Raw genomic sequence first — 144179 nt, 5'->3', positions numbered from 1 at the left:
AGTCTCAGCTAACTCTCGGACTTCTTCCAGCCTGCGTGGGGAGGCTGGAGGCAGCCCAGAAAAAGACGGGCTCTGGTTCTATGCCTGCCCCTTCTTCTGCCAGCGGACCTCACGGCCGGCACCCCGTGAGATGACCAGATCTCACTGTCTGCTCTGTTAGTGCTCCGTTTGCACCTGGCACACTGTTAGCAGCCCCCAAGTGGGGGCTGTTTTGCCTAAAATGGTCCCCATTTTACAGACGATCACGTAGAGACCTGACGAGGCTTTCTGACTCTGTGATGTTAGCCTGGAGGCACTGGGAAGAACTGAAGCCGTCGCGACCTCGGATGCCCACCCTCTGTCATCGGAAGCATTTCTTGTTCTTCCGGGCTTGGCCAGCTCGCGGTAAACCCCACGTGTGGTTCTGTGGTTGCCCACACAGGCCTAAAAATAGCCAGCTGGAAACAGGGGGCTCCCCCTTGGTGAGTGGCAAAAGGCCCAGGGACTTGCTCTGCCTCACAAATGAGCAAATCCTGTCTAGGGAAGGCCGGGTGGCCTGGGTGCCGTGTGTGACCCACTAGGGGCTGTGCCAAGTGGTAGCAGAGATCACGTTATTTCACGGGTTTGCTTTTTAAAGTCCATGATGTCCCACTGGACAGATATGAAAATCGAGGTTTAGAGAAGTGACCTGCCCAAGGTCAAGGGGCTTTAGTCACAACGCAAGCGGCTCTGACCCAAGCCCCGTGTTCTTGATTCCTCACCCCTTCCTTGTCTTGAGGCTGGGGACAGCTGGGCGAGGGCACAAGCAAGACCTTCGGGACCACATCGGCTTTAGATCCCAGCATCGCTGGGGACTCCTCGCGGTCTTGGTAAGTCCTTGCGTGTCTCAGCTTGTTTTCTCCCCCACAACATGGGGGCCTCGTTGCCCGTTACGTGGGACCATGTGGGGACTGAATGAAACGAGGTGTGACAGTGTCCAGGGCAGAGCCTGGCACGTACCAGGTGCTCAGTGAGCGGCCACTCACCGTCTCTCCCCCTCCCACCACTTAGGACCACACTTTCAAAGGTGGGGTGAGAGGGCCAGTGCTGGTTGAGCTGCTGAAAGTGCCTCGCCAGGTCACAGAAGTAGAATTACTGAGGAGAGGTGAAGAGAGGAAGTCCCTGTGGTAGGGTGGGTTTTCCAAAAATGGCCTCAGGAGTACTTTCAGGTCCACATTCTGGAACCCTGTCATTCTTCCCCAGGAGATGAGTCTATTGCCCTTCCCCCTGGAGTTGGGCAGAACTTTGTGACTGCCTCAGTGAACGGAAAGTGGCAGAAGTGACGTTTTATAACGTCCCAGAATAAATCTATAAAGGTGAGCCCCTGTCTACCAAGCTCTCTGTCTCTGTCTCTGTCTCCCTCTGGAATCCAGCAACATACTGCGAGGAAGCTCCAGCCACAGGGCGAGACCACATACTTGCTCTGGCCAACAACCCCAGTGAGGGCTTCAGCCAATGGCCAGCTTCAACCTGTGGACGTATGTGTGAATGACTCTTGACATGATTCCAGCTCCCAGAATGCAAACTGTTCCAGGGAATGTCAAGTGGAGCAGAGTGAACTATCCCCTCTGAGCCTTACTCAAATGCAGATTTGAGAACAACATAAATGTCATTGTTTCAAGCACTAAGTTTTGGGCACACAACACTAGGTGACAGGGACAGCCTTCCTTCTTCTCCTACAACACTGAGTCGCCCGGCCAGGCATGGGAAGCACCTCCCTGTGTCCCTCTCCCCCTCCCGCAGTCAGAACCTGGAGTCAGTCCTCTGCCTGTTGCTGAGCCCTCCAAGCCAAGTTGCACAGTCCTGGTTCAAAGCCCAGCTCTGCTGCTTCCAGTTGTGTGCCCTTGGGCAAGTCACCAACCCTCTCTGATGCTCAGTTTCCTCTTTGTCAAATGAAAATTCTGAGAGTGACTTTCAGGAGTCTGGGATTCATTAAATAAAGTGCCTGGCACATAGTGAGTGCTCCCTAGGTGGCTGCAGGGCTGTGAGACCAGGGAGAAAAGAAGACATCAAAGATGTGACTGGGACTCTGACTTAGTCAGGGGACGGAGGACAACTGGGCTTCAGGGAGCTTGGAAAGCGATGGGTGCTGGTGGACGCTGAGTGTGAGAAGCCCAGCTCTGTGCAGGCCTGAGGGTGCCGCCCTCAGGTTGCTCCCAAGTTGCCCGAGACGTGGGGGTAGGAGGAGTGGGACTGGGCTGGGCAAGGCACGGTGCAGTCCAGGGTGAATGGGGTGGGGAGCAGGGTGGAGGGGTAGAGGGCACAGCAGGCAGGGGCTGGAGGTGGGAGGGAGGGAAACTGCACAGAGCCAGGTGGGCTCAACCACACCTGAGCACCAGGTTTCTCAAAAACCGAGGTCACCCTCCCTGTCCCAGACAGGGCCAGCCTGGCCCTATCTAAGGAGATAAGCCACTGCGGAGGCTCCCAGACCAGCTACGGCCTTATCGCCGCTGTCGTCTGGAGTATTGGGAATGTAAACGCACACGACGTGCCAGACACAGGATGACAGAAAGCAGGCATGCGGGGGGAGGGGGTGACCCCTTCTCCCATCACCCCATTCCTGCCCTGCAGCCCTGCAGCCCTGCAGCCCTGTAGCCGGGCACCGTGGGGCACCTGCTTCACAGGGCAGCAGGTGAGCCCTTCGCCCGCCAGCCTTGGTGTCCTCCACTCCCACACCCGGATGCGTTTTCTTTCTTCAAGCCACACCTGGGTTTGGAGGGGCCTCCAGGAGCCCTCTCCATTAAGGTCATGTTGGCCGATGTGCCCCATGGGGGCACGACACGGTGCTCACCCTGCCGGCAGAACGGAGAAGCGAGTCCCACAGGCTGACGTGCCTATGTGACCTCGAGCAAGTCTCTTCACACGACCAGTCACACAGGGGCTCTCCTTGCTCACTGGGATATGCATGGAAACCCCTGCTGGGCCAGGTGCTGGGCTGGGCACTGGGGTAAAGAGAGACCCTGAAAACACAGCCCTCTGGAGTTCACTGTCTGGGAGGAAAGATGGACAAACAGGCCATAATCACAGCAGCACCAGTAGCGAGCCTGTTTTTGAGCACTTACTGTACTCCAGTAAGTAAGGGATTCTGAAGGATTTACGCACATAAACTCATTGGATTCAGACATAGCCCGGCAGCGTGACGTTGCTAGTATTTCCATTTCACGGAGGAAGCAGCCGAGGCTCAGGGAGGTGCCGGCGCAGGTTCCAGAGCTCAGACCCAACCCCAGGAGGCCTGACTCCATGGAGGCGAGAGCAGGGCTGGGAGGGGGGCTCCAGTCCTGGCTGAGCTGTGGTGAGCTGGGAAGAGACGAGGGTGAGTGGGGTCAGCACCCTGTGGAGGTCTCAAAAGGCTCAGTCCCTGCTGCCTTCCTCCAGCCCCCCTTCCCCCACCCACCCTTCCCCGCACACTTGCCCTGTTGTGCCGGGGCCTGCGGCTTGGGGCTCCCAGTCCTGCTGAAGCCGCTTTACAAGGAGGTAGCGACATCAGGCAGCCATCAGGCAGCAGGAGCAGGGAAAGAGCATGGGGTTTGGGGGCGGGGGGAGGAAATTTAAAAGCTCAGCAGTGCCTCATGTTCCCTGCCTGTAAGACGAGGTGTGGCCCAACACAGACTCCTAGAGCCCTGGCTTCTGGTGACACTGCAGCCTCTGTGGGAACGCAGTGACTGGGACTGCGGCAGCTGAGGTGCAGGCGAGGGGCCTGGGCGGCCACAGCGGGGATGCGGCCGTCTGTCTGTGGGCCTGACCGGGGAGAGGGGCATTGACCTAGCACCTGAAATAAATCCTTCTTTCTCTTCCACTCCTGCCTTCCTTCCACACTTTGCCCTGAGCCCAAGCTTTGGTCCTGGGCTGAGGAGCTCCCCGGTGGGCGGGGGGTATGATCAGTGGCCCCGGGGCCAGATCAAGAGTTGACAGGGGACAGCGGGAGGGACACCTCATGGGGAAATCTTTGGGGGACGAGATCCTTGAAGAATGGGTAGGTACTCTAGGCAGACCAGAGGGAGAAGGAGAAGAAAGCCCTGGGCAGAGGGGGCTGGGACCAAGGTGTGGATGTGGGAGCCCAGAATCTTTCCTGTGGGGATGCCTAGTGCGTGTGGCTCGTGGCAGGAAGGGACACGAAGAAAGATCTTGAGCAGCAGGCTGAGGACCTGGGGCTGTCCCTTTCGGGTGTTAGGGAGCCATGGAAAGGTGTGAGGAGAGGAAGAGTTGGTCAGAACTGTGTGTCCAAAATGTGTCTCTGGGCTGCAGTGGGGAGATGGGTGGATGCTGGCAGCTCACTGGGGTTGGAGACTCGGGTAAGAGGAATGGGGGCCTGAACCCAGTCCCGGGCAGTGGGCAGGGAGGGTCTGTTTCAGAGATGAAGGGATGACCTTGGGATTGTCAGTGGTTGTCAGGCAAAGAGGGGGAGGCAGGCGACCTCGGGGGTCTGGCTGGCCTGGGCACAGTGTGGGTGACGGTGTCCATCACTGGCAGAGACTGGAGAGTGGGGTCCAGTACTCAGGCCCAGTGACTGGTTCCGCCTGGGACACAGCGTGGTTTCTGGTGCGGGATCCTGGGCTCAGCTCCGACCCTGGGAATGCAGCCTCTGGGCACCAAGTGGGAGGCAGGGGAGGGGGGAGGGTAGGAGAGGCCATTACGAGGGAGCACATGGTGGGGTGCCTGGGACGAGGAACGGAGCGTTGTGAAGGTCCCGAGGAGTCCTCCTCTAGCGCACGCAGGCCTCGGGGCCGGGACCGCAGGAACCTCCTCGTGGGCAGGGTGGGTGTGTTGGCAGGCTTGCCTCCCCCTACGACTGGACGATTGGCGCTTTACGGGCTTCCGTCCTGCGTGTGCAGTGTGGGGGTTGGGCCAGACGGCCTCCAAGCCCCTTCCTTCTCTTCCTGACTGTTCCTGGGTTCTGGGTTTTCCTCTGCCCCTCGTTGACCACGTGGCCTTGGTTAAGGCCTCCCCAGCACTGCGCCTTGGCCACCTCCACAGACCCGTAGCCTGAGCTCTGAGGCTGCGTGGAAGGCCTCGGCGCTTGCTCAAAGAGCAAGCGAACAGATTCCAGCTGCCAAGGCCCTAGACTCTGCTGTCTCTGAGGAATCCACTCTCAGCCCTGCCTCGCCGGCCAGTCAGCCTGCCCCCCGCCCTCAGTTAGTCAGCTGTGGACACAACCTGTCTGCCCCCAGCTCTCCCACTCCCTGACCCCCTGAGTACCCTGAAGCTGGGGAGGAGCGACCCACAGGCCCCAGGCTTTCCTTCCCATCTCAGGATTAGAGCCAGCTCCTCGGTAAAGCCCGTCATCCCCGAGCGGGGGTGTGGCGGCTGTCGGCAAACCCTGGGAAGGGTTTCAGAAAGAAGGCAGCTGGCTGCGGAGAGATAATGACCTTTGTCTGGGTTTTTAAACTTTCCTTGCAAATCACTGGATGCATCACAGGGACCCTCCACCCCCACCCCCACGGCCCTGTGAGGAAGGCAGAACAGGGAGAGCCATCCCAGGACAGAAGCTGAAATCTGGCCTCCGAGAGAGAGGAAATAACTTGCCCAGAAGCAGACAGCAAAAGCCAAAGCCAAAGCCGGGACTTTTCACCTTGGCTCTGTCACAAAGCCTGTCCTCCGCAGCGACTTCTGACCCCGATGATTTCTGCAGCTCCTGACGAACCCATGGCCTACCCTAGGGTCCCCCAGGCTAATGAGAGAGACCAGGAAGAGGGGAAGGACAGGGCAACCTGAGCTGGGTGAGCCTCATGCCATCACTGCCCCGGGCGAGAGCTCCACCCTGCTCAGCCTCCACTCGGACTTTAGGCCCCGCCAGAGTCCTTAAGGCCCTGGGTGGCCTGGCCCCACTGGCCCTCCAGCCACTTCTCTCTCCTCCTTTTGGGCCCTACAAGTTCTTCCTGCTACGTGGTCTCCTTTATGTTGTTAAACATGCCAGGCCCCAGCCACAGGGTCTTGGCATGATAGTCCCCTTAGCTTCGAAGACACGCTCCAAGTCCCAGCCCCTTCCCTGTCCAAAGTTAATGCCTCTTCATCCTTCTGTCTTCTAGAAATAACAGGCTTATTGAGATATAACTCATGTATCATGCAACTGTCCTGCTTAAAGTATGAACCTCGATGGTTTTTATGGCATCCATGGGTCTGGGTGACTGTCACACGGTCAGTTGTAGGACGTGTGCATCGCCTCCCCCGAACCTGTCCCCATCAGTAGCTGCTGTCCCCACCTCCACTTTGGCAGCCGCTAGTCTGATTTCTGCCTCCACGGATTTGCCTGTTCTGGACATTTCATGGGAAGGGACTCACACCACATGTGGTCTTTTGTAACTGTCTTCTTTCACTCAGCATAATGTTGTCAAGGCTCGTGTGCCTGTACTTCCTTCCTTTTCAGTGCCAAACAATATGCCGTGGCCGGGATGGCGTCACACCATACGATCCATCCATCAGCGGATGGGCACTTGGTAGCATTTGCTTTTTAGCGAGTGCGAGTAACGCTCCTGTGAATGCTCGTATACAAATCTTTGTGCGCACATTTGTGTACAAATCTGTGTGTGTACACACGCTACCATTTCTTTTGACTATATTCCCAGGAGTGAAATCACTGGATCACGTGGTAACTCTATGTCTAACCTTTTGAGGAACTGCCAGGCTGTTTTCCACGAAGGCCACGCCATCTCCCCTGCAACTAGCAGTTGTTTAAGGGTCTGGAGTTCTCCACGTCTCCATCAATGCTTTTAACTATGTATCTTTTTTTTAAATAGCCATTGTAGTGAGCATGAAGTGGTACCTCACTGTGGCTTTCAGCTGTGTTTCTCTGATGCTTAAAATGTCAGAGCAACTTTTCACGGGCTTCTTGGCCATTTGTACCTCTTCTGGGGAGAGATGCCTGTCCAGATCTTTCGCTTATTTTTAAATTATGTTATTTGTCTTTTTATTATTGGGAATAATATAAGGAATAACATAACATAACATATAACATAAGGAATTCCTATATATTTCTTATAAGAAATATGTAAGAAGTTTATAAAAATTTCTAGATACAAGTCCTTCATCAGATGTGTGATTTGAACATTTTTTCCCATTCTTCATTGTGTTCTTTGAGGCATGAAAGTTTTTCATTTTGATGCTGTCCAATGTTTTCAATTTTCTTTTTGTTGCTTATGCTTGTGGTGTCATTTCCAAAAAATCATTGCTTAATCCACAGTCAAAAAGACTTACAACTATGTTTTCTTCTAAGAGTTTTATAGCTGTACTTTCTTTTTTTTTATTGAGGTCTTTGATCATTTTGAATTAATTGTGGCTTATGGTGTGAGTTAAGGGATCAAATTCATTCTTTTGCCTGTGGATATCAAATTTTTTCAGCACCACTGATCGAAAAGACCGTTCTTTCCTTCACGGAGTTTCCTTGGCTCTACCGTCAGAAACTGAGGGCCTGTAAACGTCATCGTTTCAGCTTAACTCACGCATCACTCCCTTAGGGAAGTCTTTGCTGACACCCCTCCCCGCCCAGCCTCCTCTTAGCCGAGTTCCCTGTGTACACATAAAACACAGAGCCCTCGGGGTTATATTTATCTGTATGACGCAGTAGTTATGAACTCACGCTCTGAAGCCAGAGGGCTGAGGTGCAAATCCCGGTTCCACCACCTCCGAGCTGCCTGATTCATTGTTTCACTTCTCTGTACTTCAGTTTCCTCCTCTGTAAATGTGGGATTTACCCACCTCACAGGTTTGTCAGGAGACGTGATAATGTATGCAGTGTGTGGCGGTGGTAATGAGGTTGAAGTATGAGAGCTTAAAACTCAGTGTCATCTCCTTAGATTCTAAACTCCATGAGGACAGGAAACCTGTCTAGTTCGTCTTTCCCGGGATTCCCATGGGCAGCGCCATGCCTGGCACAGGCAGGGCAGTCTGGCATCTGCTTGCTGAGTTACTTAGTGAATGAAGGCCCACGTGCATGAAGGAATGGGGGTGCCAATCCCACCCGCACGCCGTCTGGCTGTGTGACTTCTCCAGCACTCTAAAATCAAGTGGCTCACTTCCTTTCTCTGTTTGGATGCAGAACTCTCTCTGCACTTGAAATAAGAGGAACCCAATAAAGGAGGCAGATCAAGGGAGCTGCTGTGAGAGGAGCCAGGGCAGGGGCCAGGCCCCCGCTCCTGGCGCCCCCAAGGTCCCCCAGAGCTCTCGGGACACAATGTGAAAATCGCCATCTGGAACGGGATCTTACGTGCTCCCTGGGGCTCCGAGCAGCCTGTGATTCAGAGGCAGCTGACGTCTGAGGCTCTTAATTCAGCCCAAATGCTGGAGGTCTGTGTCTTGCGGCATGGGGTGGGGGTGGGGGGCACATTCCAAAGGGGAAAGCTCTTTCTTCCTCCTACCCAAAGGAGGACGGGATGCACCCTGGTGTTGCCCAACACAGATGCCGCTCCTTGCTCTCATGCCCTCCTGCCCTCCCTCCTCGGCTCCCTGCCCCAGACACAGGATGACCTGGCCTCCTGGGTCCAGGCTCCTCCTGCCCACCCCACCGCCTGGATCTCAGACCCAGCTCCCTTCCAGGGAGTCCCACTCTGCTCCTGCCCAAGTCCCCTCCACGCCCTCATTTCACCTCAGGAGCTTAGAGAGGTGAGTGACTCATCTAAAGTCACGACACAGCAAATAAATGGCAGAGCAGATTTGAACCCCAGGTTCTTGACTTAAGGTCCAGACTCCCTCTTCCAATGCACTACAATGGGGCAGGCCCAGGCTGGCTGGCCGGTGCTGGCGTCAGCCAAGCTCTGTGGCCCTCGGGAGGAGGGCAAGCCCTGATAGAGGCCCCCAAGCCAATTCCCCTGACAAGAGACCTAACTCACCCCCCCAGGCAGAGGTCCCTGGCCACAGTGGGAATGGCTACCCTAGGGGAAGGGGGTTAAGACCCCCACTTGACAGGTTAACCCAAACATGACAGGTTAAGAACATGAACTGTGGGCCAGACAAATCTGTCTGAGTTACCCTGAACTTCTCTGAGCCTCAGTGTCCCCACACCCCATGGCACAGGACAATAATAGCCACATAGCTGGGTTGTTGTGGGAGTGAAATGAGGCAAAGACCTTAGCCCTCTTTGCCTGGTGTGGATGGGCGTCGTGAATATCACTGCCCTTAGTGCCAGGGAGGCTGTCCACCAGGCCCCTCAGGGATCCCCCCGAGGAGGCAGATCCAGGCTCCTAAAGGAGACGCAGACTTTGTATCTCCCCGTCTTTGAGCCCCCTGGGAGTATGTTGTTCTAGGGACTATACTGGTGAAAAAAGAGCTTGGGAGACTACTGGTTAACTCGGGAGTCACTCTGGGTTAACTTTTAATTTTTCAAAGTTCAGATTTCCTTTAGGACATCACCTTCGTTGGTCTAGTGAAGACAGAGTGTGCAGACGTGGGGAGGCGGCGTGAGGACAGGGGATGCCCTGCTGCCTTGCTTTGAATCCTAGCTCTGCAAATCCTCCAGGGCTGATTGCTCACCTTTGTGCACCTCGGTTTCCTCACCTGTAGACAGAGGATGCGAGCTGGTGCGTGTGAAGGCCCCAGCCACTGCTCCAGCTGCTGCACTGAGTGTAGCTCCTGTGTGGGGCCTTTAAAGTGATGCCTACAAGGTACTGAGGAAAAGATCCCTTCCAGGTAGAGGAACCTGGGGACAGTGCTTGGGCCCCAAAGAGGGGAGAAGGCAGTCCCGGGAGACAGAATAGCTTAAGCAAGAATATGGCAGTGGGGGACCATGAGGCTGCCAGAGACAGTTGCAATAGGGATGGTGAGATTCACGGACAGAAGACCAGGAGGGTGAGGATGGGCATGAGGATGAGGCTGGGAGCTCAGGTGACCTGCGCCGAGGCACCTGCAGAGGCAGGATTCTAACCGAGGCCTGACGGCCTTTCTAGTGCTCTGGGCTGCTTCTGGGAAGAGCTCCTGGATCTATTCTCAGAGGTCCTGGGGGACAGGGAGGGCCCAGTGATTCAGGTCTGCTGTTGTTGACACAGCTTCCTGACCCGCATGTAGGGGGGCAGGTCCCGGGAGCTCGCGGCCTCCCACGCACCACCCTCACAGTCTTGAGCGGCCCACAGAAGGGTCAAGGGAAGTGGGGTCCAACCCATGCCTGAATTATTCATCCAACTGCCCCAAAAAAGCCAACAGGAGCCGCCCACATTAATAATAAAAATAGCAATTCCTTACATGTGATCAGAAGCATGGGAGCTGGCGGCGGAGGCGCGCCTCCCTGTGAGGTCACTTGCGTTACCCGCCTTCCTCAGTGAGGAAACGGAGACTCGGGGAGGGAAGTGGCTCCACTGAGGACAGTCATTAGGCTCCTGCGCCCTGATGTGGAGGTGGGGGCATTTGCGTCGTGAGGGGCGGGACGTGGGCACAGCAGGAGAGTGGCCACTGTCTGGGGATTTTACCCCGGTCTGGGGAGGGATGAAGGTGGGTGGCGGCAGGGCCCAAGGCCTCTCGTTGCCGTCAGCACAGACCCCACAGCCGGAGCTGCAAACTGGAACAGCGAAAATGTGGCAGTGAGGCCCGGGGGGCATGAGCAAAGCTCCATGTGGGTGGAGCGGGGGCTTGTAGGGGCCGGTGAGGAGGTGGGCTCCTGCAAGGGAGAAAGGGGCTCCAGCAAGCCACCTGGGCAATCCGCTGACATACCATGTGGAGCCTGAGGCCAGGAAAAGGAGGGTTGTTGCCCCCTGTACTACGACACTAGAATGTTGCAGCCCAGTCTGAAGGGAGTTGCCTTTGCCCAGTGGCTCCGCACTGGGGGTCCTGGAATGCGGCGGGCACCCCAGGAGCACCTAGCATACGCCCAGTAACCTCCCCAGTGGTCTGCTTCAAGGAGTGAGGTCTGTTTGGGAGGGTGCGTCCCAGCTCCTCTGGCGACATCCCTGATATCCCATCTCAGGTGATAAACAAGACCCTCCGCCCCCCACCGAGGGTGGAACATGCTTTGCCTGCTGAGTACAGTTTGTTAATGGATGGTAATTTGATTTTTGAACCCCGATCCCTGCAGGACTGACCTCTCCCCTCTAACCAGCTGCTCTTCCCCTGGCCTGGTGGCCAGAGCCAAACCAGACAATGGTCAGTCCTTGGGCCACTTCCAGGCTTGTCCAGATTTGGCCCGCCAGGCCTTCCAGGGCTCTAGGGGACCTTCCTGCGTGGCTCTGACTAACATCACAACAGAGCATCACAACAGCCTGTTGCCAGGGCAACCTCCAGATCTGGTGGTCTGGAACCTAGGGCTTCAGCCTCCCCCCACTGGCTGCTGGCCCGGACACTTATAAAACAAGCTTGCTGTGAAACAGCACACCGTGCTACACCAGCCGCAGCCTCACGCGTCTCGTGTCTACCAAGTCTCTTGGTTGCACCGTTTTCTCCTGTGATTGATTTAATCCTGTGCTGTTCTGTACAGTGACACGCTGTGCAGGCTTGTAGCCTGGGAGCAGTGGTCTGTACCGGGCAGCCTAGGTGTGCGGTAGGCTGTGCCGTTTAGGTTTGTGTAAGTGCACTGGGTGATGTCTACTCAGTGGTCAGTGTTCAGGACGTGCCCCGACATTAAGTGGTGCTTGTCTGTAGTGGAAGAAGCAACAGACAGGCGACGTTCTCACCATCACTTCAGCCACAGAATCATTCCAAAACACCCGACTGCAAAGTGTTCTCTCTGTAGCATGAGTTTCTTTCCAAGGTGGTTACTTTCTTCCTCGATTTTAAAACAACACCTGTACCTACGCCATCTGTTTGTTCCAGCGTCTGCTGGGGCGTTGACTTTGCCATCACAAGCAAGAGCCCGAGCACGTGGGCCATTTGTCTTTTTATGAAACAAAAAGGTAAAATGCATCTTTACTGTGGTAATTCTTTTAAGTGTTTTGCTCTGAGATAGCCAGCAAATTTCTACTTTGTGCCTCTACCTCTGTCAAAAATAAGTTTTGTAAAGATGCTACAATCTGAGAACTTCGTTTTTACAAAACGGAGTGCCTGGACGAACGCAGGGGTGGGCTGACTGAAGGCACCACCGTGGGCAGTGGGCGGGGGGCACTGTGGAGCCCAGCCCACCCTGAGGACCCCGCACAGCCTTCCTCAGGAGCCGGGGGGTGTGGGACACATGGCCTACCACGGCATGGACAAGGTCAGTCTGTTTATTAAATATTAGTAGAGCTTAAGTTTTACTTCCTTTTTAAACACAGGTAAAAATAAACATACGTAAAGTTCTAGAATGTTCTTTCTACCTGAACAGAGCCCCTTGTGCACCCCCGGTCAGACACCTCTGGACTGTACAGCAGGGTCCTTGGCCGCGTTCACAGAGCCCCTCAGGATCTGTTCCAGTCTGTCTCCCACCTTGGCTCCTATGTAAACCAGATCCAGGGTTTCTGAGAACACCACTCATTTTGTGTCTTTCCAAGGCAAGTCTTTTTGCCTGATATGCCCATCTCTAGTGGACTGGCTTAAAAATTTATTATTTTTTCAAAAGTCAGCCCCAGGCCACCCTCCCCCCACGAAGTCTGTTCTGATTCTGTGGACAGAGGCCTTCATTCGGCTGTTCCACACCCACGTGTCCAGCACCCGCTACGTGCCAGGCACTGGCCCGGGGCTGCCGGGAGCACAGCCGAGAACCAAGCAGACAGGAGTCTCTCCCTCTGGGAGCTCACATTCTGGTGGGGTGGAGGTTGACATTCTAGGGTCGGTCCTTACACCGTTTACCCTCAAGGTGGGTTGGCCATTTGTAACTTTCTCTCCCCAGGACAGCATTTGCTCCCAAAGCAGGGTCTGTGAGCCTAAGCTCTAACACAAGTCCTAGGCCAGAACAGAGGCCCGGAGGATTACGGTTGGAACGAAAGGATAATAATACGGGGGTAAGCCTTGTCCCTACCCCCGCCATGGGCAGAGACTTGACACCAAATCCAGACTGAGGTCCTCCGAGTGAGCGCCTGAGCCCACCACGGGCTGGCCGGGCACCCGGAGCTCCATCTCACTCACGCCGGCCCTGACGGCCTCATCCCTGACCCGTGAGAAGGAACCGAATGGCCCCCTGTGGCTGGCAGGAACCACTTCCACCTCCTCGTGTCCCTATATTTAGCTGTCTGCCATGACCCTGCAGCCCTCTCTTCTCCACGGCCAGAGGGAATGGCCCGGGCTGCTTTGATGGCCTGTTTTCCCAGGCCCCGCTCCTGCTTCCCAGACCCTTGGCCTCTCTGCAGGAGGTGGGGCCCGAGCCCAGGCCCCTCTCCACTGGCAGGTTCTGAGTCTTAAAATAGCATCAGCACTTGACAAAGAGAGACAGCCACCTATAGGGACAGTGCTGGGAGTGGGGGGGAAAGGGGGTGGGGGTGGGGGTTGCCTGGGCAGAAAAGTCCCAGGCAGCACACACTCCATGCTCCCTGAGCCCTTCCAAGCATGAAGTCCTTGGCCCCTAATTCTGTGCTGAGGGGAGGCTACTGCTGATGGCCTAACAAGGCTCGTGCCTCGGCTCCAACCACTCCCCCCGTTACGAAATCTGGACACCAGCCACACTGTTCCACATGGGTCCCAAATGAGCTTCTCCCCTCTGAACCTCTGCAACTTGGCTTAACCAGCCTCCCCTCTGACCCCCACCCCCAAGGAATACCTTTGCTATGTGTTGAAATCCAGTAAACCTATAGAGTTAGTTCAAATGCCACCTGGGCTCCAAGGTCTCCCAGTGGCAGGGCTCAGGGCAGGCAGTCCTGCATTTGTGCTCTGCCCCAGCCCCCCAGGAGGCCTGCCCACCCTATAGCTTCTGCTCGGTTTAAAACCTCCTGACGGATGTTTGCGGGGCGCTGGTTGTAGCCTCAGCTTGCCGTGTGACTCTGCGGCCGTCGCTCCCCTGTGTGGCCCTCAGTTTCCCTGCCTGTGAAATGGAAAAGTGCATTGTGAGACCTCCATGGGCGCTGCTGGCGGTCAGAGCCTGCGATTCACCCTTTGGGGAAACAGGCCGTTTTGGTAGAGAGGACTCGCGCTGGCCCTCAAGCTATTGGACGTTTGGTCCCCTCCTCCGCCCCCTTCCTTCTCCCCAAAGCCAGTCTCCCTGAGGCAGGTGTGGGCTCCCGAGGGGCTTCTCGGCTGGCCGCCAGTGGGACAGGGCGCTACGGTGGGGCTGGCTTCCAAACCAGAGAGGCAGCCTCCCAGGAGAGGGGGGTCTCTCTCGCCACCCATCTGGTTCAGGTTTCTGTGTTTTTGTCTCAGCCGGAGCACTCAGCACACAAGTCTCATCAATGGGGATGAAACACGCCAAGCACAGCATTTCCCTGTTGCTGACGTCGGCAGGGTGCAGGCCCGGGGGTCCTGCACAGACCGCCGGGACCTTGGCAGGATGACAAGGACTCCGGCAGAGGTGCCCTCGAACTTGGAGAGGGCCAGTTCTCCCTGAGGTTCCAGGGAGGCAGCGACGACCCCAGAGGGAGTTCCAGTCTCACCGGGCTGCAGACCCCCGTGAATTCGCAGGTGTGCCCTCTCTCCTTTCAGCAGTGGATGGAGGTGGCATCCGGGAACTTTACCATTTAAAGAGAACTGTAAGAGGCCTCCTAAACAGGGCTGTGTGTTCCCTTGGGACAAACATAGTAATTACTCAGCAGTAATTTATCTGTAAATGATCTCTGTGTGCAGAGCCCCGTTCTAGGCACTGGGATACAACAGTGAGTAAAACCGACACTGTCCCCACCTCATGGAGCCCACGTCCCGGCAGAGGGAAGTAGACAAGTAGACATGTAACATGCCGGGTGGTCCAAGTGCCACGAAGGACACTACGGCGAGACACGGGATGACGAGGAAACTGAAACGGGGTCTATTTTAGACAGGCCAGGCTGAGAGGCCTCTCTCTGGTGGCTGACACTGGATTTGAGACAGGGAGGAGTGAGAAACATCCTCGGGCCTGTCTGGAGGAGGAACGGCCCAGCTAGAGAAAACAGCCAGTGCAAAGGCCCTGAGGCAGGACTGTGCCAGGAACAGCCAGAAAGTCAGTGAGGCTATATAGCAGGGTGAGCGAGGGAGCGAGGGAAGGGAGAGAATAAGGGGGTGCTAGGGGCTGAGGAGCAGACCGTGCTGGGCTGCGTTAATATTGTTGATTATAATCCACAGTAAGAAATAAATTTTATATTGCAATTCAGTACAAACATACATATACAAAAATAAAACCAAAGTAATCATCTCATGAAACATAGCTTTACTATAGGTATACATGTATATGTTTTATTTTATTCTATTTTACCTAAAAAAGTAATGTTGGTCATGAGCCTTAAATTGATTTCCCACCCAACCCAGTAAAGGGTCATGGCCCGCGGTTTGCCACACACGGACCGACAGGGCTCCACAGACCCTTGGCGGTAAGGGGCGAGCTGGGAGCCATCAAACAAACTTGTGCAGAGGGGTGATGTGGTCTGTTTGCCTTTTTGTTCCACTTTTAAAAGCATTAATACAAAACTTACATACAGTAAGATATACACCCTTTCTAGGGCAAAGGTGGTCTCGGTGGGGATCAGCCAGAGGCTGTTGAAGAGCCCAGGTGAGAGACAGGGTGGCCCAGTGGAGGGGGGGCGGCGGTCAGAGGGCAGTCCCGAAGGCTGAGCTGATGGGCTTGCTGACACTCGGATGTGGGGGTGAGGAAAAGAGCGGACAGAGGAATGACGGCGAGCTTCCTGGCCTGAGCGATGGGAAGTGGGAGGCAGAAAAGAGTCTGGAGGGAAAATCACGAGTTCTGGCTCAGACGAGAGCGAGAGTCCAGGAGGAGACTGGCCGGGATGGGCGAGGCGTCCGGGGCGGGGCCCAGCCTGCAGATTTGCACAGGCGCCCTCGGTATCTGGCGACCCTGAGCGCGGGCCTGCCTGAGACGCCCCGGGTTGGGGGTGGGTGGAGAGAGCCCCAGGGCGAGGCCACTTGAAAGGGGTGGGTGGTACTGGTCAGGAGTTCTCAGCAGGAGAGGGAGAGTACGCTGCCAGAGGGGTGAGCAGAGACCCGTGAGCAAAATGCCTCCAGACCCAGAGGGGGAGACCTGCTGTGCTCAGCTGAACAGGACGAGGAAGAGAAGGACCTTCGCGGCAGGCCCAGACTCGCGCAGGAGACACGGGCGTGGTAGGGTCCTGAGCAGCAAGTGGCTTGAGCTGAGCTATGCTTTAGGAAGATTAATAAGAATTACTATTTATTATTATAGTATTTATTACTTAGCATCGATCGACCTTTGCCCTGGCCAAGTCCTGAGCTAGTACATTATACATATTAACTCGTCAGTTTCCCCGTCATTCCTGGGGCACAGGTACTACCACTATTTCTGATTTACAGGTGAAGACGCTCAGAGGCTCAGCGACTCGCCCAAGGTCGCAGGGAAGAGGTGGAGCTGGGCCTAGAACCCAGATGGTCAGGCTCCAGGGAAAGAAACAGTTCACTCTGGGGAGGGCAGCAGAGCCTGGGTTCAGACTCAGGCTTTGGGTGTATCGCCCAGGTGCCAGTGACCTGTGAGGTGGGGGCAGGACATCTTGATCTCCTGCTCCTCTGCCTGTGGCTGCTCCTGGGGTCCATGCCCTGGGCACAGCACCACTGGGGCTCCCCGTCCAGTGGCTGGGGCAGTGCTGGAGGCTCCTGTGGCGGGGGTGGGGGGGCAGTTCAGGGCTGTAGGTCTCCGCTCTCCGGCTGACCAGGCCTCCCCTGGGGCCCCTGCTCCCTTGGCCACAGTGGTTAGTTTCTTGAGGAATCTGTCGCCATCTGGTCCCCATGTGCTGCCTGTGGGTATGTCTGGGGCACTGGAGAATTCCGCTCCAGCCTGGAGTAATTGTTACCAGAGGTGGGAGCAGAGGGGAAAGGGTGGGGCACTGCCCAGAGCAGCCGGTGGGGCCTCTGGTGACTTGAACAGAGGGAGCGTGAGACAGAGGTGCAGAGGAAATCAGCGGCAGAAGGTGACGGAGAGAGACAGAGGGAGATGCTGAGCCGGTGCAGGGCAAGACAGGGAACAAGCTAAAGCAGATGTGACAGTGGGAGGCAGACAGAGGGAGCGACATCTGCGACATCTGCGGGGAGCAAGACAGGGAGAGAAAGGCGTTGAGGGATGGACCCGCGGAGGGGAGCGGAGGGGGGGGCAGAGGAGGGGAGATGCAAGGGAGAAAAAGAGAGGGAGGAGGGGACGGACAGGGACAGCTTCAAAGAGCACAGAACAAGGCTGAGAAGATGCTGGGATAGCAGGGCTGGCGAGGCTGGCAAGGCTGGGGGAATGTGGGACGTCCCGAGCAGCTGGAAGGGCCTGGCCCAGGTGGCACTGCTGCAGCCAGGACCGAGGCAGCCACGGTCATACCGGAGGTCAGCTCTTGCCCGCTGACCTGTCAGAGTCCAGGCCTTGCCATCGCAACCTGCCCACAGCCGCCCTGCCTCTTGCCTCCTGCCCAGGGCCCTGTTCCTGTAATCGCCTTCCCACTGGCTCTAGGAAATCGTTTTTCTGGGGGTGGTGTTGGGGGGTAGGACGGGCACCGGACCAGAGCCTTGGCCCTGTCCCTACCTCTGTTCAACCTCATGCATCTCTTCTGCCCTTCCTGCATGTGCGGAAGGGCCGGGCTCGCCCATCTAGCTCTGCGCCCCGAGTCAGCAGCAAAACTGGGCTGCAGAGGCCGGGGGCTCCTCAGGACATGGCCTCTCCTCCCGCCCACTCGGTCACTCCGTCCCTCGCCCATCTTCTTCACTTCCTTCCCGTTGCCCATCTTTCTTTCCTTTCTTTCCTTCTTTCCTTCCTTTCTCCCTTCATGTCCCTTTTTTCTTCTTGCTCTTTCCTCTCTCCCTTTTCACTCCCCTATTCCCTTCCTCCTTCCCTCCCTCCATTCCTTTCCCTCCCTTTCTCTACTCACTGAGCACCCTCTTTGTGCCAGCCCTGGGTTCGGCATTGAGGCCTCAGAGGTGGATCCTGCAGGGTCCCTGGGTCTGGAGAGCTCAGCCTAAAACAAGGTACAAGGTGTGAGACCAGTAGGGACGGATCAGACTCCAGCCATAAGGCCCCTGCCCCAGGCCAGCTGGCCCAGCCCCCACATTCACACTCAGACCCCGAGAGGCACAGGGGCTGATGCCGGCACAGTCACACATTTCCCACGTTAGAGGGAGGGATGGCCAGAGACCGGGGAGGGGCAGAGACTTGCCCAAGGTAACTAATCATAACCTGACTCACTTTCTACTTGGTGTTGGTCCATCCTCAGGGGCTGGAGGCTGAACAAATCCCACACCTGGGGTGAGAGCCAGACCTTTGCCAGGCCAGGAAAGCCTGGCAATGGCCTGTCAGAGTGATGTCACTCATGGGATCCCCGTGTTCTGGCCTTATCTCTCCTCCAGCTCTCCCCACCCCGTCCTGGGAGGCCGGGGAGGTGAGGAGGGGAGAACACCGTGGTGTGTCAGTGCAGGCGCCGAGCCCAGAAGTGACAAGGCTGAGGATGAGGCTGAGAACAAGGAGAGAAGGCGGGCTCCGCCCTGGCCACCTTCAGTCTACTGTCAGGGGAGATGAAGGAGGGGGAAGTTTTGGAAAGATCCAGCCTCGGGCTAGGGTGGTATCAGCCTGACTTGGCTCACGGCCTCAGGCAGGCCCGGACTGGTCCCAGACCGAGTCCTTCCCACTCGCCCAGCCAGACCCCCACTCCACAGCCGATTCCTGGTAATATGCCTCTCAGCATTCATCTCCTATGACGCTGCATCTCTGATGGGGCCCCGGCTGATATGGGGCCGTGTGCTCTTGCCCTTGGTGTTCACCATTCCCTCTCACTTCTCCATGTTGGCTACAGAATAGTCCATCTTGTTGATGCACCGTATTTACTAAGCCAACCCCCTCCTGCTGGCTATCCAGGTCATGTCTAAAACCCCCCTCTTACATATGTATACTTTTGGAACTGGCATGAATGTTGTCACATAGTTTGAAAAATTTTCTCACCCTGGCTGGCATGGTTCTGTGGGCTGGGTGTCACCCCACAAACTAAGGGTGACCAGTCTGATTCCCCGTCAGGGAACGGGCCTGGTTTTCGGGCCTGGACCCCAGCGGGGCTCATACGAGAGGCAGCGTATTGACGTTTCTCTCTCACGTCCATGTTCTTCTCCCTCTTTCTCCCTCCCTTCCCCTCTCTCTAAAAATAAATAAATGAGAGCTTTTAAAGAAAAACAAGAGAGAGAAAGGAAGAGAGGAAGAGAGGAAGGAAGGAAGGAAGAAAGGAAGGAAGGAAGGGTGGGAGGGAGGGAGAGACAGTTTTTCTGAAGAGGACTCTGAAGCCCTGGGCCGAGGCTGGCCCCGTGGACACCCCTCCCACAGCATCCCAGCTTTGGCTTCTCTCCTCTCCCCCTATCTGAGAGTTCCCTCCAGCAGCAGTGGACCTTGTGCAGCCCGTGCAGGGAAGTGCCAGAGACTGGACCCCCAAGGGCCACCCTCGGTCACCAGGGGCGGAAGCCGGACAAACACCCGGGTCTCCAGCTTCCCAGTTTAGAAAGCCCGGTGCGTGTCCTAAACGGCAGCTCAGAGGGTGCCCAGCGGGCTGGAGCCCAGGTGCCCAGCGCAGTGAGCTGCCCACCAAAGCACGCTTTCTTGGGTTCTCTCACTCCCTGTCTTGCTCCTCTGTCCATACTGTGTTTCCTGGGGTCACCTCCGGAAGGAACTCGCACTCGAGTCCTTGGCTCGGGGTCTGTTTTCGGATCCCACTCTAGGACAGCAGTTGTGACTATTTTCTTTCAAAGGCTCAAGACCACTGGTGGGAAGGGGGTCGTATTAGCTTATTTCTTCTCGAACCCTCTGGAGTCCACTTCCCCCAGAGACTGCTCGCAGATTCCTGCCGTGGTGTGGCAGTGGGAGTGCGGGCTTTGGGGCAGGGCAGCCCCAGTGCTGGCCTCAGCGGTCACTTTTCCTCCTCAGCCCGGACTCCCCTGTCTGGAAATGGGCCAGCTAGACCGGCTGCTGGGCTTCATACGGCCCAAGGTCTAAAGCAGGGGTGTCCAAACTTTCAGCGTCTTTGAGCCACACTGAAGAAGAGCTGTCCTGGGCCACACATTAAATACACAAACACTAATGAAAACAAAATAATCTCAGTGTTTTAAGTAAATTTACGGTCTTGTGTTGGGCCGCAAGCAGCCTGTGGGCCGCAGGTTGGGCACCCCTGAAGGGAACTACAGTCCCACCACCTCCTCCCTGCCCGGGCCCCACCCCTGGCTCCTGCCTCCTCTCTGTGGTCCTGGTCTGCCCGCGTGAAGCTTCCAGAAGCCGCACCCCTGACTCTTCCCTGTCCTCTCACCGCTACCACGCACTACAAACCAGGCGCCGTGCTGGGGACCACGTGCTGACTATGTCATCTGATCCCCGACAAGCCTGTGAGGCGGGTACAGTGATTATGCCCATGTCACATGCAGAAGCTGAGGCGCAGGGAAGAGGGGCCGTGCCGTGTGGCCGGTCTGAGGCGGAGCCGGGTTTCCTGTTCAGATCGCTCTGACCTCTGAAACCGGCTCTCGGTCACCACATGGCCCCGCGTTTCACCCTCAGAACCCTCTGGAGAGAAGAGGGGATTCCTTGGAGCTGACTCAGGGCCTGGGGAAGGAAAAGCCACATCCCTGGGGCCCTCGGGGAGGGAGAAAGTGACACCGTGGAAGTTCCCACACGTTTGAGGTTCTGACCAGCTGGAAAGCTCCGGTTAGAGCTGGGGGCAGCAGACTTTGGTGGTCACGCTTTCACGGTGACACAGATGCCCTGGCTGGGACGGATTCCTGGGAGGCTGCGTGACCATGGGGAACTGGGGAGAAGTGAGTGCATTCCCCGAGCGGCTTCCAGAAGCCAGAGGCCGTCTGGGAAGCAGACATTCTTTGGAGGCTGAGGTCCAGTGGAATTCAGCGAGAATTCCAAGGCTGCTTTTCCTGGGAGCCACCAGGAGGACGTCCTGGATACGGCCTTCCTGAGCCCCAGAGCAGCGTTCTCCAGACTAAGTATGATGTGAGTCAAATACTGTGTTGTGTTTCCCCAAGAGCCTCCTCATGAAAGTAAAAAGAAACAGGTGAACTTAATTTCAATAATGTGTTTGTTCAACCTTATGTCAATTCCACTTCTCTCCCCAGCTTCTGGGGGTTTGCTGGCAACTTTGGCATTCCTTGGCATGTTGAAGCACCATCATAATCTCTGCCTCCATCATTTAAAAAAAATATTTTATTTATTTATTTTTAGAGAGAGGGGAAGGGAAAGAGAAAGAGAGGGAGGGAAACATCAATGTGTGGTTGCCACTTGCACGCCCCCCACTGAGGGCCTGGCCTGAAACCGAGTCACATGCCCTGACTGGGAATCGAACTGGCGACCCTCCGGTTCATAGACCAGCACTCAGTCCACTGACCCACACCAGCCAGGGCTCTGGCTCCATCTTCATGTGGCATTTCCCTGTGCAAGGCTAGGTCCACATCTCCTCTTCACCTAAGGACACCAGTTGTACTGGATCAGGACCCACCTCGATGACCACATTTTGCCTCAACTATTTCTATAACGATCCAACCCCCAAATAAGGTCATACTCTGAGGAACTCGGAATCAGGACTTCGCATGAATTTGTGAGGGATAAAACTCAACACATAACATGAGGTGAAATGAAACCAGTGTGGTGAGGAGGTTTGAGGATCAGTGCAAATTACTGCCTAGGCTATGCCCTCTGCCATGACCGTTAGGACCGAAGCATGGCTCACTAAGATGGACCTGGCTGCACAGGGAATTCCATAAGGAGCTTTCATAGAATGCTGACGCCCAGGCCCCACCCATGCCCTGGTTTAATTGGCCTGGGCTGGGGAATGTATGGGGAATTTTTCATAAGCTCCGGGGTGACTGCGATGCAAAGGCGGGATGGGAGCCTTTGCACTAAATCATGGATACACGGGCTTTGCTGCCTCATCAGTGGCCTGGGCCTTCTCCAAATCCAGGCTGCTCAGGGTGGGGCCTCCTGGGGGCAGACAATGGAACAAAGAGGCTTTGTCCCCAGCCCCACACCTCAGGGTGGAGCCTGTGTGCCTGGGCAGCACCTGAGCAGGAGGAGTTCTCCGGCTGTGGTGGTGGGAAGGCTGGGATTACGAGTTACCGCTCCCCTGGGGCCTGCACCCAGGAAGTCCCTGCCTGATGCCTGTGACAGAATGGGGAGGGAGCCTCTGGCCAAACCTGAAGGAGGGCAGAAAATGGGCTGGTGAAAAGGGAAGGAGCAGAGGGCGGGGACCCGGAAGGGGAGACAGAAAGACTGGGAGACAGCGGAGCCGAGGGGGTGGCCTCCGGTGACACATGTACAAGCAGGTGTTCAATTCCTGCCCTTGTGGAAAGGTCCGTGTGAGCTCCAGCAAGTGAAACACTTTTCCAAGTCTCAGCTTCCACTCTGTAAAATGGGAATTGTAGATATAATGCCTAAATCGTGTGTGTGTGTGTGTGTGTGTGTGTGTGTGTGTGTGTGTGGTATTGGTGTTGTGAGAATAAACATTGGAACTGGCCACAACGGTCTGGTACCTCAGTCTCAGTCCTCTCCTCCATCCGTGAGCTGAGTCCTCCGACTGCTCCACACCTCCCAGCCTTGCTGGGGGCACGGTCCTGAGGTCACAACATCCACCCCACACAGGGCAGGCCGCTTGTAGTTTCACACCTGTCTCCTCCCCATGAGGCCAAGGATCTGGAGGGAGGGCCCTGGGTCTTGTACTTCTGTGCCCCTGACCCAAGGTTTCTGCTCAGCCAACAGTAAGTAGGTCCCTTCTGAGAACTGCAGTGGTGGAGATAAGCATCTCCACAGGTTCTCGAGAAGTACCTCCCAGCATGGAGCTGCACATCTGGGCTGTGTGCAGCACCGCACCTGACATGCACTTGCACCTGAGAGGCACTGGGAAGTGTTTGACTGAGGGATGAAATGGACGTATAAGTGCAGCATTTCCCAGAGGTATCCACCCCACCTGTGGGCTGTTAACGTGAGACCTGGCGTTTGCTGGGCAGCCGTGCTCGGTCCCTTACCTTCCCGCCTCGTTTGCTCCTCACAACAGCCTCCTGGGGTGGCTGCTGTTATTCACACCTGCTGTGCAGATGAGGAGACTGAGCTTGAAGGAGACAAGCACTTGCCACAGCTTGTCCGTACTGCAGGCCACTCCCCACCCTACCCTTCTGCAGGGCAGAGGGCTCTGGGATCTCATCTTGTCCCTGCAGGCCCAGCGAGGTGCAACACCATGTATGTCTGGCTCTGACAGCCTACCAGACTGGGAGTCCATGGGAGGCAGCCCCCAGGTCTCCCACAGCCAGCCCAGCATAATGCCTGGCACAGAGTAGGGCTCATTAAATACATGAGTGAATAAGTGAGTGAAAGAATGAATGAATGAATGACAGAAAGCCAGGAATCCTGTCCTTAAGGCTCTGTTGGATAAGCAGACAAGATGTTCAGGGAGCAGAGGGCCTTGGGAAGAACTGCTTCCCTCTCCTCACGTGCAAGGAACTGCCTACTGAGCCTCCTGGCCCAGGGGAGGCGAGGACTGAGGTTGATAACAGAAGAGAAGGGGCCTTGGAAACTATGGGAGGAAGTCTCCCCCAGTGCACCCTGACTTTGTGCCAGGAGGAAGCTGAGGCCCAGAAGGGGCAAGGGCTTGGCCAGGGCCACAGAGCTGGTTCACAGCAGAGCAGGTTTAGGGGCCAGGACTCCGATGTCCCACGGGCCAGGGTCCTCTCCTCAACACTTCACTCTTATGGTTGGGCTGCAGCTCTTGTTATCATTATTGAACATGTGCCATATTGCCCTTTAGGAAGTCTCCTCAAGGGGCTGACCTGTGCCAACGTGGGAACAATACCAGCCACTCTAAGGTGCATCACACTTGACCTGGGAAACAAAAGATGAACTGATCAGGGATGAATGAGATGTTCAAACCTGCAGCAGCACACAGCCAGGGCAGGGAGGGTCGCTCGGTCCACCCCAGGGCTGTAACTCTGCGAGAAGGATGTGATGGCCTTGATGAAGCCCCCAACCTCAGTGTGAGGCCAGCGGCGTGAGAGCGGGACCCTGCAAACCTGGATGTGAGCCCAGCTCTGCCAGTCCCCTGTGGCTGGTCTTCCTCCCCAAGCCTCGGTTTCCTGGGGGGAAGACAAACTCTGCCTTAGGCTTGTGAGGATGTTGTTCATACACATAAATTGGCCAGCTCCAAACTGAACTCCTCCACCCTCCGCCCCTCACCCTAATCCTCTTGAATTCCTGCCCCTCCACCATGCTCCTGTCTTAGTTTCAAGATTCCCCTGAGCAGAGGAGGGCAGGAGGGTCCCAGCCCCATGCTCCAGGGCTGACTGGGGGCTCCCTGCCTCCTGGGCTCTGGCTTGAGCTCTTCCTAAGTGTCAGGAGCTGTGCTAAAACTCCTTTCATGGTGTGCATTTATTTCATCCTCTAGTGAGGTGAGGATTATTAACATCCATTTCACAGAAAAGGAAACTGGGCTCAGAGAGCAACTCCTGCAGCATGTCAGGGCTGCCCTACTCCCAAACCAGGACCTTCCCACTCCATCATCCGTCTAGGCTGTCTTCAGTGGATCCCGCCCCCCTGGGCTGTTGCCCTCCATCCTTTCACCACTCTTCTTTCTGGGAGCCTGATTCGGCCCTGCAGCTCAGCCTGCTGTCTGAGCTGGTACCTGCACAGGCATCCCACAGCCCTCCTGTCCTATTACCGTGAGGCTGTTCCCACCACACACACCTGCAGGTGCCCCAGCTCAACTGGACCTTGCTAGTGGCTGGGGGCTGCCGGATCCTCTGCTCCCCACTCTGGTGAGTAAGCCTCAAGGGGAAGGGATCTTGTCTGTCTTTGTTGTGCTGTATCCCCAGTGCATGGTGCCATGGAGCCATGACACATGCTCTGGGCTCCATGAATGTTTGTGTGAAAAAAATAAATTACCTGGACTTCTGGTCAAGATGGTGGTGTAGGCAGACACAGCTTGCCTTTTCACACAACCACATCAAAATTACAGCTAACTTATAGAACAACCATCACTCAGAACCGTCAGAAATCGAGTTGAATGGAAGTCTGACAACTACAGAATTAGAGAAACCACACCCATTCAGACTGGTGGGAGGGGTGGAGATGCAGATGGGCTGGTCTCACACCCACGTGTGGTAGATAAAAATTCGGGAGGGATATCTCAGGAGTGAGGAGTCCCAACCCCACACCAGGGCCCCGAGCTCAGGTTCCAGTGCTGGGAAGAGAAGTCCCCATAACTTCTGGCTGCAAAAACCAGCAGGGATTGAGTTGGTGGAAGAAACTGATGGAGCCCCAAACAGTTCCTCTTAAAGACCCACACATGGACTTATCAGATTTACTCCCTCTGAGCTCCAGCAGTGGGGTAGCAGCTTGAAGGGCACCAGTGGCAAACTGGGAAAAACTCAAGTGCCTGGCATCAAGGAGAGCAGAGGCCATTGTCCCTTTTCTAAGCCCTCCCCCCAGAGAGCACAGATCCAGCAAGCTGGTGCCATATCTGAGACTCCATCAACTTGGCTAACACAGCTTGACCTACCTTGGGGATCCCCACCCAAGGCTCTTCCCCACCCAAGCTGCTTTTCCATATGAATGGCTGGTCTTGGCTTATGCTTCACAACTTCCTAAATCCTCTCATATAAGCAACAGCTGGCCTCAGTGAGCCCCAGGCCAAGCAGTAGCAGCAGCCAGCCTAGGTTAATATCTTGGCTTCACCTGGGAATCTCCAAGCTCAGCACTAGTAGCACACATCTCAGTTATAGCTCAGGCAGGGTGGCCCTGGGAAAAACACAGGTGGAGGCTTACCTTGGCCTGCACCACCCGGAAAACCCTAGGCACCCAGTGGACAGCTACAGACCACCCTTCCCCTTCAGAGCTGAGCTGATCCCCCACAAAGGGCAGAGGTTAGTGGCAAGTGGTCAGAGCCAATCCTTCTAGCTGACTGTCCTGGGCAAATCCCTCCCATTGATTTGCTAACAGCAACCAAAACTCAACTACAAGAAGAGGATGTAAAAGAGTGTACTCAGCCCACACAAAGGGCACATCTCGAGTACCCAGCTTGAGTGATAGGGGAGGCTGTGCTACTGGATCCTATAGGACACCTACTACATTAGGACACACTACCAAGGCATGGAGTCAAACCAGCTCTACCTAATACATAGAAGCAAACACAGGGAGGCTGCCAAAATGAGGAGATGAAGAAACATGGCCCAGATGAAAGAATAGATCAAAACTCCAGAAGAAGAACTAAACAAAATGGAGATAAGCAATCTATCAGATGCAGAGTTCAAAACACTGGTTATAGGCATGCTCAAGGAGCTTAGTGAGGACTTCAGCAGCATAAAAAATATCCAGTCAGAAATGAAGGAAAACTAATTGAATAAAGAACAATCTACAGGGAAACAACAATAGAGTGGATTAAGTCAAGAATCAAATCAATGATTTGAAACATAAGGAAGCAAAAAACAACCATGCAGAACAAGAAGAAAAAAGAATTAAAAAAACAAATGAGGATAGTTAAACGGCCTCTGGGACAACTTTAGGAGGTCTGACATTTACATCATAAGGATGCCAGAAGGAGAAGAGAAAGAGCAAGAAATTGGAAATTCATTTGAAAAAAATAATGAAAGAAAGCATCCCTAATTTGGTGAAGGAAATAGACACACAAGTCCGGGAAGCACAGAGAGTCCCAGACATGATGGATGCAAAGAAGCCCACTCTAAGACACATCATAATTAAAATGCCAAAATTAAAGGAGAGAATCTTAAAAGCAGCAAGAGAAAAGCAGTAATCAATGAAATATTATTTTTAAAAAAACGAATGACCCAATGAAACAGCTCTGATGCCTAGAGCTGGTGCTGTCTGTGCAGGACCATGCCGCCTCCAGAGCTGGAGCCGGGTCCCTGCCCCAGAGCAGTGGCCAGGGCAGTGTGCGCAGCTGGATTCCATCTGTGGGGCAGAAAGTGGAGGCCTGGAGCAGATTCAGAGGAAGGGGTAGGAGGCAGAGTGTTCTGGAAACCACAAACAAGAATGGCTGGTGCGGGGGGAGGCAGGTAACAGGGTGTTATCCTGGAGAAGACTTCGTAGGAGTCTGCTTATTCATTCATTCATTCATGCTGCACATTCATTCATTCATGCATGCTGCATCCTACCCGTTCCCTGGAGAACCCCTAGTGAGTGGGAGGTGGGGCTGGGCCAGACAAGCACCCTCCCACATGACTATGAATGGGCCAGGAGCCCAGACCAACACAGCTGGCTGACAGGCTGCAGGGATGGGGCAGGGAGCATAGTGATGCCCTGACTTGTGACTGAGCAGCCAGGTGGATGGTGACAGGACCGCAGAGATGGGAAATACGAGGAACACCCAGAAGAACATGGTGAGCCGAGAGGAAGTCTGTGTAGGGCATGTGGGATTCAACGTGCCGGTCAGGCATCTTGGGGGAGTTCCGGGAGGACCAGATAGATGGGTCAGATGATCCACAGAAGGCTCCAGGCCAGGGACAGAGCCTCGGAGACTGTCAGGGAGAAATGGTTCTGACGCCCCTCGAAGCACCTGTGGAGAGAAGCGTTGACAACCCTGACTGAGCGGAAGCCCTCCACCTGGGAGCCCAGGCCACTTCCTCCCTCTGCTTGGAGCCGGGTGGTGGATACCCGCTGGCCTCAAGCCTTGAGGCAGCGGGACCTTCCTGCTCAGCGGTGCAGCATACGAAGGAAATAACTTTATTAGCTCGTGGATGAAAAACAGGAAATGAATGCTGTGACTTGGGCACCGGGCGCGTTTCACTCGCATCTAGTTTCTAGGAAACGGTTGTGTGGCTGCAGACGAGGCTGGGGTTTTCTCAGCCAAGTATTTCTGGAAACGCCATGCTTTTCTCAGGAAAAACCATGTCCTGTTGGCCCCCCGGACGAAGGGGTCATAGTGAGAAGAGGCTGCACTTCTCTCCCCTGCCCCCTACCCCCAGCAGGCCTCTGAGAGACCTGAAGTGAGTGAGTCACCTCCTAAGCACCTACTATGTGCTGTAGGTAGAAATAAATTGAATACATCAGCATCACAATAACAAGAAGATTGTCAAAGTAAGAAGAAAAAATCAGTTCAAAGAACACAGAAAAGTAGAAAGTCAAAAGATAGGACAAATATTATCCAAAAGAAATCTGGCATAGCCAGATTATTATCAGACAAAACAGACTTGAAGACCAAAGCATTACTAGAGATAAAACCATTAGAAGATGATTAAAGATTTAATTACCCAGGACGATATAAGACTGTTTAATTCATAAGCACGTAACAACATAATATATCTAATAGATATGTATCGTATATACACATAACAGATATACATATATGAGTATAATATATGTAGTGGGAGATTGATCGGGATTTGATAGATTATGTTAAAAAAAACCCCATCAGGAAGACGTCAGCAACCTAGTGCACGGATACAGAACCCAGCGACTGAGGGAGAGACCCAGGACGGAGCACCCGCGGACTGCCTCTGCGCGCTGATAGCTCACTGGGCCAGAAGGTAGCTGCCATCAAATTCCAGAGAATCAGCTTTGTTACAGACCGTGCTCTCTGAGCACAGCTTCAACATTAGACAAATCCACTAACGAATTGCTCTTTATTAACAGAGTAAAGAAGAAAAATTAGAATTATATCAATAGATACATAGAAAATATAAAATTCAACATTCATTCATGGTTAAAAATACAACTTTTAACATATTAATAATAGAAACAAATGTTCTAAACCTGAGAGCTACCAAAGGAAAAAACCCAGTTCTACAGAATTTTACTGAACCCTGAAACATTAAAAATATTTATTTTGACAACAGGAATAAGTAAGGATGCCTATCGCTGCCATTTCTATTCAACATTGCACTAGTAGCTTCAAAAAATACAATGAGACAAAAGAGAAATAAAATTAGAAGGACTGAAAAGGGAGAAACCATCTATGTTATGATTTATATTATGATTTAATATAATTTTTATATAGAAAAGCAAAAAAACCTACCATGAAATTATTAGTCTTAAGGAGTTTAGCAATTTGAGGGAAAATTAACATACAAAAGCCAAATTATACTTTTATGTACCACCATTTTCCATTTTTTCAGCTAGAAAATGTATTCTTAAAAGGATATAATTTGTACTAGCAATAAAAATGCAATGCATTTTAATAAATCTAACAAAAGATGTGAAAGATCGTTCGTGAAACCTCAGTGCCAGGCATCAGCGAAGGCCGCGATGAGCAGGGCGGCGCACCACCCACACACAGGAAGGCTCGCCATGGTGACACCCGTTCTCCCCAGACTGACCCGAGACTCAGTGTGACCTCACACAAAACTCCCAGCGGCCTTTCTCATTGGGAAGGGACTCAGTCTGGGTCTGTTTCATGCTCTTTCCTCACGATCGGGTTCATGTGGAAGAGGAAGGTCCAAGACATGCTCCCACTGACCAAAGACGGGATCATTTGAACATCAGCAAGAATAAAAATAAATAGATTGAAATCTATAAACATTAGCAAGTTCATAATAACACTTTAAAAACCCTCATTGAACACAGTTAGAGAATGCTAGAAAATGAGCTCGTTATGATGAGAGCTGGCGAGGAACAGGAAACACTCCGATGTTTACCCTGACTTGCTATTTAAATGGTGCCTCAAGGAAACGAACCGGCGTGCTTGGTGAAAAGGAAGTTTTTGTTTTTGAATTAAGGAATTTTAGCTAATAAACAAAGAATAATAGAGTTAGGATATCACCATATTACATTTCCTTAGAGAATTCCCGATTACAGGATGGGGACAGGAAGGGTCCAGATGCACTCGGAACACCATGTCGAGCCAGAAAGTGAGGAAGCGGTCGGAGCGTGACGGGGGCCGTGCAAGCAGACACGGCAGTCAGCCCACAGGGCCTCCCATGGCCAGCCTGGGGCACTCTGAGCATCAGAATAAGTCAAGACAGTAAGAGATTATAACCCACTGAATAACCCTAAGTTCATACTGACATAAACGAATAAACTGAAAGTTTGGGGAGGTGCGAGTGCATTGTTTCAGAGTCTCTATAAGAAGGCAAAGGAGAAAAGAGTGGCTTCGAGTTGGGAAGACTGGCAGACATCGCCCTGACAACCAGCACCAGTGATGGGACGGAACAAAATCGAACCCACCTGAAGGTGCAACAAAAAGAACATGGAATCACTTCTGTGATGTTCCTGCTGAAGACGGGTGATCCCGAGACGGTGTCAGACTCACTCAGAGTGCGGGAGAGCTGCGAAATAACTTCTACACTGTCAAGGCCTGAAGAAGTCAGGTCGGTGCTGGGCACGCAATGCCATGCGCAGATGATGTATCACAGAACTGTGCACTTGAAACTTACATAATGTTATTAACCAATGTCACCCCAATAAATTAATTTAAAAATTTTTCAAGTCAAGTGCAAGTTGAGAAACTTTTCCAGACTGGAGGACCCTAAAGAGCCACAACAGCCACATACAGTGTATGAGTCTGAACTTGGAGCCTGGGGCTCTAAAAGACGTGATTGGGACAACTGGCCGTTGGAATGGGGCCCGAGGGGTAAGTGACAGCGACAAGTTCACGTCCACCTCCCAGTTTTGCTGGTCGTAGTGTTAGTTATAGAGAAGACAGTCCTCGTTTGCAGGAAACATCACAGCCTCGGGGGTGATGGGAAACCAGGCCTGCAGCTCACTCTCAGAAGGTTCACAGGAAGGAAGGTTCTTTGTAACGTACTTGCAGCTTTTTGTGTTTGTGATTGTTTCAAAATTAAAAAGAATTTTAAGAAACAATCAGAGGCAATGCCTGCATCTTATTTCGGACCCTTATTCAAGCACACCCATCAAAAAGACAACCAGGGAAACTGAATGCGTTGGATATTTGACTACACTAGAAAATCATTCATGTTTTGAGGTGTGAAGGTCCACCTCTTGGAGAGTGGTGACATGTATTCCTCGAAGGCTAGTTTGGAAGCTCAAGTGCAATGGTGTGTGTGGAAGTGCCTGGAATGTACCGGGCACTTGGTTGGCTCTCAGTGAATGTTAGTACTCTCTCCTCCAGCTTCTAAGAGCTTCTCAGGGAGAGAGGAAGCCAGCCCTGCCACCCAGCCCACAGTTACCCAGCAACTCTGGGGGCACAGCAGAGCTGTCCTATACTTCCTCACACCTCCATGGTGGTCCCTGCAGCGCCCCATCAGCGGCTCCATGTCTGAGACGGGTGACCCCTGGGAAAGGGCAGCCTGACACCAAAAAGAAAGCCAGTCGCCGCTGGGAAAGCCGTGGGAGCCTCCTCACTCATGTCATGAGGCAAAGTCGTGACCCTCAAGAAAAAAATCTAAAAGGACAGAAACTGGACTTCTCAGTGGGAGGCTGGGCATATTCTTGTTCCCTTCCCCTGCTCTTCGGAGTCTGGCCCCATGGAGATTTGGAAATGCTTATTTATTTATTTTTTTGGTGGGAAACAGAGTAAGATAAAATATTTCCTTGTGTCTGGAGAGCTATTTTGAGCCAGGCCAGCCGGGTGATGCTCCTGGTGATGGACGCTGGCTGACCCGGGCTGGACCCCGGCCTTCCGGCCTCTCTCCCTCCCAGGCCCAGGGTCCTGGCAGCAGTGCAGCCGCTGGGAGCCCGGGGCGCAACGCCAGCCCAGCAACTTGCCTGAGGGGTCTCGGGGAAGCCTTTCATGCTCCTCAGATCTGATCTGCCACATGGGAAGCTTCGGCTGTCCCCTTCTGGGGATTTTAACTGCGGGTCTCAAATAGTGGACATGAACGTGCTGAGGGGATACCCAGGGCATAGACAAGCCCCAGAACTCCCACACCAGCTCCCAGAACTCTCCCAGCTTGAGACCCCGGGGTGGAAGGGACCTCACTGCAGGCTCCTCAGACCCCCTGGGGACTCCGCACACCAAGACGTGCCCTCTGCCATCTGCTTCCCCTTGGTGGCCGAGCTGTACCTCTGGACAGCCAGTCTGATTTGGCCCCAAACTTGCCTAATTCTTTACCAGACTCCCACTGCGCCTCAGAAGAAATCTAATGCACCCTGAGGTCTGCAGGCGCGTTCGAGCGGGACGCCCCGCATCTGCCCTCCCCAGACGCCTCTTTCTCTGTGCCCTGGAGGGAGCCAGGCTGGCTCTGTCTGCTCCTCAAACTGCTGACCGGTTGCCCAGGAATTTCACATGCTTCATCTTATTTTCACCCTTGCCGTGACCTTCAAGGCAATTGTTCCTTCCAGGGCCAAGGGTTGGGTGGAAGTGATGTTTGCGAATGTGTCTGCCGCACAATGGGACCTTAATAAATGTTGGTTTTCTTCCTTCCTTATGAACACACACCCTTTTTTCTTTACAAAACCCCAGTGGTGTCCACATAAATCTCAGTTCAGCAGATGCTACTGTTGGGTGGGCATAAGCCAGGGGCGGGCAGGAAAGCCCAGGGAGCCCCACACTAGCCAGTGGGCCAGGGCCCTCGGATGGGAGGCCCCCGGGAGCCCTGCTCTCCGTGCTTCCCCAGACTGCACCGCAGAGCTGGGGAGCTGTGCAATGAGCTCCCCGCATCGGCAGTGGAGATGGAGCTCTGACTCCTACAAAAACTGGAGGAGGGTGCTCTCGAGGCAAGCCCCAGCAGGAGGAAGGAGCAACTTGAGCCTTCTCAATCCAGAAGGGGAAGCAGGAGTGGATGGTGAGGAGAATCCCAGAGCAGGAGGAAGTGCGCCCAGGGAGGAGTTTTGAGAACCTCTGGACAACCCTGAGGAAGGGGGGCGTTGCTGGGATGAGGAAAAGGAGGCATCTCAGAGGCCAGCAGCCTACAAAGGCCAGACCTGGAAGCCCTGAGGGCTCCTCCAGGCCATTGTTCTTAAAATGTGGTCCAAGGGCCAGCAACATCAGCAGATTCTGGAGGCTAGTTAGAAATGCAGAGTCTCGGGCCCTGCCTGAGAGTCTCAACCTGCTAATTGAGAATCTGTCTATCACCACGATCCTAGTGATTCACAAGCACATGAGAGTCGGAGAACTGTTTCTGGCAACGTTGTGGACCAAGATCCTAAGAGGAGAAGCTCTCTGCCCGGTGTTTCTAGAGTGAGTTCATGACGGCACTAAGTCCGGAGTCCAGCTCTCCTGGGTCCTAGGACTAGTCCTGCCTCATCCTGGCCCTCCATTCCGGAAGCTGTGCTCCCTCTCTGGGTGTGCTTAGGACAGAAAGGACTGAAACTGGGGTAGAAGAGTCCTGACAGGGGAGGCGGGGGGCCTGGAGTCCGGTCCTGGCTCTGTTACCAGCTGAAGGTAAACACACGCACATTCGCTTTTCTCACAGCTGCCTGGTGAGGCCGGCAGGCCAAGGAAGATCAGCCCTGTTCTGCGGATGGGGATGCTGGACGGTAGCTCCCCCGAGGCTGCCGTGCCCGGCTGCCCTTCACCATTCTGCGCAGCTCAGGCCACACTGAAATGTGTTCCCTCCACCCAGCCTCCCGCTCTAATGGTTCTTTGAGCTCCTGTCAGTTATCAGGGGCCCTGGCTCGGCTGACAGCCAGCGTGTCTGCTGCCGATGCTTAGATGCCCGCATTCCTGGGCTGTGACAGGGAGCACACCCGGAGCCCAGGCTGGGGCACCCGGAGGGGTTCTGCTTGGCTGCAACCCCTGGGGCCTGGCTGTCTGGAAAGTGTCAGGAGGCAAAGAACTTTCCTTCTCACTGATTGGGGCAGGGGGGAGGGTTTCTCTAGAGGATGATATTGTAGGAGCTTAATGGGGTGCAGACTCAGCCCCGCCCTTGTTGTGGACTGGAGGTGGTCGTGGGGGAGGGCAGGGAGTGGAGGGGGCAGGAATGGGCTCGGGGTCAGTGGCTAATCAGAGGAAAGCCGTCTGAACAGCAACAATGAAAGACCTCAGGCTACAAATTCAGACCTGGCTGGATTTTTTGGTCCAAGCTTTGATATTTATTTCTTAGTTGTGTGACTGGGGCCAAGTTGTCTACCATCACTGATTCTTGGTTTCTTCATCTGTAAGGTACTTAATCCAGCCTGGCACATGCATAGTATGCTTGCAGCGTACCCCTCATGAAGCCAGGGACACTCACGGCTCAGCCTCAGAGTGGCTTTGCATCTAAGAAGTTCACCTAAACAGATAAAGCCATAGGATGAGCCGTCCTGTACCTGATGCTCTCGAAGAGAAAAGTGAATCTGAACAGAGCGCATGCAGCGCTCTCAGAGCCACTTTCTTCTCCGGTCCCCTTCTGTCCTGTGCTCGGTCTGGCTTCATTCTCCCCAGAATGCCCTGGAAACTCCTCCAACCCTAAACTATTCGGCTTTTTCTCCTCTTCTCTCCCCCCAACCCCAACACTTTATTATGTGGGTCAGCTGGGCCCCTTATCCAATGACAGGGAAAATAAGGGGGAGACTGAGGGTCCCTCATAGGATTCCCTTTAGCAGGACAGGGACCCTGCGTAGTGGCCTGTGTCCATCCTGTTTACAACTATTATTTAAAGCTGTGGCAGGACAATTGTTAACATATGAGTTTTAAGGGCTTCCCCTAAGCCCTGCCCACTAACAAGACACTGCTTTTCTCCTTCAGTTTCTTTCCACCCTGGTCCTCTAAGGAAGGTCCTGCCCTGCCAGGTAGGGAATGGAGACTGGCATTGCAGCGCAAACAGAGAAAAACCAGACCAGAGGACGGCAGGGAAGGGGACGGATTCGGCAGAGATGAAGCCTGTTTACTCTACGAAGAATACAGGAGCAACTGTTCACGACTGCCCGAGATGTAGAGTGCCGGAGAGTGCCGCTCCCATCCTCACGAGAAAAGGCCAGTTAAACTACAGACCAGAACTGGAACTCATCAGAGACCTGAGTTGGAGGACACCTAAGCACCCCGAATCTCCAGGAGTGATCGGCACCTCCAAGGAGAGATGAAACCAGGGATTGGCTTCCCTGGGACAGAGCCCAGGGGGAAGAGGTACTGGCCACCATACAAGCAGGTAAGAAGAAAACAGCCAGGACTTTAATAACTGCCAACAGCCACACGTTGGCTAGCATGATAGTATAGGTTCTTTTTCTACCTGCACCTCTGCCAGGTAGCCACGAGAAAGATGGGAGGAGGGGCAGGAGGCTATAGGGAGCCACCCTTGGGAGTGCAGACACGCAGGAGGGGCTCAGCACTGGAGGAGAGCCACACTGCTGTCACCCCGCCAAGCCCCCTCTCGCAGGTGAACAAATCCTGTAAGCTGGGAAGAGCATCAGACCTGTTCTCCCCAAGGGCACAGGCAAAATTCCACCTCTGATGAGAAGGATAAAAGAAAACTCGCTCTACTCTGGTGAAGGGCAGGAAACTGTCCCAGGTCTAGAATCCTAAACTCGCGTGACTGGAGGTTTCTTAGTGCTCGAAGAGGGAAGGAAATCCCGTCTGGTGCGAGCTGCACCACACATGGAAGGCAGACATTGGCTCGTCAGGGGAGGAGGGGCAGGAATGCTGAGAAATCCCCAGCTCTGAGGCCCAGGCACACAGTGCCTGCCTAAGACAGAGACTGGCCGCAACAAAAAGAGCACCTCCCTGCACCTCCAGTGAGCCTCACAAGCACTAAGTAACACTCCACCACTGGGGGAGGAGCAAGAACGTGGACAGTGAGTCCTTCTGTGGTGAAGGAGAGAGAGGATGGTTAAAGCAGGAGGAGAGATTACTGAGAAAAATCCCCCACCATCCTAGTTCCAATCCTAAACACAAGATATTTCCAGAGGAATTTGAAACCTGTGATGTACTGAAGGTAACCATAGTAACAACAAAAACCCAAACCCAGCTCAAGTCCCAATTCAATCCCATGCACTAGAAGTTTGACAGAACAGGAGACATGCCCATTTTCAGGTGTAAATTCTATTTATCTCAGTATCTACTGTTCTACAGACAATGTCTAGCATTCAATAAAACATACAAGACATCAAAAAAGCAAGAAACAAATGACCCATTGCCAGAGACAAAGCAATCAATAAAACCAAACTCAGAAATAATCCAAATGTTGAAACTATCAGAAAGGGACTTTAAAGCAACTAAAAATGGTACATTCTAGAGTCTAGTGGAAAAGATGGGCAATATCAAAAACAGATGGCGTTTCAGCAGAGAGATGGACACTCTAAGATTGAGGCTAATGGACGTCCTAAAAATAAAAATCACAATACTGAAAATGAAGAATTACTTCAATGGCTCATCAGCAGACTCATTGGCAGACACCCTCACTCAGCCCCAGAGTGGGGGCAGCAGCTTGACAGCTGCCAGGGTCACATGGGGAGGAACTGAATCATCTGGCTTTGGGATGAGGACTGGAGGGGCAGCTTTCTCCCAGATAGAAGTGCTGGCAGAAGCCATTGTACCTTTTGCTGAACAGTGCCCCTTCAGGTATAGGCAGGCACCTGAGTCTCCATATCTGCGTCTCCATTAATCTGGTTAACCCAAGCAGCTTCCAGCAGTTTTTCCATTCAAATGGCCTGTCTTGGTTCATGCTGTGGACTTTCCTAAATTCTCTCAAAGGTTCACAAACCCCAAACAAGTAGCATCTGGACTTGGTGAGCCATGTACCTCTTGCTCAGTGGCCCCAGGCCCAGCACTAGGGGCAGCCAGCCTTGGTTTGCAGCTTGGCCACTCCCAGGCAACTCCAGGCCCAGCATTATTAGCACCATCTGCAGATCACTTTGTAGTTCGTGCCAGGTGGTCTGCAGCATGGCATAGGCAGAAGCAGACCTTGGCCTGCACCTCCCAGGAGGTACCAGAACCAGTGCACGTGATAGCCAGCTTCAGACTTTGCTGGAGCACCACCCACTACCTCATGAGCAACACACTAGGAGGGTAGACTAGGCAGGTACCAGAACCCATTGAAGCAAGTTCTACTCCTTGGGGTCAGCCTCTGTACAGCGGCTCTTCTGCTGAAGTTGTGGCTGGTCTTCATAGCCAGGTGGCCTGGAGGTCAATCCCTGTCACTGATGAGCCAACAGCAATCAAAGCTCAATAAAGGAGGGTGTGCACATCCCACACGGGGGTTGCACCTGGAGCTCCCAGCTCGGGTCATTAGAGAGACTGCATCACTGTGCCCTACACGACACCTGCTATTATGTAAGGCCACTCTACCATGACTTGGAGACAAGGCAGATCTACCTAATACATAAAAACAAACACAGAGAGGCAGCCAAAGTGGAGAGACAAAGAAACAGATACCAAATGAAAGAACAGGAGAAACATCCAGACAAAGAACTAAATCAAATGGAGGCAAGCAAACTGCCAGATATAGAGTTTAAAACAATGGTTGTAAGGATCCTCAAGGCACTTAGTGAGAATTTCAACAGCATAAAAAAGGATATGGAAACATGAAAGAGAACCAGTCAGAAATAAGGAGTGCACTAGAAGGAATCAACAGGCAATTAGATGAACCAGAGGATCAAATCAGTGATTTGGAAGACAAGGTAGAAAAAACACCCAATCAGAACAGCAAAAAAATAAATAAATTTTTTAAAATAAGGATAATTTAAGGAACCTCTGGGACAATATTGAGTGTAACAACATCCACATCATAAGGGTACCAAAAGGAGAGGGAACAGAGCAAGAGGTTGAGAATCTATTTGAAGAAATAATGACTGAAGACTTCCCTAACCTGGTGAAGGAAACAGACACACAAGTCCAGCAAGTGCAGAGAGCCCCAAACAAGATGAACCCAAAGAGGTCCACACCAAGACACATCATGATTAAAATGGCAAAGGTTAAAGTCAAAGAGAATCTGAAAAGCAATTAGTTATCTACAAGGGAGCTTCCATAAGACTGTGAGCTGATTTCTCAACAGAAACTTTGCAGGCCAGAAGGGATTGGTATAAAATATTTAAAGTGGTAAAAAACAAAAACAAAAACAAGGACCTATAACCAAGATTACTCTACCCAGCAAAGCTATCACTTAGAATTGAAAGACAGATAAAGAACTTCCCAGGTAAGAAAAATCTAATGGAGTTCATTGCCACCAAATCAGTATTACAGAAAATATTAAAAGGTCTTCTTTATGGAAACAAAAAATGTTGAAATATGAATAATAAAATGGCAATAACTGCAAATCTATCAACAATTACTTTAAGTGCAAATAGATTAAATGCTCTAAACAAAAGACACAGGGTCTTATGCTGTACACCTGAAACTAATAAAAAATAACATTCAATGTAAACTGTAATTTAAAAAGTTAAAAAATTACTTTAGAATAGGGTAGCTGAATGGATAAGAAAATAAGACTTTTACACATGCTATCTACAAGAGACTCACTTCAGATTGAGAAACACACAGAGACTGAAAGTAAAGGGATGGGAAAGGATATTTCATGAAAATGGAAGGAAAAAAAAGGATAATCTGGAGTAGGAATACCTACACCAGACAAAATAGACTTTAAAACAAAGGCTACAACAAGAGACAAAGAAGAACCCAGGAATTCGACTTCTGGGTACTTATCCAAGGAAACCCAAAACTCTAAATTGAAAAGACATATACACCCATATGTTCATTGCAGCATTATTTACAATGACTATTTCCAAGATATGGAAGCAACCTAAGTGTCCATCAGTAGATGAATGGATAAAGAAGAAGTGGCCTGTATATACAATGGAATATGACTCAGACATAAAAAAGAATAAAACCTTGCCATCTGCAACAACATGGACAGACCTAGACGGTATTGCACAGAGTGAAATAAGTCAGACAGGGGAAGACAGATGCCATATGATTTTATTTATGCATGGAGTCTTAAAAGCAAAGTAAAGGAACAAGCAGAACAGAACCAGACTTACAGATACACCTTGACGGCTGTCAAATGGAAGGGGTGCTGAGGGGATGGGTGAAAAAGATGGAGTTATTAAGAAGTACAAATTGGTAGTTAATAGTCATGGGGATAAAAAGTATAAAATAGGAGATATAATCAATACTATTGTAATAACTCTGTGTGGTGTCACGTGGGTACTAGTTTTATCGAAGTGGTAACTTCATAAGTTATACATGCCTAATCACTGGGTTGTACACCTGAAACTAATATAGTATTGCATGTCAACTGTAATTGGAAAATAAAAAATTATTTAAAAAATAAAAAATTGGGAATCTTGATAAATATATGACTAAAATATACCATTAAATGATTAAATATGCTATAATAATGGTATTTACCATTAAAAAACACACAGATGAGCCTACAGATCCGAAAAGTTGAGATAACGTTAGGAAGAATAAAAATCCAACAAAAGAGAGACCTTAGATACATCCTACTCAAAACTTAATGTAAAGAAAAAATCTTGAAGGATACCAGAGGTGGAAAAATACAAATTACTTAGAAGCACAAAGCTAAGAACTATAGAGGACTTCCTTTAAAAAAAAAATTCTCACCCAAGGATATATTTATTGATTTTAGAGAGAGAGGAAGGGAGAGAAAGAGAAGCATTGATGTGAAAGAGAAACATCGGTTGGTTGCTTGCCTTACATGCCCCACCAGGGATCGAACCCACAACCTAGGTATGTGCCCTGACCTGGGACAGAATCCACAACCTTCCTAGTATATAGGATGAGGCTCCAACCAACTGAGCCACCTGGCCAGGGCTTACTATCCTTTTAATATTTTTGGACTCTGTAGTGATATCAATACTTTGATTTCTAATATTGGTAATTGTGTCTTTTTCTTCCTTTTCCTGAATAGTTTGACTAGGATTTATTAATTTTAATGAATTTTTAAAAACTAGCTTCTTGTTTCACTTATTTTCTCTATTTTTGTTTGTTTTCTACTTCACTTCTTTCTGCTCTGATCTTTGTCATTTTATTTCTGCTTACTCTGGGCTTAATTTGTTCTTTTTTTTTCTAGTTTCTTAAGCTAGAAGCTTAGGCCATTGACTTAAGACCACTTTTTCTACTGTAATATAGGTTTTTAATGTCATAAATTTCCCTGAAGACTTAATTGCTTTGATGGCATCCCACAAATTAGTTTTGATGTTTTTATTTTCTTCAGTGAAAATACTTTGCAATTTACCTTTCAATTTATTATTTGATCCTTGGGTTATTTAGAAGTATGTTATTTAGTTTCTAAATATTTGCATTTTTTTCAGAAATGTTTATGCCATTGATTTCTAATTTAATCCATTATCATCAGAAAACATACTTTGTATGACTTAAATCCTTTCAAATTAACCAAGAATTTGGTCTATATTGGTAAACATGTCATGTGTACTCAAAAACAGTGTGTATTTAGCTGTTGTTGGGTGGAGTGTTCTAAAATGTCTATGAGGTCAAGTTAGTTGATAGCGTTACTTAAGTCCCTATTTTCTGTCTGTTTCTTCTATTAATTAATAAGAAAGGTAAGTTCAAGTCTCTAGACAGAACTGCAAATTCGTGTTTCTCCTTGCAGTTCTATTAGTTTTTCTCTAATATAGTTTGAAATGTTGTTATTAGACCCACACTGTTTTAGGGTTATGTCCTCTTGAGATTTCAGCTTTCTCATTAGAAAATGATACTCATTATCCTTGAAAATATTCTTTGCTCTGAACTCTTTGTTCAACATTAACAGTTATTCCAACTTTCTTTGATAGCATGGTATATATTTTCCTAATCTTTTAATTTACTTATGAATTTATTTTTAAAGTGTTTCTTGTAGGCAGCATATAGTTGGGTCTTGCTTTTATATTTAATCTAATGATCTATGCCTCTTAATTGGGGGTAGATTGTTTATACTTAATGAAGTTATATGGCTAGATTTAAATTTATCATCTTGCTATATGATTTATATCTTTCTATTCCCAAGTTTGCTCACCCACTTCCCTTAATGACAGCATGCCAAATAACCAATAATCACCATCCTTTGTTGTTTGATGTCCAGTGTCCTGAAAATCATTGTCATATATATTTGTTTGTTTGTTGTTGCTGTTTCAGGCAGAAGAGAAAACCCAGTCCCTGCCACTCTGTATTGGCCGGACCCAGCAGACCATGGCCTGAGGCATGTTTCCAGGTTGAAATGATCTGGGGTGCGGGGGAGAGAGATATGAAGATGCTGCTGCTCCTGCTGCTGCAGCAGCAAGGGGAAGGGGATAATTGCAGGAGGGAAGTCCTTGAGAAGCAGAGGGATGTAACCCAGGTCCCCAGTAGAGTGTGCGACCTTACCAAGGAACTGGGATACTTTTTCCACTGTGACTGAGGAAAGTGAGATATGTAGGTCCAGATACTGCTAGATCAGTAGAAATGGTGGTTGGGAGGAGGTCTGAACTTGGGCTTCCCCAACAGGTCCCAAGATACGGAGCCGTAGGTTACTTACTTAAGAGAGGATCCCCGGAAATGCCATTACAGGAGTGGGGAAGCGGGACAGGGAGGGGGAAGCAGCAAATAAAGGTGACATTATCAGGCAAGTTACTACTCTGGGTAACTGGGCCTTAATGTGGGGGAAGTCCCCGTGTTACACCAAATTGAGAGGCAAGAGAACCAGTAATTTTTTCATCAGCTCCCACTGGCCTGTGTTTGACTGAGGGGTATGAATTTTGCTGTGCCTGCACAGGCAGAGCAGGCCAGACAGCTGTTAGCAGATCCAGTCTGGGCAATGGAAACGGAAAGTCTTAGAGGGGCGATGGGTGGGGCACTGACAGTACCTCCACATGTCACTCAGCATCCCATCTTACTGCTTGTGGGTCTAGTATTTAATCTATACACCATAAGGCAACATCATCTGAGAGTGGCAATCCTCAGTTGGGGCTTCCTCAGTGAGGCTGCATGGACCCCAGGTGCTGCAGCCGTACAGCTCAACCTCTCACTTTAACACAGGCACACACATGTGCATGCACGTGCAACCACTCCCCCAGCGTTCCCACAGCGCTGAGAAGTCACAGGGCTGTGTATGGCACTCTGGTGGCAGGAAGCGGTGAAAAGAGCACAAAATGGAGGCATGGGCTCCGGTGTGGCCTCTTCACGCGCTGTGGGATGTCAAGAATTGGCTTTCTAGTCGGTAACATGGTGCTAACTCATCCCGAGGACTACTGTGAGAATGAAGAGAAACAGGGAACATGAGACCACTCCGGAAAGGTGCCCGCACTGTGCACATGGAGGAATCACTACGACTAGAAGCCTGGTACTTGAAAGATGCCCCAAAGTTGCTACAGGTAAGATTCCCAATAAAACTGGTGCACCATCACAAGAAAATCTCTGGGAGGTCAACTAAGACTCAATATTGAAAGAACTGTCTGTGGTCCAACAGCATTGGCATCTTTTGGGACCTTGTTAAAAATGTAAACCTCAAACCCCAGCTCAGAACCAGAACCTGCACTACAGCAAGACCCCTGGTGGTTTGAGTGCCACCGACGCTGAGACACTGACGTGGAGACACTGGTCCTGTTGTGGGGTCAGGGCCTGCCTCTTTTCTCTCATGTGCCCCTGTGATTTCTGGGGCAGCTTAGCTGCCTCCACCTTAGCGTTTGGGCTCTTACCCAGAGATCCAGATCCATTCTAGAGAGAAACTGAGCAAGTCACCCTGCTCTGACTCCTTTAGCAAGGTTTTGTATTCTCCTTCCTGAGCAGGAAAATGATAGTAACTGCTCATAATAATAATTCTGAAGAAAGAAATGGTAGAATCATGTTCAGAAAAGTATGATAATGAATTTCTTAAGTTTACCATCTAAAATGATTAAAATGAACAATAACAACAATATCTTATTGCTTAATTGATTGGCACCGGGGCTCTCCGGAAAAGTCGTCAGTGCAAAATGACTCATTCCCTGAGGGTTTTGAATAAGATCCTAAAATCACCTCCCATGGTTTTCCTGCACTTTGAAGTGACAGAACAAATGACAGCAGAGATGGGCACTGTCCCTAAGTCCAGAAAGGCTGATACACAAACATCTCATAACAATAACATCCTTACCCAAAAATAACCTGCCATAAGGATGCTATTTCTGGGATCTGCTTGTGCGTTTGTTAACAAGCACTTGTACACCTGCGGGGAGAGACCCAGGACCAGGATGGCCTGTGGGGGGGTTGTACAGTCAATCAGCAAACTTGTTGATCCTTCCTCCACACAAGGTCCTGTTCTAAAAAAATGAAGTTGAATCCAACTCTCAGAGCAAAACTCTCATGGGGCAAAAATTGGGAGCCATAATGATAGAGATAAGGAGGTGAAGGAAGAGAGTCTTGGAAAGCACCACAGGAGATAACCTTGGGAATGAAGGGTGAAAAGGGGGCATGGTCAACAATTGGAGGGGAGTGTGAGGAGACCATCGTGTGCAAGGCCATAGACAGAAAGGGTTTGGGAGTGTTCTTTCAGTAGGACAACAATCTAATGCTGTGGAAGAGAAACTCAAGATAAATAGCCCCTTGAACCATGTAACAAACTGTGGTTAACTCCACGGACCCTGCCAGAATGTTCTTGGCCTCTGGGTGTGTAACAGCCAGCAGGTGACTCTTCTGAGCTCACTTCTCCCAGATCACCCCATGCCCAAACCCAGTGTCCCACCTGCTTTGGGTGCTCTGTTTCATTCTTCTATCTCCTTGCCCATGGAAGACATCTACTGGTCTTCCAGCTTCAGCTCTGGGGCTGCTCTTTTTTTGAGGCCTGCACCCCTCCCGTAAACCTGGCTCCCCCCCTCCTCACCACGGACAGGCGGCAATGCTGCAGAAAGCTTGAATTGGAAGAAAAGGTGATGACCTCGGTGTGGGGCAACTTGAGGCTGAAGCACTTGTAGGGAATCTGGTTGGGATGACCCAGGCAGTGGGTTTTGGGGCCAGGCAAGAGAAAGTGACTGTAGATACAGGTTTGAGACTCATAAAACTGAAGCACATGGATCTACCACCTACGTGCTTCGGCCCCTGCATGTCTCCTTTCCCTTCTGCTATAACGGATGAACCCAGCGCCTGCACAGAGCCTGTGCCCTGCCGCTACTCAAGGACACTGCACCAGCATTCTCCTCTCCTGCTTTATCAACTTTCTTCTCTCCACTGCATCAATGCCACTGGGAATCCCATTTCTTTAAATTATTTTTTTAAAAAACCAGAAACATCTTGATCTCACTTGCCTGTCCAGCAACTACTCCATATCTCTGCACCTCTTTATTGCCACTCATTGGATTATTTGTATTCTCAGTCTCCAATTCCCTCCTCATGTTTTCCCCTCACTTTGTCCCCAACTCCACCGAAACTGCTCTTCCCCAGGCCACCCATGACTGCACTCAGCTAACTCCACAGTCCTCCTCTTACTGACGTAGCAGCTTCCTTTATCTGTTTCCAAGCCACTACAATCTCAGGCTCCAGCTTTACCGCTCATCCTTGTGACTACTCCTCTAGTATCTCCTCTGGTTCTGCCTTGCCTTCCTGACCTCTGAGTGCTGGACTGCCCAGAGATGAGCCCTGGATCTCGTTTCTATCTAAATGACTGCTCCACTTGATGTCAAATAGGTATTGAATTTAATTCATTTCAAACTGAGCCCTTGACGTTCTCCTTCAAAATCAGATTTTCCCAGTCTTTCCCACCTCAGTGAATGGCCATTCTGCTCTTCTAAGTTGCTCAGGACAAAACCGTGGTGCTGAGAGTGATGCCAGCACACTGCAGCCTAGGCAGCCCTGAGCTCCTCTGCTCCCCCAGAGACAGTGGAAAACAAGCAGAAATGATCAGAATCAACTTTGTCAGAACTCCGGAACACTGTCACATGTTTACAGCAGCAACTGAATGCTGAATCAAGAAAACAGCAACTTTGGAAGTATGAGGTGGCTAATAGTGGGTGGGGGAGATGGGAATGGGAGGTCATTTATAACAGGTAGCAGAGTTTCAGTTTGGGATGATGGAAAGTTTTGGAGATGGGTACTGCTGATGGTTGCACAACAGTATGTTTGTACATACATAATGTCACCGAACTATACACTCAAAATGGTAAAAATGGTCAAGTTTATGCTATGTATATTTTTATCACAATAAAAAATGAGGCAGAAAAACACTGTTGGAGAGCTTTGTGGCAGTTTTTAGTAGCCTTTGCCCTACCCTCTCCCTAGCTCAGCAGCATCTGATGATGTTAGCCTGTGCTGCCCGTGCAAGGTCCTGCACCCTGGTTCTGGATGAAGCGCAGCAGACCTTATTTGCAAATTACTGTGCACATGTGCTCTGACCTGCCTCTGGGCTATTTGAAGAGCTAATGCAAGCCATTTCTCTCTGTTTTACCTAAATTAGAACTCAACCAGGCTGGAAAAGCAGCAGAAATTGCTTGAAAACATGTTAGGGCTAACAATCCTCAGACACCTAAGGCAAAAGATTATGGTTAAGATGTATAATAGACCACCTAAGGCCTGGGTGGAGAATCCAAGGAGAGAATTTCTTTGAGAAACTGGGGCATTCAAAAGCACCTATATAGAAGGAGGAATTTAGAAAGCCACACATGGTTAGAGAAGAATCGAGAAGACCTCAAGCTTCCACCTCGTTGGTCCCTAGGCCCAGCGGGAGTCTGGGTAAGTGCTGAAGAGCCGCAGCACAAGGCCAGTCTGCAAAGACAAGAAGTGTGTGTGTTCGTTCACTCAGTTGTGTGCCTAACTTCTGCAGTTCGGGCAAATCTCTGTTAAAGCACTAGTTAAACACGTGCTGAGAAACAGACACTTCAGTTACCACACACGAAAAGGAAGATAGGCTCAGGGAAAAAAAGAGTTAGAAGCAGTCACGAGACCAATGAACCACTACAGCCTTTAACAATCAAAAAAGCCAAACCCAGCCCTAACCAGTTGTTCAGCTGGTTGGATATCGGCTCACGAAACAATAAGTCACTGGTGACATTCCTGGGCAGAGCACACGCCTGGGCTGTAGGTTCGGTCCCCGGATGGGGCATCTACGAGAGGCAACCAGTTGATGTTTCTGTCTCACATCAATGTTTCTCTCCCTCTTTTTCTCCCTCCATTCCCCGCTCTCTAAAAACAAATAAATATAATGTTTTTTAAGCCAAACCCAATAAGCAAACAAAACCAAATCCCAGAAAACACTGAGGGAATGGGAAAATCTAATTTCCAGGGTTACCACATCATTATATTCAAATGTTTCAGTTTTCAGCAACAAACAAGTCACAAATATACAAACAAACAGGAAAGTATGGCCCATTCAAGGAACAAAATTGACTGAAACAGTCTCCAAGAAAACCCATACATTGTACTCACTACACAAAGACTTCAACATGACTCTTAAATATTCATAAAGAACTAAAGGATAACATAGACAAATAACTATAGGAATATGAAAAGTGATGTATGAACAAAATGAGAATATCAAGAAAAATAAATTATAAAAAGGAAACAAATGGTAATTCTGGAGATGAAAAATATAATTACTAAAATAAAAACTTCATGGAAACAGCATAGCACTTCCTCAAACAATTAAAAAATGGAACTACCACAGGACCCAGCAATCCCACTGCTGGACACATCCAAATACAATGACATCAGTATCTCCACGAGACACCTGCATTCACATGTTCATTGCAGTGATTTTCAAAATAGCGAAAACATGGAAATAACCTGAGTGCCTGTCAACAGATGGATAAAGAAAGTGTGAAATACACACACACACACACACACACACACACACACACACCAATACTATTCAGCCTTTAAAAAAAAAGAAAATCCTGTCGTTTGCAACACCATGGGTGAACCTGGAGGTAATCATGAAAAGTACAATAAATAAGCCAAACACATGGGCCCTAGCTGGCGTAGCTCAGTGGACTGAGCGCGGGCTGTGAACCAAAGCATCACAGGTTCAATTCCCAGTCAGGGCACATGCCTGGGTTGCAGGCCACGGCCCCCAGCAACCACACATTGATGTTTCTCTCTCTCTCTTTCTCCCTTCCTTCCCTCTCTAAAAATAAATAAATGAAATCTTTAAAAAAAAAAAATAAGCCAGACACAGAAAGACAAACAGTGCATGGTATCACTTACAACAAAAATTTGAGCATGCAGAAGACAGAATCAGTGATCTTAAAGATAAGACAACTGAAATTATCCAGTCCAAGAAGCAGAAAGAAAAATTAAGAAAAGTAACCAGAGTCTATGGGACCTGAGGGATACCATCAAAAGGAATATATTCATTTTGGGAGTCCTAGAATGATAAGAGAGAGAAAGGGGGACAGAAAAAATGTGAATTATAACCAAAAATTTACCAAGATTGATGAAAGACATGAATCTGTGCATTCAAGATATTCAAAGAAATCCAAGGATGATAAACTTAGAGATCCAAACTAAGATACATAATAACGAAACTGTTGAGACAAAGCAGAGAATTCTTGAAAGAAGCAAGAGGGCAGCAACTTTTCACCTACAAATACCCCTCAAAAAGATTAAAGCCCAAATGAAGCACAAATAGCAGTGTGTTTGTTTGTTTGTTTGTTTATCCTCACCCAAGGACATGGGGTAGGGGGAGAAACATCAATGTGAGAGAGAAACATTGATTGGTTGCCTCATAGGTGCCCTGATCGGGGATCAAGCTCCCAACCCAGGTATATTCCCTGGGCAGGAATCAAACTGTGACCATTGGTTTATGGGATGATGCTCCAACCAAATGAGGCATACCAGCCAGGGCGGGGATAACATATTTAAAGTGCTGGAGGGAAAAGCCTGTTAGTTAAGAACCTAATTTCTGGTAAAACTGTCCTTTGAAAATGAGAGAGAAATTAAGACATTATCAGATAAACAAAAGCTCAGGGAGTTCATCACCACTAAAACATTCCCTAAAATAAATGCTAAAGTGAGTCCTTCAAGTTGAAATTAAAGGCCACTTGAATGTCCTTTATTAAGCCAATGAAGAAATAAAGGTTTCCAGGTAAAAGCAGCTATGTGGGCAAATATAAAACTCTGTATATACTGTATTTTTTGGATGGCAACTCTGTTTTTTATTTCCTTCACAATTTAAAAGACAAATACGCAACATAATTATAAATCTGTTATTGGACACACAATCTACAAAGATGTAATCTGTGATGACAACCACATGAAGCCAGGACAAAGCTGAACGGGGCAGAGTTCTGCATGCTACTGAAGGTAAGTGGGTATCATTCAAACCAGACTGATACAAATTTAGGATGTTCAATGTAACCTCTATGTTAACCATGAAGGAAATATCTAAATATCTAAAAAAAAGTACACTAAGGAAATGAGGGAATCAAAACATTTCACTACAAAAAAATAAATAAACTAAACACCAAAGAAGGTTGCAATGGGGAAAAATGAGGGATGAAAAGAATGCATTAACACACATGAAAAACAAATACCAAATGGCAGAAGTCAATCCTTCCTTATTGGTAATTACATTAAATGTAAATGGATTAAACTCTCTGATCAATAAGCAGAGATTGGTAGATTGGATTTTTTTTAAGAAGATCCAAGACGATATCATGAGAATTATTTTAGATCTAAAGACACAAACAGGTTACAAGTGAAAATATGGAAAAATATATTCCATGTAAATGATAATCAAAAGAGAGCTGAGGTGACTACATTAATATCAGACAAAAGTCTATCGACAAAATAGACTTTAGATCAAAAATTGTTACTGGAGACAAAGAAGGACACTAAATAAAGGATTTAAGTCATTAAGAAGATGTAACAATTATAAACATATATGCAGCGAGTCCCAAAATATCTGAGGCAAATAGTAACAGAATTGAAGGGAGAAATAGGCAGTTCTGCATTAATGGGGATGTGGAGACTTCAGCGTACCACTCTCAGCTGTGGATTGGATATCCACAATGGAATAAAGACAGACATCAATAATAGAAGTAAAGCTGGAAAACTCACAAATATGTGGAAATTAAACAACACGTTCTTAACCAAGATTGAAGAAATCACAAGAGAAACTAGAAAATACCTCGAGATAAATTTTTTTAAAGCCATAACATACTTATATTTATGGAATACAGCAAAAGTAATGCTCAGAGGGCAATTTTACTCATAAATGCCTACGTCAGCAAAGAAGAAATCTCTCAAATCTAAACCCAAAACTAGCAAAAGGAACGAAATAGTATAGAACAGAATAAAGATAAATAAAATAGACAAAAGAAAAACACTAAATATTGATTTAAAAAGTTTTTAAAAAAGATCAATAAAACTGACGACCCTTTAGGTACTGACAAAGAAAATAGAAGACATCAATAACTAAAACTGGAAATGAAGGCAGGGACCTGACTGCTTCCTTACAGAAGTAAATGTATAAGAAAACTATGCACAATTGTAACCCAACAAATCAGATCATGGAGAATAATGAACAAATTCCTAGAAATACACACATTATATAAACTGGCTTAAAAATAAATAGAAAATCTCAACAGACTTATAACAAGAAAAAATATTGAATCACTAATCAAAAACCTCCCAACCAAGGAAATTCCAGGACCAAGATGGCTTTACTGGTGAATTTCACCAAACATTTAAAGAAATAACATCAATCCTTCTTAAACTCTTCCAGAAAACAAAAGAGAACACTTCCTAATTCATTCTATGAGGCCAACATTACTCTGATACTAAAGCCAGCTAAAGATGTAAAAAAATTACAGGCCAATATCCCTCATGAATATAAACACAAGAATGTTCAACAAAATGCTAGCAAATCAAATCCAACAGCATATTAAAAGGGTTATATAGCATAACCATGTGGGATTTATAACAGGAATTTAAGAATAGTTCATCATAAGAAAAATCAATCCACTTAAAACATTAATAAATGGGAAAAGTCCACATGATCACCTCAATTGATGCATAAAAAGCACTTCACAAAATCCAACATTTTTTTCGTAATAAAAACAATTTACAAATAGTTCTAGCTCTCCCAATGACCTTCTATTCCACCTCTCCCTCTGTCCCATTCACTCTGATCTGATCTCATTGTTCTCCATACTGTTCTTTGAACATGCCAGATACACACCCCACGGCCTTTGCACTTGCTGTTCCCTCCCCCTTCAACACTTCCTAGTGACGTCAGCCTGGCTGAATCCCTCACGCTCTTCAGGGTTTCTTCAAGTTGCCTTCATGTGTACTTCTCTGTCTATCCTGCCTAAAAATTCACACCCATAGGCTTTAGAACTTGATATTCTCCTCTATTTATCACTAAGATGCTATGTATTTTTAAATTTGTATTTATAGCCCAATTAGAATGTAAACAATATAGGGCAGAAGTCCCCACCCGCCCACTATTTTGTTCCTAGAACAAAATAGGGCTAGAATAGTTCCTGGGACATAATAACCACTCACAAAGTATATATTCAATGATCTAACGCATATGCAGTGAGGCTGAAGCCATAGTGCAGGGGGCGTCCAACCCATGGCTCATGGGCTGCACGAGGCCCATGATGGCCATAAATGCAGTCAAACACAAAATCTTAAATTTACTTAAACCATTACTTAGTTTTATTACAAGTTTTATATGAAGATTTATTACTTAGATATGTATATTTTCTATATTAGTGATCCCATACTTGGAACCTGCTTGACTATTTTAAAAGATTATTGAAAGGCCTGCTGCATCATTAGGGTTTTGTGAGGACTTTTTTGCTTATCTGTGGTGGCGGATATCATGAAAATTATGCATGGACCTTTTTTTGCTCATCAGTTTTTGTTAGTGTTTGTGTATTTAATGTGTGGCCCAAGACAACTCTTCTTCTTCCAGTTTGGCCTAGACACCAAAAGGTTGGACCCCCCTGCCACAGTGTGCATGGCAGCATCAGGAAGGCTGCACTGAGTGAGCAGGGACACGGGCTGAGTCGAACTCTGCCAGACAGGGGAAAAGCAGCTGGTCCTGTGGAGAACCAAATAGAATGAATGTTGTTGGCTTAATAAAAGTGAATCCTATGAAGATTATCAATGACCTCACTAAATTCTAACAAACTTGAATACTAAGCCTTGAGAACCAAAGAAGTAAGAGAAAAATGGAGACAGCTCAGTACCTCTCACTTTAGGCTGAAAGAATTTTTTAGAATAACTGAAAGACGCATTGCAGGGAATTACCAAGGAACCCTCAAATTGTGTGATAGTGCACACCTAGAATTCCTATCAGATATACAAGAAATTGGGTGACTTCAAAAAAGTAAAACGTGAATCCTTGTCTACACAGACAACCATAATGCAATGCAAGCAATTCACAGTAGGTAATTAATGCTAACTACTAAGTGAACATGTATTTCTCCCCAAATGCTAAAGGAACCCCGCAGTGCAGTGGGATGAGTCCTCACTGGAGAGATGTGGGCAGTCTTGGTGAAAAGGGAGGAACTCAAACTGGGCTTTGAGGAATGAGTGAGACTTGCAACTGCAGAGCCTAAAATATGTTTGCTGGAGGGTAAGCAGTAGGTCAGGGCAGTGAAAAGGATTTTGAATCTAGAAACACTGGTTAAAGTTTTGGCTGAGACCCTTGTACGCCAGACTCCCCAGTGTAGTACTGGGGAAACCACTGAAGATGCCTGATAAAAGGACAGGAGTTGAGACTGGCACCCAAAAGAGAAATGTCAAATCATTTGTTTTTCTGTTCTAATGAACCAATATAACTCCAAATAATTTGTAAATGTAGTGCCAGCTCCAAAACCTGGAAACTTTTCAATGACATCTCATTCTTAGAATAAAGACCTGGACCTTTACCATAACCAACACGCAGTTCACTTTGCACTTTCTGCTGCCACCATGCTGGCTGCCCTTGCTCTCCATGCTGCTGCACACTGGCCTGCTGGGAGCCCCCTCCTGCCATAGGGCCTCTGTACCTACTGTCCATCTGTCTGGACAGCTGTCCCTGTCCTTTTTGCCTAGTCCCATCTTCCTTCGGATCATGGCTTAAGCATTCCATCCTGAGGGAAACTCTCCCTTCACCCCATTTCTATGCTACCACAGCACCACGTTATTTCTCCACCACAGCACACAGTGTACTCAGCAATGTACTTACTTGTGAACTTTACCATATCTCCTTCACTGGGCTGAAGCTCCATCAGGGTAGGGGCTTTTCCCCTTGGCTGACAACTACATCTTCAATGTCTGCATGTGAAAAGTACCCAACAACTATTTGTCAAGAGAGAAAGAAAAGCCAAGATACCAGATCAGCCTTTTTTTTTTTTTTTAGTGGGAATTAGATAATGTGGCATTATCTTTTCATTTTCCACTGTTTTGAGCCTCTTAGAGCTTGTCTGAGTTCACATGGCTTGTCAGGATTCAAACCCAGACTTGTCTGGTTTAAAAAAAAAGCAAGCACGTATTTTTAGTTAGTGTGTACATGTAAGTAAGGAGGAGGGAAGAAGATGGAGTGAGGCTTCTCACAAGTGCTTCTCTACTAATCTGACCCTATTAATAGCTTCTTCTTTTTTCAATATAGGTCAAGCCTTGCCTACTTAAAGGTTTATAAACCTACAAGCAGACACAGCAGAATGTTTTCTTCTCTGTCCTTTCTTGGAAAGGCCTTGCTTATATGGTGCTTTTTCACTTTACTTCCTCTTATCTGGGATTTGTGACACATAATTGAACTCAAAAAACAAACTTAAATTGAGCACCTGTGTGAAATCACCCAAGGCTGGTAAAGAGATGTTATATAAGGGGGAGTTTCCCCCCCCAAAACCGGAATTTGTTTATAAAAATTTGTGTATTTATTCTTACATTTAAACTTCAGTCATCTTCAAAGTACTCTCCCTCCATCTGATTGCAGTATACCTATCGAGACAATTTTTCCACCGCTCAAATGTTTTTGAACTCATCAATTTTGATGCCTTTTAGTACTTCTGCCATTTTTTGCTTCACCTCTTCCGCATCAGCAAAATGTTCCCCTTTGGGGACTTTTTTTCATCCAGGGAAACAAAAGGCCACTAGGAGTGAATGGTTAAATGGGGAGGGGCGGAGGGGGGTGGTGAGGCACAGAGGTCATACTGTTTTTGGTCAAAAACTAATGAATACTCAGTGTGCTGTGGGCAGGTGTGCTTGTAAATCACCCATCATGAGATGGGCAAATGTTAAAAGCATATGCAAAAAAACTCACTGAAACCAAACGCAGCCTCTCACAAAAATGCCAGCTGGTACACTGGTACAGATGGGTTCCTAGAACACTCACCTAGTGAGGGAAGCCTGTATTACAAGGGGACCATGCTCCAGAAGATAATTCCAGATTTTCTGGGCTCCCTCCTTGTAGACCAACACCAAGTTCCTCTACCCTTCCAAAGGTCAGTCCTGTTTGGTGGAACACACACACTTCTCTATAGAGAGCAGCAACTCATGGCTCAGCAGGATGCCTACTGGCATTTAATCTGTGAGTTTTGGTACATCACTTGTCTCTGAGTCTTCTATTTATTCAATAGAAAGTGAGGGTGATATAAATACCAGACTTCAAAAATGGAGCACCTAACTCTGTGCAGGGCATTTTACATCTACTATTACATCTCGTCTTCACAATAACCGTGTGGTGTCAGAAACACATTGTATTATGAGTAATATGACTTGCTCAAGCTCATATAATCAATAAAAAGAGGAGTCTGGGACTCAAATCCAGACCGCCTGACCACTATTTCCTTTTTACTATGTCTCCTATCCCAGCAGATTTGAGAGAACCACCTCACTAAAAAAGAAGTATTTAAAAGTTTTTCCAACTATAGAGGAAGTCTATAGTTTTAGGAACATTAAGCAATTTGTTACATTGAAGAGGAAGAACTAGAACCTAAGATTTTAAGAATGATGAATTAATTACCAGAGAGGAGCTTACTTTTGAGTTGAAATATTTCCTGTACTTCAAAAGCTTTCAATTTAAATAATAAAACAGAAAATAATTCAATTGAAAAATGGGCAAAGGACCTGAGCAGACATTTCTCCAAAGCGGTATGAATGGCCAATGGCCAACAAGCTATACGGTATCACCATCTGCTTCATCAAGAGACCTGAGAGGCCCTCCTGTTTCCTCCGTTCTTTAGCCCTCACATCCATGTCATCGGCAGGACGTCCTGTTGTGAACTCCGTAGGGGCAGAATTTTGTTTATTCACTATAGTATCCCTGGTGCTTAGAATAGTACCTGGAACATATGAGATGCTTAATTAGTATTTGTTGAATAAAAGAGTTCATGCTGTCCTTGAAATCAATACCTTTAAAAGAAAAAAATTAAATCCCTCATTTGATAATTTGTTAATATATACACTAATTTTTAAAAATGTAGACTATGAAAGTTTCATTTGCCATTCTGGTTGCTGAAACATATTAAAGCTATATTCTAAAAGGGACATGGGTATGCTATGCTGCCAAAATATACAGAAGTAGAACGTATCATTTTATTCAAGTTCGCTCATATTACCTGATTCACAGATATTTAAGATATTTTATTTTATAAAAACTTACATCTGTTAAGTAATGGATTGACCATAACAGAGGGCTTAACCTGGAATACAGGATAGGCTAAGGGGCCCATGAACCCCTAAAATTGTATGCAAAACCTAACATGTATATTGGCATGTGTATCTTTTTGGTGAGAGAATTCATAGTGTAATTAGATTTTCAAAGTCTATGACCCAAGAGGTTAAAAAAATTACTTAACTATAAACAGTCACAAAGTCTTTTTAAACATGAATTTGTACAATAAAATAATATCCAACAGCTCCATCTATGGGTAAGTCATTATCACCTAACAGAAATAATGACAACTACCAGAGATTAGTGCATCTTATGAATGCTTGTGTTTAAATCTTCAGTGTCACTCTAGTGGGAATTTATTAACTACAGTATCACAGTTTTTCTTTCCAGATATAGATGCAAAAATCAGGAGACTGTTGATGAATTCTACTTACAGTACTTAAGCACCAAAAAAATTGGGCAGTTATGCTGATACATGTATGTACAGTTCAACATTTGTCAGTCTTAAAACGCTTATTTATAGTGAAATCTATATAAAACCGTTAAAAACTTTTCTATTTACATTTTTTTAAAAAATGAAAAGTATAGTTTCCTTTGCCACAACTTGTCAGAACTGCCTCTTACCCTCCCGCCCTCTGACCCCTCACTCTACCGTGATGGACAGTGATCATGAGACCCAAACATACTGCTCAACACACTGTGTCCTAAAAAGGCAGAATGCTTAAAAACATTACATTCGGAACTATAAATGAACTTTTTATACATTTCAAAGGGCGTTAAACCAAAGTATGTAAAAGATTTTCAAACTCTCAGTCCAACATGAATGTGCAATTTCAATGTAAAGATAGCATCATATGAATAATTTGTTTTCCTGAATGTAAGTGAACATTTCCTTTGGGACAGAAAATGTTTTTTTCCTCTGCTTCACAATAAAACAGTTTTCTTGTTAAGTTTTCTTACAGTGGGAAGTGGGGAGGTGAAAAGGCAGGCAATCCTGGTTTACAGGAAATTTGTCACAAGAAATATAGTCTGCTTTGAAATGTTTACATTTAAATAAATAGAAGGCAAGTGTGCCAGACTAGAGCACAAAGGAACAACAACACAATAAATTAGCATACAATTGGTGAGAATGTACAAGCCACCCCAAAAAGCAGTTCCCACCGGTTAGGGATCTGATTTTCACCATCCAGCAAGGATTCTTTAATGCCAGTATTTTTCTAGTTATTTTATAAACTATGATCTGAGCAAATGTAAAATGTTAACCAATTTAACACTTTTGCAAATCCAAGGATTTGCAAACATAAGATAAAAAAAAAAACCCTGTTCCTGAAACACTGTTTCAAAGTACAAACTATTCACATTCTCCTTTTTTGATGGTGTTTTGCTCAGCAGAAACCAGTTGAGGAACATTCACAGAAGTCTTTGCACTGCAAGGTGAACTCTTTCACCAGCTGTGGTCCAAGAGAGGAAGGACACCAGGTCTTATGCCACTGTGGATGTGCATTCTTTCCTTTTCTTTTTCCTTCTTCTTTTTTTAAAAGTACATTCATTCCCCTGTGAGTTTTATCTTGTTTTAAAATGCTGCTCCCGCAGCAATTCTTGTTGAAACACTGCTGCTGCAGGGTCTATCTACAGCCTAAGCGTGGGCAAAGTGCTCTCTTTAGACATCAAAATAGAAGGGCTTCCCTGGACACTTGGTAACCAAGTAGGCTTTAAAGTGCACTCCTGTGTCCAAAACACTAGGACCGTTCAGCAGAACTCTGAGAGGGGCTGGGCTCAGTTCCATCCTCTGTGCTACTGTCTATGTCCTGCTCCATTGCTGTTTCATCGTCATCCAACTGCTGACTGGTGAAGTTGTTCAGCTCAAGGAGCCCACTGGGCTCTACTACTACATTGGAGCTGGAGTGACAAGGAATAGCATACTGGGGAATGGCCTGGAAGAGAAGACACAGAAGAGAAAAGAAGCTTTATGGTAAAAAAAGGTAACAGAAGGATTTTTGCAACACTAAAGAAGGAAAAGGGATCTGACATTCATTAGGCAACTACTACAGACTAGGCACTGTGCTAGGCCCTTTCACCTACGATACTCTACTAAATCCCCATAACAACACTGTCAGGAAAATGTTACTCCCATTTTGCAAATGAGGAAACCAAGAGGGTCAGTGACTTAATCGAGGTCTCACAGCTGGTCAGGGTTAATGTCAGGATTCAAAGCTAAGTCCTAGAAAACTCAAAGCAGTGTGACTAGTCCTGATGGCTCCTCTTCCAATATAGGAGGCTGAAATCTGTGCCTAATTAGAGAGGAACTTTGAAGGCCACTTTAATTTGATCATTAAGCACATTTTAAATGTAAATACAGTCAGATTTTGTGTGTGTTTGTTCTCGTTTCATATAGCTAATCATTGTGGGAAAAGTCTCAGAGTCAGGAGACCAGGATTTTCATTCAGCTCTGGCTCTACTTGTGGACCTCTGAAAACGTCACTTCACTTCCTCGAGCTTTAGTTTGATCTTGTGTAAAATGAGACAGTTGGAGAAAATATGCTCTAAAGACCCTTGCAGTTCTAAAATACTATGAATTCCACAATATAGACTCCTTCAGGACAGTAGATTCATCTTGTTCATTATTTTATTCCCAGTACCTAGCACAGTGCCTGGAACATAAAAGGTTAAATAATACATGTGGAATGAGTGAACAAATGAATGAAATACACATTACTGCTGTCTAAAAGGACATGCTTTTCATTCAAAGCATTTAATATCAAAGCACTTCTGCAAACTTCTTTCACTCTCCCCCATAGGCATTTTACCGAATCAGTAAAATTAATACTTCAGGTATAAGCTAAGTATTACTAATATGATCTGAAAATGTTCTCACAATGTATTAATGATGATTATAACAAGAGCTATATATTATAACAAGTGTCTGGCATCAGACACTTAACCAGATGCTTTATATACATCTTCTCACCTAACTCTCAAAACAACCCCGCGCCCACGATGTGAATGCTACTGTTTCCATTTCACAGATAATGAAACTGAGGCACAGAGGTTAGCTACTGCTCAAGACCCAAATCTTGGTAAGGAGTACAGGTGAGATTCAAATCTAGTTATTTCTGACTCTAAAAGTTTGATTCCTTGCCTCTGATATCGCAATCTAATACATGATACATGCTAAAAGTTAGCTGACTATTCTGTAGAGAAACTATTAATTAGCTATTATCCTTGATACACAAAACAAACTGTATTTTCACCCCTGTTCATAAAGTGCAGAAAATAATCTCCAATTAAACTATCCAAAATCATTTTCAATTTAGTGAGCATATGAATTTAAACCCCCAGGAGCCACAGTAAATTTTAGTAAAAATAAAACAAGTTACCATCTGTTGGGCAATCACTATGAGCCAGGTACTGTGCTAGGTGCTTCATTTCAATTGTATGTAATCCGTAAATCCATCACGTAAAGTAGGCGTACCTTATTCCCCGTTTTACTGATGAGGAGACTAAGGCTCAATGAGGTTAAGTAGCTTTGCCCAAAGTCACAGTCAATGGTAAAGCCAGGACACCATTCTTTTTCACTGTACTCTCTCTTTAGAGGAAAAAAAATCCCTTTGTCAAAGATTATTTAATTCACTAGCATTTGTTTTAAAAGGGAAAACCAAATTATTTGAATAATTCAACAGTTCTATGTGCCTTTAAGCATTTCCCCCATATTTAATTATATCATATTTGGGTTAATATTAGTTAATTTTCACTCTCTCATAGCTTGGCATCATGGAAAAGGATAAGTTTACCATAGAAATTTCCAAGTCTGAATCTATGTTAAGTCCTAGACTATCTACATTTCATAAATCCAAATGTTCTCAACTAGCTAAAATGTGCTGCTCTGATCCCTTTTAAGACATCTGTCAGCTTATCAAAAAATGACAACTGTCAAGAATACAGCATGGTACCCTGCAAGGGGAGAGGGCAATGAAACACAGTTCCTCAGGGCCAGTCTGAACTAAGTAGCTCTCCGGTCTTGATCTGTTATGCACGATGGAAGATGAGTTTAGAATGAAGGGAATATAAGACATATTCACTGGCCTGTACTTACCAAGGCAGAACAGTAACCATAACAAAATTTTTCAATAACAATGATTGAAACAAAAAGCAAAGCTTTATGATTAATCCCAAGTTAGATATAAAATTAAATTACTTAGAAAATTCTCTTACAACATGTTTCTCCAGACATGTCAGTTAATTAAGGTTCATTGTCCCGAAAACCATAAATTTGGACCAAAATCAAGAACTGTGTTTTTCCAAGGAAAGGGTCCCTGAAATGTACTTGAAATAGAAGTACAATGCAATTATCTCCCAAGAGTGTCTGAGCAAAAATTAAGGAGCCCAAAACTGACCCCAGGAAGTTGCCAGTCTTCAGAGGTGGCTTGCTTTTATAAACCCAGCTGACATATGGGTTGCCTTGTGACAATGTCCATCAATTTTCTAGGACTCACTTCCAAAAAATAAATATAAAATTGTACATCTAAATCGTATTAAACCAAATTTGTCAAACATTGTATATCCAGATAATCTGTCTTTTTCCCATCTTGGCCTGACTCCTCCTGTGACAACCCCTAATACACCAAACCCGCCACCCCCCACCCACCGCCACCCACCAAGACGCCAGAGAGTTCTCACATTCAGGAGTTCTCAAGAGCTCTAATTCTTACCTGGATGATAATTTCTGCTGGGCTCTCTTCAGCTTTCTTTTGGCCTACATTTTGAATACGCATGAACTGGCCTGTCGCAGGCACTCCTGGTGCATCGATTTTCCTTGATGTTAGGGGAGGACCAACAGCAGATGGACTTGAACAGGACTCTCTACATTTCTGTTGCTGGGGAGTGCAATTCGCCATCCCTGTCACTACCACGTGGGTGGAGGATAATGATCCTGCTTCACCAGTGAGCATACTAGTGGCAAGAGCCTTCTTTGGGGGATCCACTACCATATGCTCTACATTTGTATCAATCTGAGCTTCCATCAAAGACATTTTCAAAATGTCTGACACTGCTGTCTTCTCAGAGGCCTGAATGGGAGATATGCTTGTAACTGGTGATGTCAGCTTAGGCACAGAACTGCCACCAGTTATCTTTGTAACTGTGGGTGGCTGGCGCCCCTCAAAAGTTATCTTTGTAACAGAGGATCCTTGGGTTATAATTGGCTGCTCCACCTGAAAACAAATTGGGGTTGTGTGTGTTACAGCTACATCTCTTTGAGAAAACCTATCAAACACCCCAGACAATATGGCAAAAGAAACATTCGTGCGGTATACTAGGAAGACATTGTGAAGCTTGGTGTTTTGACAAGAAGGCTGAGTAGGAAAGTAACTGGTTACTTGTAAGGAATCTAGGGGAAGAGGAGGGGTTGAAAGAACCTTTGTTCAGCCAGCCAAGGTTCGTAGCAATAAAGGAAAAAAAGTCACAGCAGCCTTGTTTTCCTTTGGGATTTACATTCCTACAGTATACCTTCAACCTATCTCAAATTATTTCATATAATCTTCGGCTTTTTAAAATAAAAAGGGTTTTAAAAATCTGTTGCTTCAAAATACATTTACACAAACATATTCTCTATATATATTTATAATTTACACATACACACGTCACTCCAAAGCCACTGACTTTCCCGAATATAGTTTTTCTTTCAAATATCCACAGATAATTCCTCTGCAATCTAGAAGATAATTTATTAACTAGATGGTGATGATGTAAACTATGAAGGAAGATGTTCAATGAAGCTCCTTAAAAGGCTATAGTTAGCATTAATGTCACAGAAATAGGAGTTTACAGGCATGGAAATAAATATTTTATACAGAAAGAATAAAAATAATTTAGGGTTATCACTTCTATGCACTGTTGGTCAATGCTGAAGTGACTTCATTTAAAAAATGCCTGGAAAATCAAGCTCTGAGTGATATTTTTCCCCTTCCTATACTAAGGTGTACACTTCTTCCCTAATGCCAACCTCCTGATGGGGTAAACTAACACCAGTGTAATGAGGCTTTCGAGTTTCCTCTTGCCAGGAGAAAGCACCGCTAATCACGTTAAGGTCGTGATGGTCTCATTTTTTCCGTGTACAGAGAAGTTTAACTTTGCATGCTATCAATATTCCGTTACCTGGCTTGTCGGCTGTTTCTCTGACGAGGCTGGGAGCGCCATTTGGCTCTGGGGGGTTTGGGGTTGCACGTAGATTTTTGGTTGGTTCGGAGCCTGCTGCAGTTTAGGGAGCTGCTGTGTGGTTTTCACTGCAAGCACCTGTACTACAGTTTGCGGGGGCTGTGCCATTAAGGTAGGAAGCTGCCTGTCTTTGGCCACGATAGGATGCTGTGTGTGCTGTACATCTGGCTTGGGCTGTGCTTGTTCTTGCTGGAGAGGGGTGAGTTTTTGATGCCTGATGGAAAGCTGGGGCATTTGCGGGAGTTTGTGCTGGAGCTGGTCTGCCTGCAGGTGGATGGTCTGCTTCTGTTTAGTCTGGAAGCACTGCAGAGTTTTCACTTGCAGCTGAGTCTGTTCCAGCTGAGGCTGGCTAAGTTTCTGCTGTTTAGCGGACTGTGACTGAGTCAGGGCAGATCGGTAAAACAGACCTGTCTGAGGGTCTAAAGTGTCCATCTCTTCAACCTCGCCCTCCTCAGTTCCAAGTTCCTCGCTGTGTTTGGTAAAAGCAGTGTGACTGCTTAATGCCTAAGTAAAAAAGGCACAAAGTAAGAATGAAATAAGGAAAACACCTACATTGCTACATTTTTGTCAAATTGGAAAAGACTTGGTTATAAGACTCATGCAAAAAATTTCAGAGGGAAGAGCCTAAAAAGACCAAGAAACCTTAAGGTTCCCAAATCTAAAGGGGACTTCACATTGAGATTCTTATAATTTCAATTCTCAGGTGTTAAGTACTGTAAAAACTGGTCTACTCACTAAGAAAAGTTCAAGAAGGACCAGAACTTACAGGCAAGAAGAATAAGGCTGCTCTGCAAGCATAGGCCAACACATGAACAGAAGGAAAGGTTCCCTGGCAAAGAAACAGCTCTTCAGCCTGGTCATCAATGTTAACCATCCAAAGAAGGTACAACAACCCAGAAAAAAGTATCCGGAGAAAAGCCAAGGTTCAGAGAAGCCCACTTTGGCCGTGTGCATTTCCAATGCTGTCCAGAAGGTAAGAATTATTGTCTGAGGAACCTGTCTATCCTAGTCCCCACAGAGGGCCTCTCTGGTGAGAGTGGAGATGGTTTACCAGACTTCACAAAAGTCTAGGAAAAAAACCTCTGCACTACCCCTCCTTGCCCCTTTTGCTCAGAGTCCAGGCTCATGAGGCAATAGTTTCCCAGAGACCTGGCTCCCAGCAGGGAAAAAGGGTGGGGAGGGGACAAGAATACTCCTGTCAGTGGAAATGGAGATTGTCTGGTGTTGGTTATAATAGCGTTAGGAGGAGATCTTGATCTTCAGTAACAGGGCCAGCCTGCCTGACTTCTCTGGCTGTCTTGAGAAAAGTCAACGTCAGGACTGGCCAGGTAAGGGCCAGACTCCAGGCTGAGATCGGACACCCAGCAAAACCTCTGGCCATCTGGTTTCCCTCAGTGTCACAAGATCCAACCCAACTTCATCCTTCTTGCTACACTTCCACTCTAAACTTTAAGGCTTTGGGATTAAATTGAAGCCCCTCCCCTATTTCATAATGAACTTACACACATAGGTTTTTAATTCAACAATCTCTTCATTGCCTACCACTAGGGTCAACTGTTACCAGTCGAGTGATGGTGATTTACGTGAATACTAATAAGTCATTGGAATATCTGATATCTATGACATTACTTTAAAATAAAGGCAAGCTGCTTGGGGTTTAAATCCTGGCTCTGCCACCTAGGATAGATTATTTAACTTCTGTGAGCATGAGTTTCCTCATTTGTAAGAGGGACAATACACCCACCTTATAGGATAATAGTGAGAATTAAATAAGTTAATGTATTTAAAGCTCAAAGCACAGTATCTGACACAAAATCAACTTATCAATGTGTTTTCTTTTTCTGCATCCCTGGTACCAGATTTTCTGTTTTAATTCATTCATTCTCCTTACTGTTGAGTCTTTTCCTTCTTAATTGGTCACATATAGTAAAATAAGTCAAATATTTATTTACCCACTTATTCGTATGTTCCCATGAGGATTCATTATAAAAGCAAAAAGTAAAACAAACAAAAAAGCAACAAACAGCAAAACAAGCAACCTCTATTTCATTTGAAAATCTTACCTCAGTGATAAATTCTTGCATAACAATAAAATTCTTAGAAGCAATGACCAATTCTGATGCTATAGAGTCATCTAGATAGCCCCACCCTTTTGAAACAGTAAGAGTTCACAGAAAATCCAAGAACACTATTTCTTAATTATTTTCTGTTAAGACTCTCAATTCATTTCCTCTATTCACTCCTCAGAGAGGAAAGAAAAATACAAACACTCTGATTCAGTTATTTCTCCTTTTACAACAGGGGAAGAAACTGAACGTCATTTCAAGCAAACTAAAATTACAGAAGGTAGGAAGAAAAAGTGGAGATACAACCTGCTGCATAATGTGGGTGATAGCTCCTGGGGAAGAGGCTGGGATGGACTTCACCACCACTGAAGTCTGAGTTGCAGTCTGTGACTGAGCCACATGCTGGAGCAGCGTCCGCTGGGGCTGGGAGGGCTGTTGAGGCTGGGAGCGATGGCTGACTGAAAATAGAGGAGGTGATGATATTTCTCCAGAAACCACTACAGCATCTGTAAACAGTAGCCATTTTAAACAAATGTCTGTGATACTGCATCACAAAGTGTGATACTGTGAACTAGGAGGCAGAAGACCAGAGTCTGCCCATCTATGAGCTCTGTGATTCTGAGAAAGTCACTTCTATGAGATTCTATCCTCATCTGTAAAATGGGAATAACAGAGCTATTATACGGATGATATGAAAAATGTATGTGGAAGCATGGTGAAAAATATTATCATAAAGGAGGAACAAATCCCTTAGAGTTACAACCTCCTATGAGGTGTACTCACTTTCTCCAATGTCCTTTATTCAACTAAGGTAAAAAAACAGTAATTTGTTTCTGTAATAGATGCCAGATTAATTTAAGGATAGTAAGACAATACAAATTATTCTCTTTATCCCAGTTCCAAATGTAACAAAAACCAGAAACATCCACTCCTTTATATGAAGTGACACTGTTTCATTCCCTACAATTCCTAAAGATGTCAGAGGTCAAGTTGACACTGCAGAAAGAGAGCTGGACCAGGAGTCACGCCTGGATTCTGGATTCTGCCACCAACCAGCTGTGTGAATTTGAAGAGGTCACTTAAACTCTATAACTTACAGTTTTATTTTTTAAAGGATAATAAAAATTTGTTTCTACCCAGAAGAGGACCAAAGGAAGTAATGGATTGAAAACAGTCCCTAAATTATTAAGTACTAAAATATAAATTTTAAAAAATAATAGAAAAATTAGTGTTCTTTCATCTTCTCAAATTTAGCTCATCTGGCACAAATGGATAAGAGTATAGATTGAAATAATATTCTCTTGCTACAAAGGTCCCACTGAGTAAAGTACAGATGAAAAATATTCATCTATATTGATGCCAATCAATCATAATTTTAATGCTTTAAACAGTATATACATTTACCACTTCTTATTCTACAGAGCTTTAAAAATGATTATGTTTATTGAGAAAAAATATCTAGAAAAGTAACTAAGGATTTTGAGAGTATCAAAACTCTCTCAATAATCCATGATTCTAATGCTCATGCTCACATATTTTGACCTACAATTTCAAGTAGTAGTGGTTCCATACTTAGAAAAGTCATTAGTGGGGTGTCCAAGGGTAAGATGATCACCACAGAAGTCAATGTAAAAGTGACATTTATGTGTCATTAAGTACAGGACTTTAAAACTATCCAGTGAAATAGAAACAAGTTTTATTTCTTTCTATAACACATTCTACCTATATTCACAAATGAATTATTGGTATCCTTGTACACATGCCTCCATCTAATGTAAGAGATTATAGGCAGCACCACTACTCTTCTTTTATAAATGCACTGCAGTATCAGTTTGTTTTATATGTATATTTTAAACTATATGAATTCATAAATCTTCCATATGTGCTCATGTGCTCAACCAAACTGGAAAAAAAGGAGTTAGGGTTCATATCAAAACAATTACTGAAATCATTTACAATATGACTGAATAAAAAAATAAATCATACTAATATTAAAATTAAGCAAATTAATGTAGTTTTTATTGATGAAAGCATCATCAGAAATGAATGACATTTGAAAAATAAAGACAATTTCTGATGAAATTATCAGATTATATGAAACATTTCTGCTGTCCATATAATCTTTATAATTATTACATTAATTTTATTAAGAAATGAAATGGATTTAATAGAAGACTGACTAAAACCATTTAAAAATAATCTTTATTCAAGATACTGTGAATTCTTCCCCAGAGCACAGGGAAGTTAAGACAAAACTAACACCACTGCAGGATAATACAAGAGACTAGGCCCACTAAGCTGGCTTTGAAGTCAAAGAAAATGCTCCTGTGACTGAGGATATGATGGGAGGAGACTATGGGAGGAGGTCACAGTAAACATTTGGAAAACAACTGAAGTGACCTTAACTGTGCCAAATAAATACCGTAAATAGTCACTTATTTCTTTAAAAAAACTCTTACTTTTTTCCCAATGTCAAACTGCTCATTTCTGAGAAAGAAAATTTCTCTTCCTTTCTTTCATTGACTGAAGCTTCCCTTTCCTCTACCAGACCAGAGTGGAGCACATCCATTTAGGTGGTTTCCCCCGTCATCTTTCACCTTTGGTTAAACTACAAATGGATGCACACCACTTACCGAGAAGGGGAAAAGCAACCTCTGTCCCCTCATCAGTGCGTTCTGAAAAGGATAAGTATGGGAAGAAATCATAGGTCTTTTCATCTATTTATGATAATCTAGTCTATCCCCAGAGGTCAATACTGATTTCACTAACATACTGCCCTGTTTCATTTCACTTTCTGCTAAATATCTCTAAAGAAAGATGCTAGGTAGCTTTCCATAATCTTTAAATGGATTTCCCTATTTGGCAATTTTAACCAATTGGTCTTAATATCTCCTAAAATGACGCCAAATAATTCCTTTTCTGCTTTGGTATTTACATCCTTCAAATATTTGTAATCTTACGTTCTCTTTTAATTATTGCTAAAGAACACTTAAGACAAGTATTCTTTAAATAGTGCCTCATAAGCCCTCTCTCCTACCCCCTAATTATTCACATTACTACTCTCTCAACTATTTCAAATCTTGAGGTAATGAAGTATCCAAAACAGTAAGCAGTATTCCAGGTGTGGTCTCACCAGAATGAGAAAATGAATCTATTATCCTTCCTGCACCATTCTCTATATATGCCATCCAAAAATCTCATTAGTATTTTGCTGCCAGACTATATTTTAAACAAATACCTAATTCACTTTCCACCAGAACTCCTAAGTATTTATAAGAATTTAAAATTTTCCACATTTTTCCTTTACATGAAAAAAATGGTTGGATTTTCTTTTCCCCATGATCCACCTCTCCTCCCCCCAATTAAAAAAATTTGGATGCCTAAAAATGTTTATTCTTACATAAGAAAGAGTTTATCCTCTGTCTACAAATGTTGCCCTACATCCAGATATCATTCATGGCCAAACTGCAGTTTTATATTACTTGCAAACTCTCAAACTCCATAACAACCTGCTGATTTTCCCCCCAGTCGTAAAAGAGTAAATGCCAAGGACAAAGTGAATGTGTTCTTAGAGCAAACTGCAAAAGATATATTCTCCCCCGAATTAACTATCCCATGAAATCCAGAGAGGTAGTTCTCCTACCTTAATACAACTTTTTAAGAGGACACCTACCAGTAGTGATGTATTCAGCAACTAGTTCTGACTCTACCACAGCAATTGATGGACTCTCAGGAGAATGTCTCTTTTCCTGGGTCATCTGAATGGGCACTGCCATTTGACTCAGGTCAATAGTGGGTTGTCTTGGTTTAGATTCCAATTTTTCCTTTACTGCATAAAAAAGTCAGGGGAAAGTTAACTTTTATTACAAACAAGTATCAAAAATCAGAGTTGTCCATGGGAATATCGAACCAGACCTCTGGAGTGCTACCCTGGTGGCAACTAAGGAGACAGTGAGTTGAAAAGAACAAAGCGGACTGCTCTGCAGGGCTTGAGAGTCCACAGCCTCTGCAATCATACCCAGAGCCTAGCAGAGGACACATATGCAATCAGAATGAAACTCCCCCCTGCCATCACTAGGCCAGACAGCTGGTTCTGTTTCCCTTGTACACATTCCTCTTAGAGTATTTCCTTTACTCTTCTTCAAGGTAGTCCCTGGTACCCTTGAATTCACCAACCTGAAAATAAAGGGTGAATAAGCAGTATAAAGCATAATTTCCTCTGAGGCACACCTACCCAGAATAGTGCAACACAGTGATCAGTTTAATTTGATCTATTAAAAATTTGAGATAATCTCTAAAAAAATGTTTCAATGTTTTCAATGACTCTTAAAGAATAAAAATTTTCAATGTTAGGAAAAAATGACCTCTCTGTAGGTCAAATGACCTGCAGAAAATTGTCTTATGGAATAGTCTGGCACCAGGATATAGTTTCTGTAGATAGACTTACTTTTCTATCTTCATCACTTTTTCTACAAAATCTATTCATTCAGTTTCTACCCTCTCTATAAGGCATTAATGGAAATGGCCAAGTATGTTAAAAACAAGGAGCTGAGGAAATAACTAAGGCCAAAAATAACATCAATATATAGAAATGTTAACCAAAGACTTACATTAAATGCTAGTATTCTTTGGGTAGTGTAGAGTGGCTGTTATACCAAACAGTAGTAACCAGTAATTAAGTCCACTGAATGATCACTCAGATTATTCCAACAAAGCATATAATGTGACAAAATCAAAATAATCATTTAAACAAAGAAAGCAAAACCAAAACCAAAAGAATACAAGAGTCACCCCACAAGTAGGACACTGAACTAGAAATCAAGACATGGAGTCTTACTCTGCCACTAACCAATTGGGTAACCTCTCTAGATATCAGTTTACTTCTGTATAAAATGAAAGGGTTGGATAAGATCATTGTTAAGGTCACTTAAATACTGATAGTCTCTGACCTATTATAATAGAAAAGTCAGTATTTATAACACAGGTTTTGCCTAGAGTTCATTGAAGATATTAAGTAACTAGAAATACTGATAAGATCTTTTTAAATAAGGAGAGCTTTGCATGGAAGCTCAAGTGGTTAAAGTATACGAGGAAATATGAAGATATAAAGCAAATTAGAATGCTAGAAGGGGCCATTAATAGTGTTTTATGAACATAAAACTGCTCCACCAATATCGAGGAGGATGGCAGGGGCCCTTCAATCTACCTCCTACTACTCTTGAATAGAATTGGCAACTGCACTATACCTATCTTGCCACTTAGAAGCGATGGATCTTCTCCTCGGATGACAAAATGCAACAGGACTGTCCATTTTAATCAGGAGACAGAGAAGAAAGAGCTCTGCCATTCCCCTGCCCCCCCACCCCCTTTCTGCTGACTGTATCTATCCTTCCGTACTCCTGCACACAACTTAATGAGCTGACAAGTAAACAGACTGCACCAATGACTATAGACAGGTCCAGAGGGGGGAAATGTGCTCAAATAATAACAAAGAAAATAGAACAGTGGTAGTATTTTTAGCACAACCCATCTCTAGAGAAAACATGCTTCATTCAATTGAGCATGTGAATTCATACCTGTTGTCTGTTGGAGTTCTAACAGAGCTTTGATTGTTGAAGTAGCTGATTGTGATTCACTGGATACATCCTGATAAATTATGGTGGGGCTAGTCTCCATTGCAATCTCATGTTCTGACCAATCCTGACGCCGGGAAGCAATTACATGAACTACAGGCTGGGAATCTGTTTTATATTAGTTAAAAAAAAAACAAACCCTATAAACAAAGTTTCTCTTAAAATTTTTGTTTTTTTTTTTAAATCTTTGTATTTATTGTAAATTTCATGCTTTATCTCCCCAAGAAGACTGTAAGTCCCCAGAGGGCATAATGTCTTTTCATGTCTGTATTCACTTAATCATTCATTCACTGATTCAACAAACTGGACACCTATGTGCCAAGATCTATATCTGGCATTAAGGATTCAAAGGAGCTCACAGAATAGTCAGAGGATTCTCAAGAAGCACACAATCTGGTTGGGGAGACAGACATGTAAAAAGACAAATTACAATTCAATGTGATCATTGCTGTAATAAGTAGGTGTGCATTTGTGTAGGTGGGTGCATATTTGTGTAGAGTAAGAACAAAATGCTGTAGGAGTATTACTTCCCCCAACGCACCTGAAAAATGTGCTCTGCATTACAAACTCAGCATCCAGTCAACACTCTTTGGATGACTGATTTACTGAAAGAATACCCTACCCTGTCCACTGACAACAAGAATGAATAGATAATCTAGAAGCAGCATGAGAAAATAGGACGCATACAACATTTGGAGTTTAAAGTCTTAGCTTACAGTCCCAGCTCTATCAATTATTAGCAAGTTGATTCTTTGGGTCTTAGTATCATTATTTCTAAAATGGCAACAATAAAATCACCTTTGTACCTCACAAAATTTGAGGATCTGAGGATATAAGGAAATGATACATGTAAAAGAGCTTTATAAACTATGAAGAACAATAGAAATGTTATTGTGGTGGTGGTGGCAGGAAAGTTCTTACTTCTAAGACTTTTTGTTAGTTTCAAGATAAATTAGACACTAATTCAAAATTTATTGTATTCATGCTATACAGGTATGCACATAAATACTAAATGTGCATCAAATCAAGCAACAAGTTATTTATGAGTTTTCCATCTGTTTAGCAGGTTGGACTTAGACTACTGTTAAGTTCCGAAACTCCTTTGTCCAAGACACCACACAGAAAATGATGCAGGACAAAGGTACGATCTCTACTCCCAAGTTTGGATTATAATGGAGGAGACACAAAATAAAGGTACATACAGCTTTGTATTTTTGAGTAAAATCAAAGGATTAGGGCAAATAAGATAAATATATAAAAAGACTGCTTTGAATTAGAATGTCAATGAAAGCATCACAGAATAAAAAGAATTCATGTAGCTGCCAAAAGAAGACTAAATACAAGTTCTACCTTCCATGAACACTATGAGATTTTTGAAAACCACAAAGTTGTCCAAAAAGGTTGGAGTAGGGGTAACAACCCTTCAAAAACAAACAAACAAACAAACAAACAAACAAAGCAATAACCTTAACAAAGAAAACAGAATCCGTTTACAACAGCAAACTGTATCCATTACCATTAGCAAACTGTACCCACCTCCAAAAGAACCCAATGGGTAGGACATATGCCACATGTGGAATGCATAATTTTCATTAAACATCCCCCCAAATCTAGAAAATTGAAGGACACTATCCTGCAATACCAAATACTATATATGAAACATATAACAATTTTCCTTTACTCATTCTAAGTAGATATATAGAATCTAAACTTAAGAGAATTTTATTAGAGAATCACTCTTTTTAAATAACCTAAATTCTCAAATATAAAATATTCCATTGATGATATAAGTACCCTTTTAGGTGAGAGAATCTATAGGCAAAGAATGACTTGGCAACTCCATTCTATACACAGAGCATCTAGAAGAAAGCAAGGATTTATGTGTAGAGGGATATGGTAGAAAGAGACTTGGAAAGGAACACGAATTTCCACATAGAAGCGCCTGTCAGAGACATTACCAGAAATAACATCACCCCATTAAGACTGGAGAGATTGCTCACTCTTTCTGCCCATACTCAGAAAGAGTAGTTGACCATCACAAAGTATTATTGCAACAACCCCAGAAACTGTGACACATGAGAGAGTGAACTTAGATGTGCAAACCATTTCTTGAACGATTTTCCTCTCTACCTTTGGCTACGCTTAGTCTGGATAAATCCACTGCCTATAACCTCTGATGCTGGGGTTTGACAGTAATGACTGTGCTCCCAGGAGCCTGATCTCACAGCATCATGTGATTATGCGGCGTACATTTATCTTCTAGATTTTTTGCAAGTGTAATGAAAATTATATATCCCTGGTGTGGCACATATTCCACCCAGTGCTCTTTTTTTTCTTTTGCGGGGATAGGTAGGAATAGTTTGTAAATGGTAATTAAAAATTCCAGATCTGTTGTATATTGATTTTGTTTTCTTTGGGGAAGCTATTATGTTTTTGAATGACTTCCCTATCTTTCTTGAAGATGGTGGCCTGCTAACCCTCAGATATCTTTCCCCACAAGTCACTAGAAAAATATTTATTTAATATCTACCACATGTTAGGTACTTAGACATACACACCGCACTATTATATCCAAAGGCAGACTCAGGCATCTCTATGGAAAAATGTCTCTTATAGCTTTACTATAAAATGCCTATATCACATGTTCATAAAATCGTAAGACCTATTAGCTAGAAAAGATAAAAAAATTTGTTTAAGCCCTGGCTGGCGTAGCTCAGTGGATTGAACACGGGCTGCGAACCAAAGTGTCGCAGGTTCGATTCCCAGTCAGGGCACATGCCTGGGTTGCAGGCCACGGCCCCCAACAACCGCACATTGATGTTTCTCTCTCTCTCTCTCTCTCTCTCTCTCTCTCTCTCTCTCTCTCCCTCCCTTCCCTCTCTAAAAATAAATAAATAAAATCTTAAAAAAAAAAGATACCAGTGAACTAGTCATGCATACAACCAAAATTCTAAAAAATTTGTTTAACACTATCATCAGCCTATGTGAAATCTTCACTGCCAGCCCGAAACTCTAGCACCTGAGAACTCACTACTTTCCAAAACAGTTTCCTTCCATCTCTGCACAGTTATGACAATCAGAAAATTTTCTTGTATGGGGTGGAAGTAAGTTCTCCTATGACTTCTACCCAATGGTTCTAGTTTCTATCCATGTACCCACAAAGGCCAATTCTTTTCCCTTTTCCACATCACAGTCCTCAAGATAACCTTGAGAGCTCCCATATCCCCCTAACCCAATCCAATCTTCATCTTCTCTTCTCCACAATAAATGTTCAGTCTCCACTAACCATTCCTCATATAAAATGATTCCCAATGTCTTCCGCATCTAAACTACCTCTTTTAAACTGAACCCAAGATGTCTATATCCCTTCTACGATATAGTATGTACCTTCCCTCTGAAGTATTGTCATAAAGACTAAGGCCTTCACAGTATTTAAATGCCTAGACAGCATTGACCAAAATGTCCCAGACAACATTAGTTTTGCAAAGTGTTCTACAAAAAAGGGATCCATGATCAAAAAAGTTGGGGAGCATTTTACATTATATACTCCACTCTTCATCTTTCACAATATATATTAGTAGTACATAAAAGCTCTGGGAATTTCTATAATAAGTATGTTTTGCTTAGCTTGTATTTATCCCCATCCTTACCGTGACTACCCACATTGTGAAGCTTCTGAAAAAATCATCCTAGAAACTAAGCTGTGGCCTAATTAAAGCACAGTCTTGCCAGGGTGCAACATGCTTTGTACCATCTTAAATCCCTACCCTTAGTTTTGTCTCCTTGTTCTCTTCCATTTTACTTTACATAATTTTGTATCCTATCTAACCTACCTTAAAACTTTTTGGAATAAATAGAATATGAGAAAAGAAAGCTTTAATAGTTTTTCTTTTTAAGAAATCTGGGATCCACTAAGTCTAGCCTATTCCCAAGAAAGGGAAAAAATGAAGATCTAATTAGGAAGAAAAGTTAAGGAGCTGTGGAAGGCATATGGTCCAAACTCCATAAGTGACCCAGGCAAGTATGGTCTTGATCCATTAGGCTTGGCCATCTAGCTGTCTAACAAGATCTAAAAATACTCCACATGTGTACCACTTAATAAGCCCACCCCCTAAGGTTAGAGGGAATCCCAGAAAGGAAACAACATTTTAGATTCAGGAAACAAAAATGAGTTTATAAGGCTGAAGCTTAACACTATGCCACAGATCTATGGCTGCTATTTGCTGTTTGTTCATTCAGTGATACATTTACTGAGTGTCTACTTAGTGCTAGTTAACCTATTTGCTAATATTTGAGGGTATAGAGATGAATATGATGACCCTTGCCCTTGAGAAGCTGGTAGCCTTGTAAAAAACAATTATTATAAACAAACAAAAACCACAAAATAAAATGATCAATGACAAAATAGCTGGTATATAAAGCAATTCTGGAGGCATAGTGTAGAAGGAATAATGAACCTTCCCCAGGGTGATCTAAAAAAGTGGTACAGCAAGGTGAAATGAAGGCCTCTTTCTAATCTGTGAGGAGATAGTTCAGGAATAAGATATAAGAACTAAACTGCTCCTCTTTGGGAGTGGGAAATGGTGGGGAAAGTTTAGAAACCATAAGTAGAATCAAGAAATTCCCTGGGCATAAGAGACATCCTTATTTCCAGGACTTGTGTAAGGGAAGTCATCACAAAAAAGATCTGAAGTCACAAAAAGGTTGATTCACTTTTTAAAAGATTTTATTTATTTTATTTTTAGACAGAAGGGAAAGGAGGGAGAAAGAAGGAGAGAAACATCAATGTGTGGTTGCCTCTCGCCCCACTTCCTAGTGGGGACCTGGCCCGCAACCCAGGCAGGTGCCCTAAGTGGGAATCAAACTGGCAACCCTTTGGTCTGCAGGCTGGCACTCAATCCACTGAGCCACACTAGCCATGGCAATGTTTTTTTCATTTTTACAGTAGTATGCCAACAATAAAATATATAAATAGTGGGTTTTAGAAAATCATCAATGGATGCTAAAATTAGTACACAAATGTTTAATGAAAAACATGATATTTATATGGTCTCAAAGTATATCCCCACAAATTAATATAAATCTCAAAGGAAAATATAGTAACTTCATAATGCAAAAAAGGGGAAGATAAGTGATCAACATTAACATCATCAATTTTGGGACAAACTGACATCAGGTACCTACTGATAAGATCAAACTAAGGATACAATATCACATTTGTGGAATTCCTGCTGAATCTAATCAATAGGAAACAGACAACTGAAGAATATTAGTTGTCTATTAGTTGAAAAAACTAACTGAAGAGTAGTCTACAAAGTAACTGATCAATACCCTTCAAAATTGTCAAGCTCAAAAAACACCAAGACAGACTGAAGGATTATCCTAGTTAAAGCAAAATAAAGAACATTATTGGACAGTTGATGACATTTGAACAGATTGCAGACTACACAATCACAGCACTGAACTGATTTTAATAATTGCATTTTAGTTACGAAGATACTAACCCTTAGGAAATATAAACGTACAGCTCTGACTGGTGTGGCTCAGTTGGTTGGGCCTTGTCCTGCAAAGCGAAAGTCACTGGTTCAATTCCCAATCAGGGCATATGCCTGGGTTGCAGGTTTTGTTCCCAGCTGGGGCATGTATGAGAGGAAAGCAATTGATTTTCTGTTTCACTCTCACATTGATGTTTTGCTCCCTCTCTTTCTCCCTCCCTTCCCCTCTCTTTAAATAAGTGAACAAATAAAAATTTAAAAAAAAAAGGAAATATAGACCTACAAATTTAAGAATTTAGGGGTAATGGGCCTGATATCTATATCTTTCCCTCAAATGGTTAAGAAATTTAAAAATTGGACTTCTGGTCAAGATGGAGGCATACATAAACATGCTTTACCTTCTTGTAAAACTAAAGAAAACATTACAGCTAGACCTCAAAACGAGTAACACCCAGAACTGTCAGAAAATCAAGCTGTGTGGAAGTCCAACAACCGAAGATTTAAAGAAGCCACATTCATCCAAATGGGTAGGAGGAATGGAAACATGGAGACACCCACAGAAGCACGGAGACCCGGTGTGGCCCAGACAGGTGGTAGAATGGGTGGTCCCACATTCACATATGGTGAATAAAAATCGAGAGGGATACTACAGGAGCAAAGGATCCCAGCCCAGGGTTCCAGAGTCAGGAAGATAAATCCCCATAACTTCTGGCTGTAAAAATCAGTGGGGGTTGAGGTGGCAGAAGAAACTGCAAGATTTTCAGGAGACTCCACTTAAAGGGCCAGCATGGACTTAGAACTCAAAATTTACAGTGCCTTTTCTATAAGAGGCCATGCTAGTAAGACTAGGAGTCAAAGCAACTCTACCAAATACATAAAAACAAACACAGGGAGGCTGCTAAATTGAGGAGACAAAGAAATATGGCTCAACTAAAAGAACAGAACGAAACCCCGAACAGAAAAATAACTAAACAAAACAGAGATAACCAACCTGACAGATACAGAGTTCAAAACACTGGTTATCAGGATGCTCACAGAACTCACGGAGTACAGCAACAGCAAAAAAACAAACAAACAAACCCAAGAAGAAATGAAGGTTACATTGAATGAAATAAAGAAGAATATACAGGGAACCAACAATGGAGGGGATGACAAAGTTCAAATCAATGACTTGGAACATAAGAAAGAAATAAACATTCAACCAGAACAGTGAGAAGAAAAAAGAATGGGAAAAAAAAAAAAAGAGGATAGTATAAGGTACATCTGGGACATCTCCAAACATACCAACATCCGAAGCAAAGGGATGCCAAAAAGAGAAGATGAAAAACAAGAGCAGGAATTTGAATACTTATTTGAAAAAATATTGAAAAAAATCTTCCTTAATTTGGTGCAGAAAACAGACATTCAAGTCCAAGAATCACAAAGAGTCCCAAACAAGTTGGACTCAAAGAGGACCACACCAAGACACATCATAATTAAAATGCCAAAGGTTAAAGATGAGGAGAGAATCTTAAAAGCAGTAAGAGAAAAGGAGACGGTTACCTACAAAGGAGTTCCCATAAGACTGTCAGCTGATTTCTCAAAAGAAACTTTGCAGGCAAGAAGGGACTGGCAAGAAGCATTTAAAGTGTTGAGAAGCTAGGACCTACAACCCAGATTGCTCTATCCAGCAAAGCTATCATTTAGAATGGAAAGGCAGATAAAAGTGCTTCCCAGACAAGGAAAAGCAAAAGGAGTTCATCATCATCAAGCCATTATTACGTGAAATGTAAAAGGGGCTTATTTAAGAAAAAGATCAAAACTATGAACATTAAAATGGCAATAAATTCACAACTATCTACAATTGAATCTAAAAAACAAACTAAGCCAACAAACAGGGCAGGAACAGAATCACAGTTATGGAGATCACTTGGATGGTTATCAGCTGGGAAAGGGAATGGGGAGAATGGGGAAAAAGGTGCAGGGAATAAATGGTAGGTACCAAATGGATATGGGGATTTTAAAAATAGTATAGGAAGCCCTGGCTGGCATAGCTCAGTGGATTGAGCTTGGGCTGAGAACCAAAGTGTCCCAGGTTTGATTCCCAGTCAGGGTACATGCCTGGGTTGCAGGCCATGACCCCCAGCAACTGCACATTGAGGTTTCTCTCTCTCTCTCTCTCTCTCTCTCTTTCTCTCCCTCTCTCTCTCTCTCCCCCTCCCTTCCCTCTCTAAAAATAAATAAATAAAATCTTTTAAAAAAATAGTATAGGAAATGGAGAAACCAAAGAATTTATATGCATGACCCATGGACTTGAACTAAGAGGGGAGAATGCTGGAGGGAATGGGGGTACCGGGTGGAGGGAGGCAAAAAGGGAAAAATTGGAACTATAATAGCATAATCAGTAAAGTATATTTAAAAATTTTTCAAACTATAAACACATGGTGTATATGGAAGACATAAAGAGAATCAACAACAAAGCCAATAGGGCAAAATGTCAACTAGTGGTGAATCTAGGTAAAGAGAATAAAGAGTTCTTTTTACTCTTCTGGTTACTTTTTCCTAATTTTGGAATTACGTTAAAAGAAAATGCCCTGGCTGGCGTAGCTCAGTGGATTGAGCACGGGCTGTGAACCAAAGCATCGCAGGTTCGATTCCCAGTCAGGGCACATGCTTGGGTTGCAGGCCTCGGCCCCCAGCAACTGCACATTAATGTTTCTCTCTCTCTCTCTTTCTCCCTTCCTTCCCTCTCTAAAAATAAATAAATAAATAAATATAGTTAAAAAAATTTTTTTTTAAAGTTTTAAAAAAAAAAGAAAACATTGCTATAAGTGTGGGGGGAGGGGGCTAAAAAACCACAAAAGCAATATAAAAGAAAAAAGGACTGCTACCTAGTATTTACATTCTTAGTAGTTATGGTCATCATATACTCTGAAAAACAGAATTTTAGACTGTCCCACACCTTTATCCCTTTCTCTCCTTTCTCTTTAGATCATAGCAAATACACTCCCAGCTCCTTGTCTTTGTGAGAATGTACTAAGGAGCCATAAAAGGATACGGGGAGAGGGGCAAATGAAGATTATAAAAACTGGCTTTACAGTGAATTATAGTAGATACACCTACTCTAAATTATACAATATTCTGCATTACAGAATATTTTTAAAAATACAGAATGAAAGATAGAGAATAAATAAAAAGAGATGATGCCACCCTGCCTGGTGTGGCTCAGTGGATCAAGTGTGGGCTGCAAACCAAAGGGTCGCCGGTTGAATTCCCAGTCAGGGCACACACCTAGGTTGTGGGCCAGGTCCCCAGGTGGGGCCATGTGGGGGGCAACCACACATCGATGTTTCTCTCCCTCTCTTTCTCCCTCCCTTCTCCTCTTTCTAAAAATAAATAAATAAAACCTTAAAAAAAGAGAGAGAGAGAGATGATGCTCACACAACAAATCAAAGAGCAGAAAACTATACTCAATCATTTCTAAAAATAGCCAAGCTCTTGTACCATTCTTAGAAATAAAACTGAAGACTCACTAATGAAATGACATGTTTGGGAAGTACTAATTGGCTTAGAGCTCCCTTAGCAAAAGAAGAGCGATTTCAAAAGACAATCTGGGATTTTATATGTAAGTAGACATCTACTGAGCATGTCTGCCTTTGAGCACCAACTCATAAGTTAAATATTTTACATATTTTATAAAATAAATGACAAAAAATCATGATAATAAAATAAATGATTTTAAACTATTTGTTAAAATCAACTTTTTAATTTACTTTGAATTGATGAGTTTTCAAAGACCATTTCAAATGCTACTTCTTGTTCATCCTCACCTTACTGGAGTATAAACTTTCAGCCTTTGGCATTTTTTTGGTTACTAATAAAACTCTTATACTAAAGTTGTACATGTATGTTTTTTTAATCTCTTATTCTAGAGTTTAAGCTCCCAGGCAGCAAGAACCATATTTTACTCAGCCTTTGTAAAAGATACAAAATTTAATCTAGCATAATACTTATTACATAGTATAAACAAATAAATATTCTCAAAGTCAATTAATGAGATAATTAACAATTTGAATCATGTAAGACCAACTTGGGAAGATTCGATCTAAGATTTAAAATGATAAAGTGCACAATATGAAGAATCTAAGTTAGAAAAGTGCTAACAAAGCACTCCAGAAAGGATAATGGGCAGTTGGCGAGAGGGAAGAGACTGAGTGAGGAATGATCAAGGGAAGATAAATAGCTTTGCTTAAATGAATCACAGTGTATGAGCATAGGCATAATACACTGCATCGACAGTTCAGGTGGTTTTAAAGTAACTGAGTAAATTTGTAGAAGGTCTCAAAGATTATGATCATGAGTTACTTTCAAGAGACTTCCTAGAAGAACAACATAATTAAAACAGCACTGAGGACAAAGAGCGTCCCTACTATGAAGTATGACTTCATAGTCCTTTCCTTATAATTAGGAGAGCCATACAATTATCATTTAAACTGGAATACCTTTGAGAGTGAAAAGGAATACCATTAATAATTATGCTAGAACAGACATAAACTAGGTCACAGGGGTATCAAACTCATTTTCACTGGGGGCCGCATCAGCTTCGAGGTTGCCTTCAAAGAGCCAAATGTAATTTTAGGATTGTATAAATGTAACTACTCCTTAACTAGGGACAAGGAGCTCAGTCCTGCCACTGGATAGAAACAAGGTGCCAGGCCAGATTAAACAAGGTGGAGGGCTGGATTCAGCCCATGGGCCTTGTATTTGCCACCTGTGAACTAGGACTTGTCCCATGCAGACTGTGGTGTATGATCACCTTACTTACAGCCTACTTATTTATAGCCCACCCCTGGCCACCTTGATTATGTCTCAAAATTTGGCAACAATCATTTCAAAAGGTATATTCACTCTCTTGCATACTCCTACTACCTACCTAAGAAAACAGGAGGAATAACAGCCCTAAGCAGTTTGATAATACCTATATGTCAAAATCATCATCTAAAGTTTACCAATTATTATTGGTATTACCAATTAAATTGGTATTATTGATGAACATCCACCATGCAGTCAAGAATGGTAAGCCTTACCACAAACAAACATATCAAACAAAAGAGAACAAATTCAAAAGAATGGACAAATCAAAGCATACATGTTTGTTTGAAATCCCTAGATGCAACTATTTTGGAACAGGGCACTAGGTCAGCAGCAATTATATAGAAAGGGTCTTACCTTGGGAACTTTGGGAGGACTCTGTGGAAGAGGAACTACTGTCTGTATAATTCTGTGGTTCTTCTTTTCCCTCCTGAAGAGAAGAATTACCGGCCTCTGCCACCCTGGATGCTTGTTGTAATGTTTCTGTGACCAGCTGCCTTGTTTGTTCACTAACAACTGTGGCTTGAAACGTCACTGGTTTGGGTTTAATAAGAACCTAGAAGAAAAGTAGAAATGTATCCAGTTTATATTTTAGAGCACTATTTAAAATGTTAACTTTCTAGGTCATGAACAATAATATTTTCCTGATGTGGAAAACCACGTTCTGTTCATTTACTATGCTTTGGATACAACATTGTACGTCAAAGACTAATCCAATCTATGAACGAATTATAGTCAAGCCACATACAACAGTTAAGTGGTACGCGCCAGATTACAATAGCCACGATTCTGACGAGAACCTTTGCCCCTGTTTTCTTCTTGCCTATGATGTCTCCAGGAGTCATTTTATAATTGTTGGCTATCGAGAAGCAATGACAGTCACAAGCCAAGGATGACAGAAGAGGAAGATACATGGAATATTCCCTGTGGAATTTTTGTGTCGCAATAACAGTCTTGGATTTCCCCAGCCTGAATGTTAATTAACATGAAAATAAAACCCTAATTTGTTTAAGTCACTGTTCTTTGGCTTTCTGTCATTAGCAACCAAATGAAGTTCCTAACTGACACGTGTGCACAAAGTAAACCTGCCTGGGACCTAAATCATCTCTGAAGAATTCCCCAGAGGAACAATGATGTAGTCAACTACTAGAAGCCACACGGACATGTGGTAGATCAACTCTTGGCAAAGGCGAAAGTCACAGACTCTAAAAGAAGTGAAATGGGAAAAACATTTTCAAACTTGAACCATTACACTTCAAAATTTGAACTTTAGTAGTTGACTTCAATTGTGTGCATGGAAGAAAGTATTAACTTACCACATTTTTTTTTTCATTTCTCCAATATGTAAGATTCTAAACCTTTTATTTTTTAAAAGAGATTTTACTTATTTTTAGGGAGAGGTGAAGGGAGGAAGAAAGAGAGAGACACATCAATGTGCTTCTCATAGGTGCCCTGACAGGGGACTGAACCTTCGACCCAAGTATGTGCCCTGACCAGGAACTGAACCAGCAACCTTTTGCTTTGTGGGATGATGCCCAACCAATAAGGCAAGATTCTAAACCTTTCAGACTCTATTAAGTCACCTATTTCTAAGAATTCAAGAATGAAATACACAACAACTTAGATAATGGAGCAAATGAAATTGTTCCAGTTCAATCTTAAAGGCAATTTGGACTTATTTCTAATCACCAAACTTACTTGTTTAGATAGTAAACTGCTTGATTATAATTCTGAGAAAATTATTCGAAAGGTAAATTATTAGTTTATAGGTAAATCACTACCTTTGACAAAAATTCTAGGATAGCATTTCTCAACCAAAGCTGACTTTGCTTCCTTTGATATCTCATACGTCATGTGAAATAAACAGGAGACCAGCAACAAAAGGTTAATCCTGAGCCTCAATTTCCCTGGCACATCTCCAGAAAAGTTATCTTAGTGGTTGAAAAGCAAAGAGATCTCTAGTTTCTACATATTTAGTTTTCAAACAAAGCAAATTTTATAAGTAAATAAATTGCTTTTAAAGACCATATTAGCTTATAAAAAGTAAATACTTTTTTCTGAGAGATTCTGAATAATTACTGTTCTTCCTCAACAATATACTCCTCAAATAACAATATACACCTTCAACAAATTTTATTCCAAGGGGACTGTTTTCTGTCAATATTTGCTCATGATGACACAAATAATCTAGATATCAAAAAAAAAAAGTACCGAAGACTGAAACACAGGTTTTGAAAATGGATGGATAATTATATACATGCAGTCATAACTTTAAATAATTTGACTTTTTAAATATTACTGATCTTTTCATTCAAATTTTTTACTTTGGGATTTTAGGAATTTAAAATATACCTAAGCCAAGAAAAATCACCATATTTTATAGCTTACCTGTGTTTTCCCTTGCTGCCCATAAACAATTTTTGTTGGGATGATTTTAGCTGCTGGTTGAACTGTAGAACCTATTCCTTTTGGCTGAGTTACAATCATTTTGGTGATGGGTCTTGTAGCAGTGATGATAGCTGGCTTTGCTCCCGTTGGCACTGTCTGAATAGTCTTTTCTCCCTAAATTGAAGTTAGTAATACATGCGATTTACAAGCATTTAAATGATAAAAACTGTCCTTTTACTGAAAAACCACAGAAAGATTTTATCAAGATGATGGGAAAAAGAACTATAAATTGTGTAACAAAGTACAATGTTTTCAGGTGATCAAAAATCTCAGACTTATTTGAAATGATCTTAGAAGTCATCTAACTTTTTATCCAAAGAAGGCATTATTTCCTAATGAGTAAATTTTAAAAATTATTGACATAAATCTTATTATACTGTCTCATTCACAGAATATACTATATGAAAAATCAGGAAACCATAGAAAAATATATACTAAAATGTTAACAGAATAGGGATTATATTTTGTTCCCCCTACACTCATCTTTATTTTCTAACTTATCTAAAATGAACATTTATATAATAAAAAAAAAACTGTGTATTAAATCAATAGCTAAATGTACACATACAAAATAAACTGCCTAAGTTCCCAAATATAAATTAGAAGGATAAATAGCAGAATGTCTATGTGAAAAAGAATGGGCAAGAGATAAAATCAGCAAAGACTTAACATTCTTTCTAAGATTACATGGGAAAATCCAAAGACAGACTTAGGGCATTTCCCACATTTTATTACCAGTATGTTACTAATATCACTTTAGTTTATTGACTAGGTAGCTTAAGCCCATTAACTTTTCACCATTTTTGTTCATTTTCACCTGCTTTGTTCTTAAGTATCATTTATAGAATCGATACTTGACCTTAAATTAACAATGACTTTACTAAATTATTAAAATTTAAAAAATTAAAATCCGTAAGTAAAAAGAAAAGTTCTGAAATTTTTCACCTTACTAGTTTTTCTTATTTTTTAGTGATTAGTGTCTGTCTAAACTTAACAGCCAGTAAAAACAAAGCACCCAGGTGAGCTGGCAGAAAGGTACTCACTATGAATTTAGAGCTAAATATTATAACAAAAATCACAAGGGGAACTGTCTGCTATAATTACCTAAGGGAAACATAAAGTGTGTGTGAATTGTGTGCTTCCTTATTTTAACACAAATACCTCTTTCACAGCAGCATCTCTGGCAAAAGCTCCATCTAGTTCATTTGCCAAGAACAGCTGGTTTGCAAATGGGCACATCTATCGCTGTGGCTTGATGGGCCCTGTCCAAGTAAACTGAGCCATTCAAAGCCAATTCAAAACCAACTAGCAGGCTATTTTTTGCAAAAGCTCTTCTGATGTGTGTGTGAGCGTGCACTGAAGAATAAGCAGTTAAGTACAAGTGCATGCACATGTGTGGTAAAAAGGATAGTGTTATACTCTTTTCTGCTTGTAACTATTTCTTCTGTCACACTGTTGCTATTAGATATATCCAGCAGCTAGGATTCACAAATAACTCTTAGATCTACATGATCATAGGACTTAAGTTACGTGGCAACCCCTCTTACACATCCAATTCTATAAAATTGCAAACCAGACTACACAGGGTTCTGAAAAGCTAAATTCTAATCCTGGTTTTACTTTTGGCTTACTATGTGAACTCAGGCTAGAAACAATCTGACTTCCCACATGATGAAAAAAATCTATGCTGCACCTCTGTCAACACTGTATAGATTGTGATGCCTAGGAAGCTATTGGAGATCTACTATAATGAAGTATAGCATTCTTTTTCCAGCAAAGTAGGGACATTACCAAGCCCAAACAGTTAAGTACCAAGATTAATAACAATTAAAAAAGCACATTTATTGAGGACTTCCTATGTGCCAAGCACTGTTCTAACCACTTTCAAAAAAGCTACTAGCTAGTGAAAAACTCACTGGCAGAGATTATCTTCCCCAACATACAAAAGAGGAAATTGAGTCTAAGAAGTTGAATAAATTAGCCAAGGTCCAACAACTATGATACTAAGAGACCCAATGTTTATTTAGCTTGAAACCTCTTAACAACTGCATATAAACTAACAAAGTTATAAATAAATCTGTTATTTGAATATTTTCACTAGCTCTAAGGTAAAAATGAAAGTAACAACTCCCTGTCAATTAATTTAGTCTTAATCCCATATATCCCTTTGCCCAGCCTAGGCCAAATACTAGGCTGCTACCTACTGGCCACATGCAGCAATAAAATTCTCCTCTAACAGAGGTCCCCTGTAGTTAATAGGCCAGTGGAATCCTCCATCTGAACCAAACTAAGCATCTAAATCATAGTTTAAGCAACCTGGTTATAAGCAACATGTTTTAGAAATACTGTGAAAAATGAGATCAGTAGATGGTGTTTTAGCAGTTGTTATATCACAGTGGTGGTAAATCAAGCCATTCTGGCCATTGCTGGGTTCTGAAGTTCTTAAGCAAATATCTGTATAGCTGGTCTTTCAAGTCCTCAGTGTATTGCTGAATCTGCAGTTCAAACTCTTACTTACTCCAGCATTTAGCAATGTTGTGACAACGTTTTTGCCCGGGAGGCCTTGAATGGTCGTTCCTTTTCCTGTGGTCTTTTGCACAACAATCACATTGGGCTTGGAAGTCATTGGGATTGTAGTGATTTTGGTAGTTGTTCCTTAGAGAAGGGGGGAGAAAAGGAGGCCTGAGTTAAGGACTGTGATATTTGATTATTTCTCTTTATATTGTACAAAATACAAGTGAGCATGTCATCCTAAAATGACATGAAGGCTGTCATGCAGATGAAAATGAAGGCTTAGAATAGTAAGTTACAAGTTGTCCTAGAAAAAGAGAATATTAAAAATTGACTCTTACAACAAGGCATCTTTCTGGAATCTGAGGACCTGCACACCAAACTCAGAACGTAAAATTATCACTATCTGTGTCTCCACCACCAATATTCTCCCAACTAGTTAACTGAAACAAATCAGAATCTTTATCCCATGACATATATTTCCCCCAAACTCAGTATTATTTACCTATATGGCTAGTGTGAGGGGAAAACTCTTCAAGAAGATCATAAAAAAGAGGGAGTTAAATGCTTAACAAAATCTGCATAACACCAGACGCTACAAAAAACTTATGAAATGTCATGTATTTTTATGTGATCAAAAAAGACAAAACTAACACTGACTCACAGACCAACATGTGCTCTTATAATCTACAACACTCTAAGGAATGAGGATGAAACTCTATTTTATATACATAGATATAAATTTATATTCCCAATTATTAAGCTCTACTTTGTAGTGGTATATGTACTGACCCACATATCATATTATCTTACCCTCTCCCCCACATCCTTCCACATCTGCTTCCCTCCTACCTTTGAACTCTATCTACCTATCAAATCTGAACCCTATATTCTTGTAATTGTCCATGTTGGAACTCCTGGTGCAAATCTTTGATTCATGCCTTGTCTTCACTCCATGTACCCCCTGACAAAATGAAAGCCTCTTGAGATCCACATTTGCTTTTTTTCATGTCACTGATTCTTCAGTGCTAGGCACATAGTGTATGGCAATTACTCAGTAATGAATATACAAATTAACTTAATTTGTCACCAACATGTCTTCTTCAAACATGTTATCAATATCAGCTCAATAGACAAGCCTTCAACTCTTTTGTCTTCTCATTTTCTTCCTATTTCAACTTTTTCTCATACAAATAGCATCAGAGAATGGTCCTTGTCATATCAAACATCTAAAAAAACCCTAACTTCATCATGTCAAGAACCCAGAATATGTGACATTGGTTAAATCTTCCTATTCCCTCTTGTGTCTAGTTCCTACTTCCCACTTTGATTTTCAAATTCTTGCATGATCTGGCCCTTAACCTACTGATTTGATTTTATTTGTTCCTACTCCACAATACACACCATTAACTCTAGTCTAACATGTTAACTCCTTCCCTATGGCTTCCTATTACCTACCACAGAGAGCCCAAACTCTTCTGCTTAGCTTTCCAGGTTCTGTCAGACTTATTTTTCAGGGTTATCCAATATATACCTCTCCTTCAGTGTTGGTTTCCACACTGGTCCTTGAGCATACCAGTCCCAATGCAACTTTTGTGAGTGCAGTTCCCTCTGTCTACGAAAACAGGCAGATCATATTTTTCTCCTATCAGCTTACATATTGTTTATTAAATGACTAAGCATATAACAGGTACTCATTAATAAGCCATAAAGCATCACAACTTATTAATATATTCTAAAGGAAAAATTAAACAAAAATTTTTTGACTGAAAAACCTCAGCATTCCTTACTTGAGATTTAGAAATAAGACTGTACTAAGAATGAGAATGTTCTTAATTCTTATTCTTATTAGTTCTTATTCTAGCTGTATGTCAATTTTTGGTAATCTTGTTACAATGTCTTTGGAATATACTTGCTGTCATCTGGTATCTCATCAGTCTAAGGCAACCTTCAGGTTACACAAAAAAGTACTTTTATCTATGTACCCCAGCTTCAAAAATGTTTATCTGTAGGATCTACACAGTAGGCTAAGAGCCACAAAAACCAAACTGCACATTATTCAGTTGTATCAACTTTAACTCTAATACCTCATGTGTGATTCTCCTTTGACAATGCAGCCTCACCAAATTTTGGCTAATAAAAAACTTTTTAGAAAGTAAGCATTAAAAGCTATCCCAAGGAAATGTAAACTAAGCTTTAACTTTACATCAAAGTACAAGGACCATCAGCTTAACAAAACGTGCATGCATTTGGGGGTGCGTGTGTAAGAAAATAGAAGAGGCACAGCATAAAGCAAAGCAAGGACAGCATTACATTAAAATACAATATAATTTGTGACTAGAATTATCAAACTCTTAAGATTCCAGTGAGCATGTCTCTTTATCTCAGGTGATATCTATGTCATACTGAATAAAGTAGTAGTACTCATTTTTTAAAAAGGCCTTCATCTATGCCTTCATAGAATTCAGTCTATATTTTTCACGTTACAACAGAATATATACAGGATGAGTATTCTTTAGGGCAGAGAACATACCTCATGCACATCCCTGTTATCACAGCACCCCGCCTAGCATCTGGCTCACAGTGTATTAGAAAACCCATGTATATATACAGTCTTTACTTATAAAGAGTCAAGATACAATGGGTGCAAATGCCTGTGAAACACTTCTGGATCATGGGCTATAATACTGATGCATTCCAGGGATTTCTATTTAAAAATAAGGTACACGTAGAAGTCTGAGTATTATGGTAGGTAGGCTTAAAAGAACACAAATTTATTGGTCCAGACTTTACTATTCACACATTCTCTTTATTTTTTCAGTGTCTACAATCAACTTTATTTAATACCTAAACACATTCACTTCTCAATCCCTTCATCTTTTTTACTCAGTTCCCCAATTCCTCTCCTTTCTGGTAATCATCAGTCTCTTCCCTATATCTGTGAGTCTATGTCTGTTTTGTTTGTTTATAGTGTTCTTTAAATTCCACATATAAGTGAAATCACATGGTATTAGTCTTTCTGACTTACTTCATTTAGCGTAATACCCTCTAGGTCCATCCATGCTATCACAAATAATAAGATTTAGTTCTTTTTATGACCTAGTGATAGTCCATTTGTATATATGTAGAATAGCTTTTTTTTATTATAGATTCTTGAGCCATCCTGACAATCTTGGTCTTGTGGGTAATGTTTTTTTCCAACCACAGTTTACATTCAATACCATTCTATACCAGTTTCAGATGTACAACGAAATGGCCAGAAAACCATGCTCTCTACAGAGTGGTCCCCCAACTGTCCCAAGAACCCCCAGACCCCATACCCAGTCATCTCGGCATTATTGACTATACTATTTTGGGTAATGTCTTATGTTGTTCTGCTTGTAGAATATGCAAATTAATAAATGAATTAAAAAGTATATGAACACTTGCTCCTTGCCCGGACATTGTACTAAAGATTAAGAGAATCAGAATTAAGTTTTGTCACTGTCATGGCTCCTTGTAAAGTCCTCAGAGACAAGATAATGAGTTTACCTCTGAAGAATCCAATCATCTGCATAAAATATGCAAGATTCTTCAACCAACCCTCAACAAAGTTCTAGTATACACATGTAAGTAAATATATGACTCTATTAAGATATGAGTTAAACTGCAAAAAAGTCATGCCTTCCATTTAATTGCTTATTCCAATAAAAAGGAAAATCTGACCTTTTTTAGAATGCACTTTTGGAAGCATGAACTTGCTTTCTAGGATATTGTACAAAAGAAGTAAGATCTTCACATAATGATATATATATAATGATGCTCCTCATGGGATTATTGATAATGGCCAAGAAGAACTGAAAGCAACTTGAAATATTCAACAATAAGAAACTGGATAAATTATGGTGCTTCATATGACAGAACACTATGGAGCCATTACATGAGGGCAGGAGGAGTGTCAAAATACATTTAATGGAATGAGAAAATAATGTTATTATATTAAAAAGATAACATTAGCTCTCAATTTAAAAAATATGTATACACACAAACACATATATACAAAAACAGAAAAAGGGACATACAGAAATATATACACTTAAATTTCAACACATTCCTCTGGATAGTGAAAATTATAAGTTTTTCATTTTTCTTTGTACCTTTCTACATTTTCCAAATTCCCTACAATGAGGAAAAAATTAGCTTTTTAAAAAAGCCTCCTACTCAGACAGCTAGAATTTTTAGTGTATTTTAAGAAAAATGTTCTTTTTTCATTGGGGAACACAGATGGTGTCACGGTGCAGTGGGTCCGAACTCTAGAACACAGCATTGCTCAAGGATGAAAGCACAAACTGTCTGAATTCATCCAACCACACTTACATTTTACTATAAATAGGAAATCTGGGGCTGAAAGCTAACCTATAATTCTAGTATCCCAAAGAACAAGAATATTATAAAATAAGAGAGCTGTCTTTATAAAGAACATCGATATGTAACAGGAGGATCAGTTCAGAGCAGTCAGAAATGAGAGCAGTTCTTTAGAATAAAAGTGTCAGTCAGGCAGAGGCACAGAAAAATGGCTCCATTGCAGTGAATGATGTTGTTTCATCTCTGTGCCAAGCATATCCTATAGTGCTGAAAAATTTAATTCTTCTTCTAATGTATATGCACACACTTGAAATAGCAACTAATTATGAGTTGTTTTGTATTAAAATAGAAAGGTGGGCCCTGGCTAGTGTAGCTCAGTGGATTAAGCATGGGCTGAGAACCAGGGGGTCACCAGTTCGATTCACAGTCAGGGCACATGCCTGGGTTGCGGGCTGGGTCCCCAGTGGAGGGCTCGTGAGAGGCAACCACATATTGTAGTCTCTTTCCCTCTCTTTCTCCTTCCCTTCCCCCCTCTCTAAAAATAAATAAATAAATAATCTAAAAAAAATATCAAACTACAGAAAGGTGGGTAAATTATATACACGATAAAATCTATAAATGTTGTATCTCACCATCTCTTTGCTTCCAGAAAAATGTGCTTGCTTTGCATTGCTCTAACCTGGTACAAAGCAGCTAAATCATAAATAATGTTTGAAAACAGAGGCCTCATAACATCTCAACATCCCTTCAAGCTATACAGAACCATGAATTTATATATGTAAGTAAAGAAAAAGCCTTATAGTCATATAAAGCGACATACCAATGAAAAACATGATCATTTTTTAAGAAATGTTTAATTGAGTATGTGTTCTAACTATTTAAAGATATTGTCAAGTAATAAATCATAATGTGAATTTTAACTATGTTATTTAAAATATCCTCTTAAAAATCTGGAGTACAATAATTCTTTCCCTCCTGGTTTCACCCTCCTCAGTTTGGCAAATGTTGGCTTTTATCACTTGTACTTAAAAGCAGAGCCAAAACTAACAGCTTTAAATAGAGTACTTGATGCCAATACTATGCCCTGCTTTGCCTTTTTTCACTCTCTGAGTTATCGGCAACATCACATTACTGCTAGGAACTTCAATCCCTTCATTTTTAAATGTTACAACAACTCACCTGGGGCATACAAAATATGGCTAGTCTACAAAAATAGTAAACAGTTAAAGTCAAGAGGGCTTGCTTGATCAAAGATTATCTACATCATTTTAATTAAAAAATAATAATCAATGAAAACAAATGCCATATTAACATTCCACTTCAGAATACACAACCCAAATACTTCAGGAATTAAAGTTCCAATAAATATTAGCCTTCACTACCTAAGTAAAATATTTTTTAAGAGTAAACAGTCAATATAAATGGTGAAAAGCAAATACGGCATTCAAGTATTTTTATTTTTAATAAGCTAAAGTGACATTAGCAATTGAAATTATGAGTTATGGTTCCTCAAACATACTTAGATAAATAAACACTAGTTCTTCCAGTGTCTAGCTTGTGTGGTCTGAGACAGGTCAATTTCATCTCTGTAATCTTAAATCTGTTTGTTATCTCTAAACTGGAGATGATACCAACTATTTCAGAGTAATGAGGTCTGAACAGATTAAAAAATGGGAGAATATTTTATAAATGAAAAATTTCTATGCAAATGCAAGCCATAATCTTTCCATTCTGGTTAAAAGCAAACTTATGTTCTTTCTAGTTTAAAAATATCAAAAGCTTAATATGTGAAGATTTAATACCAGAACTAAAAACCCCACAATTGTTAAATATCAGGACGGAAAAGCTCTAGATTTCTAAGTGGAAAACTGAGACCAAACAGAATCCTTTGACAGTTGAAATGTTTTTTTCCTCTTATGAACCACCTATACCTTTTATACATTTCAGATATACCTACCAGAAACTATATTACTGCTAATTATCTTGCCCCCCAAGGTAGCTAATGATTTGGGTACTACTGTAATGATGCTACCACTGGTAGTTTTCACATAGGTTGCAGCTCCAGGGGTTGCAGCTACCCGACCAATGGATGGGCTCACTGTTGGCCGGGTATAGGTTGCCTGTGTGCCTATAAAAAGGGAAAAGCCAAAAGAAAAATGTGTCATTACTTATAGAAAAATGACAATTTATACAATTTAACTATAATTCAATGTAACCTACATTGCTTTAACTTGAAAATAGAATTTCAAAGTGTCAAGACTTAAATAACAAGCCCTGGCTGGTGTAGCTCAGTGGATTAAGCTCGGGCTGCGAACCAAAGTGTCGCAGGTTCGATTCCCAGTCAGGGCATATGCCTGGGTTGCAGGCTATGGCCCCCAGCAATCGCACATTGATGTTTCTCTCCCTCTCTCCCTCCCTTCCCTCTCTAAAAATGAGTAAATAAAATCTTTAAAAAAATGTTTGCATGTGTTTATGCACACTTATATAAAAAAAGACTTAAGTAACAAATTATAGCCAGTTTTCAACACACATAGCTAAAAACTATAGCCAAGTCAATTTGAATCAATTTTACGCATCAAATACTATGATATGCTGCGTCAAATTACTAACCCCAAGAAAAAAGATAACCAGTTCTGTTGCTTCTTCCACTACTCTTCTTCCATTAGTTTTATGTCAAAAGAAACATAAATTTAACTACCTTTCCTGCCAGGGCATTTTAGCCATTTCTGTTATAGATTCTAAGGTCTCCGCATCTGTTTTATGCTGTCTCAGTGCCAAGCCCCATGTCAGCACTCAGCAAATAAGGCAATACTGTTTGTCTAAAATGTTAGAAACTTTTACTGTTTTGTACTCTGCTACCTTGTACATACATTTCCATCCTTTAAAGAGTTATGCCATCATTTTACTAGTGATTAAAATTGAAGCTGCCAAGAATTGCCAGGAATATTTTGTTTTAGCCTACAAAGTTCATTATTTACATATTTCCTCAACTTTAACTGACCTGTTAAATGAAGAAGGTATTTTTCTTCATGTCTCTCAAAGGATTTTACACTCCTCCCCACAATTTTAGAACTATTTTCTTTTCCCAAAGAGGAGTTAAAAACTAACCAGATGAGCCTATTATAGTTTCTTACAACTTTGGTAACTCAGAAATACCATCATAAACTAAGAACTATTAGTCCTGGAGAGAATGAAAATGACTCAGATAACACCTTCTTCAACTGAAAAAAATTTTTTCATGATAATTAGATTGAGAGGTCACTGTGATAATCATTTTCAACAATACCCTCCCCCCAAAATTCTTTTAGCACAGTATTCACCATTTAAAAATACAATCCCTATTCAAAAGAGGGAGGAAGGAAAGCACATTAAGTAGAATTAGTTTAAATTGGTTACATATATCTGAATTAGAAAAAAAACCTAGTGCAAAGTAAATATGTTATAATATAGATACATAGTTTGAATCTGTTAAATTATAACCAGAAAAAAATTTCAACTTAAGCTTTTGTTTATTAAAAGAGAAACACTATTCCAATACAGATACATAAGCACAGGCACATGACTATCGCCACCTTTCCCGAACACGAGAAATTATATATACCTAACCCTACTATCTTTGGACCAAATGGTGAAAAGTCTGTGGGGAAGTATGATAGATTTAATACAAGAATAACAGTATTTCTAAAGCACAGATTTTGCATGGAGACAGAAAGTAGAATGGTTGCTGCCAAAGCCTGGGAGAAGGTGAGACTAGAGAGTTCCAGTTTGGGAAGATGAAAAAGTTCTGGAGCTACATGGTGGTGATGGTTGCAAAATAATGTGGATGTACTTAATGCTAACAAACTGTACGCTTAAAATGGTGAAAACAATATATTTCATGTTATGTACATTTTACCACAATTTTTTTTTTAAAGCATTGGTTTTGGGGTCAAACAGATCTGGGTTCAAATCCCACTTCTGCCTTTTATTGACTATGCAAACTTGGGCAAGATGCTTAATGTAAGTCTTTGTTTTATTGCTGAAAATAGAGATAATAAAGCCTAAGGGGAATTAAATACACTGTTTGTACAGACATTTACATATTGGCCAATAGATGATAGCTTCTAAGCGTCAGATAGGTATCACCTTAAACTAGTTAGATTTTATTATCTAAATACTGGCCATCCTCCAAAACAATTGGTAAGAGCTATACAAATTCAAAATAATAGCAATGGCTAATTCTAATATTAATTAATAGTAATAGCTATTGAGCACTCTTGTTGGGGACTTTATATACTTGATTTCACTTAATACTTACAATAACCGTATGGCATAGATATTATTATCCCATTTAAATAGACAAGTGAAAATATTGAGGGATTAAGTAACTGTTCAGCGTCACCAAGGGTGGTATTATTTTAAATGATCTACACTGTCACTTCATTGGGCATAGCCTAGTTGCTCTCATTTCCAGGCAAAATGTCATCCTGTGCCCCCCTAAGTCTGAGTAATGCTTAGTACACTGTAATGTAATACAGACTCTCAACCTCATCAAAGTGAGATCGTTGTGGGCAGAGACTGTGTTTTCACTCACTCAATAAATCCTACTAAACATTTACTTACAGACTAGCTCTCTCTCTGTATACAGGTAATAAAACAAACATGGTCCCTTATCCTTATGGGAGCTTATGAGCTAATAGGGTGAACAACATTAAATCACCAAACAGTAGCTAAGTAATTAGAAATTGCAGTACATGCTATGAAGGAAAAGAACAGAGGACTGTACAACAATGAGAGAGAAAACTATTTTTAGTTGGAGGGAAGTGGGATGTCAAGAAAGGCCTCTTTGAAGAAGTGTCTCAATAATCTCTGTAACCAGTGTCAAACACTTTGCTGGTACAGAGAAATTAAAATTACTCAGTGAGTATATGATGAATGAATGGATTGATGCTCAAGAAAACTTACCAGTAGGAGTGGTTACCAATTTAGTTGTCATTATTGCACCGTTACTGCTAACCACCATAATAGGGGAATTGCTACTGGTTGGCAGAGTTGCCGTCACTGGTTTCGGTAAGATTTTACTTGGTTGAACTTGTTGTGTGATGATTTTAACACCTTTGAAAGAAGAAAAATAAATATCAGTGCGGACTATTTAAAATACATGTGCCTTATACCAACCCAAGAGGGCAGTAGTTACACACATTTACTTCGCCTTGCCTAAAGAGAAGCTTTCTTCATATAGATAAAAACCTTTTGCCAGCTTTTATTTCTTAAATTCCCCTTTCCTAACTTCTCTCATTGAAGAACACAATTAAAACATTACGGGGGGGAGGGTGGGGGGCTGGATTGGGAGTAAAAGGGAGAAAACTGTACTTGAACAATGATTAAAATAAAATTTAAAAACAAACAAACAAACAAACAAAAAAACACCATTACATAGGCAATTAAATTCTTAGGGAAAAACATTGTTTTCTTTTCTATGATCATGTTATATAAGAGCTTTCAAACCAAATTAATCATTGATTTGAACTTTTACAGACAAATAATCTGTTCCATGCAGATAGGGGTAAAAGCATTAGGATAAAAAGTCAAACATTAACATAGTTTTTATATATTCCCAAATACACCAAATAGTTCTCTAACCTCTTAAATGATAAAGGCTATTGAAAATTATAAATGAACAAGAACATTTTCTTTTGAACCTTTATTTTTCAATTGATTGCTTTTAAAAGTATTTTTAATAGCTCACTTTGTCGAAGACAAAATAAAGGAAACATTATTATTGCATCTATAAAAAATGTGCATGTGGACAAGAATTTGAAGGCAATACATTAGAGTAGTGAGGTTATGATTTTTTTTATATTTTTCAAAAATTTTATTTAAATCTTGTAATTGTTACATTGACTTTTCAAATGTAAAATGTGAATTTAAAAGAAATATTTCATGCTAACTACAAATGTAAATCCTTTCCCCATTAACTTCACTGAAATAATTCATGGAACTGAATGTATTGCACTAGGAGTTTATTTTCATGGAATTGAGTTATTGTCATAGACAATTAAAAATTTTACTACTTTTCAAAATGGTGATTAGGTTAAGACATTAGGGAGCAAATAAATCTATTTCCTTTATAGCTTTAAATAATTTTAAATTTCATATGCCAACAAAGAAGTTAAAATTATAACTTCTAAGCATAATTAGGCAAATAACTTCATCTCTACAACTCAGTTGGCTCATCCAAAATAAAGATACTATTATCATATACCTTCTAGAGCTGTTGTTAAGATTAAATAAATCAAAACTGTATAGTGCCTAGGATATAGCAAGAATTCAATACTATTCAATAATAGTATTATTATCATAAAAATAAAGAAATCCTGGTTATAATAAAACATAAACAGTGAAGTTGTGGGGAGAAATTATTTCTAGCATTAATATTATCACATTAATGAATTTATAATAATAATACTTGAGGCACATAAGAAGTCCCCAAAGAAATAATCACTGATGGAAAAGTTTAAGAGAATTGTAACAGACTACTTTGCTCAGTCCTACAAATAAGTTGAAAATTTGGATGAAACATAATTTTCTAGAAAAATATTATTTATTAAAACTGATCTAAAAAAAGAGATGCCTAAATAGATAAATTTCCTTAAAATAAATTTCCTCCCCCTATACCAAAAAATAGCAGGCCCAGATATTTTCACAGAATAATTCTACAGTCCTTTAAAAAGAAGGTAATTATAATGTATTTAAAAACCAGTCCTCTTACAAGTGCTCATTATACACACAGAAAAATTTGTGTGTGACGATGGAGGTTAACTAATGTTAACTAAATCTGTATCAAACCATTATGTTGTACACCTAAAACTCACACAATGTTATGAGTCAATTATATCTCAATTAAAAACAAATAAACACAAGCCATTCCAGAGATGAATTTCTAGAAAGGTAGCACGATGACACTGGTAAAAATGATAAAACCACCAATGAGAAGCTCTTGAAATGGTCCCAAAGACAACCGAAGAAACATATTCAAGAAAATGTAGAGAAATTCAGTAAGAAAGGTGAGATCTGTGGCATTTAAACTAAGATCTGTTCTTCCTGCCCCTGCTGTAAGTGAAGCAGACTCCTCTCTAGACTGCTGCAGTCAAGACAACATGGTTTCCTCTTCTTCCAGCTTCCACTTGGAAGGCTTTCTTTAGAGGAACGACAGGACTTCAGCTTACTGCACCCTGCCCCCAGGCACCTATTGCTAAGACTAAGTCCTGGCCAACTGCAGTGGAGAGGTGGCTGCTCCCTTCTTCAGCCCAGCCCCCAGTTCATGGATCCATGGCTCTACCTTGGGCATGGTGCCACTGAGAAGACTGGGGTCCTGATCACCACTGCCATGGCTTATGGGGCGGTGGCTCCATTGCCAGGAAAAGGAAACTAAGAGGATCTCAGGCTGATACCCATCCTCTGCCCCTGCCTTCACTGAGTGCTCAACTCCTAGGGCAGGGGTGTCATTCAGAGAAGCATGCCACTGACCCTACCCCCAGAGCTCCAGGGATGTCTGTAGGTAGAAATAGGTCATAAAACCTAGCTCTTAATCTTCCCAAAGGAACTGACGTCATTTGTAACTGAGCATTGAGAAGAGAGGAGGATGTGATAAGAGGCAACTGCAAGGAGATTCATGGATTTAATAAAGGCATGTTCTAGAGACTACAGGCCAGACAGTTTGCAGGAAAAAACTGAGAGATAAAGAAGCTGAGAGGAATCCTCTCATGGTCAGAACAAATACCAAAAATAGACCTCTGAAACTATTTCTTCAAAGAAGCCACAATTTTCATTAGTTTGTAGAGAGCAACTTATGCTCCAGGGCATTGTTGAAATCAACAGAGCAATCAGTAGTAGAGTTTAACAGCTGAGTGTGGTCACAGAAAGAAAGAGAACAACACTAGTGTCATCTCAGAATGACTGGGCACACCCAAAGCTGTACCTCCCTGAGGAACAATATCAGAAGTTTAATCTCACTAAAGTAATTGATCTAGTCATTAAACAATGAACAACCAAGCAAATAAAAGTAATACATCAGGGGCAGAGGGAGAGGAGAAGAGCAGTACCCAGCTGTATCTATTATCTAACATATCAATATGAACATCTAAAATGTCTGGTTTCCAACAAAAATCATTAGAAGGCATGCAGAGTAATAGGAAAACATGACCCGTACGCTATTTTTTAAAAAAGCAAGCAACAGAAACTGCCTATGAGAATGACCAGATGTCAGATCCGACAACAAAAAAAGAAATCAAAGTAGTCATAAATATGTTCACAAAACGGAAGAAAAGCATTATTTCAGAAGTAAAAGAGTATGATTTTAGAAGTAAAAGAGTATTGACAAAGTGGCATCACATAGAGAATACTAGGAAAGTGACAGAAATTATAAAAACAAATGAAAAATCTGGAGCTGAAGAGTACAATAACTGAAGTAAAAAATTTCACTAGAGAGGCTCATGACAGATTTGAACTAGCAGAAAAAATAATTAGCAAAATTGAAAATAGAGCAGCAGATTATGCAAGCTGAAGAGGAAAAAAAGGGAACTACTGTGTTCTTCAAATAGATCAGTTTTATAGTCCAAATGAAAATAAAGTTTGACTCTCTTTAGTCTTTGTTTAAGTCAGAAGAGAAATAATGCTGTCATCGACAGGTCATTATTTAGCAATGTTGTTACCAAGAGTAAAGATTTGCTGGAATATGCACTCAGAGAAGAGACTTCACAATGGCCACCACTGCTGTCGGGTATACTCAGTTTAACTCCGTGTGCTACGCCAAGAACAGTCAGGTTATTGGCATTGGAGCAGGATGGCCATCTCGGATACATTGCACATGACTTACAGAGGACAAGGCAAACTTTTGGTGGCTTAGACATCATCCATGAGTGACCTTAATGAAGTTTAAAACTGTAGCAAACAAAGCAGAAATCTCCAATGCCATCAATCAATATGTTACCAGAACCATCAGTGAGGATGAAGATTTAGTAAAGTGGAACACGCTGTTTCAGGAAGTCCCTGAATTATTAACCAAGGATGAGAAGAAGGAATGGTTTGACAGACTTAGGGAAGTTTCCATCAGCTCTGCTGCCTTCTTTCCTGTCATGGATAACATAGACAAAGCTAAAAGAAATGCTATGGCGTATACTACTGCTCTGTCCAGTTTTGCTGCTGACAAAATTGTAATTGAGGCCTGCAATGAACTGGGAATAATCCTTACTCATACAAGTTTCTGTTTCTTTCTCTTTTTTTTAATGTATTCTTTTTTTTTAAGATTTTATTTATTTATTTATTTTTAGAGAGGGAAGGGAGGAAGAGAGAGAGACAGACAGACAGACAGACAGACACATCAATGTGCGGTTGCTGGGGGGCCGTGGCCTGCAACCCAAGTATGTGGCCTGACTGGGAATCGAACCTGCGACACTTTGGTTCACAGCCCGCACTCAATCCACTGAGCTATGCCAGCCAAGGTTAAGTCTTTGTTTCTTTCATCACTGATTTTATCACACATTACTTTAAGGTTTGCTTATACGTGAGTGAAAAATCATGTGGAAAATTTTTGAAAATACTTAAAAAAATAAAACATTAAATCTGAATGATAAAAGATAAGAAAATGTGATATATAGACACAATTCTTCCATTTATAACAACATGGATGGCATTATGCTAAGTGAAATAAGTCAGAGAAACATAAATATTGTATGATCTCACTTATATGCAGAAACTAAAAAACAAACAAAAAGCCTACAAAAAAAAAACAAACAGAGGTCATAGATACAAGAGAACTAACAAGAGGTAAGAGGTTGGCTGAATTGGGAAGGTGATCAAAAGGTACAAACTTCTAGTTATAAGATGAGTAAGTCCTGGGGATGTAATGTACAGCACGGTGACTACAGCTAACAATACTGTACTGCATATTTGAAAGTTGGTAAGAGAGTAGTTCTTCAAAGTTCTCATCACAAGGAAAGGAGTTTGTAACTATGTGTGATGATGGATGTTAGCTAAATTTATTAGGGTCATCATTGTAATATATAGAGGTGGGCAAATAGGTTTACAATTGTTTGTATAGAAAACAGTGCAATAATAAATAATTCTGTGCTTCACATACTCAGAACTGTAAACCTACTTTTGCCTACTCTTGTATACATACAGCAAGTCATTATGTTATACACCTAAAACTAATACAATGTTACACGACAATATCTCAAAAAAATTACATGTTCCTATCAACAAAACAAAACAAATTAAAAATGTCAGCATCCTCTAAATTCCTGTTCTACCACCAAATAAAGTACAGATTCATTGGAGAAAAGCATCCATTTTCTTAAAGATATTAAGTATGTTAAGAGGCTTTTTAATTTCCCTTTGACTCAGACTCCATTCTCTCTACCTTTCTATTTAATACTTTTATGATTTGATAACTTACAGTAATTGACACCTACGTCTGAGTTCCCACTGTGCTGGAGATGCTTTCAATAAACTGCTCAATTGTCATTCCACAAACCACAAACTTCCACATTGTACACAATGTCCCATAATCTTAGCACCTCTTCTGCTCATGACAATTTTACATGATATTTGTATATCTGAACTGCCCTCTAACACAAGACTCCCCAGACTAACTTTTCCACTGCCCACTTCCCATAACCCCAATGGGCCCCAGAGCATAATTCTGGGTTTATTTCCTCAGCTTTCTTTATCTCTCCTCAGAGTTCATTGAGAGAACAAACAAACAAACAAACAAAATACTCTTCCTGCAGGGCAACCTACTTTTTATTACTTTTCTATTCCCAAGCTTCAATTTTTTATATATAGGTATTTCCAACAGGAGGGTCTGAAAATACATTTTGGAACTTAAAAATCTCGTGCTCGAGGAAACTATCTACAGAAGTAAATCCGTACATTTTTGCAGAGACCTGGTGACAGGAGGATTACCATATTGTGTAAGCATTTCCCAGTTACCTGACTCCTGTTTGATTTGAATGGTAGGCTTGATACCAGGCGGCAAAGGAGACTGCTGAGGCTGTTGCTGATGAGATACTGAAGAAGACTGGGCCACCTGTTGCTGCGTCTGTTGCTGCACTTGATGTAACTGCTGCTTAGGAGACTGTTGTTGCTGTTTAGGAAACTGTGCAAGAATCTGAGTTGGGGCACCCACTAAGCTTTTCGGGGAAGGAAGTCTGGTTGATGCCGATGCCATTTTGATTGCTGATGTAGATACACCTGTAGAAGAGTCAGGAAAAGAAAACTCACCAGTGAAACATAATTAAAGTTACTTCTGATTATTGCAGTAGATAATACAGACAAGGTAAATCAATAGAAGCAGTAATTTATTAAGCACCTAGCATCAGATATAATGTGTGATATTTTACACATTTGATATCTAATCACCAAACTCTGCAAGAGAAGCATCACTGCTCTCACATTCAAAAAAACTGATTTTCCCTTGGTGAAGAGTTAACACAAAAGAAACAAAGTATCATGCAGGATATTCTCACAGATGTCTCAATACATTTCCTGTTAGAAAATACAGGTTTCTCAATGTAATATAAGAACAAAGTAAACTAAGTTTTGAATCTTATTTCTAATATGTTTTTTTCAGAAATTACTTCTCAGGTTCTAGTGAACCAATTTAAATATGGCATGAAATAAAATAATTCACAATGAAACACTTATCTTTTGAACTATTTAGCATGGTAAAGTAGATTTTCTATATCTCATTTCCAATAATCTCTAAATTAAGTTATTTCTTAGGAACTCTAACTGGGCCCAGCTGGTGTAGTTTAGTTGATGAGGCATTGCCCAGTGAACCAAAAGGTCACCGTTCTATTCCCAGTGGGCACATGCCTGGATTGCAAGTACCATCCCCTGGGGCATGTGCAGAAGGCAACCAATTGATGTTTTCCTCTCACATCGAAGTTTCTTGTCTTCTCTTTCTCCCTCCCTTCCCATCTCCCTAAAATCAAAAATAATTTAAAAACCCCTCTAACTGGGTCATTACATAATCATATGAAAAGTTACAAGTAGGCATACTCAATATAGCCACAGCAAAAAAAACTCTGATGAAAAAAGATTGTAAGACATTTCTTTTCAGTGCAAAACTAATATTACAATGCATGAATGATTAAAGAGTACCAGTAACTTCAACTAAAATCTATGAGTCTGAAATTCTTCCCTTTCCCAGATAGTTCATCAATAATCGTATAATTCATCAACAACACAATAGGACAGCTATTTGTAAATAAACTAATATTCCTAACAAAAAGAACCTAGAATATAACTCACCATACTCAACTTGCTGAACAGTGCTAAAACAATGAAAAGAAAGTGATAAATTAATAGCCTAATTATCAAGTACTTAGGCTATTTCACACCCTCTTCCACCACTGACCCAACACTGCATTACAGAAAAAATTTAAAATATCACATCCTTTAGTAAAATGTTTCTGGAGAATGATGAAGATGGAGAAACCTTGAGAAGTCACTCTTACTCTCTGGGCCTCAGCTTCCCCACTTGTTGAATTTTCCTTGCACTACAAGTCTAGCAGTTGCTCTGTGGGTCAGGTAAAATCAGAATGAGAAATACTTGAAGGTAGACAAAAGGTGTAGTCATAATTTTGTCTACAAAATGGGGGGCTTACTCAATTACTTACACAGGATCCCACCTTGCCTACTTCCAACCCCCACTGAACACTAGTTTGGGTGACATTACATGTATGTTACATTGCTTAGTTAGGCTGAACTAGGCTATGTCTGGAGCCCCTTTAGGCACCAACACTTTTCGACTATGTAAAGTACCGTATTTTTAGGGCTATACGATGCATCAGACCATAAGATGCACCTAGGTTGTAGAAGAGGAAAATAAGAAAAAAAATTTTGAAGCAAAAAATGTGGTACAATATTTAATAACCTAGGACCCTGCCCCACCCCCCAGTGAGCCAGGTAAGCTACATTTGGATTATAAGATGCATCCCACTTTTTCCTCCCAAATTCAGGGGTGCATCTTATAGTCCAAAAAATACAGTATAACATGTTATACAAGTGAAAGTTATTTTTAAACTATGTAAAAGCCTAACCTTTATATTGCATTCCTAATAAACTCTCACATTAAGGTAAATTGTGCACGAGTAACTCCCTACCTAAACTATGTTCTCCATCTACTTCTGTACACAAAAAGTGTCTGATGTAAAAGTAGGAGACTTCTGGTGAAGATAGAGGTATAGGTAAACATGCCTCATATTCTCACACAACTACCGCAAAAATTACAACTAGACTACAAAACAAGTATCATCCAGAATCATCAGAAAATTGAGTTGTATAGAAGTCCAACACCCAAGGAATTAAAGAAGCTACGTGCATCCAGACAGGTAAGAGGGGCAGAGACGCAGAGACACAAGGAGAGGCACGAAAGGTGGAGAGGTAAAAAACGTGGAGATGCAGAATGGGCGGTCCCACATCTACATGTGGTGAATAAAAATCGGGAGGGATACCTCAGGAGTAAGAGATCCTAGCCCCAGACCAGACCATCAAGCCCAGGGTTCCAGTGCCAGGAAGGTAAGTCCCCATAACTTGTCTATATAAAAGCCAGTGAGGATTGGGGCTGCAGAAGAAACTGCAGGATTATCAGGAGTCTCCTCTTAAAGGGCTCGCAACAGATTTACGACTTACACAGACTCCCTCCCTCTGGGATTCAGCACCAGGGCAACAGCTGGAAGGGCACAAGTGGCACACAGGGAATAACTGAAATGACTAGCATCAGGGCGAGTGCCAGGAGACACCTTCCTCCTGGGCAAAACTCCAGAGGCCAGGCAGCAGCATTGTCCCCTCTCCGAGCCCTCCCACGCAGAGCCACAAAGCAGGGACACAGGTTGCCCTGCCCTGGCAATTATGTAAGGCTCCACCCCATACAACTTAGAGGTGTGCTTTCCTACATTAGGCCATGCTATTACAACAGGGAGTCAAAGCAGGTCTACCTAATACACAGAAATAAACACAGGGAAGCTGCTAAAATGGGAGACAAAGAAATATGGCCCGATGAAAGATGAGAACAAAACCCCAGTAAAAGAACTAAACAAAATGGAGATAAGCAATCTAACACATGCAGAGTTCAAAACACTGGTTATCAGGATGCTCCAAGAACATATTGGGTACCTCAACAGCATAAAAAAGACCCAGGCAGAAATGAAAGTTACATTAAGTAAGCTAAAGAAAAATCTACAGGGGCCCTAGCTGGTGTGGCTCAGTGGATTAAGTGCCAGCCTGTAGACCAAAGGGTCACCAGTTCTATTCCCAGTCAGGACACATGCCAGCGTTGAGGGCCGGGCCCCACACTGGGGGTATGTGAGGCAAACACACATTGATGTTTCTCTCCTCTTTCTTCTCTCTCTAAAAAATAAAACAATAAAATCTTAAAAAAAAAAATCTACAAAGAACCAACAGGGAATAAAGCCAAGAATCAAATCAATGATTTGGAACATAAGGAAGAAAAAAACATTCAATTATAAGAGCAAGAAAAAAAAAAGGAATTTAAAAAGACAAGGACAGTATAAGGATCCTCTGGGACATCTTCAAACATACCAACATCCGAATCATAGGGATGCCAGAAGGAAAAGAGGAAGAACAAGAAATTGAACACTTATTTGAAAAAAGATGGAAAGAAAACTTCCCTAATTTGGTGAAGGAAATGGACATGCAAGTCCAGGAAGCACAGAGTCCCAAACAAGTTGGACCCATTGGACCCAAAGAGGACCATACCAAGACACATCATAATTAAAATGCCAAAAGTTAAAGATAAAGAGAGAATCTGAAAGGCAGCAAGAGAAAAGCAGAGCGTTACCTACAAAGGCATCCCCATAAGACTGTCAGCTGATTTCTCTAAAGAAACTTTGTAGGCTAGAAGGAATTGGCAAGAAGTATTCAAGGTAATGAAAAGCAAGGACCTACATCCTACATTACTCCATCAGCAAAGCTATCATTTAGAATCAAATGGCGGATAAAATGCTTCCCAGGCAAGAAAAAAACAAAAGGAATTCATCATCACTAAGCCATTATTATATGAAATGTTAAAGGGAATTGTATAAGAAAAGAAAGAAGATTAAAACTATGAACATTAAAATGGCAATAAATTTACAACTATCTAAAATTGAATCTAAAAACCAAACTAAGCAAACAAGTGGACAGAAACAGAATCACAGACATGAACATCATTTGTAGGGTTATCAGTTGGGAGGGGGAAAGGAGAGAATAGGGGAAAAGGCACAGAGATTAACAAGAACAAGTTGGTAAGTACAAAATAGTGGGATGTTAAAAACAGTATAGGTAATGGAGTAGCCAAAGAACTTATATGCATGACCCATGGACAGGAACTAACAGGAGGACTGCCTGAGGGAATGAGGGTACTGGCTGGAGAGGGGCAAAAGGGGAAAAATTGGTACAATTGTAATAGCATAATCAGTAAAATATATATAAAATATAAAAAATAAATAAAAGCAGTCAGGGTGACTTCAGAGTTAGAGAATAGTATTCAAATCATGCCTTCAACACATGAACACATATTATCTGTGTGATCTGAAGGCCCAAATGGTTATAAGCTATTGTTAATACAACCTCTGAGGCAAATAGTATAGTCCATATTTAGAGGAATTGCACACAGTTCAGGCTACATTTTAATTCTGAATATAAAATACTTAGTTTAGAGTTTTAATAGCTCTAAAGAAATATGCCCAGAAAACATCAAAAAACAAAGTCATGTAAATAAAGGAGTAAGAATACATGACTCTAAGAATATCAACTATGTTCTGTCTTATAGCCATAGAGTTTAAAGAAAAAAAATCAGATATTAAACTGACTGGTTAAATAGCATGTCATGAATTTTTAAAAATCCTTGTTATTATACTCCTCCCTTTTTTGGTAAACAGGAAGAGCAAGGACTTAACAGTGGGACACATACTAGTGAAATGTTCCAAGATGATACAGTTCTTGGGGTTAAAATATGTCATTTAGAAAAAAACTCTACTAAAAATTTCCAACCTTTTAACATGGTAATCCTGCTCTTGAGAGCTGGATCTAAGAAAATAAAAGGCTCAATTAAATTCACAGAGATGTTCACTAGAGTTAAATCTATAATACCAAAACCTGTAAATACTCTAAATTTTTACTATTCTCTCTACTTATGTTTGGCATTTTCCATAATAAATCTTTAAAATTATCCTTTCTTCTAGATGACCAACTCAGGACAACCATTCTAATCAGAATTTTAAGAATTCCCATATTCCAAATACTAAGGAGTTCCTTTCCCTTCCTGCAGCATGAGCTGACCATATACAATCCCCCTACTCCCTATGTTTGGAACCATCTCTACATTTATAAACAAGGAATCACTCAACCAAGTTACTGCTACTAAGACTCTTCCCCCTCTACCACCAGCTGCCCCTACGAGAATAGCCGAAGATGGAGACATCCGCTCTAAAACAGCTGGTTCTTTAATCTCCAACAAAAGCAGACACTGAAAATGTGCTTGTCCCCCAGGTACCCACACAGGAGGTGCTGCTACAGAAGCCCTGTAGTCAGAATCACGACTACAATCTGTATGTTATCACTTCCACTAAACTTTATCTTTTTAAAAAGAAGGTACCTTAAGACTATACTTTCAGGGATCATTTCTATAGTTCATTAAAAAGAAGGTGCCTTAATTTTTTAGCACTAATAATTTCTAAGTAAATATCTCAAACAGAAACTCAAAGTAGTCATACAGTTTCTGTGAGTACCTACATTCAGATACTTTTACATCTCTCATGCTATACTGAATTCCAGTGAATTTATGAAAAATCTCTGAGGCAGCTTATCCAGCTCCCCTATAACTAGTTAAGACTCAAAGAAATACAGGATGACAGAAGCAAAGAAGAAAACAGGGAAGTCATAAGTTCCCAAGAGCTTCAGAGGGTACCTGGAAAAAACTAAGAATCAAAAACAGAAGCATGGAATAGTCATTTTGTCTAAAGATATTTCATTAGTAACTAAGAGGAATACCCCTTTTATCTCATATAATAACTTGTAAGAACAGTAACCGTTCTAATATAGTAAACTTTAGCAAACTGTGTACTCAGGACTAGAAGGGAAAAACAACTGTCAATGGGTGATAGTTCTGATATAAGGATCAGTGAGGTAGGGAGACAGGTGGCCTTTCCTTCTTGCACCTTCAAATTTTGAAATGAATTTAGATCATGTTTGTAACCAGCATTTTAAACAAACTTTCTGTAGAGAAATTATTTATATTTTAATAATAATACATTATAGTTTACTGCTGCACAAATAGAAAAGTGAGAATGTTTTTAAAAAAAAATTAGTTAAGGTAACAAAAGAAAATTTCAAGCCTGCTATTTCTTCCTTTTATTGACTGAGACATTAAATGGATATTAGAGTCAGAAAATAATGACAGCTGCTCTCACATGCTACCATTAGGGCCATAGAAAAGGAATACTGACATCTGTGTAACCTCTTCCTTACTAACACAGTGATTAGAACATAGTGAGCATGACTAAAGCAATTATAAAAGACACTATTCCCCTATTCGACTACTTGCATTTGCTACTAGTTCATAAACTAGGAAATTTCCAAGTCTCAGTCTATCTTGAGCTATATATTATTCAAATAAAATTCAATGAAAACTAATACTAAGTACTCTTCTATATTGCTTCTATGCTCCCTTTGGTATGAATTCTGCATAATAAATATTCCCATGGGTATGAATTCTGTATAATAAATGTTTCTCTCTAATCCCCATCTTAAGACTTACCAACACTGTAAAAAGAAAATTTTAACAATGTGCTATTTGCCTTTCACCAAAAGTATAGAAGAGGTCTAAACTGATTTAAGCTAACAGAAGACAGGTTTCCACATATCCTTTCCTCTATAAAAAAGCAATTGTCCTTCAGTTCAGCCTCAGTGCCTCTCAATACCTCTCATGACCTACCGATAGAGAAAAATTTAGGAAACCAAAAAAAAGGCAAATGACAGTTCCTTGAAATCATTCTCTTCCCCCTACTTCTTATCATTGGGTGACTTACTTTGAAGATGTTATATACTTAATATCTGTTCTAAAGAACCTATAGTAAAATAATCATAAGTTTCTTATTTAAAAATCCTCCTACATTAAAGATATTTGTTTATACCATTGAAATCTGTTGTGACAAGATTTAACCTACATTTTGGGAATGCTAATTGCCTATGTGAGTAGATACTATGCATGTGAACAAAAGTTTTGGAGTAAGCATATTAATATTAAAAACCTGAGTAACCCACTATCTTGACATTCTCAAACTGGGAGAGGGAAAGTGGTAATCTGTGATGAAACAAGAGGGGCCTTCAGACCCAAAGAAGAAAAATAAACCCATCGAGTTTTCTTCAAAATTCTCTTACACCACAAGGACAGAATTACAGGTTGAATCACTACTTACCTTGTGCTACTGTTGACATGACCACAGAGGGTGTGGAAGATACCACAGCTGTTACTGCAACTGTGTTAGGAATAGGTGATGGGGTAGAACTGCTGCTGCCACTGCTGCTACTACTGACCAGAGAGGACTGTGAAGCACTTATAACCACCGGTGGCTTCTGGGTTGTGGAAGCAATTACTGATGTTGGTACAAGCTTAGTGACTGCTGCATAGTTATGGGATTTGGAGAGAATGTTGGGTACGAAGGTTGAACTTGGTGATGTGGTCACTATAATAACCTAAGAAAGGAAAAATAAGTTATTTTCATATACCTGCTAGACTACTATTGTATCTAGACTCACAGTTAGTTATATAGAATTCAAAAATAACTTACAAAACACTAAACATGAAGAAACAATTCAACAAATACACAACTAAAAATATTTGAATAAAAAATTTTTACCAACCAAATATTTTAAAAGACAACACTCAATGATGTTCAAGACACAGACCTTTAATATGCTGCTAAGGGGATATATATTGGCACAATCTTTCTAGAAAATAATTTAAATAGCTGTTCATTTACAAATATTTGTTGAGCATCTACTATGTGCCAGGCATGATTCTAGATGCTGGGGATAGTGGGATGAACAAAACAAAGTGTTTATTTTCATGGAACTACATTCTAGCAGAGGATGAGTAACAATAAACAAATAAAAAAGTAAATATATTCATGTTGGAAAAGACAATAAAGCAGGGTAGGACATAAAAAATAATGGGAGTGCTTTATGACTTTTTATAAAGTATTTAAAGATCTCTCTGATAAAGTGACATCTGAGCAGAAAGTAGGTGACATCTGACACCTAAACAACCAAAGGGTGTGAACCATGTGGTCACCTAGAGAAAGAGCATCCAATGGCACAGGGAGCAGTAAACCCAAGGGCCCTGATGCAGAATCAAGGTTGGTATATTCAAGAAACTTCAAGGACTAATAAATGGGATTGGAATTTATTAAGTAGAGAGCAACAGAAGACAGACTCAGAACAGCAACGGAGGACTGGATGACGGAAGACCATGTGGACAGTACATTCCCTTACTCTGATATGATGAAAACGGCACCTTACATCTGTGGTCTCCTTTTAAAAATCCATAACCCTTGTCTAATCATGAGAAGAACATTAGACAAATTCCAATAATGGAATAACCTACAAAATACTGAATAGTAATCTTCAAAGCTGTCAAGGTCATCAAACATTAAGGAAAGTGTGAGAAACTTTCACAGCCAAGAGAAGCCTAAGAAGACATGGTAAGTAAATGTAATATGGTATCCCAGAACAAAAAATGATAATAGGTTAAATAAAAAATAAAATCTGAATAAACCATGGACTTTAGTTAATATCAATGCATCAATTTGGTTCATTAATTGTAACAAGTGTACCATACTAATATAAAATGTTAAAAATAATAGAAATAGTGCAAGGTACATGAGAGCTTTCTGTATATTCTCAAGTTTTCTGTAAATCTAAAACTGTTCAAAAACTAAAGTATTTTTTAAAAGAAAATATTACTCTAGCCCTGAATGGTATGGCTCAGTTGGTTAAGCATCATCCTGTAAAGCAAAAGGTCACCAGTTCAATTTCTCAGTCAGGGCACAAGCCTGGACTCTGGGTCCCAGGGCGGAGGGGTGGGGGGTGGGTGGTGGCAGGCAAGCGAGAAGCAACTGATGGATGATTCTCTCACACACTGATGTTTCTCATCCTCTCTTTCTCCCTCCTTTCCCCTCTATAAATAAATACATATACAGATAGATAGATAGACAGACAAACAGATAAATTGTCAATATGGTACAGCAGAGAAAGCAGAAACATAGAAATACGGAGACAAATCAGGAGGCTCTTGCAATAAACAAAGCAGAGATGATGGTGATCAAAGTGTTTGTGGTAGAAGTAGCGAAAAGTTAACAGATTATGAATATTTAAAGATAGAACCAACAGGATTTGCTCATAGGATGATATAGAGAACAGAGGAAAAATAAAGGGCAAGAAAGCAACTTCAAGTTTAGTCAGTATGGCTAAAATACTGTGACATAGGCATAAAGCATTTCAAAGAGAAGAGGATGGAGCTAAGGTCCTAAGGTGGGAATTAGCTCAATGTACTTGAAAACAGAACACAAGCTAGTGTAGCAAAACCATCCATGTAGGGCAAGGAGGGAGTAGAAAAGCAAGCAGAGGCCATATCAAATTTGTAAGCCAGAGTAAAAAATTTAAATTTTATACTAAGTATAATGGAAATCATGGGATGCTTTTAAGTAGGGAAGCAAAAATATCTGATTTTTATTTTAAAGGATCACTCTAGCTGCTATGTAATAAGAGGCAAGAGTGGAGGCTGTGAAATTAGTAAAGAAGCTATTGCAGTAGACTTGGCAATGATAGAGGCTGCTTGCACTGGGGTGTTAGTGGAAATAAAGAAAAGTGAGCAGTGTTAGATTATTTTGAGAGGTAGAGTTGATAGGACTTGATGTATGGAAATGGCAGCATTAAGGAAAAGAATCAAGATTAGCTCCTAGAGCTAATACACATTAACTTATTTAAACCTCCAAACAATCCTATGACACAGATACTATTATTATCCCTATCTTACAGTTAAGAACACAAAAATCATTTACAAATGTGTAGTATCACAATTTTTTTCTGGGTGAGTATAATGGTGGTGTAGGGATACCCAAATCAGAATGTCTTTTTCATCTTTCACCAAAATTTCTTTTTTTAAAAAAAGTTTATTTATTTAGTTTTAGAGAGAGGGGAAGGGAAGGAGAGAGAGGGAGAGAAACATCAATGTGTGGTTCCTTCTCACATGCCCCCTACTGGGGACCTGGCCTGCAACCCAGCCATGTGCCCTGACTGGGAATTGAACCTTGACCCTTTGGTTTGCAAGCCCACACTCAATCCACTGAGCTACACCAGCCAGGGCACCAAAATTTCTTATATAAGGGCAGAAATTTGTTTTGAAAACTCCAAAGGATTTAAGGGAGAAATTCTTTTTTAATTTTTATTAGTCCTAAAGAGGGCCTGAAGTTAAATCAGTCAAATTACTATGTCTTTACTCAGTACTTACATCTCAAAGAAGCTTTCACTATATTATTATTATTATATATATTTCAAGTATTACAGAAAATTAGTGCATGTCCATAACTTTAAGGAGTTTGTTAATTATCTGAGTAGTCGAGAGAAGTCTTGACCAGCAAACACCTATATGGAGTTGACCAGCATACTTCTGCATAGACTTGATCAGCAAATACCTATATAGTATTACTACAAAAATGACCATCAGCCATCATATAAACGGGGAAGTAGACAAATATGGTAAAAAGACTAGAAACTTAAGAGTCAAAGGAACCAGAACTTAACCTGCCTCTGACACTGACAAATGACAGACCTCTGGATAAGTTTCAAATCTCTGGGCTCCAACTTTCACCTGTAAAATAGGGATGACCAGTACCTACCTTGCAAATCATTACAAGGATTCAAGGAGGTAATGATGTGAAGCATCTAACACAGTGCTAGGCACATAGCAGGTGATCAATATTTGACAGTCAACAAATGGTATGTATTAGTAGCTTATTATTACTACTTAATAACTGTTAAAAGAATATAGTAAAGACATTATATATCAAATCAATCTGGAAATATATTTTAGTGTGCTCTATTTTTGTTTCATTAAAAAATTTTAGATACCTTTTTCCAAAATTCTGAGAATCAAAAGAACTCACATAGCTACTACCATAGCCAAACCAATTAGAGTAGTAATAGCAATTAGGTTTCACATTTGCTGATTCTGAACTATGGTAATAGTGGCAGCTTTCTGGACTACAGTGTTTATAAGGACTTTGCAGTACAGATGAGGATTCACCAAGGCTTGGCAAAAAAGTATGACACGATTAATTAGCAATGTCTGTCATGCGCAAGGGAAGGGAAAAACTTTCATACTTGTATCAAATATTGGCAATTTCAGAACTGGAGTATGCTTGTAGGCTTCTAACATTAAGATAACAAAATTACAGAAAATAAATCTCCAGTCTTTCAGAGTGTGTTTTAGGTTACGGATACAAAGATAAAACAAATTTTGGGATTTCAGTCTGCAAACTGATTTTTATCTGAAAAGGGGTTATCCAAAATTAGAGATCTACTTTGAAGAAAATTTACTTGCACTTTAAAGTTACCTATTATTACAACAGGGGAAAAAAAGGGGGTGTTGAAACCAAGTACCAAACAGTGTTTATTCAGGCCATAATTCAAATTACTGACCTTCTAGCACTCACAAAAACTCCTTAAGAGTGCTGGGACTTGCACCCTAAGGATAAAATGAAAAATATCAATCAAGCACATGAAAGCACAAAGCTATATTCTGTTGCTTTGTTTATATAAGTGACATACCAAAGTTATACTTAAAATGATGGCACCACATTAACATAGGTGGGAATTTGTCTATCTTGAAAATACATGACCTATTTGAATTTGAATCAAGTCCACAAAATCATATATAATTGTATTCAATGTAAAAGTCACTTTACCTAAAATAATTCCTAAGTTAACTTATACAGGATTAGTGGGAAATCCAAGGTGAATGTAATAATAACAGCCTTACAAAGATTTCAAAAAATCCAACTACCCAGCAAAAGGAAAATTCCAAAAACAAACAAAAATCCCAAAGAATATCTGTTAGTCCTACAGATACTCAGTTTGTCCAAAAAATAATAAAACTAATGGTACTGCATCTGGAACACAGTATATAATAAATATTTATAGAACAAATAAGTCTTGCTTTTAACATAATTTGTTTTAAATGCTTCTTTTTTAAACACAGTAGAAAAAGTCTAAGGTTCTGAGCCTCAATTCTCACAGCATGGCTCACATATGACTTTAGAGATAAATATGCCAACTTATAAACATCATAAGTGTGACAACCTCAACTATCCATTCTCATTTGACCAGTCAGAAGACAGAAAAATAAAGATATGGTAAAGTCACCAAATTAAAAAAAAACCCACTAACCTCACTTATGTGAACCCCCATCTATGCTAAGTATCTTTATATAGGTCTACCAAGGAAAATTCAAAAGTTAATAATGTTAGGTGACATTTACTGAGAACTTGGCATATGTACTATGTAAAGCACTTTCTATGAATCATCTCATTTAATCATCCTGATAATCCTAGGAAGTAAGTACTGTTGCTAACTCTGCTTTATAAGCAAACTGAGGCTCAAGAAAAGTAGTAGAGCCAATAGTGGAATCAAACTTATTCATTCATTCATTCATTCATTCATTCACTCATTCCAACAAATATTAATTAACACCTACTACATGCCAGACACTATTCTAACCACTAAGGAATGATAAGACAAAAGTCCCTACCTTTGGCAACTTATACTCTGAAAGGAAATAAACAAATATGTATAAAATGTCACCTAGTTATAAGCATAACAAATAAAAATAAAACAGTAAGGGAATAGAAGGACATGGATGGGAAGTGACTGCTCTTTCAGCTATAACTTTGCTACACTATTTCTTAAATACTTAATTTTAAAAAGTAGATATGGGGGAGGAGAGAATTACTGATAAAATAAGATCCAGCAAAGAAAGAACAGTAAAAAAATTATAATATATTAACTTAAAAACTCAGTGTAGCTGAGTATAGCACGTGATGCTACCTAATATAGGGCTATCCCAGAAAGCAATAACTGTATTACAATAATATATAAAAAGTGATATTCAGAAAGATTACCTTGGAGTCATCAAATACAAATGCAAAAATTATGTTCAGTTTACATAATTTAAGACATAATTTATGGCATTTAAGAAGTCATTTAAAATAGTCAATTTCTATGTATTAAGAGGTAAATTTAAGAGATGGATTCAGTTATTTGGAACAGCTCACTGATAAAGGTACAAATAAAAAAAAGCACTGCATTCCATAAAATAACTGCAAGGGAAGGAGCTAAAATTTTTTCGGTACATATGTTATGTTGCAATTTAAAATATCCAATCTCATTTAATCCTCACAATGACCTTTAAAGATCGACATTATTCTCAACTGACAGATAAACAAATTTAGAAACACTAAGTTATCTTAGGTCAGACCAGAAGAGCTGGGGTCCAACCCTGGCCACTTTAACTACAAAGATTCTTGCTTGATTTTAATACTATACCATAATACCTCATTCTAAAACTGAAAATAGAATTATATTCCACAGACTAACTCATCACTTCCAGTTAATTAAGAAAATGATCTTTTTTATATATTATCTAATGACATCTTTCTAAGAAAGTCAAGAAGATTCCTTAAATGAAAGTTATCATGGATATGAATATTCAAAGATGGCGAAGACCACACACTGAACACAAAAATTTACCTCCACTCTCCCCCCCAAATCCCTCTGAAAGTATGAAGGGGTTTTTTTTTTAAAGGGAAGAGGCATAAATCTATAAGGTCAAAATGGAAAGGAGACAATCGTTATAAAGGTTTTGGAAACTGGAAAACAAAACAGACAAGCAGTAAGCAAGCAAGCATTCCCAAGAAAGTAAAAGCTTAAAACAGCAAACAGAAGAACAAAAAACAAGGCAATTTGCATCAGAGAACTCCAGGACTTGGGAGCTGAAAGCACCAGATACTTCTGAAGTGGGGATAAAAGTGGAACTAGAGAGAAAAAAAATTAGTTGAAAGTCCATTTAAATAGCATTTAAATCCCAGTTATCCTCCCTCATTTTAAAGAAAGACTAAATCCAAGGGAATATGATGGCACCAGGCTAGATGGAGTGGATGCTATTCTGAAAACAAAGGTAAAGTCTATATATTGAAAGGTGCGATTATCCAGCCCCCTCTTTCCATTTACTACTCTCAAAATAAGGGCAGAAAGACTTGCTCTAGGTAGGAGATGGAAAGATTCTCTAAGGAAAGTGACCAGTCCATGAAAAGCCTTCGTGAGAGTGACAGCTTGGTGTAGGTATAGGGGCAGTGGGTGTTTCTCAACAAAGTATCCCATCTAGGTCAACCTATAATGAAAGTTACCAGCCAGCCTATCCCACCCTTTATACAGAGCTTTCTGTCAGGTTAATGCCCACTTTCATATATAAACAGACAGCCAGCATTTAAGGAAACTCTGATATGAAAGAGATCAAAACAAATAGATAAAAGAAACTTACAGGTTAAAGAGAAAACGTGAAAGAAAACATCAAGAAATTACTCTAAATTATCATCGGATAAGAGAATATAGTGATTGTATGAAAGAGCAGGATGTTGATGCTACTTTTTTAACAAAAGGAACTTTCAGAGAACAAAAAAGAGTGATAAGAAATTTAAAGTATGACAGCAAACTTTTAAAAATCCCATAAAGTAGTAAAGGATAAAGAAAAATAATACTTATAAAACACTAATTATGTATTAGGCTCTTTTCTAACAGTTTTATACTTATTATCTCATTTATTTATACCACCAAACTCTATAAAAATAGATACATTGTTTTTCCTATTTTACAAATGAGAAAACTTAGGACTAGAATTTAGTTTTCCCATAGCCATATAGATAGTAAGTGGCAAATACTAGAATCTGAATTCAGGAAGTCTAATTCCAAAATCCAGACTTCTAACCATTATACTATAGTAGAGAGAAAATGCAAACAAATGGAAAATGTACACGAGAAAGGATAAGAAAAATTAAAGGATCGATCTAGGCAGTTCAATACCCTAAATAATAGGTGATCTAAAAAGAGAACAGAGAAAAATAGAAGAAATAAATGAAAGATACCACTGAGTACTTAACCCAGTGAATAAAATAAGGACTCACACTAAGAAAAATTACCTTGAAATTTCAGAATTCTGAAAGTTACTGAGTTTTCAAAAAGAAAAAGAGGATCTGAAATTACAATAGCACTGGGATTCTCAAAAGCAATACTAGAAGCCAATAGCCAATGGAGCAATATTTTCAAAATTCTAGGGAAAATGACTGCAATCCTCAAATATGCCCCCATCAAGAAAGTGGTAGAATAAAGAAATTTTCAGGCTGCCATGCAAAGTCTCAAAAATATACCCTCCATCCATTTATACACCAAGAATCTACTACAGGACACAGTCTAATAAATGAGTAAATAAACCAAAAGAGAGGAAGGTCAGAATGTGGTGAAGGGAGATCCCAGAAACACAGATGTGCATCCAACAAATCTAGAATGCCATCAGCATCCAGATTAGTGTGCGATGTTAGAGGGTTCTAATAACATGAAATTGACAGAAGACAGATGATTTGAACATACTGAGACAAGAGGTTAGGAATAAATTGATGATTGCAAACAAAGAATAAAACCAGAAGACAACAATTATTCACTTAATCATATGCTTCCTTCTTCTTTGAAACACCTAACTGACAACTTTGTTACTCAGGCAAAGTAAAAACTGAGTTTCTAAAGGTAAAGTCATCCTATTCTTATTTCAGATTAAAAAAATCTTTTGTATTTTATATTTTTCCAAATAGCATCACAATAATAGAAATAGAATGAAAGTCTTAGAAGTAACAGATCTGCTGGCTATGACATATTAGGCAAGTCATTTGACATCTCTGAGCCCCATTAGGAAAAAATGAAATAATACCCATCCCAAAGCTTTATGTGCAGAATTAAAATAAGAGATGTGAACATTCCCAGCATAATGCCAAGCACATAGTAAGCACTCAGTGAATGTTTGTTAAATCTGAATACTGACTGAAAGAGATGGAAATACAACTGGCAGGCAGAGACTCCCTCCACCACATACCTTCTGTGTTGTTGTATTTGTCGTCTGTGTTGATGGTTTGGTGAAGGTTATTTTCACAGGAGACATGTGGGGTGGTAAGGAGTTGGCAATGCTCTGCATGATATTGCTCATCTTAGGACTGCCACTCACAGGCACAGTGATAGTCTTTGAGACAGGAACAACAGCCTTTGGAACTTCCTTTAGAACAACAGGGGAGGAGCTAGAAGAGTTTGTTCGCCTTCGTTTTCTGGGTTTTTCATCTTCATCTGAACAGCTAACACCTGAAAGGCAATAACAATATTGCTGTATTTATACCAATCTTGCGTTTGTACTTTATTTTTAAATGTTTGTGTTATCAAATCATCCCTGATATGTCCCTTTACCTCACATCCAATCAGACTCCCTCAGAGAAGTTGGCTCTGAATGTCATCCCTCTGTTTTATTTAACCCTGTGGCCATGTCAAGACCTTCTTATCCCCTGCCTGTATTTTAGTTAACAACCTCCTAAAAGGTTTACATGCTTTTAATCCCTACTTCTTTTCCACCCTCCAACCTACTATTGGTTATAAATCTCACATCTAATTCATGCAAACGCCCTGCTTCAAATTCTTGAACAGTTTTAATCTCCCTACAAGATGAGGCACAAAATCATTACTGTATCATTCGAAGTCCCATTTCTTTATAAGAAGACAGTACCCTGTTCCACTTAAACCTGTGTATCTCTGTAACCCTGGCACACTGAACTGCTCACCATTCCCCAAAACCTTACCACATTCTATCCATTGAAGTCTCTACACACTACTGACCTTTGGGGAATACCACCCTGCACCAATGACCACCTCGTATTCTGCAATCACCGTCCTGCAAGCCATCTCCTCAGAGAATCCACCTCTCCTCTGAGCCTATAAAGCACTTTGTACATTCTCTTCTGTATCACTTGTCTCATGGCAATGTGACTGTCAGTCTGCGTACTTCCCATAATTAAATGGGCTCCCAGAGGGCAATGACTAAGTCTCATTGGTTGATTTCCTTGGTATAGTGTCTTGCACGTATAAAGTTAGGTGAATGAATGATTATATCCCGAACTAATGTTGCCTGTGTGACTTCTAAGAATAAAGCAATAAACTTCCTATTACTTCAAACTACATATTATATAAAATGGTTTCTTCATGTTTGGGATTCCCTCTTAAGGTTTTACAAAATGATTAAAAAGTAGATCTCTAAAGTTATTTTAAAAGACCATCTTGGCTAAATCCAGAGAAAACAGATATAAACTTAATAGTCCCAAATTTTTAGTTTTTTCTTTATGTACTAAAGCCTTGACTAGTTTTGCAGAATTTTTTAAAAAATCAAGTGAGAAACATAAAACCTTGCAACATACACAGAAAATCTCTAGAGCAGACATTTAAAAAGTATACAGCATGACTCATGAAACTGGTAATAAAATACAACTCCTTACATGTTCAACTTTTAGACTCTAATTTGAACACAGTTGACAATGACCGAAAATCATTCTTGTCTAAAACAGCAAACTCCACCTCTAAAAGTTACCAAAAAAAAAATCAAGTTTATAACAATATTGAGAAAAATTAAAATCAAATATTAATGATCTCCAGTTGATATCAAAAGCAGATAAAGACATTAAAAACAAAAAAAATGAACTGGACATTAAACTGCTTTACAAGGTAGAATCAAGGGGTTTAAAAACTGCAAATAAGCTTCAAAAAATTACTCAATTAGAAATATAAAAGACAGATTCACCAGAACACATCACTGAATCTAAGATGTTACATAAATAATTTTTAAAAATACTACAAAGTTTACGATTACAGGAGTAAATACTGAATAAATAAAATAAGCTTATTCCTTCATTTCTACTCACATTTCTATTCCAGGAAAATCAAAACAAGCAAATACTTGAAAGACAGCACTGTTCAAGGCGGGCTCCCCACAGAACAAAAAAGAAGTAATATTCTCAACCCCCATAACAGATTAAAAAGCAATATATACCTAGTCACATGTAAAGAAAATAATTCTTTAGAACCTTCAAAAAGTAACCACTGCTAATAGCCAGTGGATCAATAATTTAATGCAGGATGGCAGATCTAATCAGAGCCTATTGTGTAGCATTTAGCCAAGAAGGCCCTAATAACACTGAGAAAATCACTTACTTTTGACATAAACAGTACTTCCACTTGGCAAGACAACTACATTGGAGGCAGGACTGGCAGGTCTTGGAGACTTAACCGTTGCTATGCTGCCACTTGGAACAGGGGTAGAGGTTGGGGTTGACGTGGTACTTGTGTAGGAATAGCAAACCACTACTGAAGGAACGATAAAAAAGTTTGCTGTTAACTTTCACCAAAACTGTCCACTCATACAGAAAAATTAGTTTTTACTGCAGGCCAAATTTTAATGTTTTCAAATGATCAGAAGTTAGAGGCCAGTGCTAGGTATTAGGTCTATAAGTTAAAAGGCATTAATATCCTTTCCTGAAAATTATCACTTAACTGGGTTTCCCCCAAGTACTTAACAGCTTTCTACAGGTGACACTGCTAACGGAGAAGAGCACAGTTACAAAGAAATCAAGTTGAAAACTACACTGAGAAAAATGAAACTCCTTTTTCTTTCATGGTTGGAATTAAATAGGCAGGAGTTAAATAGTACTTGTATTCCCTTTTCATATTAATAGCAGCACCACTGATGGAGTGATGGATAATTTTTTTCCTAACCACAGCAATTTCCAACTTGGCTACTGGGGGTGAACCAAGGCACGGTTCCAGTATTATAAATCAACTCACTAGTCCCTTGCCATCCAAGCAGTGCAACAATAACTCAACTAAAGTAATGACAACATCATACTTCAGTATCTTAAATAACAACAAGCAAAAATGGCTCTAAGATACCATTTACTGAGTACCACGCACTATGCTAAATCTTATTATATATTATTACTAACTGTCACAACACCACACCCACATTTTAAAGGTGAGGAACCCAATGTTCACAAAAGCTAAAAAATTTGCTGGAGGTCACATAGCTAGGAAATGGCAAAATTAGGATTCAAACATAGATTCAACTATTGGAAATCCTATGTTCTTTCCACTCCACTAGAGAGTAGGTGGATAAAAAAGGTTAAGTGGGAAGAAAAGACACCTCTCCTACAACAGACAAAGCAGAAACTCAGTGGAAGTCAAGTTTGCACACTGGTACACCATTAACTATCTCTCTCTGAATATAGCTTCCTTCAGCTTAAAAAGAGAGCCTGGCATGTACGAAAAGCATGTTTCACTCTGCTCCTCAGCCCACTGCTAGTCCAAAAAAGACAATTCCCTAAAGTCAGCTGACAACTACATTATCTTCAGGGTGATTTTCATGCAACACCAAAGTAAGCTACCAAAGTTAATCCAAATGTGTGCTCTCAAATTTAATATTAAGCTCGGTGACATCAGAATTCATAGGTTTTTAAACTACATGTCAATCACTAGATTAAATAACAATAAGAAAGTTTTCTCCATCTGTCAGGTAATCCCTATTCCATTTGGCACATTGACTAGAACAGAGAAGCAGCATATACCATTGATTCCAGAAGACAAAAACAGAACTTTATATTCTAGAGTGTAAGTTCAGCATCTTTCTCCAGCAGCTAAATGAATGGCTTCTATCATCTTACTTATTTTCCATGTCACCCATTAAGACCTTTTACTCACTCTTAACAAAATACATTGATACCAAAAATTCATTCCAAAACTTTCTGCAATTTTGTGATTAATACAATCCACACTTTGAACGAAAGAGAGATGCAATTCTGGCTAAGACTAAAACCTCAGCAGTTTCTAGTTTCAGAACAGGAATTGCTCACTGTTTTGTAACCTTTAAACATTGGGATAAAAATAGATGAAAAAAATAAGATAACTTTTCTTGAAGAATCTAAGAAAAGTCATCTCTATTCACAAATGTTTTTCTACTCACCTTCCTTGCTTCCCGTCTCTGCAGGCACTGGAAGAGACGCGTTGTGTTGGATAGCCGCATTGGCCACAGCGTTAGCTGTCACAGTGAAGGCAGTTTGGGGAACCAGCCGAGGCATCAGTGGTACCAAACGACGACCTTCAATGGACCATTCTGAAGAGCTATTAGGTCCAGACATACTGAACAAAAAAGAAAACGCTGCTACAAGGGTTCTCAATCACCAGAAGGAGAATCAACTATGTTTTCTCAAACAAATACAACTTTTTAAATTTATAAAGTACCCTAGGTGAATAGGAGAGGGTTCATTTTAAGCAAGCAAGATAAAAATTATGAATAATCAGAATTCAAGGAATTCCACATATACCTAGTTTCTTACATATTTTTATTCTATAATCTGAATCTTACAATGAACATAATTGAAACTATAAAAATTTTTCCTATGCCTTCTAAATAAATATCGACATTTTCATTAGTTTAAATTCAGTGGTGCTAATAAAAACCAGCATTTCTACTAACTTTTAAAACTTTGTAGTTAAACTAGAAAGGTAAAAAGTACTCGTAATTTTTAAAATCAAAATTTCTTTAATAATTAAGGATGGAATTCAATGAAACTTTACAAAATTATCTGACTGCCTGCATGGCCAGAGATTCTAAGGCTTTCAAAGATGAGCAACTGAGGCAGTAAATGAGAGAGCTAGGAAGGATAGAAGAGGGCTGAATATTTCACTGCACGTTTCCCTGGCAATGTGTTATATTATTATCCTTACTTAAAATAGACTAGATCTGAGGACATTGGAAGAAATCTGCAACTACTTTAATTTTATTTATTTATGCCAGTCTTCACTCTAAGTATTTGAGGCTGTTGAACTCTCTACCTTAAGCAGACAACACTCTCAGTTTCTTTAAACTTTCTGAGCAAATTTTATCCCAGGAATCCAGAGGTTGAAGTATGAAAAGATAGTTGCATCACCTCTCTTTATTTGGCTCTGTAACAGGTAGCTGTGTCACTTCTCCTGACTAATGTCAAGGGTTGAGGTTGAAAAGTCCCTCAGAATCAATCAACCTCTTCACTAAATCAGAAGTATTTCTGTACCTTTTTCAAAACCAAAGATTTTACAACCCAACCTAGCGTTTAAGATTCTCTATGTCCACTGATCCTTCATATTTAGAGTACATAAAAACCCTTAATTAAGAGATAGGGGAATGATAATAATAATGATGGTCATAATGATAACTAACATCAATTAAGCACTTACTATATGTCAGACATTGTTCTAAACATTTTACATGTATCATTAACTATGTAATTCTCTCAAAAATCCTATGAAATCACTAATCTTAACTTATAGATGGGGAAACTGAGAGTTTAACTAACTTGCCTAAGGTCACACAGCTACTAAATGTCTCCTTCAATAAGTATATAACATGCTACTGAAACGATTCACCACATTATAAGTAGAGAGTATTAAAATGTTCAAATGTGTTTTATGTCTAACTTTAGTCTTTGATTTATACTATTTGGGCACTGCTATCTAATTACTACCAACTTTCACTGAATGGAACAAATAAATTGCTTTACAGCTTGAGAAGGATTTACTTTCACTTCAGAAAGGAATTTCTAGGAGTTAAAGAATTCAGCTGGGTTACTGTGAGAAACCTGCAAATCCCCTGATGACTTAACACAGCCCCATCTAAGATAAGACAGAAGAGGAGTTCCTAGGACCCCAACAACTCTCACATATTTGTTACATTAACACCAAGTTGATCCTAGTTCTGAAACAGAGGGTGGTAGAAACAAGAAAGAGGCACAGAAAACAGCTATAGCTAATTGTCAAAGGAAACAATTCTAAAAGCTATTTAGCATTTTCTTGGCTAACTCCTATTTTGCTATTATTTTATTAGAATATCACTAATAAATTTGCTTGGTGAGAGTCTACCACACAAATAAAGTGGTATCTACACTTACCTGGTTCATTGTTTAAATGGTGGTGGGAATTATGGAAGATTAATAATTTGAAACACACAAACATATGCTATTGAAAAGACAAAATTTGCAGCGCAAAAGACACAACTGCAACTTTTAATCCATAAATCTTCCAAATATTGACTTATGCAAACATGCTCAAACTTTAAGTGATGAAAAATTAAACATCATGTTAAATTTAGATCAAAAATTCCTATCTGCTTAGTAATGAGGGTGTAGATATGCATTGGCTGCACTAATCAAGTAAACTAAATTTTAGGAGTTTTTAACATCTTGCTCCAGGGCTTCCCTGGCAGACCTAAGTTACACTAAGATGGAAACCTAGCTCCAGCCCGTTTTGAGAAATCTAACACAACATTCTTTGGTGTGCAGGGCATCAGCAAGAAATCCTCTTCACGTAGAAAATCACACAGTATCCTATGATGCTGGGCTCCCGAAGGAGTTAAGAGGACAAAAATTCTAGGCTGCCACTTTCTGTGAGTTCTAGAGACGGTGCTGGCCAAAGTGGCCTAATTAAAAACTCTGAAAGCCCCTTGACATTCCAGGCTTTAATACTGTAATATTCTGACATGTCTCAAAACTGAATTAAACTTAATGTATGGTGCAAAATAATAAACAAGTGTTATGCTTCAAGCCACAGGCAAGGTTTTATTATTATTTTTTATTATTATTCTACACATCCCACGCCTTTTGTTTCTGCCTCCTTTGTGCTCAATCTCAGCTTTCCCTTCACCTTCCAACCACATTCCTAGGGCCTAAACTGCTGTTTTGAGTGGGGGAGGGGAGGAAAGGGAAAAGAGAAGGGGAATGCAGTCAGTTCAGATGCATTCCTCCTTGGCTTAAGTTGCTTTTTTCAGGCTTAGGGTATGACCCCTCCCATACATATTCTTTGAAGCTAGGCTCTGTTACTACCTCTGAGGGAAAAGCAGAGGAGATGGAGAGAATGAAGGATCTATGACTTCCTCACAATTCCCACTCACTAGCCTTTGGGCTCAACAAGTAAATGTGACATCTGGTCAAATTAAAACCACAATATAAAATATTAAAACAGGAATACTGAAAGACCTAAGAAGTTTTAAATTAGACACTGAGATAAACTCTTTCCAAAAAATTAAATTCATGTATTAAAGAAATCAGAAAGGACAGGGGGGAAAAGAAAGAAACACAGGCAGATAAAAGCCAACTCTCAATTATCCATGCTAATAGATAGAGGAGGGAAAGGGAGAGGTCAAACAGACTAAAGAAACTCACATATTATCTAAAAATACTTTGGCAAATACTTGAAAATTGTCCCAACAAACTTTTTCCAAGACAACTAATAAGCAGTAAAACGACGAATTAAAATTTTCACCTCCTCTCCCTTCCCACCCTCTGACTAGAGAGGTACTCCCAAGCAGCAAAATGGCTAAAGGGTGGGCAGTATTAGGTGGGGAGGAGGGGAAGAGAGGGAAAAGCGAGGGGCACGGTTAATTTGTAAATGGAATATGCGCCCCTGAATAATTGAGAGCTTCAATTTTGAAATAAATACAAGAAAAAGCCTGAAATAATAATAACCTATTTGCATACCTGTAACTTGGTCTTTCACCCAAATATAAGGATAAATTCATTCTTTAAAGGGGAAAAAAGGAAAAGGAGACTAAATAAACGTTATCCTTCACGTATGACACTGATGCATCAACTTACAGCTAATTGCCCCACAATACTGTTCAATGGTTTTAATTTTGTATCTAAGTGCCTCTGAATGCAAGCTACTGTTAACTACTCTGTTATCTAGCACATACATTTCTATGACCAGTTCTAAAATTAGAGTCTAGGCTCAGTTATTACTTTTAGAGCATCCCAATTCAAAAGTTTACAGCAAATTAAAGAAGGAACCCATTAATATTATGTTTCAATCATGCTGGCCTGACAACGAAATACTTAATGTCTCTAATGGAAAATTTTTTTTTTCTTTTTTAAATTTCGGCAGTGCATACATATCTACCACTGAAAACTCTCAAAATTCAAACAGGTAAGTTTCAAACTTTGAAGTTAAAAAGGAAGTACCCCATTTTATAGTTTAAGTAAAATGAGGAACAGTGAAGCACAACATGAAGCTAATGAATCTTTGAGGTCAATTAGTTTAAATGCACTATTTATCACATTATGAAAATGCACTGAATTTTTTCCTTTAGTTTTACTGCACATTAAGACATAAAAATTTTAAAAATATGTTATACTATAACATATTTTATGAAATATTCCTATCATCTTGCATTCACATTTAAAGGATAATTTCTATTTCTCTCTATTCTTTAGGAGGCACTGTCTCCTGTATACTCTACTAATGCTTGATCCACGCCCGCAGTCCTCTACCACCCTCCACCCCATCTGTCAAGTAGTTATAACAATCTAAGAACAATTTGATAAGAATGCTTTATAATTTTATTTTGTTGGATTTTTAGAATATAATGTATTCATATTTCTTAAAAGCAGAACATATTTTATAATCTTTTCATGAATCTCAAAACACATGAAATATTAATCAGTTATCAAAAAATTTATGCCAATTTATAAGGCAATATACATATCAAATACCATTACAAAGAACCTCTGAGGGAATGTCAAATTTGGGGAGCAGCACATCACTTTGTAACTGAACTTTGTTTCAAGTGAATCATCTGCTAAATTGTGGTGGCCTTTAGTTATATAGAGATTACATTGTAACGGGATTTGACCTGAGTATTAGAGTTTGCCTAACCAAGTGCAAAACCATAACCAACTGAATAAACAGTTAATACCATTATGGTCAGGATCCCTGAGTATAGACGTATTAGTATTAGGATAAAAGACTCAGGAATCTGCTACACAATAAGATTGTTTCAAAACTATATTATACTGCATCATAAAAAATCAGGGGTGGTATGACTAATGGCTTACTTATGTGCAATTGTTGTTAACCGTTCATCATTTACTGCTCTCCGAACTTCAGCACGGTGGCGTTCTGTTGAGATGCTATGAAAAAAAATAGCCATTATAGAACTCTGCCAAGCAGGCAGCTCTTTTCTATACTTTTATTAATGTTTAAGTCAACATTTTGCTTGAGGGAGGGGAGATCAAGGTTGATTCCTGAAAAGGTAAAGATGGGGCCTAACATATATCTTCAAATGCTTTACTGAATTAAAGTCACAGAAAAGGATCATACCGATTCTGTGGAACTGCAGAGAGAATTAGCTACAAATTAGAAACCCCAGAAAGACAAATTCAGCTTGATATCAAATTATTATCTCCAAAACTCAGTAATGTTAGACCATGTTCAAGATTAGCAGAGGTTCCTGTTATTTAAATATATCGCCACTGAATGACACCCTAATCACTCAGGAGAAAGTCTTCTGAAGTGCTTCTAAAGCTCAAGAGTCTATAATTTTATGTTCAATGAATATAATAAAGAAATGAAAGTGACAAAATAATCTGTTTCTGGTGGCTAAATGCTATGAAACTTAACACCAGGATATTACCCCTTTATTAGTCCACATTTGAGCTGTGTCTTCTACAGTATATCATGTTACCACTATGGTAAAAATGTGCTTAAATTGACCCTGATTAAATATAGGTAAAGTTAATACTACTAAACAATTGAAAAAAGGCTACACCCATTCCATTCACACATACTCAATAAAATAAATGCCACTCTTCAAATTGTAATCTTTATTATATAAGCCTAATCCATACCATGGACTAAAATAAAATTTAAGGGGCTAGAAAGCAGAACTTATGAGGAAGTATAAACAACAAACAAAAAAACATAAACTGTTAAATATGAAGACAGTAAGATTGAGGATTTGTCTTAATAATGCCCCTATGCTAATGTTAAATATAGGAAAAGCCTCTTCCCTACTTTCACTTTTTAAAAAATTTGTTTTAAATGTAGAAAGGAAACTTCTTTTAAAACAGAACATCTTCTGAGAAAGCTCAAGATGTTAGGATGGATTAATCAAAATATCAAAGAACCCCTTTCACAATAATTTTTTAATGAATTCAAGTGCCACTCTAACGGGATGCTGAAGGGATAAACTATCCTTAAGGCTATGACTACAAAATCACCACCCATTTCTATAAATTAAGGCAACTTTCTAGCATCTCCTCCTTCCCCTCAAAAAATATGACTGGTGAACCAAAGGGTCACCAGTTCAATTCCCACTCAGAGCACACGTCTGGGTTGCAGGCTAGGTCCCCAGTAGGGGGCATGTGAAAGGCAACCACACATTGATGTTCCTCTCCCTCTTTTTCATCCTCCCTTCCCCTCTCTCTAAAAATAAATAAATAAAATCTTTTTAAAAAGTGAGTGGGCTACTCTAGATCTTCATATCCAGTTGTTGACAGCCCTTCTTTCCTCTACCCATGTCAAAAATACCCCCCTTTCCTAGAGGGTACAAGCCAAAAATAACTTCCCATAAACCCTTTCTGATTATATTATAGAATAAATGGTAAACTGCATAACTTTCTATAACAAAGCACACAACTGGGATGGGATATTTAAGCACCAACAACTTCAAGGCCTGTCTTCAACCTGAGTGTGAAAAGTATTGAAACCCCTCAAAATGAACATTCTAGAGTCATGTCTCACAAACTTTTGTGATAATTTACCTAAGAACTTTTGAGAGTTCTCCAAGAAGATCTTTCTTTTCCTTGGTGAGATCCCCCTGTGCCCGAAGTGCACTGATAACTCCAGCATATGCCTCCAATTCTAGAAAAAGAAAATTATATTATTAAGAAAGGCCTTCAATATTTTGATACTGTGGCTACATATAGTGAAACTTCAGAACAAGAAACCTAAAAATCAATTAAAAATCAATATATAAATACTTTCTAAAATTCCTCTCAAAAATTTTATCCAATAACACAGATTAAAATGTGGCTTTCATAAGTTTATATCATTTTCTTTTTACTGCCTCAAGAAGTCATATGTGTAAAATGTATAAGTAGAACAATCTAATAGTAAATATTTTGTCTCCCACATTATCACTAAAGAACATTTAACTCAGATGCTACCAACAACTGGAAACAGGCTCTAAATGATATAAGGCTGATAAAAGGTTTTTAGCATGCCCTGGCTGGTGTAGCTCAGTGGATTGAGCGCGGGCTACGAACGAAAGCGTTGCTGGTTCAATTCCTAGTCAGGGCACATGCCTGGGTTGCAGGCCAGGTCCCTAGTGGGGGCCATGTGAGAGGCAACCACACATGATGTTTCTCTTCCTCTCTTTCTCCTTCCCTTCCTCTCTCTCTAAAAATAATAAATAAAATTTTAAAAATAATTAAGGCAGATTAGGGAACATGAATTGCCCTTACAGCAACCAGGACTTAATATACTGAACCCTAATGCCAGATAGTTTCATTTTGCTATCTTTTCACAGCAATAGCCACCATGAAATGAGACTGTCAATCCCTAATACAGGTTAAAATACAAAACCAGAAAGTCCTCAAAGGCTCCCAATGAACCATGCTTGCCTTCCAGTGTACTCCTCGTGTACTACCTTTGTATGTGGTCCCCTCCCACACTGATTTGGCATGTGACTTGCTTTCATCCATGAAATATCAGTATACATGATACAAACAGATAAGCACTTGCACACAGGGCATGGCTCCCTTGGAACCCTGAAATCACCAAGCCATGTAAAACCCCAAAATAAATGGCCACATGGAGAGAGAGGTACAGCCATCTCAGCTGAACCCAGCCAGTCAGCTAAGCTACCAACTGAATACAGCCATATGAGAGAGTTCAGGCAAGACCAGCAACCCACAGAATCTTGAGAAATTATAAAACAGTGGTTGTTTTAAATTATGAATACTATAGGACAGGTATAGCTGAGTAAAACAAAATGATGGAAAGTGTCCAGCCTACAGTTATCTTCTTACTAAATTCAAGTTGCTACCAGAATTTGCAATAGCCAATGCCTGACAGACAAGAGACACTCAATGTTAGCCAAATGATGAAAGCGAGGATACCTGTATCCTAAGCACTACATGAATAATAAACTAATAGCCTCATTGAGGTCATACTATTCACAGTTCTGTGTAAAAAAAAAGAAAAAAGCTATATTCTGGTCCAACAGAATTATCCCAGATGTAAACATCCCACATATACAATCTGTGCTGGATACTAGGGCGATGTTTCACAAGCTCTCTCTGAAAGGACAAAGCTCTGATGCTCTGGAGTAGTAGTGAAAGAGACACTTAGCTCTAGAAAACATATTTTAGCTATTATCAAGACCCAAGTAGAGTTCAGAAAGACTCTGGGGGTAACAAACTAAGAAATCACTATATTCTAATGTTTAGGCCCCATTTATGAAATATTCTGTTCAACAAATCAGTACTGAGTCCTACTATATACCAGATAGTATGCTAAATCCTGCCCTCAAGGAGTTAATTCTAGAATAAAGCTACAGTGAAACAAGTCATCAGACAATTATAATGCAGTTTATAATACAATGGTAAAGGCACAGAGGAGAAACACATCATTCTAGTCTGGAAGCATAAGCTTTAATCAGAAAGAAACTGTGCTCTAGGAAGGCAGGCAAGGGAAGAAAAGGCAGGGGAAGAAAAGGCAAATATGCAAAAGGAACAAAGAATAAGAGAGCAGACAATATTTCATACAGACATCAAACTTCCAGTAAGTGACTATTTTGAGAGTTTTATACTACAAGTAAAAACATCTCTGTATTTGGACAGTCACTAATTCAAACCAAATTCCTAGTTGAACATGGTACTACTAGATACCATGGAAAACATTTACATAAACAAAACAAAGTCCCTATCCTCAGGTGATTAAAATCCAAAAAGGGACACATAGAAGGGAATGGAGAAGGATAAAAATGGAAAAGTAGTTTTGTGCCAGACTAAGAAAAGCCTCTTATTCCAGTCTAAAAAGTTATTTGATAGGACTCAGTCATTCAATGTGGAACGAATGGCAGAAAGAAAGGAATCAGGTTTTGTAGTTTACAAAATATTTAGGAGAATGTCAATATCATAGGAAATGGAGAGGTCAGAAAGTGGAAGTGGTTTAAGAAAAAAGAAAAAGTTAACTTTTTGCCTTTGAAATTTATGGTGATAGTGACACTATTTCAAAATAAGTAAAATTAACTTCTTTAGAAATGTGACAAACATTTTTAACATCTCAAGTCTCACTCCAAGTCTAACTAAAAAGTCATGCACAAAAGTAAGAGGTGGCAACCTCACACAATACTGAGACTCAGAACAGTTATCATAGCTACAAAAGCCAAGGTACTTCCTCCCCTTCTCCAGAAATTCACTCATTGTAAAGACCTTTAATAGCTTCCCAACCTCCTTCACATTTGTTGATTTCCACTTTGATGGGTATCCTCAGATCCTGACAAATATCAATTTCTGATATTAATTTTGGTGCCATTCTACTGTAATGTGAATTCTAATGACACGTAAGAATTCACATTACACGAATTCATTACACATAAGTATAATGAAATAATAAACACATACAACCACCACAGAAAATAAAAGATTTACCAAATCATTTTTATAAAGCCCTCACCCCATTCCATTTAAACCCATCAGCCATTTAATTATACTATAGTCCATAAAGCCCCCTGTTAGAGTTGTAGCTCAAGAATCCTTATTTTAAACAGAGGGTGGGGGAGGGCAAAGAAAAGGCAGCATAAAAAAAAAGGAAGCATTTAACTCTCACTGGTATGTTCAGTAGATCATAAAAAACATTCTCTGTCCCCGTTTCTTATATTTAAGTAAAATTTATATGTTTAGCATCTTACCTTACAATGATTTATAACTATTTTTAAAAGGACTAAACTAATTCTTAAAATATTTTAAGCCAATTCTTAAATATAGTACCTTTTCTAAACTTCAAACTTGGAGCTAGCATCTGAAGGAAGGGTTTCATTATTATGATAATTAGCCAATGGGTGGAGAGGAAGTCTCTCTGCAAATCATCGTCATGGCTCAACTCCCAAAGTAAAGGGCCGTTGTAGATGAAACTGCCCGGTAGGAAGGCCGTTTCTTTTGCGTAGAGTGGCTCTCCAGTAGCATTACTCTCACACAGCTCTTACTAAAATTAAGGAATAATTTAGACTTAAAGGTTACCATTTTTATATTTAAACATAATGTCTTGATTCATGGCCCTAAAAGCCCAAAAACTTTAATCAATCTGCTGTAGTTATGATCTGTTCCTCTGTAATTATTTCAGCTATGAAATAAATATAAGCCCAACTGTGTAGTTTACAGCTAGCAAGTTAAAGTAGTTGAATGTAAGTGAATACAAAACCATCTTAAGTTGGTACTAAAAGTTTGGATATAAGGTTAAAGAAAAAGGAATGGCTGACCAAAAAATCCCTAGTTGTTCTAAAATACAATGCTAAGTAGTAGTTTAAAATAGAGAAATTCTCACAGTGGCCTGAGGGAAAATAAAAATGACCAAAGTTATAAGCAGGCAGGGCCAGAGCAGCGACGACCAGATTTATACATAGGAATTCCCAGCAAACATTTCCTTTGAAGAAAAGATTCATGTAAAAAAATTTAATTAATGTCTGAAAGCAACTGCTTTAAAATACTATACTCTCAGATGTCAGGCATTGTGATATGCCCTTTTTATATACGGTTAATCCACATAACAAGCTTATGCAGCAGATATTGTTATCCTTCCTTCACAAAATGTTAAGAGATTTAGGAAGACTAAATAACTTGTCCTTGATCGTGTGGGTCATCAGTAACAGAACCAAGACCCAGGGATCGGTCTGATTTCAAGGTGTACACTTTCTCCTTCAAAATCACAGATATCTAAATAATTCATATCTATTGCTAAATATTTATTGTTCTTTTCAAGTATTTTTTCATTTATTGAGCACCTACTATGTGCTAGCCTAAGACTACAGTGGTAAGTAAGACAAGACAATAAAATAACGTCTTTCTTGGACCTTATAGGCTAAGGCAGCATTTCTCAACCAAGGATCTTCACTTTGAACCAGAGAATACAGAAAATGATTTGAGTAACTATTTTTCTCACTTTTCCCAAAGCAAATACCATTCAAGTTGCATGAGGAGAAGTTAGTTCATTACATACAATGGATGCCTTAGCACTGGGGCTTAATTCCCTAAATGCTAGTTGAGTAAGGCTGCTCTAACAGAAAAGAAATATATCCTATGTAATTCATTATAACCATATAGGGTGTTTTATTACGGACAGTGAAATACAATTTGGGTAAGTCAGCATAGCTTATTAACTTACAAATGAGAAACAATATGCAATTCACACATACATTCATATTCCCAGGGAATATGACAGAAATCATATTCCTTGGGTTGAAATCCTGACTCCAGGACTTACTATCAGTATTACCTTGAATTCTAAGGTTCAGTTTTGTAAAATGAGGACAAAACTGTCCTCATCTGTAAAATGGGGACAAAAAAAACCCAAAAACCATAAAACCCTACCTTTTTGGTTTGAGGATTAAATGAGAATGTAAAGAACTCAGAATAGCCCAGTACCCCTCAAGAACTCTTAGTTGCTATGATTATTGATTCATGCACCTCCTACATACAAAGCACTAGGATAGGCATTGGGGAAATAACAATGAATAAGATGGGAACTATACCTCTATAAAGAATTTCTAATGCAACAAAAGATATGTCATCCATGCAAACAGCCATGATCCAAATAAAAACAGAAAAGTATCATAGAGGTATAAAACATTGAAAATGAAAAGCATACCCAATTTTCGAAGAATCCTTTTGCATTCATCCCTGCTGAGATCCAAAAGGGTTGGCCACACAACAGGCATTGTTGCTTCTTTTTGGTAGCCCTAAAGAGCTTGTCTTTTCTATCAAAACAAAAAATCAAATTACCAAAGTACAATCAAAAGGCCACTCACCTGGAGAAACAAAGGCTAAGAAGTAAAACCAATATGAATATCTCACAATCCTATTTCACCACGACACTTCTCCAACTTCTGACAAATGAAGAACTAGACCACCATTTGGGAGCTCACTATTCCAGTCTATGACAGTGGAAAAGGCACCTCTGACAGTGCGGTCAGACCTCTAAATTCTAGTTTCAGGTTTCAACTTACTGGTTGTGTGATCCTAGGAAAATTGATATATCTGAGCATACGGTTTACTCATCTTTAAAACAGAGGTATCATCACCCAGTTTGTTATGAGGATTAGAGAACGGTCTCTGGGAAGTTCTTATCACCATGGCTGGTACATTGTTGAATAAATAGGCAGTACTACCTGTGTTTCCCTGGGGAAGTTACTTGACTTCTGCTGGCTTTTTCAACTTATGAGTTACATGAGATAAAATATGTAAAGATCCTAGCACAGTAACTGGGTTACTGGATCTTAATGACGAACTTTCTCCTCAATCATAACTAAAGATGAATGTACACTCTATAGTTTTTAAACCACCATTTACCAGAAGTTTAGATGCCAGAAACTTACTTGGTAATGGAATTCCCTAATCTGGCGGATAAAAAGACAGCAGAGCTGGGCACTCGCACACCACCTGCTTAGCACACAGTAGATCCGCTGTAAATATTTGTCATATAGATAAATGAATGACTGAGAAGAGTAAAATGAGTGAATGAGTGAAACGAATGAACCAAGGAGCGAGCTCACTGGTCTAGGAGTAGGACGCCAAAGCCTAAGCACTGAACTACTATATCCCGTTCCAGTCACTGGGGCTGCTAACTTCCAACTCCTCACCCGGAGTTGAGTCCCCATCCCCCTACTTCCCAGTCCTCTCAGCTAAGAACCTACGCGGAGCAAGGAGAAGTGGACAGCGCGCCCCAGCCGGCAGGATGACATAAAGAAAAGGGGTGGGGAGGAGGAACGAGGGGCAGAGCCAAAGGAATCCGCTCCCTCCACAACCCAGTCCCCGCCTCCCGACAGGATCTCGGAGGCGGCCAGCGACCGCCGGAATCAGGCACCACGTAACGGCATCCAGATGAGTCCCCGCCAGCGGACCCCACCACATCGCACTGGAAACCTGGGCAGCAGTTACTGCAGCCTGATCCCGGAACCGAGATTTGTATAATCCTTCCCCTACTCAAGTGTCAAGGAGACAAGCCCGCCCCGCCCCCTCCCCAAACATGCACTCTCGCAGCACCACCAGAGCAGCCAGCCCAACCTCCTCACCGCAGCCGCTCAGCCCCGACCCTAATGTCAAGCTCACGACCCAAGCCCTTCGGACCAATAGCCCGTGTCAAGGGGACCCGGCCAACATGAGCGCCTCGCTCCCTCCTCTGCGGAGAGGACACCGAGGAGAGTAGACTCGTGGGCAGCAGGCAGACGACCGAGACTCACTGGGAAGGTCCCTGAGCTGGACCCCAGAGATCCCAGCATGAGGCCTGCCAGAGTCCCCCTCAACCCACCTCGGGAGCCCAACGATCCCGTTAGAAGACAACGGAGGATGAGCCTGGGAGCCCCAAGCCAGGCTCTGAATGCTTGGCCCAGCGCCCCTCCAGCCTGGCTAATCTGCCAGCTCTTCCCAGCACCCGGTCTCAGAGTCACCCACCTGCCCGGCCTTTCGGGGCTCATCTAAAAGGCTCCTTCGCCAAGACTAAGGGACACCAGGAATTGGGTTTGTTTGCGGTGCCTCAGAAGGGGCAAGATGGCGACAGGCATCAGGGCGCAGGCGCAGGCGCGCGGTGCCGATCGGGAATGGTAGTTCGCCTTTCCCGCCTTTGGAAGAACACATAGCAGAAGGCCTCCATCCTCCCTGCCCCTCTTAATCCACCGCGTTTTGAAAGGAAACGAGAGACATCGCGAGGGGTACTGGGAGTTGTGGTCCGAGCCCAAATTCGGCTGTCGCACGCGCAACGAAGACTGGGATTGTAGTTTTCTTGACTTCTCCTCAATCCGCTCCTCCACGGCTTCGCGCGCCTCGCCTCCGGCCGCTGTCTCCCAGCCAATTAGCTGCGCTCCCTGCTACGTGTGGCGTCATTCGAAGCGGTCAAAATGGCGTTCGTAGCTGGAGTTGAGGTTTCACCGCGACCTTTATCTTAAGCGCTGTTAGGGACGCTGGAAAAGCAGACTCGTCCCCGAAGCGACGTGGAGGATTAGGATCGAATTCATCAGAGTGTCAAGAGCAATTATCGGCGGCTTCCACCCCCCTCCCCCCCAAGACGCAATTCGGGGAGAGAGAATCTGCGATGCGAGAACTGATGTAGTAGCCATCGCAGTTGGCCTGTACCTGATGGGGTTGCGGATTTGGGGAACCCGAGCGTCCTTGACTTCGGGTTTCTACACGTGTGAAGTGGGAATGATAGCGATATCTAGTGCTGTATCCGTCAAAGTCAAGAAGGAAAAGGGGTTTGTTTGAGGCGTTATCACGTGGTAGGTTTACCATTTAGCCTTTGTTCTTAATCACAGAACAATTGTGTGAAGGTATTTTCCCAGGTTTACAGATGCGAGAAGGGACCCAATATATAGTTAGTTACTCGCAGCCATAAAATCGAAGCGAGTGTCTGATGTTGAAGATGCCATCGAATTTTGTGATTGCTCTCTTAAATTTTGTACTTTTGTAGACATTTGGTAAAAGTGGTTTTCGATATGTCTTCTGATATTAATAAAGTTTTATTGAAAAAAAATGGGGACAATATTACCCTTTGGAGCCCTGACTGGCGGGGCTCAGTGGGTTCGGCGTCATCCTGCAAACCGGAGGTGTCGCTGGGTCGATTCCAGGCCAGGGCGCAGGCCTAGGTTGCTGGCCCTGACCTGGAATCCACCCAGGCCAGGTCCCGGGTTGGGGTTGTGAGAGAGGCAACCCATCAATGTTTTCCCCTCTCTCTCGGCCTCCTTTCCCCTCTCTCTAACAATAAATAAAATCTTAAATATGTGTATATTGCCCCATGAAGATAGTGTGATGCACAACGTGGAAGAATCATGTGTACATTGTGGACTACTATACAAACGTGAAACATCATGATCTTGAATGGTGCTGTAGATCAGAATATAAATAACAATATTTAAGTTTCCTACTAGTCACCCGTTAACTAAAAATACTCTCTGAGGTCCAGAAAAATGGTTATTGTTGAAACCTAAGCCTTCCCCTTCAGAAAGTCGAAATGGGGCAGGTAATCGCCAGCTCTCCCTCCTTGCCCTCTGTGATCTGCCAATGAATTCTCCTCCAGCTATTCCCTTCTAATTTGAGGTACCACCTGTTTTCAGTCCAATTACTTAAGAACTCTTGGAAAGATGGTGTATGAAACCTTAATAGAAGATTCTGTAGTTTAACATACATTCTTTGAATTCAGCCTCACAGCATCTCAGTGAAGCATAAGGTTCCTCCCTACTATGAGTGAGAAAAACACATATATTCAAGAACTCACCCAATTTTACACAGCTAGGAATTGAAGGGAGGTGGGCTTTATAAACTCAGGTCTCTAACAGCTAAATGACTTCCTCTACAGCAAATGTCAAGGTGACAGATAGTGGAGTAGAAATGGAAAGGCAAGCTGCTTATAAAACCAACCCTGGCTGTAATAAATATATGAGTCAAGAATTATTATAGCTTTCATTGTGCTTACTAGGTGTCAGTACTGTTCTAAGCATTTCACATATTAATTCACATATTTATTAGCCCTTAAAAAACTTTATGAGGTAGAAACTATTTAAATGAGGAAATTGAGGCATAGGAAGAAGGTTAAAGAGCTTGCCTAAAGTCACACATTATAAGGAAGTGGTAAAGCCAGGATTTAAACCTAAGTAAGCAGCTTGGCTTCAGAGTCTGGTCTAGACCAGTGGTTCTCACACTAATGTTCAATAGGAACCATTCGAGGATCTTGTTAAAATGCAAATTTGATTGAGTAGGTCTGGATGAGGCCTAAGATCCTATATTTCTAACAAGCTTTCAAGTGATGTTGATGCTCTGACATCAACTATCTAATCTATATACCCTTCCTTTCCTCCTAGCCATATTTGTATTTTGTGGTCAGAGACTGCCTTCCCCATGCTGCCTCTGACTGCTCCATATTCCCCAAATTCTCTTTAGGGATCAAACTCAAACTTCACCCTCAAGAAGCTAATCCTGCCCCTACCTTTCCTTCAAGGATGAGACAGGAGGCATTCTCACCTGTGCTCCTACACCACTTAGTACACATTTTGTTACAGGACTCAGAACATTGAGTTACAGTCATTTGAAAACCACCCTGACTAGACAATGAGGTCTTCTAGGAGAGAGACCAGGTCTGTGCACTCTAGTGCCCAGCACATAAGAATAATAGCTAGTACTTATCCAGGGCTTTCTCTATTCCAGATCCTATTATATACATTAATGTGTTTAATCTCTAGGTTGCAGGTTTGATCTCCGGTCTGGATGTGTATGGGAAGCAACTGATGTCTGTCTGTCTATCTCTCCCTCCCTCCCTTCCTTCTGCTTTCTCCTTCTCTCCCTCTTCCCTTCTTCTGTCTCTAAAATCAATAATAAATATGCATATCCTCGGGTGAAGATTTTAAAAAATTGAAAATGGAACTGCCTTATGACCCAGCGATTCCACTTCTATGTATACACTCACATATCTGAAGAAACCCAGAACACTAATTTGAAAGAATATGCACAGCCCTACGTTTGTTGCAACGTTATTCACAATAACCAAGATTTGGAAGCAGCCCAAGTGTCCATTATAGACGAGTGGATAAAAAAGTTGGGTACACTTATAGGTGGAACACTACTTGGCTATAAAAATGACGGAGATTTTACCCTTTGTGACAGCATGGATGTACCTGGAGAACATTATGCTGAGTGAAATAAGCCAGTCAGAGAAAGACAAGGACCATGTGATTTCACTCTTATGTGGAATCTAATGAACACAATGAACAAGCAAAATAGAGACAGACTCATAGATAGAAAACAGGCTGACAGCTTTTTGGGTGGTGCCCTGGTTGGAGTGGGGTAGGAGGATTGAACAAAAAAGTTAAAACATAGAAAACTCAAAAAATAAAATTTTTAAAAACTGGGAAAAGTTATGTTTAATTTTAATGCTATCAAAATTACAACCTAATTATATTACAATAGAAGAGTATTTATATATCCCACACACCTACTCATTATACAGTCACTTAAAATAAGAAATATAAATAACATCAATAAATATGATTATGATAAGTGGAAAAAGCATGTACATGTAAATATAAAAAAATGCCCAAACAATAACATTACAGTGACAGAACTATGGATAATTCTTTTTCTTCTATTTTACAAGTTTTCTTTAGGTATTTACATTATTGTTATGGTTTAATAACATTTACAAAACTTCTTAATCTCTTATTAAGAATACCACATTCTCCTAAGGATGGAGTAGAACTGAATAAAGAAGAAACTGCTGTTTCAGTTGATTAATGATTCTTGTTAAGGTAATAGAACCTCAGAGATAATCAGTTTAACCTCCCATTTTACAGAAGAGGTGTCTGAGATTCAGAGAGGTGAAGTAACTTGCATAGAGTCACACAGGAACCAGGGGACAGATCTGATTTTTAAGCTAACATTGCCTACACTGACATAACCATCAATTAAGATTTGTATTTTTATGAGATTGTTTGATTTCCTTGAAAACACTTCCTCAATTTCAAGTTGATATTGAGACTTTCATTACTAATTCAAATCAAAGCAGCTACTATTGCTTTTGTTGGGAAAGTGGTATTTTTAAAAGAATATGAAAAATAACATCATGGCCCTTTAGGTTCTTCTTTTTCACACCCTTATACATCTTTCTTTGTAAGCAACTTAGTGAATAAATGCAGAGGAAGCTCAGATCTGACTATACGGACCAAAGTAAAAATCTCTTTAGTTCTTGCGGGAATCAACCTCCTCATTCATTCAATGAATGAGTGTCAGGTCCCATGCCAGGCCGTGGAGATAGGAAGATGAATAAAGTACAACCATTATCCTCCTGGAGCTCACAGTTGAATGGAGAAGTTAAACACATGTAGATAGCTCTGTATACCATAGGAGAACCTGGTAACTCAGAATGTTTGTTCATAAAGGTGTGTAAGAAGTGCTTTGGGATCAGGGAAAAGGGATTCCATCACAGAAGGCTTCACAACACAAGTAGCATTTGGGCTGGGCTCCTAGAATGAACAGGATTTGGCCAGGCAAAGAAGTGAGGTGAAGATGGAGTACCATGGCAGACAAAGTAGGAAAAGCAAAGGGCTGAAAGCTTAAAGGATGCATAGCATGGCAATCTCAAGGAGTGAAATGAGGGATGTTGGACTCCTAGAGGCCCTCAACTGGGAGAACTTGTCAGAATAACTGGGGGAGCTCTATCAAATTCCCAAACATGGTGATGTACATCCTTAGGTAAAAACCACAGATAGCCACCGAGATCCTGACTATACACCAGAAGTCTCTGCGTTTGTGATTACCACAGTAAATCACAAGAGATCCCCAGACCTAATAACACAAGTTACTGCCGTTTAATCTGCCTTGGAACCCAACTGGCAAAAATATTGTCTGTGCTCTGGATGGTGATTAGACACTGAGTAATGACTCAATCATTAGAGAGCCAAAGAGAATTGCAAATGAAAATAGAAATACCTAATCTCACACACTGAGCTTTCCCTAATTCATTTTTTTTTAATTTTTTTTTTTTTAGGTTCACCCAAGCGCTAAGCCACCTTAGGTGAGGAGCTGATGATAATCAGTAATTATCCAAGGTGAGATCAAAGATACTTTATAAAGATGGAAATAATAACCCTGTCGGAAATGGAAATCAGCTATCATGGGGGAGGGGGCTATAAATCCAAACATAATATCCAGCTTGTCTTCACCTCAGAGAGTTTCCAGCTGTTTATGACGTTCTGCTGTGATTTGCCAGAGACAAAATGCATTTTTTAAAACTGCTCCAGCCAGCTGAATGAGAGGCTTGGAGCCATATTCCGTTTCAAGACGTGTTGAGCACTTGTGAAGTCTGCAGAGAAATGGTAGAAGGTGTCCACTTTCTTGTCATTGCCAATGAGGATCTTTCCCTTGTGACCCTAGGGTTGATCATTATTTTTTAAGTGAGCTAGTGGAAGACCATGTCAGGTCTCTCTTGGGTTGAAAGATCCCTTGTTGAGATGCTATGGGCTCTAAACTTATCACATCAGGGCCAAGCCTTGCTGAAGGAAGAGGCAATAAAAGAACACACGCTTATGGAGAGCCCAGGGAATATATGTGTTGAGAAATAACTGTGGGAAGGAAATGGTCCAAATAACACTTGTATGAGTATGCACACGTGCACGCACACCCCCCCGCCCCAAGCTGAAGTGTACAAGACAGTCAGTGGTGACAGCAGTTATCTTGCCAAACTCTAACTAGATTGGAGACTCCTTGAGAGCAAGGGGTAGTTTTGAGCTCTGAATCCCCAGCGCTGCTGGGTGAATTACTGAAGGGCATGTCAAACTCAAGAAGACAGTGCTGTGGGCACATGACAAAGTCACCCCAGACTGCCTAAGATGTCCCAGACCAGCCTTGCACCTTCACATCCGGGCCTGGGGCTGTTCTCCTCCCAAAATGCTTTTACCCCATCCTTTCTTCCACACCCTTGCCTTTGGAAGCCTGTCAAAATCCTTCTTATTCTTTACACACTGAGCTTTCAAATGTCCATCTCAAATGTCTTTTTTTTTTTTACTTAATCTTTATTGTCTTTTTTCCATTACCATTTAGTCCCCTTATACCTGCGCCCTCCTCCCTCTGACCACCACAAATGCCTTTTGAAAATAATTCTCCAAGCACAGAAGGGAGCAGGGAATGTTCTTGGAAGTCGGAGAGATCTGTGTTTGAATCCCAATGCCACTGCTTCCAAGTTCTTCAACAAGTTATCTCACTTCTTTGTGCTTTAGTTTCCCCCAGATGGATTTTGGGAAGAATGTATGTATAGCAAGTACCTCAATGACTGGCAAAGGGTAGACAATCAGCAAGTAATTGTTAGCTCTCTCCCCTGTTTAACCTTCCTCTGCGAAACCCATCTTTGCACTTCATCAATGTTAGCTCCTGCTGCCTATATATTCTTTAATACTTCTCTTAGACTTCTCTCCCCCACCCCACCACTCCTTTGACAGGTATAATTGACCCTCTGTTCCATGGTGCTTTGTTTATGTCTCTTTTGCAGCACTTATTATAGGCTGACTTGTGCTATAACTCATTGTTCCCCACCCTTTTGAGCTGGTAATGCTTCAAGGGTAGTATCTCCAGCAGCTAGCACAGGAACTAGTTTAGGACAGACATTCCATAAATGGTTGCCTAATTGAAACAATATTTAATCCAGCCTTTCAGGATGCAAAGTGAATATGTAGCATGTCTTCTCCTAAGAAGTGCTGAATGAGCTAAGTAGCAAAGAGGAAATTCTCTGGTAATTAAGTGGTTCAGACTTGATTGCTGTCCGTCCAGCCCAAGTGAGCAGAGCCTGCACCTCCAGATGTCTTTCTTTCTCCTTCTTCCAACCTAGTCTGGTCAAAGGAACATTCCCAGAAGGGTAATCCAATATATCTTTTTTTGCTGATCTGATTACAATGTGAAATACCTTCTTTGGAGAAAATGCATGAAAGGGAGGCTTTTCTCTGTTTTTGCAAGGGACAGAAGGTGAGGGATAGAGAGGAAAATTAAAGCCAGAGGAAATTTTATTGCACCTCCAGGAGATGAAAAATACATGTAGCCAACGCAATGGATATCATCCTGAGTCAAAACTGCAGAGCTGGAGCCATAAAGGACTTCATATTCTTGTGCTGACCCTACTAAAAGAATTAAACAGAAACAAAAAACAAGCAACAAAAACAAAATGAAGCAGAACACCTCTTCCCCAGAAGCTATTGTTTGTAATGATATCCGTACCAATGAAGAACTGGAAGCCATGGAAAAATTCAATGCAATTCAACACATATTTACTGAACTACTAAGGGCAGAGGCACTAGAGTTATAGAGATACTGGTGAAGCTGACTTCTAACTTTAATCTGTTCTATCTACTCAGTTATTTTCATCCTTGGGAAAAGCACACTATTTCAGTAAGTGTTCAACTAAGGAAGCCAAACTCCTATGAACTCTGGGATAAGGGATTTTCTATAGAAATTTGAACTTACACAATTGTGAAAGGAGCTAGCACAGTAACAGCTCTGAAAGTAGAGGGTGAGGAGATAGGTGGAATCACCAAAGCAGTCAATCACAGAAGAAGCCAAGCACACCGGCTTCTGTGAAGGGGGAGCTGAGGGAGAAATCAATAGAGAAGTCTGTGGCTCCACAGCCAAATGTCTGGTGGTGGGCTTGGAGCTACTATTGTCCAGGCCAGCCAGCAGTAGGGACGAGCTGGATGTGGAGTGCAGGAGAGTGAAGACAACCTGGAATCTACGGCACCTCCATGTCTGTTGTTGCTGTAACTAACCCCATGATCTTCAGGGAGCAACGGCTGCTGATTCACCCCTGCTTCCTAAATTGCAAGCAACCCTCATTTAACCAACACTAATCTGGAGCCATACGGTTGCAAGCTTAACCAAGCTGACAGACATAAATTCCTTCCATCACCACAAAGTCTTTTCCATCTTCTCCCAATTTTCTACTGGGCTTTTTTCTGTGGGCTTTTAAGTCTGAAAGGCCTGGGTTCTCATCCTGGCTCCACTCCTCCCTAGCTATACGACCTCAGGTAAATTACTATTTCTGGGCCTTAAAGGATCAGGAGCCCTCTGTGCTATCTGTGCCTCTGTGCTATAGCCCCCTCTGCTTCTCTCTGTTGTAGCATTTATTTCATTTCATTCTTGTTACTATCTATATGCCTATTCCCTCCACCAGACCACGAGCTCAAGCATAGGGATCATATCTGATTCCTTTCTACAGTTATGGTGAGAACAATGTCTAGCACAGAATAGATGCCTAGTAGATATTCAGTGGAAGAATAAATCCTTGAAATGAAGAATAGAAACTCATTAGACTATCAAGCTACTACCAGTAACTAGCCCAGTACTAAGACATGAAGGCAGTGAGACCCATCTGTGTCCCTATCTCATCTTAGCACCATGTAAAAACAGGCTCCATACATGCTTATCTCATCCATACCTTCTACCTTAAATCATTGCACTTCCCAACCTGTTTTAATCATCTTGATTCCCGACTCCTGGGTTTGTCTTCTGTTTATAACCTGCTATCACCCCTTGGACATATTACTTGAAATGTTCAGGCCTCTGGCTATCTTATTTTAATTTTCATTTTTTTCCAGCGATTAAACTATTTTTACTTTCTTTGTGTATTTACCACTCTCCTATCCTAGGTCCTCAGTCAGAGACTATGAAAGTCCTGCTCTCAGGGAATTCTCCAGCTAGTGTACAACAGGAAAGGAAGCCACAAATTTCAGGACAGTGTAGTAGGAGGTCTCGTTGAAGTATGTTCAGGGTACTGTGGGAGCATAGAAAGAAGGAAGAACATCAAACATTACAAAGAAAAAGGTAGTTTTCAGAAGGCAGTATAGTTTGATCTAAATTTTGAGAAATTGCTTAAAATATTCTTAGGCAGAGAAAGGAGGATGTGTATTGCAGACAGAGACCAGCAAAACAGGTCAGAAATGTCTTGAGTTCTAAGTTAAAAAGCTGAGACCTGAATCTGTAGAACAGAGGTGATAAGTTGTTAGAATGATTTGGCCCAGAGATGTGCTTTCTTTGGGAATCTTCAAGCTCAGCACAAGTAGCAGCCATTTCACATTGCTTTATAGCTCAGGCAGGGTGGCCCTGGGCAAAACACAGATGGGAGCTGACTTTGGCCTGCACCACCCAGAAAACCCTAGAGCCTTCACACCCAGTGGATAGCTACAGACCACATCGGAGCACCACCACCCTGCCCCTTCACAGATGATCCTCCACAGAGGGCAGAAGTTGGTGGCAAGTGATCAGAGCCAATCCTTGCAGCTGACTGGCCTGGGTAAATCTCTTCTATTGATCTGACAACAGCAACCAAGGCACAACTACAAGAGGAGGGTATACTCACCTCACACAAAGGGCACACACCTCGAGTACCCAGTTTGAGTGATACAGGAGGCTGTGCTACTAGACCCTATAGGACACCTACTACATTAGGCTACACTACCAAGACATGGAGTCAAAGTAGCTCTATCTAATGCATAGAAGCAAACACATGGAGGCTGCTAAAATAAGGAGGCAAAGATGCAGGGCCCAAACGAAAGAACAGAACAAAACTCCAGAAGAAGAACTAAACAAAATGGAGATAAGCAATCTATCAGATGCAGAGTTCAAAGCACTGGTTATAACGATGCTCGAGGAACTTAGTGAGGACCTCAGCAGCATAAAAAACATCCAGTCAGAAATGAAGGGTACACTAATTGAAATAATGAACAATTTACAGGGAAACAATAGTAGAGTGGATGAAGCTGGGAATCAAGTCAATGATTTGGAATGTAAGCAAAAACAACAAATCAGAATAACAAGAAGAAAAGAGAATCCAAAAATATGAGGATAGTGTAAGCAGCCTCTGGGACAATTTCACGTGTCCCAGCATTCATATTATAAGGGTGCCAGAGGAGAAGAGACAGAGCAAGAAATTGGAACTCTGTTTGAAAAAATAATGAAATAAAACTTCCCTAATTTGGTGAAGAAAATAGACATGCAAGTCCAGGGAGCACAGAGAGTCCCAAACAAGATGGATGCAAAGGCCCAAGACACATCATAATTAAAATGCCAAAAGTTAAAGGTAAGGAGAAAATCTTAAAAGCAGCAAGAGAAAAGAAGTTATCTACAGGGGATTTTCCATAAGACTGTCAGATGACTTCTCAAAAGAAACTTCGCAGGCTTGAAGGAACTGGCAAGAAATATTCAAAGTTATGAAAAGCAGAGACCTACAGCCAAGATTGCTCTATCCAGCAAAGCTATCATTTAGAATTGAAGGGCAGATAAAGAGCTTCCCAGACAAGAAAAACTAAAGGAGTTCATCATTACCTAATTGTTATTATATGAAATGTTGAAGGGAATTTTTTAAGAAAAAGAAGATCAAAACTATGAACAATAAAGTGTCATAAACATATATCTATCAACAATTGAATCTAAAAACAAACTAAGCAAAAAAGAAGCTCAGGAACAGAATCAAGATACAGAGATCATTTGGAGGGTTATCAGATGGGAGGGGTGTGTAGGGGAATGGGTAAAGAAATAAGGAGTTTAAAAAGTACAAATAGGTAGTTACAGAATAGCCAAGGGGATGTAAAGTACAGTATAGGAAGTGGAGTAGCCAAAGAACTTATATACATGACCCTGGACATGAACAATGGTGTGTAGATTGCCCGAGGGAGTCAGGGGTGCTGGGTGGAGGGTGGCAAAGGGGAAAAAATAGGACAACTGTAATAGCATAATCAATAAAATAAGATTTAAAAATAAAGATAAAATTATTAATTTTTAAAAAAGTAAAAATAAATACATCTCCTTAGTCATCTCGAAAAATATTAAACTGTTGTGCCAACATTTTAAAATTGAGAAATTTCACATAAAACTCTGGATCTCCAGCTTTTGCTGAAAGATCAGAAGATCTAGCCACTCTTGGCTCTTGTTCCCACATGAGCTAAGTGTTATTTATCCTTCTCAGATGCCACATGTGTTTTGTAAATTGCTCATCTCCTCCACACCCTTTTGCCATTACACTTGCATTCTTATGGAGAATACTTCTTAGTACCTGTGTGTCTGTGGAAACTTGGGAAATGAGGGTTAGCCCACAAGAGCCAGGCATCCCAAAAAATGGGGAATAGCATATTTCTTTGTGAAAGCGAAGAAATGAGTATATCTGTTGGAGAGCTATAACTTTCTCTTAAACCTATCCCCTTCCCTTGTTTAACTTACCTGCAGGGTTTGCTTTACAAAGAGTGATGACTCCACCTTACTTTTCATGAAACCTAATGGCAATGTACTCAGACCAAGAAGGAATGTGCTGGGAATGTTGGTCTTAAAGAAGGTGTAGGTAAGAAACGCATACATGTCTGGCCACAGCTTGTCAGAGAGAAGCCAACACTGACTCTCAGAGCCTCACAGAGGAGATGAATTGAGTAGAAAGTAATTGAGAGGACTCAGAACAGGGCTTGTCTGTGGCCAAAAGGCAGCTAATAGCAGGAGTTCTTTGTAGCCATTGACAGCCTGGAGAAAATGCAGGGCAACCCCCACTTCTAGATCCAGGCCTAAAACACAGAGCTACTCCCAGAAATCATGCAGAACTGGCTC

General features: G+C 41.8%; 1 protein-coding gene across 7 annotated transcripts; it reads right to left on the bottom strand.

The window, feature by feature from the left end:
* Positions 1–54197: 54197 nt before the first annotated feature.
* EMSY (EMSY transcriptional repressor, BRCA2 interacting) lies at positions 54198–132858 on the bottom strand. Of its 7 annotated transcripts, none has more exons than XM_045817858.1 (21): positions 132522–132857; positions 130720–130828; positions 125613–125712; positions 123906–123980; positions 122553–122594; positions 119006–119181; positions 117205–117354; positions 115055–115314; positions 106278–106554; positions 98785–99045; positions 92755–92904; positions 89768–89938; positions 83474–83610; positions 80896–81069; positions 78865–79063; positions 68105–68269; positions 66202–66357; positions 62835–62986; positions 60403–60966; positions 58959–59459; positions 54198–56183 (listed from the first exon to the last, which is right to left on the bottom strand). In XM_045817858.1, the coding sequence occupies exons 2-21, from the start codon at positions 130787–130789 to the stop codon at positions 55989–55991; spliced, it is 3975 nt and encodes a 1324-aa protein (XP_045673814.1). In that variant the 5' UTR covers positions 130790–130828; positions 132522–132857; the 3' UTR covers positions 54198–55988. The 7 variants fall into 7 exon arrangements, with proteins under 7 accessions (XP_045673814.1, XP_045673813.1, XP_045673818.1 ...); XM_045817857.1 differs by having other exon boundaries at positions 117205–117357; positions 132522–132856; XM_045817862.1 differs by lacking the exon at positions 68105–68269 and having other exon boundaries at positions 117205–117357; positions 132522–132858.
* Positions 132859–144179: the final 11321 nt, after the last annotated feature.

This window comes from Phyllostomus hastatus, unplaced genomic scaffold, assembly GCF_019186645.2.
Source record: "Phyllostomus hastatus isolate PE091 unplaced genomic scaffold, TTU_PhHast_1.1 phas_scaffold_317, whole genome shotgun sequence".
NCBI lineage: Eukaryota > Metazoa > Chordata > Mammalia > Chiroptera > Phyllostomidae > Phyllostomus > Phyllostomus hastatus.
Note: the sequence above shows the minus strand (reverse complement) of the source record. Positions and strands in the feature narration are given on the sequence as shown.

Bases quoted from the DNA above. Each gene is read 5' to 3' on its own strand.
- EMSY (XM_045817857.1), bottom strand. From the start codon at position 130,789: ATGCCTGTTGTGTGGCCAACCCTTTTGGATCTCAGCAGGGATGAATGC. The intron at 123,981-125,612 runs GTAAATTATCAC...TTTTTTTCATAG, and splicing joins GAACTCTCAAAAGTTCTTAG to CATCTCAACAGAACGCCACC. The intron at 119,182-122,552 runs GTATGCAAATAG...TTTTTTGTTCAG, and splicing joins GGTGAAAGACCAAGTTACAG to TATGTCTGGACCTAATAGCT.